Source organism: Diadema antillarum, unplaced genomic scaffold (genome assembly GCF_040938485.1).
Source record: "Diadema antillarum isolate AM-2024a unplaced genomic scaffold, OU_Dant_1.0 seq00001551_RagTag, whole genome shotgun sequence".
NCBI classification, from domain to species: domain Eukaryota; kingdom Metazoa; phylum Echinodermata; class Echinoidea; order Diadematoida; family Diadematidae; genus Diadema; species Diadema antillarum.
This window is the reverse complement of record NW_027272280.1, coordinates 9,003-153,181: the sequence shown is the minus strand read 5'-3', so window position 1 is coordinate 153,181 and position 144,179 is coordinate 9,003. Positions and strand designations below refer to the sequence as shown.

The window sequence follows — 144,179 nt, the reverse complement described above, 5'->3', positions numbered from 1 at the left end:
GCCCCAAGGGGAGGGGGAAGCCGTCGGCTCCCCACACCTTCACACATCCCAGCCAGCACCAACCGCACTGCGGCAGCAAACAGGGCTCAGGGATGAAGAGAGCACGATAACCTCCAGTTCAACTGACGAGGTAAACATGACATCTGATTCTAGTGATTATGCAAAGCTATGTCATAATAATGTAGAACCTATGGTAGGAGGTCGACTGAAGCAATTCCTCCCAAAGTGGCGCAAAATTACTTCAGACCCACATGTGCTAAATGCTGTAAGTGGTTACAGGCTTGAATTCAGTAAAGAGATGGGTGCACCATCTAGAACTAAACCCCCTTACCTTTTTCGGTGTGATAAAGCCGAAGAGGCTGATATTGATCTTGAAATTTCTAAACTCCATGACAAGGGAGTAATTGAACCGTGCCAGATGGAAACTGGAGAATTCGTGTCTAATATTTTTACACGGCCTAAAAAAGACGGGGGTACACGCGTTATCCTAGACCTGTCTGATCTCAACAAATATCTCCAGTACCAGCACTTTAAGATGGAAACTATCCATACTGCTATTGAACTCATTTCAGAAAATAGCTTCTTAGCTTCAGTCGACCTTCGGGACGCGTACTATACAGTACCTGTGCACCCAACACACAGGAAGTTCTTAAAGTTCTCCTGGAAAAATCAACTTTGGCAATTCAAAGTACTGCCTAATGGCCTGAGCATGGCGCCAAGGTTATTCACTAAACTACTGAAACCTGTATTCACATTACTGAGAGAGCAAGGGCATGTAGTAATTGGATATCTTGACGATGTACTCATTATTGGAGAAAGTGAGAATCAAACATTGCAAACGGTTTTTGAAACCACTAGCATCCTTGCACAACTTGGGTTCTTGGTACACCCAGAAAAATCAGTACTATGCCCCACTCAAGAAATACAATTTCTTGGTTTCATTCTCAATACTCAGGCCATGACAATTCGACTGCCTGATAACAAATCAGAGGAAATACAGTCCTTGTGCACTGAACTTATGCAAATAGCAAACCCCAGTATCAGGCAGGTGGCTAGAATTATCGGGAAAATGGTAGCATCATTTCCCGCAGTCCAGTATGGACAGCTCTATTACAGGGCTTTAGAAAGGGACAAAATCAAAGCACTCAAAATGAATAAGGGGCATTTTGACAGAAAAATGAGCCTATCTTTGGAAGCAAAACAAGAGCTGCAATGGTGGACAGACAATGTGCAGTCTACTTTCTCACCCTTACGACACCCTAAACCTATGCTCGAATTGTGCACGGATGCCAGTGGCAAAGGCTGGGGGGCATCTGATCATACCACCCATACAGGGGGTAGATGGAATGAAGACGAGCTGCAAAAAGCCAGGGAGAATAAGATTAATTATCTGGAGACCCTGGCTGCTGGCATGGGACTCAAGTCCTTCTGTTCTAATTCACGAAACATTCATGTCTTGTTACGGCTAGATAACAGTACTGCTGTTGCGTACATTAACAACATGGGAGGCATTAAATCCCTTGACTGTGATCGGGCAGCCCGAGAGATTTGGCAGTGGTGCGAAACTCGTAAAATTTGGGTCACTGCAGCACACTTGCCAGGAAAGCTGAATGTGGAGGCAGACCGCATGTCTAGAATTTTCAATGACCGCACAGAATGGATGCTTGACCGCACAGTTTTCCAAGAAATAACTTCACGTTTTGGGACACCAGAAATAGACCTATTTGCCTCCAGACTTAACAAGCAGGTAGAGAACTATGTCACATGGTTGCCCGACCCACATGCCAAGGCTGTTGATGACTTTGCTCTCGATTGGGGAAAGTGGTACTTTTACGCATTTCCTCCTTTCTGCTTAGTTGCTAAGTGCATTCAAAAAATAAAATCTGATAATGCAACTGGGATACTAGTAGTCCCAAAATGGCCAAGCCAGCCATGGTTTCCTCTCCTAAACAGGATGATGAATGAGGAACCACTTGTTATTCATAGGAGTGAATCCTTACTAACATTGCCAGTTTCTAACACTCCTCACCCACTTAACACTCAGATTGATCTTCTTGCTTGCAGGTTCTGTGCAAGCCCTTCAGAGATGCGGGATTGAATGCACGGATAACTGCTGTAATGGCCTCCTCTTGGAGAAAAGGGACTAAAAAACAGTATGCAGTGTACATAAACAAATGGAAAGCATTTTGTGACAAAAAATGCAGCAACTACTTGTACTCAGATGTTCAAGCTATCCTGGAATTCCTGAGTGACATTTTCTTCGATAAAGGAGCAGGTTGCAGTGTCATAAACTTAGCACGGAGTGCTCTATCTTCATTTGTGATTCTTCGAGATACTATGTTTACAGTTGGAAACCATCCCTTTATCCAGAGGTTTATGAAGGGAGTCTTCCAGCTACGCCCACCCAAGCCTAGATACATGGAAATGTTGGACGTTAACCTTGTTTTCAATTTTCTTCGTTCTTGGTCCCCAGCGCACATTTTGGACCTGAAAAAAATTGACGCTTAAATTGTGTGTGATTATTGCATTAATCTCAGCACAAAGGATTCAATCATTACACTATCTAAGCTTGGATGGTATGGTGTTAAGAGATAATGCAGTCACCTTTCACCTTCATGATCTCCTAAAACAGAGCAAGCCTGGAAATTACTCACACAGTGTCAAGCTCCAGGCATACCCGCCAGACAGGAGACTTTGTGTAGTCAGGTATTTGCAGGAATACATCAGCAGGACCCGCAGAATCAGAGCTAGTGAACGGTACCTTTTTGTTAGCTACAAGAAACCGTATCACAGGGTATCATCTCAAACAATCGCTCGCTGGATTAAGGAGGTTTTGGAGGCTGCGGGTATTGATACAGGGATCTACAAGGCGCACTCTACTCGGGCAGCGTCTACCTCCGCAGCCAATAAGGGAAATTTCCCAGTATCTAAAATACTTGCGCAAGCCGGTTGGGCCAACGAAAGAACCTTTCGCAAGTACTACAACAAGCCCTGTCCTGCTGAGAAAACCTTTGTAGAAACAATTATCAAAAAATAGACTGTGAAGCCCTAAGATTTGGGCAGACATGTCTTGAACTGCCTAAACTTGTGAACTCTTGGAGACACAATATCTCTGCAGCATTCAACCTGAATGAGATTTGCAATGGAACCTCTTGTAAGGTATGCTTCCTACCCCTTTTCGGGGGGGTTGCCTCGAGAATGTAACCACTGGCTTTGAAATCTCATATATGACGTAATCTCTCACGAAATTACGATATAAAATGGAAGATTAAACGAGAACTTACCGTTTGAAGTTTAATATTAATTTTATGAGTAATTGGAGGGTGAGATTACGTCCCACCTCACCCTCCCCCAAATTTCAAACGGTAACTTAATCTCTCGTTATCTTCCTACATCAGTGGTCACATTCTTGCTTCTAATATTGAGTGGCGCGCGCACTAGCGGGATCTCATATATGACGTAATCTCACCCTCCAATTACTCATAAAATTAATATTAAACTTCAAACGGTAAGTTCTCGTTTAATCTTCCATTTCAAGGTAATGATGACACTGCTTAATAACTCTCCACTTACTTTAAAGGGGCAGTTTTCCAAAATATACAAGTGGATTGAGTGAATGCAGCAATAGCCTAGAACACACCAGTGAAGTTTGACAATCAGACAATCCATTCAAAAGGTATGAATTTTTAAAGTCGTGGTACCTCCATTGCTGAATAAGATATCACTGCAGAACAATGGTATAAAGAAAATACAGTATGAATTCTAAAAAAATTCTTTTCTTTTTTTGTAAGGAAAAGGAAAATTCATTTGACTTCTTACTGACATTTATTTTAACCTGTTCTTTCCGCAATTCTCTGAGTGCCTTTAATGCCCCCAAACGAGATTCTTGTGTGCCTGTCGACAGAGAATGGACGGGTTGGTAATCCACCTGTGCGAAAGCAGTCAAGCGGTACATGTATTCCGCTTTCCACGGTCAGCTACATGTGCCATCAAACGATGAAAATATCGATCGGATGTGAGGTATGAATAGAGCGTGCGCTGATGGGCTCACAGACTCTTGTTCTACACAAAACCAGGCACCTGAATGGGGTGACTGGGGTCAGCAAACACAGAAATCTACTGAGCTCAGCTTTGATCGCTATGTACATGTTCGTACCACTCCAAGTTTTATTGCAGAACAAAGGCAAACTAAATCAGAAAAGTAAATAATACTGTGATATTAAACACATTTTTCCAACAGAAAGAGAGCAAATGCTGATAGAATAAACTCTTATCTTTTTACCAAACCCATTCAGGGCATTATAACACAAAGAAACATGAATTTAGGCCATGAAAGCAGGCACTCTTGTCTTCATCTTGGGAACCTGGAAGTACTGGGGGCCCATTGCATAAAAGTTACAATTATGGTAACTTTGCCATCCAATGGTAACTACCATGGTAACAATACTCAACAGCCAATCAAAATCAAGAATTCCATGGAAGTTACCATTGGATGGCAAAGTTACCATAATTGTAACTTATATGCAACGGGCCCCAGGTTCCTGTAAAATCAGTTGCTCCCATGGGAACCTGGTATACCAGGTTCCCGTAAGGAATGGGTTAAAAGAGTATAATTCTCCCTGCTTTCTGTAAGAGGTATGTAAAGTCAATTGCTCTTTCATTATGCTGCAAAAATGAAAATATGTTGAAGTCTCTTTTTATAGATTTTTAAATGTTGTTCTGTAGTGATGTTGGAATTGTTGTACATAGACTTTTCATCAAGCAGTGGCAGCATTGAAACTCTTTGAACGGTTTGCTTGATTTTTCTCAAACTTCATTGATTTGATTTGCTATTTCTACATTCACTTAATCTACCTGTATTGTATATTTGGGAAAAATTCCCATTTAACCTAAGAAATGAAGTAAAGAATTCTTTTCATTCATAATTCAGCAGCTTTGTCTTCCCTCCCTTGAAGTCATCACAGCAGTGTTACTACAAGTGTACAATAATTTGCTGCAAATGAATACGAGCTTGTATCTAAAATTAGAAAAAAGAAATTATGTGCACATTTCTGTCGGTGCATGACATCACCTCAATTCATTTGCCTGCTGATATCACTGTTTCACGATATTGCACGGCAGTTTTAAATTCCAAAACGTTCACACCTTCTGTCAGAAGGTATTTTGGAATAAAATAAAGATAAATATTAAAGGGACTGTACAGTACTGGTTGAGGTGGGGATTCATGTTTTGAACATTCCTAAGTGAGATAATGAGAAACCTTTTATGAAATATGAAAGAACATGTTATTTTAAGAAGGATTCAACATATATTTGATGAAAATTGGTTTTCAAATGGCTGAGATATCCAAAAAAGTGATAATAATAAAAGGCGACAGGCCACGCCATTTATTAGGATCTCTTTGTTTCACCTTGTTTTTGGATATCTCAGCCATTTCAAAACCGATTTTCATCAAATAAACTTTTGATACCCCTTAAAATTGCATGCTCTTTGACATCTCAGAGTGGTTTCTGAATATCTCGCAAAAACATTGAAAGCTAAATCCTCACCTCAACCAGAACTGTACACACCCTTTGACATTTCTTAAAGAGTATGCTTCCTGAATGGCATCTATGTCTACTTGTATGAACACATTTGAAAAACGAAAGTAAAGAGAAAGAATATACATGTACTGCAGCTACTACACCTTGCACCTAGTTCTTAAAATGGTGTTTTATTAATGATTTTTTTTTTTCTCTATCCATGAAAGTTGAGTGCTTGGAGTGCCTATCTTGCCTACACTGTCAGGAATGATGACTCTCTGCTGTGTAGATGACCTAGACTTTAAAGGGTGTGTACAGTTCTGGTCGAGGTGAGGATTTAGCTTTTAACATTTTGCGAGATATTCAGAATGCACTCCATGAGATGTCAAAGAGCATGCTTTTCTAAGGGGTATGAAAAGTTTATTTGATGAAAATTGGTTTTGAAATGGCCGAGATATCCAAAAACAACGTGAAACAAAGAGATCCTAATAAAAGGCATGGCCCGTCGCCTTTTATTATCAAAATTTTTTTGGATATCTCAGCCATTTGAAAACCAATTTTCATCAAATAAACGTTGAATCCTTCTCAAAATTACATGCTCTTTCATATTTCATAAGAGGTTTCTCATTATCTCACCTAGGAATGTTCAAAACATGAATCCCCACCTCAACCAGTACTGTACAGTCCCTTTAATGATCAAACCTCCAGAACATATTGTCATTCAACTCTTAAATCCTGAATGGAAAATACCAGCTTTTAGCTTCTGTCAGGGATAAGTCAACAAGCAGGTCAATCTAGATGACTCTCTTTAAGTACTCAAGACCCTTATTTGAAGCCACTTTGATGATAAAAGGATTAGTGTCTGGCATTGTAGTATGGCTAATCCACAAACAGGATTAGACTTTGACTGACCCTCAAAGCTGAAATTCATCCCTATTCAACCCACCTGCTTTACAACTTTACCACACCATTCCCTTGATGAGGGGGATAAACAGAGGTGCATTCACACACAGAAGCTATCATTGCTTGTGTGCCCATGCGAAGATCACTTTATTGTACACCACAATTGACACACAGCCAAGAAAATTTGACATGGCTGCAAATCAAGCACTTTGAATTTCCGACCTGCATGTGCCTGAACAATGAGCAGAGCGTGAAGCTAGGCACCTGAATGTGCAGATCTAGTTTAGCGATTTGCATGATATGATTAAAATGAGTCAATCATTTCTGTGGGTGATATTCACACATGCATTGCAAGGCAAAATATCATTGACTGTTTCCTAAAAAAAAAAAATGTAATCAAGCTGGACTGATTTTTGCATCACGATGCATATCACGAGAGTCGAAAATTTTTTGTTTGTGTCACACTGAAATTAAGGGTTTTTGCTTTGCGCTGCAAAATTCAATTCAATGTGAAGGGGACTTCTTTTCCTTTTAGTATCTAAAAGTCTAAATGAACTTCAAATATCCAAGAATATTCAAGTGTCTACTCAGAAAAATTATGTAAGTCTGCTATATTCTTCTAGTTTTGTTTGTGCTTGAACCTTCACTTTGATACTACACACAATTATGAAGGCTCTACCAGCCCCATTAATAAGATAAAACCTTTGAACAATTTTTGCAATTGTGACAGCTACTTCTGAAGTTCCTTGACCAGCCATTGATGATACTGCTCTAGCCACTTAATCAGGTCTTGAATGTTATGAATATACTGTAATGAATATTAAATTTAATGCAGTATCATATTCTTCTTGTGATGTCTTGTGATATCAAGTATATAAATTCTATACTAATAGGTGACATTGGCCTACCAAGACATTTTATTTTTAGCTCACCTGAGCCAAAGGCTCAAGTGAGCTATTGCGATCGCCCTTCGTCCGGCGTCCGTCGTGCGTCGTGCGTCGTCCGTCGTCCGTCGTCCGTCGTCCGTCGTCCGTCGTCCGTCGTGCGTCGTGCGTAAACTTTTTACATTTTCATCTTCTTCTTGAAAACCCCAAGACCGATTTTCATCAAACTTGGCAGGTAGCATCCCTAGGGGGTTAGGAACTCAATTTGTTAAAATGGGCACCATGCCCCACCCAGGGGGCCCCCAGGGGGGCCCAAACCCCCCAAAATTAAGGAATCTGTAAAAATCTTCTTCTCTAGAACCAGAAGTGATAGAGCTAAGTTAATACTATGAGTTAGTACATTGATGACTGTAGTTTCAAGTTTGTTCATGGCAGAATCAGGGGTGCCCCCCTTGGGACCCAGGGGAGGGGGGGTGGGGAAGGGTTCTAATGGGGCCTAAATTGTACATTTTCATCGTCTTCTTGAGAACCCCATGACCCATTTTCACCAAACTTGGCAGGTAGCATCCCTAGGGGGTTAGGAAATCAATTTGTGAAAATGGGCACCATGCCCCACCCAGGGGGCCCCCAGGGGGCCCCCCCCCAAAATTAAGGAATATCCGCAAAAATCTTCTTCTCTAGAACCAGAAGTGATAGAGCTAAGTTAATACTATGAGTTAGTACATTGATGACTGTAGTTTCAAGTTTGTTCATGGCAGAATCAGGGGTGCCCCCCTTGGGACCCAGGGGAGGGAGGGGGTGAGGAGGGGTCCTAATGGGGCCTAAATTGTACATTTTTATCTTCTTCTTGAGAACCCCATGACCCATTTTCACCAAACTTGGCAGGTAGCATCCCTAGGGGGTTAGGATCTCAATTTGTTAAAATGGGCACCATGCCCCACCCAGGGGGCCCCCAGGGGTCCCAAATCCCCCAAATGAAGGAATCTTTATAAATCTTCTCTAGAATCAGAAGTTATATATAGAGCTGAGATAATACTATGAGTGAGTACATTAATGACTGTAGTTTCAAGTTTGTTCATAGGAGATCCAGGGGTGCCCCTCTTGGGTAGGGGGGGGGGGGGTGGTGGTTGGAAGGGTCCAAATGGGGGCCTGAATTGTACATTTTCATCTTCTTCCTGAAAACCTCATGATGGATTTTTGTCAAACTTGGCAGGTAGCATCCCTAGGGGGTCAGGATCTCAATTTATCAAAATGGGCACCATGCCCCACCCAGAGGGCCCCAGGGGGCCCCAATCCCCCCAAATTAAGGAATCTTAAAAAAATTGGGCCCTTATTGTACATTTTCATCTTCTACTTGAGAATGCCTGGTCAAATTTTGGTAGAGCTGTGAATAATTTAGATTAGTGACTGCGTGAAAGGTGAACTTGCGATACTCAGGTGAGCGCTAGACCCGCGGGTCTCTTGTTGTTTTTAGTAGGAGCAAACAATGAACAGTAGTGCTATTAACACACACCTGAATTAACACTTTTAGAAACTTGACTTTTGTGTTGTGATGTGTAAACCTCTATATTTGTATGGATGGACACAAGAGTATTGTTAGCTCACCTGAGCCAAAGGCTCAAGTGAGCTATTGCGATCGCCCTTCGTCCGGCGTCCGCCGTGCGTCGTGCGTCGTCCGTCGTGCGTCGTGCGTCGTCCGTCGTGCGTCGTGCGTAAACTTTTTACATTTTCATCTTCTTCTGGAAAACCCCAAGACTGATTTTCATCAAACTTGGCAGGTAGCATCCCTAGGGGGTTAGGAAGTCAATTTGTTAAAATGGGCACCATGCCCCACCCAGGGGGCCCCCAGGGGGGCCCAAACCCCCCCAAAATTAAGGAATCTGTCAAAATCTTCTTCTCTAGAACCAGAAGTGATAGAGCTAAGTTAGTACTATGGGTTAGTACATTTATGACTGTAGTTTCAAGTTTGTTCATGGCAGAATCAGGGGTGCCTCCCTTGGGACCCAGGGGAGGGGGTGAGGTAGGGTCCTAATAGGGCCTAAATTGTACATTTTCATCTTCTTCTTGAGAATCCCGTGACCCATTTTCACCAAACTTGGCAGGTAGCATCCCTAGGGGGTTAGGAACTCAATTTGTTAAAATGGGCACCATGCCCCACCCAGGGGGCCCCCAGGGGGCCCAAACGCCCCAAAATTAAGGAATCTGTCAAAATTTTCTTCTCTAGAACCAGAAGTGATAGAGCTAAGTTAATACTATGAGTTTGTACATTGATGACTGCAGTTTCAAGTTTGTTCATGGCAGAATCAGGGGTGCCTCCCTTGGGACCCAGGGGAGGGGGTGAGGTAGGGTCCTAATAGGGCCTAAATTGTACATTTTTATCTTCTTCTTGAGAACCCCATGACCCATTTTCACCAAACTTGGCAGGTAGCATCCCTAGGGGGTTAGGATCTCAATTTGTTCAAATGGGCACCATGCCCCACCCAGGGGGCCCCAAGGGGGGCCCAAACCTTCAAAATGAAGGAATCTTTAAAAATCTTCTCTAGAATCAGAAGTTATAGAGCTAAGATAATACTATGAGTGAGTACATTAATGACTGTAGTTTCAAGTTTGTTCATAGGAGATCCAGGGGTGCCCCTCTTGGGGGCAGGGGGGGGGGGGGTGGTTGGGAAGGTCCAAATGGGGGCCTGAATTGTACATTTTCATCTTTTCCTGAAAACCTCATGATGTATTTTCGTCAGACTTGGCAGGTAGCATCCCTAGGGGCTCAGGATCTCAATTTATGAAAATGGGCACAATGCCCCACCCAGAGGGCCCCAGGGGGCCTCAATCTCCCCAAATTAAGGAATCTTAAAAAACTTGGGCCCTTATTGTACATTTTCATCTTCTACTTGAGAATGCCTAGTCAAATTTTGGTAGAGCTGTGAATGATTCAGATTAGTGACTGCGTGAAAGGTGAACTTGCGATACTCAGGTGAGCGCTAGACCCGCGGGTCTCTTGTTAATTATTGTGATCTGCATCGCGATGCAAAAATTTCACTTTATGTGTAGATGGACTGCTATGCAGTCCATGTACACTGTGTGCTTGTAGGGCTTATTATTCATGCAACAATAGACATTTTTGCTGTTATAACTCAACTTTACCTCCATAACAAAGGTTGTTCCTTGACAACCGTGAACATTGCCTGACATAGCGATTATAAAACACCTAAAATGAATGTAGCTATCCGATTGGTCGATTGCCCATCACGTGACCTGTAGTTAAAAGTTCCATCACACGCTGTGGCTATCAGCCGTGCAATTTTGTTTGAGCAAAAATGGATAGTGCATGGCTGACATCATCCATTTCCATTGACTCCCGTGTTAAACTCACGATTGACTTGAAGGTTTTGTTCCATCGCATGGCTCTGATGTCACAATTTTAAACAAACATTTGCCGTACGCACTCAACAATCACAAATGCGCTTACAAGCGCATACTTTTGTCACTCATTTTTGTAAACAACTTCAACCGATCGGCTTCGCGTACGTACATACGATGACTGTGACTGTGCGGCTACTCATTCGTCTTTCACAGAAAATGGTTGCCATTTTTGTGCTAAATTCAAGAATCTGTGTCTACCACATCTGTTGATGTTGAGGTATTGTATAAAACAAATAGTTTATGGTCTTTACTCGTGCAATGGAACAAGATTTCACACTCGGTGAAAGATGATGCAAAATCTTGTACCTTCGCACTCGTGACCATTCACTCTTTGTATACTAATGATGCAAATAGGATTCCTCGTATTGAAAGGTACTCTGAATGGCAAATGGTAACTAAAGTTTAAAGTCATTGCAAAGTCCTTGGCAGAGAAAAAAAAAAATATCCATACATTTGAATACAATAGTATGCTCTTGGCCTACCATGTGAAAGTCATGACACCTGAAGAAGAATTTAACAAGTTGATGACAGAGATTTTGTTTCCTTCAGTGCAATGAACTCTCAGATCAGCGTGGCACCATGGTATTTTGTCTATGTCATGGGAATTCAACACTTTAAATCCGGATGGGTAGACAGTGACTTTTTTATTGGACAGTCCTTAGCCCCCATTTTGTAGACCACGTGTTCAGTGTCCATCATGCAAATAGAGTGGGTGGAAGTCTTAGCAGACAAGCTATACAGTAAATTGTTCCCACCTATGTTACGGACTTGCAGTAAGCTAGTAGGTGCTGCTGACTGCTGATAATACTAATAGTGAACCGTGAAAGACTGTTGGTGTAGCCTATGTGAATGCGCCAGCCAACAGACACGAGACTCTTGCTTCCAGTCTTCCTTGCGTACCACAACGTCGCTCTCCTTACTGGACGTGCTGCACACCTCGTGGGGGATTTCCAGTTGATTATCATTATACTCGTGTGTGATCCAGTACGTATTTCCCCCACCGAATCAGGATATGTTCCAACTCAAGTATTTCCTGGCAGCCAGCTCTCTCGCAGCGAGACTCAGCACTGTGATGACAGACTGCTATCCAGGAATATCTTTTTTTTTGTGCTAAACTTGCTGTTCCTGCTCGTTAGGGATTGAAGGACGTGAAGCATTACAGGGCTCTGATGATTGCGTAGTTGCAGTTCTCTCTACTCCGCACCCTTGCAATCTAAAGCCCCCCCCCCCCCCATTAAATAACCCCATCACCCCCAACTTCACGACTTCAGGACTCGTTGTATGCTCCCAGTGGCCTCCTTATGGGTCACGCATATTTCCTGTCAGGGGAAACGTGCCGAGGGAGCATCGCTATGCAACAAACAACGATCGCCAACGCTCCGGCCTGTTAAATTTAGTCATGGAAGCAGCCCCGCACTCGACGTGAGGACAAACTTGTTGTGGATCAGCGCGTAAATAAGCGGCCGTGACACGTGGGGCTCTTGTGTGGAGACGAGCCGTGTACACTCCCTGCTGTGGATTCCCTACATTAACTGTGGCTTATCTCGACAAACACAACTAGTAACAAGCAACCCGATACAAGGGACATTTTTCGTTATTCAAATTAGCACTCCCTCTTCTTTCCCCGCTACTATTCATGTGGTGTCGTACCTGTGGATTGTGTTTCTGTGAGCACTGGTTAGCACTTTCATTGTCACATCCATTCACTCAGTGTTGCCACGTAGAGAGATGCCTGTTGTGTTCAATGTGATCTATATTTGTGCCAGTTGTGATGGGATTGTCCCTATAAGTGTTCGCGCCTCGGTGTAAAGTAGATTGTTAACCGTGTCAGACTGAAGCTAACTGCCACATGGCCATGCTCTTGTGTACCTCTTCATCAGAGCGATTCTGACCAAATCATTATCTTGGATGATACCCCTCTCTCCGACGGCGGCGGCGTCTCCCCCCGGCATCGCCATGACGACATCCTCCCATGCAGTGAATAATGCGATGAAGCTGCTGGAAGACACGGCCGAGCTGTTTGAGGTTGATTCTGTCGAGGATGATGTCCACCCAGCCTTCGCACGGCGCAGCAAGTCAACCAACTCTCACCCTATACCCTACAAGATGCAGCACTCGCTGCCTGCTCATATATGGAATAAATATAGCAGTGGCTTGGGTAAATCTATACTTCTTTTGAGCAAATATATTGTTCATATCAATGCATATTGATGATCATTATCAACAGAGGGTTGCACTGGGATTTTTTTTTTATTGTAAGCATATAGGAATGGGGTCACACATATTTGATATAAGCATGTAGCATGATTTTCTTATTCTTATCAAAGCTGAATTACAAATCTGTCCTTTATTCCCAAGTCCCAATTGATTTGAATGACTTACTCAATTGATTCTTTATGCATAATGGTTTAAATCGTGTTCTATGAAAGGAATTTAGAAAAAAAAAATCAAAATTCCATATGATATAGTATTTGCAACTTATTTACAATGAATCATGCATTACACAATAGAGATGTGACTTTTATGGAAGCTTTTATGACTGAATATTCATATTTGGATTTTTTTCAGTCTTAAACCCTCCTGGCACTCCTGTAAAAACACAATTATGATATTGGTTCACCTCACATTGGAAAACTTATGATTCTAAAATGACAGATCTCCTGCTTTTGTTCTTTTGTTTGATGAATGTCAATTTGGATGAAAAAAAAAAATACAATTTGGATATTTATAGTAAAGGAATAGCAACGTTATTTCTGAAGAAGAATGAAAAATAAAAACCCAGCAATCAAGAATGACAGTAAAGGCTAGATAGCGTGATGCAGTCCTCTTCAATTGGTAGTCATCATTTCTCATTGATGTATACACCTCATGAATATATATTTACTATGTTATAAAGTATGCATATCATTATAGGATATTGCCTATAGATACATGCTCTATCTACTGCATAATGAAGGGGTCATTGATCAAGGAATGGTGTTTGTGCATACCGCAATATATCACTGCATCATGTTCACAAGTTAACCAATACCCAGTAACCATACTAATTTAGACTTTACTGGTACACTGTATGTACTTTCAATACCTCATCAGATTTTAGTCCTGTCTGTTGTTGAAGCTGGTATACATGGGCACTGTATCACTACATTTCCAGGGATACATTTGTGTTGGTTTTATTGTAAACCAACCATACCCATTACCCATACCATTCAGGACTGTACACTTTCAATGCCTCACAAGACTATTATTGTCATTGGTGGTAGCTAAACCAGATATGTGCATTACATATTATATCCATCCAGTTTTTTTTTTTTTTTTTTAAATCATTCATATTTTTTGCCTACCTATTTTTTCATACCCATCAGTGTCTTTAATGCCAGCTTGGCGCTAATGTGATTTGACATGTGGGAAGTGCAGTCATTATGCTACGTACAAAAACCAAATCTTTCTTTAAAGGAGCACAAACTGTATATAAAGGGAGTCCATCCAGTACAACATAGCACACGCCAGTGGTTGAATTGGGTCCACTGTCAAAACTCTGTCCCAGAACTGCTGTGGTGAGGGCAAACGTACCTGGAGCATATGCTCCGTGTCATGTGCACTGCACTTGTCATAAGTAATCACTTTTACGAAGCCACCTGTATGTTAAATACTACTGGCTTGTGAAGGAGGAAGGCCCAGCATAAGTCTACCATTGCAGGTTTAACCCATCCGGTGCTTGGGATATTGTGTTAAGGAAATCATTATCTTATTATCAAACTGGCAACTCTAAATTTGACTGCATAGTTAGGATAGGCTGGATAGAATCGGCTGAATTCATTATGTCTACACAAAATCAAACAAACTATGAAGAACGATGCCACTTTGGGAGAAACAGGAGCCTCAGTCTTCTGAAGTGTGTTGCCATTTGAAGGATCTGGATCCGGTTTCATAAAACTTGTTACCAGTAACCACTGCCACATTTTTATGACAAATTTGCTTTCGGCCAATCAGATGCAAGGATTTCAGTAGCTTATGACAACTGTCAAATGGGGCCCAGTTGCACACTTAGCAGTGAAGAGGCTTTCAAAAATGCTGAAACCAAAATGAACAGTAGTATTAAGCCTATAAGTAACACGAGGTTCAAATGAATGAGACTGCTTGGACCCTTCCTCATGAAGAACCACCAATAAACGATTAAAATTTTAAGCAAAAGATACAGCAACAAACTGCAGAATTTAATGTAGTGACACTAGCTCTCATTGTGTTTCTGTCTGATAATTGGGTATGGTTCATCTACCAACTAGCACCGTGTCTGCAACTAATGGATAGTGCATTATCTGCCGAACATACTACTAGTATCAACTGGGCGAGACTGCCTCACATACTGTACCCTGCAGATAGCATTGTAACTGGCATTGTGTGTAGGAGCTGGTCAATGGCCAGTACTTTGTAGGATATTGTACAGCCGACTGTCCCTATAGAAGAAGCAGCGCACATTTGCAGACCTAGCTAACATAGGAAAGATGAGTTATTGATTGCCCTGTGCTTGTTCTGAATGTGTCATACAATAGTGCATTCAGATTTATGCAGGATTGGTCATGACAAGCAAGCCAGCAGTGATTTTTCACTTGTTATAGGTAGTTGTTGGTAGGTTGGGGCAAAACTTCCTTTGGGTTACCTTTGTTATGGAAATATGCATGAAAATTTAATGAGTTTAGGTAAGGGGTCAACTAAAAAGAAAGAGAAAAGAAGAAAATTTGTGCTGATCAAAAATGAATGGCATTACAGATTGAATGTGCATGTAGCTGTCTATCAAAAATCAAGTGAAACGTACAGGCCTATGAGTTTGAGGTACTGTACAAATGTATGTTCCATTATGTAGTGAGTCTAATTTTATTTTTGCAAATCCGGACTTGCTGAGAATTTCACAAGTGGTTGAATTCAAAATCATGGAGTACAGCAGTGGACAAGTACATGTACCACCCGACTCGCGAAATTTGTGAAAATAAAAACCCTGTAAAATAGATGCATTATTATTGTATCAGAGCTGCCAAGTCTAGATTCACTAACTTTTGGAAGAATGAACCTTGGGAATGATGATTCTTGAGAATAACTTATTTCATGTCAAGATTAATGAACCTTCAGAATAAGAAACCATTGGAATAGTGAGCTGTGACCTTGAAATGCATGTTACACACATGATAGATCTCTGGAACCTTCTCTGATTTTGATGTGTGACTGTTAGCAGCTCTGAGATGTATGCACCATATATTTCATGATGGTCTCGTTTTGTGCAAACTCTGGGAATCACCAGATATTTGCAAACTTGATTTGTATGCCAAAATATTGCTTTATTAAATATAACAGTTTATTACCCAATGGCAGGAACTTGCTGACTTTGATTCTTGACAAGGAAAAAACTGATTTCATCACTGTGCTTTTCCAAGGCACTTTAATATGAAATATTCTTGAAATAATGTGCTTGCAAGATATGCCCTATACTGTACTGCGGAATGAATCCGCCCCCCCTCCCCCCCATACAGGACATATTAGCGAGAATCATTTGATTGTTCAAGTTTTCTGCTCTGTATTGTTTTCTGTCCAGAAACTTATCAACTCTCACACTATATATATCCTCTTTGTAAGATTTTTTTTTTTTGGAAAAAAAATTCTGGCAGTAAGTTCTCTGAGAAGAATTCTAGAAACTACATGTAGGCAGTAAAGTGAATACGTAGGATAGAAGCTAGTAGGTCAGAGATGACAGCCCCCCCTCAAAAAAAAAACAAAAAACAAAACCAAACCAAACCAAACAAAAACAAAAAACAAAACAAAACAACAAAAACAAAAACAGAACACACATACAGTGACACTGTAGTCCTGCTGTGCAATCCTTCAATCCTTGACACATGAAAGTGAAGGGGATTTTTCATGTGTCATGTGACTTTTTTAAAGAACTTCTGTGACCTACAAACAGCATGCCACAGTTTCACTCTTATATCATTTCCTGGTGAGAAATGTCTTCAAATAGTGGATGCACGTAATGTCAAAATGAGGAAACTGATAACAAAGACCAAGTTAGTATCGTATTGACATTCCTATAGTCGCATGGTTATTTTTATCAAATAGAAGAAGCGAACACTCTATTACCAGTACAACCTACCTATATCAATATTGAAGGATATTTATAAATACATAAAAATATTTTTCACCTAGCTGAGCTTAGCATGTTCCTTGGCACTTTCCATTAGTGTTTGAAGTGCAAGAAGAAAGCATGTTATATATGAGAAATTAACTTATCATCCATTGAGAACTCAACGTACGCGGGTTGCGTGAAAATGGTGATTCATAACTAGATCTCAGTGTTGGTTGTTCTTGTCTTTCCTGTTAACCTTGTTGTATAACATGGGAGTGCAAACAGTGTATGTAAAATCCAGAGTTGCCGACTAGTATATTTTCACAATATTTGGCACATTTTCTTTCTTCATCTAAAAATGACAATGTTTATTTTAAATGCCGAATATACAGTCGTAGATCTTTTTTCCAAAATTTGAATCTGTACATTTGATATATATGCAATTTTTCAAACCGAAAATCTAGTCAGGTTTAAATGTTCCAGAGATGGTATACATTGAATGGCAAATAAATCCACGATGTTAATAAATCAGAAAGGGAAACGTTTTATATGTGATAATTATACATGGTGTTTAACCTTATTCTGCTTTGCTTGCTGATTAGCATGTCCAGCTGGGTTGCTTTCATTGCTGATCTGCACAGATGTTTGAAAATTAATTGCCAGTGAATAGAGATTACCTAATCCTCTTATTCCATATTGCATCACCATGGTCTTCCCATTGGACCAAGGCATATTGTTATGCCTAATTGGACTGACTAACTTACAGTGAAGTCAGGTTTGGAGAAATTAACTGAATGCTGATGACAAAACACAGCAAGTTACAGGTATACAGTGTAAGTGCATGGGCACGTTAGGGTTAAGAATCACATCAAAGTAACGTTAAAAATTTGACGCTCCATGGTGTGAACATTTGCAGCATTATCTGAATATTGACTGTCGTGGGAAGAAACATTGCAGAATACTGTAAAACACGATATCTTCGTGGCATGAAATGTTTGCGAATTTGAGCCAACGGCATTTGCCGCGGCATGAAATTTTCGCGAGTTACCTCTGACATTCAGTGCATATGTGACCTGCTACAACAAAAAGGTCCTGCAGTCGCGCACTGTCGAAGCCGTGAAAATCGAGTTTGAAGTCAGAGCATTAAAATTGGTCAAAACTTACGATTTTCTGATTTTGATATATTATTGGAGTCTAACATGTCTTCTATCATCTGTCGAAATTTTGAAGCAAAATGACCAAAGGAAAGATTAAAAAATAGCGTTTTTCTGAGCCATGTTTTTTGGCGTTTCAACGAAGCAGAAACTGGCTCGAAAATTTGGATTGAGCGCCACAGATAGGTTCCGCCCCTAACAACGACCAGAGTGATCTCATTGGTCAGTTTGCTGCTTGCTGCTAACCGAAGCGTGAAGCTCGCACACTGCCCAGTCGACTGGTGCACGTGCGGGCGGTGTGCGCTATGCTCAGCCGCTTGTCACATCCTGGTCACTGATTGGTTGGTGAGGAGACCGCCGATGCTGATGTGCTTGAATGAACTCTTCAGGGGTTGCTAGGGCTTACCTTCTATTGTCCAGAGGTGAAAACTGACTTGCGTGTCCCTTGATCATGATTGTGTCGAAAGGAAGACTTTTAGGGCGCTTTTCTCGAAACAGTGCTTTTTCAGATGTCTCGACATGCTCTCTTTTAAACATCGATATCTCCGCAGCCGATTATTTTTATAAAATGTGTTATATATCAATTTAAAGCAGAAAGATTAGGGGATTATACCTTACAATTTTCAAATAATCGACCTCGCCTGACTTTAGGATAATTTTGTTGTAGCGGGTCACATATAGTGTAGACAAGAACTTTCACCTGCATTTTAATATCACGAATCTTGGCTCTCGCAAAATTCACGCGAACATTCCTCGTTTTACAGTATTCTATCCATCAGGTTTGAAATGCTAAGGCTGAAGAATAACCTCCCCTTAATACCATTTCAAACTATTCAAAAAAAGTTTGCTTGGTCAAAACTGCTTGCAAATTAGATGAAATATTGCATAATGATTTTACAACGTCACAATTATCTTATTGAATTATAGAAACAAAGATTGAAAATCCTAACTCCGCTTGATTATCCATGGTAACTTGACAGTCTCCCCATCAAATTCATCATTGCTGAGTTAATATACATAAATATATGCAGAGATGCCAACTGTTACTTTTTGTGCAGTTAATTAGTACCGTTAAGGTTTTTTTTTCTCCAAAAGTACTGCACGTTTCATGGCAAACACCATTTTCCCCAGATTGCATTACTACTCATATCTATTGCAGGAAAATTAATTCAATACTCTTTATCCAACAGAATTAATGTCTTCTCAGCCCTCAGAATACTACAATGCTCTTTGCAAACTTGGCATCCCTTTCTATGTGGTGATTGGATGTGATGTGCAGAATAACAGCTCATATCTTATTTGCTTTAAAAAAAAATCTAGTGAAGATTTGTATGCATGCCAGGTTGAGACTTGTGAGAAAATAATGGTTCATATTCTTTGGAATTTTAGTAGAATGTCAATGAAATCACCATTTTGATTGATTTGACTCTACTTGTGAAAGTGAATTAATACAATGTATAGCACTTCTGTTCTAAAAGGATCCATGGAGAACTACAAAATGTAGCTAAATGTGCTCTTACCATGGATTAAGCCAGTCATGACCACTGCTCCATGAAGCTATTAATATGTACATAGAATAGCTGTCTGTGGTAATTATAGAATTAATCAGAGATCTGTCACTTTCAAAATATTACGCTGACCGGCCCGTTGATTCACCCCTTAATAGTTTCCTGGACGTGTTTTTGGTACCCTTGATGACTTATTTAAGTCCTGCAGTGGTTATTTGTGATGACGGAGACAAAAATAGCCTGGGAAAGTTGGATACCATTCAGATATTTTCCAGTCTGTCAAATTTTGTATAAGGTCAGCTATTCATCCAACCAAATAAGAGCAAGGGAGTAGACACAAGTTCTTTTTAAGGAAGCACATGCTAAAATTGCTTGTGGGTCTTTAAATTTTGATTTAATTTTCCTGATTTTTACATGTCAATATTATAAGTGTCATAATCAGTATATAAGGTCTTCAGGAGATATTGAAGCTACTTGCTTGAATAAAACTTTTTCTTTGATGTAAATCCTTCAGCAGTAAATTTTAGGCAAGTATGTTATGGGAAGTAAATGAAAACAGAGGCGGATCCAGGGAGGACCGCAACCGGCGCACGCCCCCCTTTATTTTTTGTTGAAACAAAAGAAATAAAAAGAAAAAAATGGGGGGAGGGGTGCGTGCGCCCCCCTTTAATTTTGTAAACGCGCCCCCTCTTTACGGAATTCCTGGATCCGCCCCTGTGAAAATTATCTTCTGAAGGAAATTTAAAAAAATAGATGTGAAAATTGATCAATTTTCCCATCTATATAGAGTTTTCCCAAACTCCAAACTTCCCTTTGTCAAGGAGTGGTTTGAATTGCTTGTCATTTCCATGTGAAGATACAGTGTAGGTCTGGAAATGGCAGCTCTTCATACTACTATTTAATATGGGCAACATTAATGCTTAAATTTGAGCAGGAAAAGTAGGTCTTATAGTGTGTGCAATGAGCTGTGGGTTATATTTTAATTGTGAGTAGTTTGCCTGCATAATGCATATAAGTTTTGGTGTGATTGTGTGTGATCACGTGTGTGCCAAAGTTTTGTTTGGTTTGTAATATATACCTTTTTTTTGGGGGGGGGGGGGCAAGGAGGAAAAATTCATGATCGGCATGAGATTAGTTTGTTTTGTGCAGATGACTGGATTTACAAAATGTAGCTGCTAATATCGTTTCATGAAGGGTGAAGAATACATTCATATCTAGAAAAGCACTCTGAGAGCGCAGACCTCCGCCAAGCATGAAGCTTATTTCCACCACTACACTGATCTTGTTCTTCCATAGAGATATCATACGTAGGGTGCCTACACACAACATCGGTGCTAAAAGTCGCCAGATTTCCAAATATAGAAGCCTTTGTTACGTCATAAGCCTTCAGCTGCACGGCGCGCCTTGCCCCAGCAGAAACTAGAGCACGCACTTTAGTGCGCGCAGACAAACCTCAAATGTGTGCAGCCTGAACTCCCAAGTTCATTGACCCTACCTGCCAAAACATCAAAAATCCTTCATAAATTCCCCCAAAATTCTTGGATCATTACCAAAAGTTAATCATTTGTTACTTGTGTCATTCTCAACCTTTCCTGCAAGTTTCATCCCAATCCGTTAACTACTTTTTGAGTTATTTTGCACACGGACAAACTAACTAACGAACGAACGAACACACAAACCAATGGTAATGAAAACATAACCTCCTTCCTTGGCGGAGGTAATAAGTAGTCTCCTGAAGGCAGTATAAACCAGTGAATTTAATTTCACTTTCATTGCTATGGAAACACAAAAGGCAGAAGGGGGAAGAAACTTCTGTTTATTTCTAGTTCTTTTTCCAAGTTCATTCCATATTTTTCTTTGAGTCGGTCACTCCACTGATTAAAACAAAGCTGTCAAAGGTAAGGTGCCCATGTATTGACAAATACCTTCACAAATATCATTCCCCATGATATGGCTTGCCATGGTTGTAAAAAAGTATGCAATGATATTAAATGACTGTAATTGATACATAATTCTCATACACATTGGTGGTCATTCCATGATTCCATTTATATTGTTTATTTATCTCAAGTCGTCAAGGTCCTCATAATGTGAAAGTGTCTAATTAGTCAATGACTATTACATATTATACCTGCTTATCATTACCAATGGAATAATATATACTCACCAAGAAATGTGGAATATATCTTTATAGTTATCTATATATAAGCATGTAATATCCATATTATCCTCCTGTCTCGTATTATCAACTTTATATCTATGGATTTTGGACTATGTAACCATCGTGATAATAGTTGCCTTTTTCAGGTTGAGAGAGGCTTGGAATTTTGTGAAATATATTTGATGCTTTTACGATATTTAACTATGCTTATTGAAAACTGAACTGAAATCACCAAATACATCAAATTTAATAAGTTAAAGTAATGACAGAAGTAGTGCATGTAATATCAATGAAAGTAATACTGCTAACTGTTGTTTTTATGCGTAGTAAACATGATTATGATGATAATGATTACAGCAAATGCTGTACTCTTAGGAGTGACAGTGAATATCAAACAATGATAAACATACCACACATTTAAAAGGTCCCATCCATCAACTTGGCCATGTATCCATGATATGTTATTTAATCTACAGTCTTCATATCTTTTGGAATGCAATGCCATATCATGGAGCCATGTGCTTTGAAGTTATGTGAAAAATGCAAACATTGTAATATTGCCCTTGTGCTGTTTCCACAAAGGCTAGCGCAAAGACTGGCTACTCTTTTCACTCAGTGGAGCTTCTCAGTTGATTGAGAAGAAATTGATATCGCATGGGTAATGGAATAGATATATGAGATCTCTCTCTGAACGGTGATATAAGTGTGGATAAGCAGTTATCACTTAAAGCTTGAATCACTCAAGATGAACTGCAAGTATATATGAGCCACTTGTGTTCTAATTGCATGTGATGAAATGTAAGATATGCACACACACACACACACATACACAAATGTATAGATATCCCTAAAAGTGCTTAGATATCAAATGTTTCCTTCAAGTAGGATGAAATCAGTGAATTCTGGCAAGGACGTGTCTTTACAGATAGAAAAGATCAAAGCCGACATCCCTCTCAATATCAGCAGAATTGCCAGTTAAATCATTTTGCCAGTGATTGACGAAAACCCTCAAAAACAAAACGATGCAAACTGTCAAATAAAGCAAGTACAATTGTATTCATATCATGTGTGAGGCCAAAGGGGTTGGGGGCAGGGGCAGGGGTGATGGATTGTCAAGGACTAGAAACACTAACTCATTAGGGCCTGGTCACATGGCCCAAAAGTCACGTAAACGCATTAATCACATAAGAAATTCGAGCCTTACGTGATACACGCACAATTTGCGCATTTTATGAGTTTGTCTGACGTGGAACCTTCGTAGTTGTCTGCCGATGTGCACCATATTGGCGCTTTACGCAATTCCAGGTTTTGAGCAGCTCAAAACTCGCTTCACGTAAAAGTTTACGCAGTATTGTGCTGTCTTTTGCGTAGTTTGCGTAGTTCTTACATGAACAATGCATGATATATGCGTGGAATATCAGTGATCTTTCGCGAAAATGTTGCTGCTATCACGTTCATGCCTGAATCACGTGCGATTCATACCCAGTTCATTAGTGATAATGCACAGATTATGCATGGTTTTCCGTGGACCTCAGTCGTCATGCACAACCACGAATTCGCCCTATTTGTGATCCTTTGCATGCCTATGCGCTGAAAGTGCGTTGTTATTGATTTTTGCGTGATCCTTCTGTAGTTCTTGCACAATTCATCGGTGATTTTCATCTCGTAAATCAGCAAAAATTCTTGACGGACAAGCACGCACAACCAAATTTCTTGCGTGATTCATGCATTTGTGTGACTTTTGGGCAGTGTGACCGGGCCTTTACATAAAGTACATTTAATTGATGGTCATTGTTCAATAACAAGAAATGCCCTTGCCCTGATAATGAAATCTGAGAATGAAGAAAGTACCTGTAACTGAAATTACCAAAAAGATGATATTCCCTGTGCCTGTTAATGATAATGATCATATAATGAATATCACTGCATGCTTTGCTGAAGGGATGGTGCAGGAAGCAAGCTTGCCAGAACTTTTACAGTGAGGAAAAGGAAGCCGTGTCAGCGATTTAGTTTCATTTCTCAAGCAGTAGTTCTGGGTGTGATGTGACATTTGAGACATTGTAACCTGCTCGTTTTGCCGAACGTGTGCAGCATGCAAGATAGCAAAAATTAGAATGCGGGAGACTTGTATGAGAAAATTTATTTTAACATTCGTGGAGGCCTGCTATAAAACACTCATCAGTAGATTCCAAACATCTGCATTCACAAAACAGTATCAATACTCTGTTAGACTTCCATAAACCTATTGTATATATGCACATGGTGGTTCCTGTGCAAAGTGAACAGAAGTTTCAGGAGCTGGTACAAAATTAGGTAAATATATAATATAAAGACCGAAATACTTCGCAAAGTTGTATACACACTATATTTGAACTTTCATTTGTGTGCTTATGCAATTACTGTGGGTTTTGTAATGATCTAATGATAGATGATAGATGTTTTTAAAAATGTGTGAATAATAATCCATCCTAATAGTTTATTCGTCCAGCAGTATAATGTTGCTGCCTGAATAACACTTTACTGTTAACCCATTGAGGACAAATCCCGAATATATTCGGGCAAGCGTCTATGGGAAGTGCATGTAGTAGCAAAATTAGCTCATCCTCAACGGGTTAAATTTGGCTGTAGCTTACTATACTGATCTCACTAATTGATTCACCTCATAGACATAATTCAAATAAAAGTGTTCTGTTTGTTTTGTTTTTTGTTTTTTTAACCAAACTGTGTATGTCGTCAAAACAAACTTTGTATTGCCAGCAACAATAGCAACATAAATCTTTATACCTTTGTCTGAAATTCTGCCTCTGCCAAGAAAGAATAGATGGTGCCAGTACCACTGAGTTGATTTCCATACCACAGTATAGTCATAGCAGGTGAATTTAATGAAATTTATGAAATACATACACGGGAGGACTGTTTCATTAATTGGATTTCAGGTATGTGAAAGGCATGTCTCTGTCATGTGTATGCTGTATTTTGGTAGAGCAAGATATATACTTGTACTTTTACCTCTCTTGTTCTTTACGATATGTTGTGCGACAAATATAATCATAGTTTTGTATATCTGTATCCACTTCTTCTAAAATAAAAAAGAGGATTAGAAAAGAATATTTTTCATCAGCATGTCAGAGAGTGCAGTGCAATGTGAAACTGTGACAAGTTTGTTGTATCACTGCATAAAATATCAATTCAAAAAAAGAATCAATTTTAGGTACCTTCATTCAGTTTTTTTTTTAACTTTGTCAAGTGCCTTTTTTTTAGTATATGGGCAAGAAATATTCAACTACATCTAAGAGCCATATGTTTACATAATATTAGCCAAGAAGAAAACTGAAAATTGCTTCCAAAACTGTAATACCTGTATTTGTTGTTGTTGTTGTTGTGGAAATATTTTTCTGAAACAAATGATCCTGATTTTGTGTGTGTGCATTCTTTGTTTCAGATGAATTCTTAATTCCAAATGAAGACTACAGTCTAGAGTTGAGTGACAGAGTCGCTGCCCTCGAGAGGACGGTGAGGGACCAACAGGACGAGATTACCTGTCTAAAGACTGCCCTCGCTGACGTCGTCAGGAGATTAGCGGCAGTAGAACACTCCGCCAAAAATAACACCAGAGGTAACGTGGTCTGCAGAAAAACAGAAAATCACCCAAAACAGCACAGTGGTTGAAGTAGTGCGGACTGACTGGGGGGGGGGGGGGGGGGGGGGAGAGTAGGAAAGGGATGGAGATTATGATCTCGTGAGCTAGATTGATGTCATAACATAATTTTATGGCTTTACTGTGTTGTGACTGCAAATCCCAAGTTGGCTGCATTTAACCTAAAGGAGAATTGAGGGAGGAAGCAGTTGACTTCATGCAAAATTTTGTTTAAAAAAAAAGCACAGTGGAGTGATATATCAATGCACATCATGTATTATGAATACATCTACGTTTATCATGTGAAAAAGGAATTCGGGTTGATATGGCTCTTTATTTTGCATTGGCTATTTTATACTTCTTTGAAAGGCTAAAAGGAGCAGAACAGCTCAAGGAGTTGTCACATGTTTAACACTTAACTCCATGGGGATAGCCGTGTCTTCACAGTTTGGCTGCCATATATCTTCCCAGCTATCAAAATGATGCACGTTCAAGACAAAACTAAGTGGTGGTGTGTAGGAAATTTAGGCTTGCTATTTTTGTTCAAAATCAGTGAAAACTTGCAGTGGAGTCCCACATAATGTTGGCGCTCATGTAGACCGCAATCTCTGTCAGCTCTTCAGGAAAGCTAATTACTCGTAAGGTTTTATTTTTTTCAGTATGCGGTGAGGGCTGAAGATTTTCCAAATTGATTTGAAGCCACAGGATTTACAAACGATCTGACATGATCGTCTTTCAAAACAGGATGTTGGAACGTTTGGGATGAAGAGAGTTAGAGAGGGAGAGAGAGGTCAAATTATCAAGCTAGCAGTGCGGGAGCCTGACATTATAATGCTCTGATGATCGGGCGAAACGCAAGCCAATAATCCTGAAGCCAAGTCTCCATTTTCTGCCATCATAAAGCCCCTCCAGTTGACATTTTATATAATCAGACACTGAAGCAAAGGCTCCTTGTCTTTGCATTTAAGATTTCTTTATTATTGTTGCAAACCTTTCTTCTGTATTCCACTTTCTAGTGTATTTCATGGTGCAATTAAAATGATGAGTCTTGCTTTTTTTTTATTGACCTTTTGACATTTTGACTGCGAACGTTAATGGTATAGCAAAATGTGAGTGGAATTCCCAATCAGTCTGATGTATAAAGCAGTATGATATCGGTCTGTGTTGTGTTTAGTCATGTGTTTATATACATTATGTGTATGATATTGCATGTAGCATAACCATCTTGCACTATAACATTCAGTGGCTGAACTGTTTGGTTGTGCATGATTGCTAAAATATGCATGTTCACTATTTATGACAACTTTTTTTATGACTTTGCCTGCCCAAGTGCGAATTTGTTTGAAATTTTGCTAACATTTTGTTTGCAGTTTTGTTTGGAATGGTGACCAAACATGCATGCAGGTTGTGTAAATGCATGTTGACTGATAACAACATAACTTTGACACTTTCACTGATAATGAAAAGGGGTCATTCTTTTAATGATTGGTCCTATACAGTCTTAGTAGGGACATTGAGAGAAACATGCTGAATTCCTTGTGTCACTTTGTGATGAATGTATTTTTGCATTTGATATTAATTCCACCTCTAGTGATGTGATGTTAGATGTAATAGCCGTGTTTGTGTCTGATATATGTGGGGATACTGTATGCTTCAGAAAGGGAAACATTCCTTTAGCACAACTAGATGTGTAGTTGTCAGACATTTTTGGCATGAGCAGTGGATTTGTATGGCATATCACAATCAAGATACTTGTAAGTCTGTACTTACTTTATTTCAAGTGTTGTCTTAAGGGGGCCTATCATGAATGAAGATGTAAATGCATCAATATTTGATATATTTTTGGTTCATGTTTGAAAGTTAGTGAAAGCTTTTTTATCATGCTGAATGATCTTGGAATATGGCAAAGAAAGATTTGATATTCAATAATTTTACAAATGCTTGTGTAATCTGAGAGAAGGCAGTGAGTAACAACATATTAACATCTAGGAATATATAAATATATCAATTTTTGTCACTTTTATTCTGATGCCTTCACTCTCCAGAGATTAATGATAGTATATTGCAGATCTCTTGTATCATATTAGTTACTGGACAGTATGTAGTAGGAATTTACATGAAAGTATTACATCCCACACGATGTAAACACCAAGCATATCCCTTGTTGCACCTACAAGTACGTACACATCACCAATAATGACCTTCTCAAATCACAGTGAGCATTGTAAAAGAGTGGAGAAGAGTGATGAGAGTTGTTTTCTTTCAGTTTCTAGCATTCCTAATCCTCTTTAACTGTGAAAACTTTGCATGTTTTGAATTTTTGTTTGCAGTGTGAACAGCCAATGTGAGCATTTATTTCTCTAAAAAAAGGTGGCAAATTTGCTGTAGACATATGTACAGTATCAATTTATATCTACATCTCATTTCCATAGTATGAAATCTTTTCCTTTAACAGAAGGGTGATATAATATGCTTGTGCCAATCATGGTCTGTGGCCCTCCTTCTTCGCACTGTGCTACTGAAATTTTGTGAGGATTTTTGCACAGTTTGTTTTGTTTGTTTGTTTTTGTTTGTTTGTAGTAAGCAGTGGGTCCGTAAATATGTGCTTTTTGTGTGTTTATCACAATTTCTCTGTATGATGTGTGATGTATATCCATATATTGCCTCTATCCCAGTGAACCTTTTGTTGTGTCTCTTATTGTTCAAAGAGCTTGTCAGAGCTCGCTCCATTATGCGTTTCATTTGGCAAACTTGAGAATAAGTTGCAGGTCACACACTTCTTTGCACTTTACATTGTTAGTGTAGTAATGAGATATGCCTGTTCCTTGGTTTTGGTTCTTACTGGGCAGCTATGTATAATTCCTAATTATACATCCGTATCAGTACCATTTAAATGGTATTGTTTTGGTTGTGATAGGGATTCAGGTTTTAATTTTTTGTGAGATAATTAGAAACCACAAATATGAAATATTACAGAATATACAAGTTTAAAATGAATTCAAAGTTTATTTGATGAAAATCGGGTTTGAAATGGCTGAGAAATCCAAAAACAAAGTAAAACAAAGTAGCCCTCATAAAAGGTGGGTCTCACCTTTTATTAAGACCTCTTTGTTTTTATACAACCATTTCAAAACCGATTTTCATCAAATTAACTTTTGATTCCTCTCACAATCTTGCAAAAAGTTAAAACCTGAATCCCCATCTCAACCAAAACTATATCATTCCTTTAAGTAGGCTGAAGACACAGAAGCAGTGAGTGGAGGTACTTCGGTGTATGAAAAAAGAAATGATTTAAGATTACTACATGTATAAACAGTGATGCATGGAAAAGTCGTGCTTGTAATTTCATTTTTACACATGATGATGAAAAAAGATCCTCCATCGATCTTAAAGGGATCATATAGTTTTGGTTCAGACCTAATTTCAGGTTTCTAACATTTTTTTGTGGGATAATGAGAAACCTCGTATGAAATATGAAAGAGCATATAATTCTATGAGGAATTCAACGTTTATTTGATGAAAATTGGTTTTGAAATGGCCGAGATATCCAAAAAAGAGCGATTCTAATAAATTGTGGGACCCACACTTTATTACGATTGCTTTAAGTTTTACTTTGTTTTTGGATGTTTCAGTCATTCCAAACCCGATTTTCATCAAAAAAACTTTGAATTCCTCTTAAAATGGTATGCTTTGTACTATATCATAAGTGTTTTCTTGGTATCTCGCAAAAAGTTATAAGCCCAATTCTCATCTCCACCAATACTGTACCATCCCTTTAATGTTTATGAGTAATTTTTGTAAATCTACAATTTTCAATATAAGGGGATCATTTTGCGATTTCTTGCGATGAGGTGATGATCATTTAGAAATGCAGTATTTCTAGCTGTTAGAATGAGAATGTCAAGGGTTGCAGCTTTCTCTTCAAAAGATCAAAGATCTTCAGTGTGAAGTTATGGGAGTTGGATGCTGAGCTTTCTGTCCATTTATTTTAATTTGAATCAGTGGTTCGAAGAGGGGCTTTTCTAAAGGATGTGGACTAACTAGTGACATTGCTTCCCCGACAAAGCTATTTTTCACCATTCTCTCTCATTGCTCTTCCCTTTCCCAAAAATTGATAACTTGCACTTGCTACCCATGGGGAGAAATATAAGTGATAAGATCATTATGAGGCTAATCTCATTGAATTTGGTGCTCATGATGTTAGTATCTTCTCCCATTTTGAGGCTTGAGGGTACAATTGTATCTGAATATGGATTCCGACAGAATAGCCTGCTCCATTTTCATTCTCCCTGCTGTCATTCATGTTTCAATGGCAAGTTGGCTCTTCAAAAGAGTGCTGCAGACATTTTGAGGCTGTGGGTTTTGATGTGTCTTTCTGCTTTTTTTTGTCTAGAGCAGAAGTTGATTTGAAATAGAGTGGAAAGCACAGCAGAGGTGGAATGCATGTGACCATGAGTCATTTCAAAAAGATAGCTAATGAGTCGAGAAATATGAGTAACGAAAGGTTGTGTATTTTGATACAAGAACAACAGCCCATCAGACAGCTGACAAACAGCCTACGCACCATGGTATGCACTCCATGTGCTTTTGAAGAATGCCATACTGCCATTTTTGTTTTTCTCTCTCTACCCCCCCCCCCCCCCATCTTGATCTATCTACTTTTGCTGTATCTACCTCTGAATAGTTTTGTAGTAGTGTGTCAGTGTGTCAGTGTTGCTCATAAAGTTTATTTTTCATCATTGTGTGTGTGTGTGTGTGTGCATGGGGGGGGGGGGCATCACATTTTTCTGTCTGACAGATTCATATCAAATGTATATCAAGAAGCAGACATTGATATGATGAAACTTTGAGATGTAATCACTATACATAGTGCTCTTAATATAAGTAGTAAAGTGCAATTAACTTTTCATAATACTTTGATAATTTGTGTTACACAGGCCTTTGTAGCTTCTTCCTTTATTTTCTGAATGTGGTGCTATGGGCTGAGATAAAGCATGTCTTTGAACTTTTCTTTAGTTTGATTCCGCAGCTTGCAACTATGAAAAAGACTTTCCATGATTACGGTTTCAATTTTCCAATACAGCTGGAGTTGCTTAGAAGAAATTACATTGGTGTAGTGACTGAAACAAGTTAAATAGTCTTTCAGCCATTCTAAGATTTTGATATTGGTTGTTTTGTCATTTTGCATTGCCAAACACAAGTTTGAAATTATACTGTGCACAAGGTTTAAAACAACTTGGAATTAATTTAGTCCAATTACTCTTTCAATAAAAGCAAGTTGAAGAGCTGAAAAGTAGCCACCATTATTTGAACAGTTTCTTCTTGGCAGGCATCTCTGCCACTGTTACTTTTTATGTTGTTGATGTAGGATGGGGTATTTTCATTTTCTTTTCTCCCTCCCCCCCCCCCCCCCCCAAAAAAAAAAAGAATACTTGCACTTCATTTTACATTTTGCATTTTGCATGGCTGGAGATTGTTGTAGTTTGGGGACAAGATTTGTAGAACTCTTTCATACTACATGCTTTTTACAAACAAACAAAAAATAGAAAACAGATTTTCAGCAGATTTCAAAAAGCAAGCACTGAGAATGATAACTGTGATGTTTCTTATTTGAAGCTGTCAAGTCAAAGCGTACTGGATTGTCAAATGAACGTAAGCACCCTCAACCTTGTCAGTCCTTTTTTTTCCCCCAGAATAACTGCAAAGACAAAATTACTGCTTGGATTTTGAATTGTGATTAAACTGGTATACAGAATAAATGAAGTAATGCTAGGCTCTCCGTCTTAAACCATGAGGTCTCAGGAAACTTTATTTCATAGGGTTTGTTTGCTTATCATTTTTATCATGATTTTGTGTGGGAGTCTATTTGGAAGAATATTTTTTTTAAATGTAAGTTTTGATTCATCTAGGTAAAGTTCAATATTTAAGGTACTCGTACAAAATTAAATTAGTTCACATGGACTTACTTCACTTCCAAGAACGGTTTTATGTCCGATCCTGGACACTTCATCAGCTCATCTGATTTGGTGGCGGGAAGACTGTTGCCAAGCGGCGCAGACGTACTGCCGACGTTGATCAGAGTCAGTCACAGCCGCACTACCGACGTTATTGTTCGGAGTCAGTCATCAAGGAATTCTCCAGATTACATATCTTTACACCCAGGAGAGGTTGTGTCACCGTTTCCCAACCTTATTAAGGGTTGGGTTTTCGGAGTTGATGCGGACGGCTTCCCGGACCCCCTCTCAAACCACCGAGGCTTGCTGTCTTGATGAGCACGTCTTTATCTTTGAAATTGTGTTTGAATGTCTTCAGGTAGGAGAAGATGGCCGAATTGTTGTGCAGTGTACCTGGTCTTCGATGTTGATATGTCGCTTATGTAGCGGGTGCTTGGTTTCACCAATATAGTTCTCTTGGCACCTTTCTCCTTTACACTAACTGGTGTAGGAGACATTGGTTCTCTTTTCCTTATGAACCTTATCCTGGCTTTGGATAAACCAGTTTCTAGGCCGGTTTGAAGTAAATGGGAATGTGGTACCCGGACAGAATCCATTGAATTGTCTCAGGAAGTCCGCTGACATAGGTAGAGAGATACCTATGCTCCGAAGCTGTTCTGCTGGACATGTTTCGTTGTCCCAATGTTGCTGTTTGCCAGTTTGGATAGCTTTCTCGATACTCCATCCATGGTAACTACACACGCGAAGTGCTTCCAGGAGATGTTAATGCTCTTTCATTCTCCTTTGCCTCCTCCGAAGACGAAATGTAGGATGCCCTGTGACACAATGTTTTTACCACTCCCAGTTTGTGAATGAGGGGGTGGTGGGAGTCAAACAGGAGGTATTGGTGTGTATGGGTGACTTTCCTGTAGACCGAGGAAAGGAGCGTACCGTCATCTTTGATGGCGATAAAACAATCTGGGAACTCAAGTTGATTGTCCTTTGCTTTCTCAACCATGAACAATGAAGTTATTCATGTGCTTGGAAATTGCAGTCTTGATCTTGACCCAGGTGTCATCCACATATCTGAACCAATGAGAAGATGAAAACCCAGAGCCTTGTCTTCAAAATCTTCCATGTATAAGTTGGCAAGAACTTGCGAGATGGGAGAGCTCATAGCACATATCCATGTCTCTGTTTGTGGAAAGTGCCGTCAGAGGTGAAATAGGTTGTGGATATTCATTCAAAGCAGAGTTCTAACAATTGACAAATTTGATCAGGATTGAGCTTGGTTCTTGAGCTGAGGTTAGCGTCTTTTGTTTGCAAACTGTTTCTGTTGCCTTGTGGGGCGGAACGCTTGTGAAAAGGGCAGACACATCAAGCAAAACGATACATTCATTATCCTTTACCGTGATGTCCCCGCACCTTCTCAATGAAGTCTTTGGTGTGTAATATGTATGAGCCTACAAGCTTGTAGGCTCATTGGAGCATGACTAATATCTGACTTTGTATTTGATGACAGAATGTGGCATTTTTTTCTTCCGTCTTACAGTATGTTATTGTAGATACATGTAATTTAAATCTGGTTCATGCATTCAGTTTTACATGTAACCACTCTGGAGGCCTACAAGTTTAAGTGATAATATTTATTATAAAGAGTGTCTTTCCTCCATAAAACCATTTTTCAGGCAATCTCAGGTAAAGTCTAGGTATTGTAAAAGCTCTGTTATTTTGCGCAAGTTTTTAATTTTTTGCGAATTTAGCGAATGACTGTTGGACCACAAATTTTACAGCACAGGAAAATATTGCCACCTGGTTTTAAATTGGCTTTGAAGTGGCTTTAAATTTATGGACAGGCATTAGTGCATTTATGATAGCCTGGGTGTCAAATCGCGAAAGCAACATCTCGCAAAAACGTCTGTGACCTCCTCATTCGCAAAAAATATCTGTATGCAAAAATAACAGCTTTTACAGAACATGATCCACAAACTGCCATTTTGATTTGGGTACATGTAAAACATAGTATCAGACTATAACTCTATTTTATGTATTTGTTTATTTAGTTTCTGTTATATATATTAGTAGAATCTTGCATGAATCAAAAGGAGAGCGGCTGTGGATCAGGTGCTTTCCTTTGGCAATTTTGTACTGCTCTATATTAAAAGTGTATTGTGTTCTGTATATTGTATTATGGAGGTGTAATATTGATTTTGACACCCTGCCCGCTTGCCTGCTCTGTGTTGAATATTACTATTCCACCTAACCCAGCATGGTTGCTCGCTGTTATGTTGACATGTGTGTATGTATTGTTTGTGATATTGTGCATTAGTTTTGTATACATTGATTCAAAAGGGGAAAAAGGCTTTGTGTGCCAAGAACCTGAAATATTTTTGGAGGAAAAGCTCTCACTGTGCAAAATCTGGATTATTGTATCACCTTCAGATCAGATAACATAGGGTACAGATAAGGCAGTAAAAGTAGAAAACACTTGTCCAAATCAAGTTTAAATTCAAACTTATGTTGAAACTTCAAAACTTGAAGCAAGAAAACAAGAAGCAAAAATCTAGATTCATTTATCATGCACTTTTTGAATACATGAGGTTTCACAATGAGGTGGCACTGTTTTGTTTTTCACACTCATTATTCTGTATATGGTCCGAAACAAATGCTTCAAAATACCTTCTAGGTGAGTCAGTGGCTTTCTGCTGCACTGAGCCTCCTAGAGCATACATTATGACTATTCTTGACTGATTTGACACAATGCTTCACAAATGGGTGCTCCCACCTTCAGCATGTATGGGAATGAGAATATATGTGAAGTCTCATTAATGCATTATTATATTCATATCTGTACCTGTGATTGAGATTTGATATTATGCATGAATGCATTCAGCACTAATTTTATGTAGGTTTATGCTTCACCACCACATTTCACTTGACACCTTTGAAGGAGACAGGCACATATGCTGCCTCCCTTTGATTTTGGTTTTTGTTCTGCAGCACACAATGTCAAAGTAATGCACCAGCAGCAGAGAGGTTGGCAATATCAAGATTGGTGAATGATAATCTATGCTCAAATTTTGTCAGATATTGGAACATAATTATGTGAAATTTACTGTTTGGACGAGAAAATTTGAATGATTTCACCATGTATTTGTTGTTCAAAACATGTGAGAAGGAAACAGAGAAAGAAAGAATTAACAGTAACAACAACAGTAACAACAACAGCAACAATAACAACAACAAATGTTGTCAAGGACATAGTACAAGACAGAGGGGGAGAGAAGAGGGGGAGAGAAGATGGAGAGATAAGAGATCCAAAGTGGTCTGTCGTTCTGAATGCACAATATAAGTTACCAGTTTAGAAAATTTTTCAAGTCATCTACCAGTGAGCGCTGTAGTTACTGAAACCCCTGTTTGTTTGAATAAGGGAAAGTATCATATTTAATGCAGCTTTTCAATTGCTTCAGTTACAGAAGATTGTCCACCCTGCATTTCTGAAAGGAATCATAACCGAATAGATGAAAGGCCTGACAGGTGATGAGATTAATGAATGAATCAGCTAATCAGTGCAATTCTAAGATACACAAGAGAATGAACGTTATGGATATGAATGGTTGCAAACTTTAAAATACTGTAGAGGAATGTTGCATAGACCTTGACTTATGGAAGAATAAAATGAAAATATCATCTCACTAATTTTATAAGTACAGTTACTCCTAAAATGTTAAAACATATGCCTGAGATGGGACTTTGATCATGGCAGGAAATTCAGCATGAAGGGAGATTTTTGGCTGACCTTTGTGGGGAAGTTTGTATGTGGTTTGCATAGCTGATCAAGGGAGATGATTTATGCTATCAACATTCACTAGATCTTTTATGACGGATGCCATGATCAATATGATTAAAGGGCAATGGAAGGTCAATTGTCAAGTTCATTCTGCTATGTATAAACTCAATATTGAAATATGAATGGTCACAAAACTGAACAAGTGTGTCATGCAGATATCTAGTCAGTGAAGTGTAAAAATCTGAAATCATCTGATGAACGGACATGAGGAAGAATAGGCACGTCGGCTAAATCATGTGCCGTGCTGAAAGAAAGAAATGAAATGAAATGAAATGAAAGAACAAGATTGGAATTCGCTTTGTCCACAGTCAGGAAGATGAATTAGGTTATATCCCTGGATGATTTTCTTTTAGACTGGCTTTACATATTCTAGATGAAATCTTCTTAGTCTAGAGGCTGAAGATCTAGTTAAAAAGTGACAGAATTAATTTTCTCTTTGTCAAAGCCCATCCAGAGTCGTGAGATATATGCAGATGTAGTTTTGGACCTTAACCTTATAATGCCAGGCTGGAGGTATTAAAGATTAACTTGTTGTCATACACTTAGCAACCTCTCTCTAATATATGTCTGCCACATAAAATTTGTAAAAAATGATGAAAAGTAATGGCAGAAAATCAAACATCATCTTGGGCTTTTCAATTTCAATACCTCTCTGTCTCTTTCTGTTGGAATTTTAAGCGAATGTAATTTTGGGATTATTTTAACCACTCAAAGAGTGATTGGTGTCATCGGTAACGTTGCAAAGTATCAAGTTTGGTTCGTTGAAATTCAAGGCGGCATATGTTCAAGTCTCCTTCAAATATTACAAAGACACATACATGTATATCCATAACATGATATATAAAAATAAAAAAGAAAACATATGATTTGAGTTGTCTTATAACGCATCACGTCATAATAATAAAGTTACTGAAAGCATGATTTTGTACCTAACCAGCTCAACCATTTATCTTTCATACAAAGACATATACATAACACAGTATATAACAAATAAAACACTGATTTGAGTTGTATTATAATGCACCACTCTACAAATTAAAAGTTACTGAAAGCATGACCTTGTACCTAACCAACCCAACCATTTGATTTCCCATGGCTAACCTAAAGCATCAAAATTGTTCCTCACAACTTTAATTCACACTTAAACTGGCAGATCATACATTGTCCAGAAGATTGATTACTAGTATTTCTGTTGATTCAGACCAGCAGGCTGTCAGAAGCTAATACAGTTTTGGAAACTGAATGATTATGCAAGAAATAGGGGAAAAAATTATTCAAATTGTTAATTTAAATGAAAAAAAAAAGAAGTAACTTTTAGTTTTGTGAGAGGTCAAGTGATGTATGTCCTTCTGCTTGTAACTGCATGTGTGCCACATTTTAGAAGTGTAAGCATGTTAAGGAGTAGTAGTGCACATGGCTTGAGCGTGTTTTGATGAATGGTGTGTTCTTACCCTCCTCACCCCCTGTAATCCCACCATGCAGGGATACCTCAAGGTCCCTTCAAGGTCAGAGATGTACCAGGTGAGTCAGTCAGTCAGACATTTCTCTGAAACAAAACAAAACAAAACAAAAGAGAAGCAGAAACCTACTGTCTGTTGCAAATATTTCTATGAAACGAAATAGCCAAATGTCTGCATCGATGATATTCATTTCTAACTTGCCTAAAAATTATATATCATACATTTGTCTTTTTCACAAGGGCTGTGATTATAGTTCTGTATCAAATTGTCATGCAGGATTTCAAGGAACACTAAAAAAACCAAGGAAATCCCTGCATCCTTTCTTTAACCTGTTGAGGACGAGTCTTGAGTATACTTGGGCAAGTATCTATGGGAAATGCATGTTGTAGCAAAATCTGCCCATCCTCAAAGGGTTAACCACCTTTTATCAGATAGTTTCAGGGTTTCATTGCCCAAACACCCTATGCATAATATATTCTAGCAATATATTAAAGTGTCTGCTTTGTTTTTCCACAAAGACTTCCAATTTTTTTTTCCCTGCTCAAGGTATAATGGGCCATCATCGTGTTGTACTGTAGCATAGCTCAAATGCTTGCAAAAATCATAAGAATATTCTCTTGCTTAGTGTCTTTAATGCGCATTTGCCTCTGACGATGAAGGTATCTATTAGCTAGTGAAGTATGTTTAATGTCAAATAGAATATACTCAAATAAATGTCATAGAAGTCAATCTTGTTCACATTTCACTGTTCTCCTGTCATGTTGACATCACATAGTAGATGGACAATGTAAAAACACGTACATCCTTCACTATTTATTCACATTTAGCAAAAACTTTTGATAGTACGTAAGCAATATCATAGGTTGCATTTGTGATACAATCTCAGAGATGTAAGCTCACCCACCTAGCTTGTCAAGTATGATTCTGAATGTCCACTAATCATTCATATACCGCTGGTTCAAGGTTGACAGAAGGTGCATCATTAATCTTGTCATTGTTCATTGTGCAAACTCTGTGTGTATGTACACAGTGATAAGTCTGTGGGAAGAATGGATTTTTAAATGGAGCAGTATTATGTTAGCACCCCCCTCCCCAGTCTTTAGTAATGTTGTCTTAGCGGTGACTGCTGTGAATAGTCGAGCTTGGCTACGGAGATCACCACGCTTCCCGCCAGAATGCTCGCATGTGCTTGTGGCCACAAGTTGAAGTGTGCCGCTTGTGAGAAGTCAAGGTTATTGCAAAGCCTGGTGAACAAATTTCCTAATGCACCTGTTCCATAAGTCAACTCCAAGTTTACAACGTAACTCTTTAAAGGCAACAGCCCCTCAACCATCTTAAGTTTTCAATTTCCATGAGTACCAGTAAATGGCAACAGGCAGGTTTAGTCACATAAGTGAAATTTCAAACTTAACAGCTTCTGCAGTAAAAGGAGGGGGAAATAATGACTGCATTTCTTCAGCATCTGTTTTGCATATGTGAACGCTGATGTCACTGTCGTACCGTGTTACCTTCAGAGTATATAGCAGCCCTCACATTCACAAATCATATCTGGACTCAAGCAGGAATCAATTCATCATGACTTGGTTTGTTGCATTCGGCCTAGATCAGGTACATATTGCAATATTTATGAGTTTAACATGAAATAATGATTCAGGAGGTCATTTGCTCTGAAAATGGACCCCTCCCCATCATAGCTACAGAGAGAGTCCATGTAGTAATCAAAGAAAATGGACACAAAACTTTTGTAGTTTTAAATGTAGTTAAGGCTAAGGAATCTCCATGGAAGGTCTCCACTTCAAGTCCCTTGACAGCAGTGGTAGTGTCCTTTGAGGCAAGGCTCTTTCATCTTCATTGTCTGGTTATTTCAGGGTGGGGGACTTCAATTTCTTCTCATCTATGTCATACAATTGTACACTTACTTGCTTGTGAGAATATGACTGTTCTTCAGTGGCCACATCTGAGAAAGGTATGCCCAATGCATTTCAATTATCAAGAATGTACTGGAAAGCTTTCATTCCTCACAGGTGAATGTACAGGAAATTTCTGGGAATACCAATTCTAGTTTGATCTTCAGTTTTTAAAATGCAGGTAAAATATAGGAAGGAAAATCACGGATGATCTCAACCTTTAAGGTAAAAGCCACAGGGTTCATGATGCTACATTATGACAGGGATTTCTATTTATATAGCAAAATGTTGTTGGATGATTTTCTGTGAACCCTGAAATTCACAGCAAATTTATGTCTGCAACCGTCAGAATGCTCTGTCTGTAAAGCCTTTGCGTTCATATGAAATGTTAGCCACTGAGAAAATATGTAGAACACAAGTAGTGGTAACATAAACAGATGAGTGAAAATTTGTGAAAATCATTAATTTTGTTTTACATGTAGTACTAGAGAATATGTGGTATATGTTGCATCTTAATCTTGTAGAATGCATGAAGTGATAGTATTCATTATAGAAATCACATGTGACAGGAAAACGAGGCATATTTTCAATAACATGTCATGTGGAGATTGTGTGAATGTGAATTAAATAGGTGATAAATACAGCATGTTCTATTTTAGCATCTAAATGTAACCCGATCACACTTACCATACAATCTCCTAACTGGAAGTGTTTGACCTGTTGTAGACTTATTTGTGTATTTGGTAAAAAAAAAAAGAGAGCTGTATATTAAAATGTTTGAATAGTATAGCAAAACACTCTTGGTAGTTATGATTGTCAAGTTCAGGGTCCTGTTTCCTGGCAACTACAACCCACAGTGATTGCAGTTGCCATGCCAACAGTAAGGGAAAAATAATCCTGAGCACATCAGCTTTTCCTGTGGTGACCACAAGCTTCTTTTTTTTTTTTTTTTAGTTATCGTTTAAAGTTCAGTAATTGCAAATCTTTTCTGTAATATATGGCTCACCATAGAATTGTATCAGCAAACGTGGGGTAGATCATTTCATGCTGTTTTAATATCAGATAACTAGGGGGAAAAAGTAATTGAACAAATAGTTGAATGTTTGAATGAATGAATGAAATAGATATGTGTGAATACATCTGAATAGATGAATGAATGAATGAATAAATGGATTAAATGAGTAAATAAGTAAATGATTAATTAAGTAGATAGTATATTAATACCAATCACAGAGAAGAAGAAGGACACCAAGCCTTTGTGATGTGGGCTAGTCTACAAATGTCGAGAATTTATGGAAATTTTTCCTCCTTAAACTTAGTAACGAGCTATGTCTACTTTAGCATACTATTTGCATTACAATACTTGGAGTCAGATTTGTATATATTTTTTGTTGTTATGTCAGCCAAATGTTAAACATGCTTTCTTGTCGTCAGGGGCACCCTCTGTGATAAAGTTAATATATGCTGAAAATTTTAATATATTTATTAGCAAATCAGTCTAATATTTGCTATACCGGTGGCGATAGTGTATGTGGTAGGTTTGAAGCGTTCTTGACATTGTAGTGTCTCTGAATTTAGTAGCATGACATCAGTTTTACGTTGCAAGATTGCTGTGAAACTAATCTGAATTTGAAAGCACTGCAGATTGAGAATCCTTCTTGTATGAATCGTTATGGCCATGCAGAGTTGGAGTTTTTTATGCACCTTGCTTTTGAGGTATCTGCAGTATAATGATTGTGTGCTGTTTTGCTATCAGCTTGTTGGTGTATGTGTTGTGTCTATTGCCCAGAGCTGATCATTTTGCCTCCTGACGGGACTTGACACGGTGATGGTCATTTATATATATATGTATATAAACAAATAGGACAAGAATGATGAAATTCTGGTAAAAAGGGCATTAATTATTTGTCAGTGATGGTACTGGCGATACGTGTCTCAAACCCTGTAAATATCTGAGTTATTAACCCAAACAAACATGCAGATATAAGCTCCCAAATATGTTTCACCATCCTATGTACTTCTTTTTTTAAACATTTTTACATAGAACCTAAGAAAAGACCAACAGTATCATAATCCTGTTCTGATATGAATTAGTCTTATAAATCAGTAGATACCAGTATTTATGCATTCATTTGCTAGTTCTACATATATCCATGGTTATTTATTTTAAAAACTTATAAGTGCACATGGTTACATGACCTTATTAAAAAAATGATATCATTTATTGTGTTAGACCTTCAGCTTCAGACACACTAAATATTAATCATTTATCAACAAAACTAATTGAAATGTGTGTTTATACGCTATGTGCTCTTTTGATTCAGAACCGTCAAAAATGACATGAGTAAGTGAAATTTTGCAAAACAAGCTAGCAAAACAAATCAGTGCATTATGTAATAGTTCAATGCTAAATTGCTTTTGTGCAATCAACATGATGGAGGGAGTAGTTTGTGCCAAAAGGAATTGTCTAAAATAACCACAAAAGTACTCCTTGATCATCTAAAGAAACATTCCTCATATTTCCCCCATGACATGAATGAAGCAAGAAGCCTCAATGACTTCAATAACTGTAATGGAATGTCGTTGAAGGTCCTCCAAAAACTTAAAAAAAAAATAGAGGCTGACAACTAAAACTCAGATAAGGAAGGATATCCAGCACTTCACACGAATCACTATCTAAATCAAAAGGAGGACCAAGTTGTCAGTGGTTAGGCTGCTAGAGAAATGAATGAACTCCTGCAGGAACAGTGAGAGACCCTGTTCTCACAATGTATATAGAGGGCGCTGTGTGATGAGAATGGAGGAAAACTGTAGCCTGCTGTGGCATTTTAGAAATAGTCGGAGTGGTCTCACTGTAGCAGAAAATGTTATTTCACTGGTTGGTCAGTGGTGAAGAGATTGTTATTCTCAAAATGCAAGAGTGTAAAGTAAAGATCATGCATTTACACACAAAAAAAAGAAGAAGAAGAAAAAAGCATTGATGTTGCATATGCTTGTGTGTCATTCACTGAGTGTGTAGTTAGCAGCTGTACTTGGCTACCTTTAAAGCAATGAATGCTACCTCTCAGCCTTTGATGTGCCATTCAAGGCCTGTTGTAATCTTATTCCAACTATCAACCCCATAGAGGTAAAGGTATGCATCTATTTAGGAGATAACATCACTGTTTAATGCTTGTCCTCGATGTGTGCTTCCATACCTCTGTAGGTTTGTTCAATTCATCACCCCTACCGTCAAGACCGCCCGTTCCTTCGGGGGACAGGCACCGCATGAAGAGACCTTCCACACCAGAGCCAAAGAGGAGAACAGCGTCATTCGGCAACTCAGAGAAGGACCGGCTGAAAAGATGGGGGTCAACAGAAAGTGATGGATTCTTTCCAGAGTAAGTTTTTTTTTTTTTGGTCACATCTACCACCTTTTTACTAATGCAAATAAATAAATGATAATAAATAACTGAAATAAAGTGAAATAAAAATAGGGATCAAAATGCATTCCTTTATTGTACATCTCCCACCCAAGAAAAATATGACGTAATTACACGTTTTGAACATCATTTCAGTATGTTTCAATAAATTATATTGTTTCAAGTATAATGCTTCATATCAATTAAGTTGAAACAATCTCTGTAGCAGATTAAAATGAATATCACCTAACCAGAGAAGTTCTGTTTGTTTGTATGACTTTCATTTTAAGCCACATACTATACATTTATTTACGATGAAGGTAGTTTTCCTCCAAACTAATGATTCTCTGTAATTAATTATATTTTAAAATAGGAGTTTCACATTTCAAGCCAGCTGGCAAAGGAGACTGATATTCTTCTTGTTATGAACTTCTGAAAGTTGTAATATCCACTGGTCTTCAGTGTCTGCCATGAAAAGCTAAATGCATGAGTATAAAGGACAAACTGATTTTCAGAATAATTTAAACATGAGCATAGCTTAAACTTATTCATACTGATTTTGAAAGAGATTTTAAAGAATCACTAACTAATGATTGCAACTGGAACCCAATTGACAAAATAGAAGTTGAAGTGTGAATGAAATTATTAAAAAAAATGCACTGAACTTAATAAATGAAGGCATAAATAATGAATAACATTAATGGTTAAGTTGAATGAAATTAAAATTAGATTGTAACATTAATAGTTAAATTGAATGAAATTAAAATTAAATTGTAATTTGATGAAATATGCACTTAACTCTTTTTACTGAAACTACACATTCACAGGTCTTTCAATGAGTATGGCTCACTGTAAGTGATCTTATCTGAGCCTTCTAGCCACAACATTTGTAGAAGCAAATCCTTTATTCTCTCTCATATGTATATGTTGGGATCATGTGGGAATGATATATTATGTATTGATACATGCTTCTTTTTTATGCAATGTCCACATTTGTTTCTTTTCATTATCTTTACAAATGAATCATAGTAATAAGACATATGAAGAACTCTGCCATTTTATGTGTAGACAGTTTGCCTACAATGTGCTTCTACTTGCTCAGTATGTCTGTAATTTATACTTGTGTTAAGAACTTTTCTGTTCTGCTGGACTAGATTTTCGTTTTTTTGAATTTTGCATGCCCCAATCTGTGGTATGGTCTGTGATGGTTGCTGTGACTGCAGGACTCTTCATTTGATGAAAAAGATATTGAAGTGGGCTGGCACTAATCAAACTTTGCCACTACTTTACACAAATACCAGTGATCTTTTGGCTTGTCACACTTTTACTCCTTTCTGTTGTATAATACAGACTAGTATATATTCAGGAATTGCAATGTTACTTTGATATTGTTTTCTGCAATATTAACCTTTGTGTACCAGTAGAGAAGGGATGGATCCTATTTTCATGTGCATGTAAATTTGCGGAATCTGGTTTACTCCCAACTTCTACAGACATTGATTTTATAAGTTCTGGTAGTTAAGTTGTTTCAGCAAAGGAGAAGGGAAAATGCAACAAGAAAGCAAAAACACACACAAAAATTACAAAACAAACCCTGATAGCCCAACAGTTACACTCTTATGACTTTGTATATGTGATTGTCATGAAATATATTACTCGTGCACTTCTGAATTTGGTTATTGCACAAGACATTGTTTTAGTTTAACATTTTCAGCCATGTATTTATAGTAGCTTGCTATTTATAAGATGTATAGAAAATTGAGTGAATGCTTATAATCTCTGAGGTAAAAAGAAAAAAAAAGAGATGGAAACAAATGACTGCAAACCAAATGGCTGTGCCCATTAAATGTAAGTTTTCATTCAGCTTATTCGTGCTTGACATCTTATTTCCAGTTGCACAGGTTAATGATCCATTCCTTTTATTTAATGACCATCCCATTTCTGTGTTACATCACAATTATAAAGATTTGTGTCAAACATTGTGTAATTGTGACGTGTGTCTGCATTAATAGCAACTCTCAGACCATATCATAGAAACTGTCTTTTAATTGTGTCTCATGTTTTATTTAAATCTGTCTCATCTCCATTAATTGTGATTTGCCCTTCTTGATATGACATTTCTGATCCCTATGTAACTGGACTCATGGTTTTGCATGGCATGGCTAGACCTGACAGTCACCCACACCATCATTGACCGAATGATTGCAAAAGGTATTACGCTCTTTTTCTGTAAGCCCGTGGTTTGAAAACCTAACTTCCAGCATTGTAAACACCGACCTAAACCGCGGAATGATTGTAACCGGATTGTACTTGCCGTGACTTGCACCGTTTGCAGGATGATTTGCCACCGTGATGGTAAACTAACCCCCCTCTCTCCATGGCTGTTGGAATGAAACTTCCTTTTAACTTGTTTCTGTGTATGTGCAGTGTATGCATTTCATTTGTGCCACATTGTACATTTTCAGTGAGTCTTTGCCAACACAGAATGAAGTGGATGGGACTGGGTTTAAAAAAAATGGTGTGTGGGTGTGTGTAGGTGTGTTTTGGTACTCTCGTTGCTATGGCAATGTGCCAAGACTGTTACTTCCGTAATGGCCCTGTCCTACATGATGCACGGTTTGGGTACTAGTACTTGAGTGAACACCAGAAGCTAACCTTGTATCAAATGGAATGGTATCATGGTCTTTCCATGGAACTAGATGCATTTATTGCCAACCACATATCATGTTCCTGACACAAATGATGTTGATAAATTGGTCACACCATGGTTTCACAAAGTATGAGAAATAGTAACACTATTAGCAAAGCATTTTTCGGGTCGTGAACAGGTAAACTTACAGGCTGTCATAGATAGGATAATATAACCTTAGATTCTTTGTCATGGATTAACACCTACTTGAAAAATTAAATATTCACATATGAAGGTTTCTATTGATGCTGTCCAGTAGTCATAGATTATGAAAGAAAATTCCAAAATATTTTACACTTTTGATTACTGTAAAACCGGAAGTTTTCATATGCATGGAACTTTCGAGAGGAGCCAAGATTCGCAAAAGTTTTGTTTACACGATGCATTGAATGCCAACCCCCAATTTGCGAAAGTGTTGTGCCACAAAAAAAGCTGTTAGCTCCAATTTGCGAAAAGATTGTGCCATGAATGTATCTGGTTTTACAAGAAATTATAATTTTTCCTTGCTAAATGTCAAGAGCATGGTATGATTTTATAGGAAATTAAAACTTCCACTATTGAAGGAGATGATCCTTAAACACAATTACAGTATCTGTCTAGGGGTGAATTGCTCCTTTGTCGCCCATACTAAGTGCTGGTTTATGAACATCCTGTCTAAATATCCCATCAGTGTGATGACATTGGTCTTGACCAAAAATAAAGTATATTGATTTAAGACTGAGGTAACCCTAGAATTGGTCATACATACGTGACCCGCTACAACAAAAGGATCCTAAAGTTACTGACGGCTGAGCCGAGAAAATCAAGTTTGAAGTCAGATCATCAAAATTTGTCAAAACGATCGGATTTCTGTTTTTGGCATAATTTTGTAGTCTAATGTATCGTCTATCATCTGCTAAATTTCAAAGCTACATAATTAAAGAAAAGGAAAGAAATTAGCGTTTATCTAGGCCATGATTTCCGACTTTCAACGTAACAGAAACATGTCAGAAGATTTGGATTTATCGCCGCAGTTAGACTCCACCCCTAGCAACAAGGGAGTGATCTTATTGGTCAGTGCGTGGCATCCTGATTACTGATTGGTCTTGTGTAGACCTCTCGCGCTAAGCTTGAATGAACATCGCGGGGGTCAAAGTGGCTAAAAGTGTCTTGCCTCCCCTCGACTATGATAGCGGCGGAAGGAAAACTTTTATGGCATTTTTCTCGATAACTCTGATTTCCTCAACCACTTGACATGTGCTAATAAGATCATCAATATCTCCGCAATCTCCGCATCTGCTATGTATGAAACTAAAATAAAAGAGTAAGGGAATAATGTCATGCCATTTTCAGAAAATTGTCCTCCCCGACTCTCGGATCCTTTTGTTGTAGTGGTCACATTTTGTTAGGAGATGAGTTTGCTACAGGAAATAATTAAGTGATGGTCTTTTACAAATTGTTTTCCTCTTGGAATGATTTTGAAAAGGTCCCCTCTTTAAAATCTGTTTTGAGTTCTGTATAAGGCATATATTTTGCAAAATTTGCGATAGTTGGGTGTCACATTTAGAAACATGTGAAATAATTAACTCTGATCTAGACATAAATGCAATATGCACACATACATTATATTGCTCTGTTCATTACTGTATTCCACATTCATGAATTTATCAAACCACTTGTAAAATTGCTAGAAAGTCCTAAGTTGTGAAAAAACTAGACTCACTATATAGCATACTGTAAAACGAGGAATGTTCGTGTGCATTTTAATTTCACGTATTTCGCGAGCGCCAAGATTCGCGAAATTAAAATGCACGCGAAAGTTCTTGTCTACACTATATACATTGAATGCCAGTGGCAGTTCGTGAAAATTTCATGCCGCAAAAAAGGCTGTCGGCTCCAATTCACAAAAAATTCATGCCGCGAATATATCATGTTTTACAGTATACAGTATACTGTTACATTATTTTCCTTCTCTAACATGAACAGACATACATAGGTATCATACGTGCTTCTCTTCAGTGAAGTCTGGAAGCAACATATTATTGTTAGTTTGACATTTTGTTTGCGTTATTCTATTTGAATAGTAGCTTACACTGTATTTTCAGCTCTTTGAAGTAACAGATATTCTTTTTTTTATATCATTGTGTAATAGAGGTAGCATAAGTTGGAAAAGGGCAGTAAATTTGTATGTACCCCACTGAAATATTCAGAAACCAAATTGACCCTACCTTATATCTCATACATGTGCACTTACAATTTCAGTATGTCATTATGTTTTAACTCTTTCTCTCTTTCTCTCTGCACATACTACCTAAATACCACATGTACTATCAAACATTGCACCAGCCATAAACCTGATTTACACTTGGAACTTACATACTCAATATCACATAGATTCCTCTTATCTTACAATTATATTTCAGATCATGATTGGTCCTGTACATATCATGGGCACTATGACATCTAACTGTTTGTCCTAGTATGTGTTTTCTTAATAGTTGTCATTGAGGAAAGAAAGAAATAAGACCTGTAATGATGCATGTATTTTAGATTGATATGCATCAAAAGTATTGAAAAGAGCTGGGATGAAAAGTTATGAAATAATATCCAAATCAATCAAGTCTTAGTGATAACTTCATGTTCTTTATTCATCCAGTAATTGACACACTTGATCGTGCTGTATATTTCAGACAAAGCAGTGAAATTGAAATACTGTAAAGTTTTTCACCAAAAATGCTGACAAAATCTTATGGTACATTATATTTTATGGCTTGCAACAGTTATTTTGTATCATCAGGAATGATCGTGTGATAGAACTTTCATGAAATAACCTTGTAGAGTGTTTGACCCTTTAAAAAAAAAGTTTGTTTATTTGTTTATTTGTTTGTTTGTTTGTTTGTTTGTTGTTTAAAGAAGATAAATGTAATACCAGTATGTCAGATGTAAGTTTGAACAAAAATTTGACAAATAATTGGAATGCATGACTGGTTAGAGACAACATTGGTTTCATGCTCTGTGGCACAACTATCTGCACCTTATTAAAACATTACCAATATTGCCCTGTACCACCATGTTTTTTGTAGGAAGTTGCCTAAGGAGAACATTGTTTCCTGGAGATATTCCTGAGTGGTTTCAGGCGTTCTGAAAAGGTGCTGTACAGAACAAAACAAAACAAAATGGCAGTGACACGGGCTAGTTGACAGACATTATTGATGTTTAACCCATTGCTCACAGTTGTTTGCTCTATCAAGCAGCAATTCTATGGGGAAGTATAAGATATGGGAAACAAAAGGTCAACAACAAAAAGAATGACATGGTGTCAGGAAGCCTATTCATGGTCATGAGATAAAGAGGGCTATTTTCTAACACCATAAGACCTTTTGTTATAACAATAATAACAATCAAAAGATACAGGAGATACCTGGCTAATTTTGCCCCAAGTTTCATCAGTACCGGCATGTGGTGTTATGTGGACAACTGATTTTCAAGTTGGTTTGTTTCATGTAGTGACGTCTCGCAGAAGGCAGCATTGAAAATTTTGATATATTGCTTTCATTTTGTGTCGATAATTCATTTCATTTCAATTCATTTGTTAACTTTCCACACAAATCATACAGTCAGTGGCGGATCCAGACGGGGGCGCAACTGGCGCAGGCCCCCCCCCCCCCTTTATTTTTCGTTAAAAACAAAAGAAATGAAAAGAAAAAAATGAAATGAAACCCTGAAGTGATACCAGAAATATTAGTTGCGTTCCCCCTTCACAGAATTGCTGGATCCGCCCCAGTAGTACAGTGTCGTGTTTACAACATCCAACAATGACAATGTGAAGTAACAGATAAATTATAAGTTATAAGTTCAGTATATACAAATAGCATTTACATGGCGCAAAATCAATTTAGATCAATCTTGAGTACATTACATTCATGACAAATATGGTCGAGAATTCTGTATCACTTCTATTTTATGCATCATTTTATGTCTCAGTTGTGAGTTGAGAGTAGTCAGTGTGATTTATAGGCATAGTGTCTGCTAAAATGATTATATAGTCTTTTGACTATAGAGGGAGTACTTTATGATCTGGACAAGAAGCTAGCTGGACCGAATTAAAGTGTGTTACACTTGATTGCTCATACTCTATTGACTAGACTTTGAAGAGTGTGTGTATGTCTGAAAAATGTGTGTGTAATATCATGGAGGTTGTATATACCTTCATGTTAGAATGAAAGGAAGCTTATTTCAGCAGGGGCTTGGTTTATTGTGTGTGTTTAGCCTACCCCAGACGGCTGTTCGGCTGTGCGTGGGCAGCCTGCTGTGTGCTCATTGCTGGCTTTGGTCACATGGTTTCCTTCTAACCAGTCAACTGGCTTGGACAAGCCTGACTGAACACATAAGGCTTGGGTTTGAGGGGGGTTGGCTCTCTAATCTCCCTCGCATGTGGGTGCGTGCTTGTGTGGGATCACTGTGGTTGTAGTACTGCTGCAGTGGAGTGTGTTGCTGGAGAGCGAGCAGAGCTGTAGAGTGAGCGGGAAAGGAACTGGCCAGGGTGTGGTGTGGTGCATATGGAAAAGCGGAATCTACTCCTAGCAGGGAAAATACAGGAGCTACTGGACGTAGTTTTGCTGGTGGATATTGATTTTGCTGCAAGTTCTGTCGAGTTGATCACTTGTTGGTCGTGAGGAATATACTTGTGGGCAGCCCCTCCTCAACTTTTCTACAGTTTGACAAAGTTGATCACAACTTTTTCAAGTGTCCATATTCTTGGAGTCAGCCGCTGGCTTTTGTAATTCCCACAAAGTTTGTGATTGTTTGATGAAAAGTGTTGAGGAGCTGCTCTGAGGAAATCACATCCATAGAAGCATTATGAGTCGGCCATCGAGTGCTCGCCCCAACAGCGCTAGCCCCAGGCGCCCCATGTCTGCCAGCGGTAGTCGACCATCCAGCGGCCGCCCCACCAGCGGCCGGCCCCGCACTAGCCCGAGAGGGGGGTCCGCTAGCAGCAAGAGGCAAGTATAATCATGAACGAAGAAAGAAAAATGGCTGCCACTAGATTGTGGGCTGCTTTTGAATGTCCTACAACTCAAAGTCTATAAATACAGACAAAGTATATCAACACACATGCACATAACATGGGTTTCACTGTGTGTTGTAGTGTACTTTGTGGTCTGAGCCATGCCATGCATACCTACAGTATCTATCGCTCACTCAGCAGGTGGTGTGTATATGTTGTGGTTACACTTCAATTTAGGAAATACCTCTTGCATTCCATGCTGTGAAGGTAAAGAGTTGATCATAAGATTTGTGTCAATCAAATAATAAGCCTCTTTTTCCCCCAGTCAGATTTTCCTTGTACGGGAGTCTCTCCAGCATACCTATACACACTCACAAAGTATACATTGAGCATTACCCTATGCTACGTACAGTGCGGCACTTGGCCAAACTTTCAAGTGTGCACAGTGCAGTGATTTGACACTGACTGATAGTTTGTACCCGGTATGTTATGATGCAGAGCAGAGATTCGGGTTTTAAGCACACAGCTCAAATTAGCAGCCAGCAAAAAGTTTCATTTCCTGGTGAATGTGAAAGTTAGCACACATGATTTCATATATGTTTTCAACTCAGTGTGTTTATTCAGTATTGTGCCCAGCAATAAGTGTAAATTTTATGTGTGCGCCCAACAGCCAACTTTATATTAGGTACGGTAATACTGATTGTTGCCTTCAAGGGAGCAAAAAAACTTATGATATTGGCGTGATTTGCAAACAATTTAGATCACAGATTAACCTGGGAATGAGATGAGTACTCTACTCTCACCTTCACAGCATTGAGTGCATGGGGAGAAAAGTGGGTTAAGTTGTTCCCAAGGGGACGGAAAGTAAAATGTTGAATAGATGGATGGTGGAAGAGCGGGGAGAGTTAGCACCGTTTCATGCTTTGACTCCGCCCCCTCCCACCCTCCCTCAAAATAAAACCCTCACTCTTGACAACAAACTTGGCAATTCTAGCTCCGGATCATCGAGACGAAGCGCCTCTCTCACGAATCTCTCGGGGAGTCGCAGGGAGAGGAGGGTCTCCTCCGGGTCCAGCTCGGGAGGGTAAGTACGGTCATGTTTTCTTGGAGGGCATGTATGTAGTGATACGTGGGAGCTCCACTCTATCCAGGTTAAAGTTTTTACCTTATGTCACCTTTGTTTATCAACTTTGTGTACCGGTAATCCATGTATGATACGTTTGTCCATTACGTATCTATCATGCCTATTTAGATTCAGCTTGCTACCTCCTCCTCCTTCTTTATTTTTCTCTTCTTTTTTTTGCATTTTACTTAGGAGAACAATGTTTTTCAATGCATCTTAATATCTGGTAATACTCTGTAGAATATATCTTTTTCCACTGATGTTGACATGAATGACCTCTCCAATTTTTTTTTTCTTTTTTTAATGGTCAAAAGGTCTCATACTTCAGCACCACTGAAATGCCATAAACTCTTTATTCACTGGCAGTCAAGCTTCCATATGCTTACAATCTTCTGGAGGTCTGGGGTTCGAATTCTGGTGGAATCCCATTTTCTCAGCTCAGTTTTTCACTTACAAACTTGTTACACTGATAAGAGTGTGAACTTTTCCATTTTTATCCGGGAACTGCCTTGTGCTAGTGTAACAATGCTCTCTGTGTATAGAGTTGAGTACATTGTGTGTTTGGTTAAATTCACTCGTAGACTGTGTATGGCCACATTGACCAAATGCTCAACCCTGGCAGTATCGTAATGCCTAGTGGCGTGAGACAGGTGCCATTAAAGTGTATCCTCTCAGAATGTGTGTCATCCTTTTATTTTATTTTTTTAGGTTGGGATTGGGGGGGAGGGGGAATGTAACGAGGCGGGGGATGTTTAGTAATGAAGCGATCAGTCAGGACAATATGTTGGGGCTCGAATCATCGCGAGCGGTACATAGGCACAGACCTACGAGGAGCGTTGGCAGGGCCACGGTGCGAGAGGAAACGTGTCAGCTTCCTGATCCGGGGAGGCTGGGCAGGAAGAGAGGGAGAGAGAGAAAAGGAGTAAGCGCTTCCGGCTCAAATTACAACGGGTTGTCAAAACCTTTTTTTCCCTCATTTTTGCCCTTTGCGGCATTGTCACCCTGTACTTGCTCTGATAACAGTGGCCCAATTCTCACACAATGTTGGTGTGTGGCGAGATTTGGAGAGATTAATTCATGTCCTTCATTAGCCTCACATCCAGCCCTTATATTTCATTTCCCGCGAATGCTTCATTTCAAGTTTGCGAACTGTATAAACCGTGCAGTGAGTTTCCCCTTGCACTGGTCTCTTAAATCAAATGTATTCATCTGAGGCGCTGGGTAACAAAACAACCTGTTTGTATGGGGTTACATTGACACCCATTATTTCACAAAACTGTGCACTATACTATAATATACTATAACCTTTACAACATCGGTGCAGAAGGTAACTGAGCACAGACTGGTAAGCAAAAAATACCCCTATCTTGCATATATTAGTGCCATTCACACAAAGTGTCCTTCACACTAAGTGTCCTGGTTCTTTCATGAGAAATATGATCTTTAATGGTACATCCAAGTCTAGATTATGTAGACTATATCACATAGAGTTATGTCACTTCTGGGAAATGTGATACATGTGTATCCGAAAAAAGAGAAGGTGAATAGCAGAAACCTAAAGTGAATCAATTTGCAATGACAACTAACAGCTTAGATCAAAGATATTTCATCAAAGAAGACTGTATCATGTGCTTCGGCGTTGGTGTTAACTGATGTTTATAGTGAGGACCTTTAAATCATTGATTTTATTTCAGTTTTCTTGGACAGGCATAGTTTGTGCAAGAGTGGTTGATGAGTTCAGGGGGTGTAAATCAATAAATTGAGGGGCCATCATTGTATGCGTGGTCTACATGCACAATGGCGTAATCCGTCATGCAAATGAAGAGACGCGCGGTGACTCTCTTCCTTTCTATAGTTGACCCAGAAGCCGTGTTTGAAATTGTGTACACTGAGTCTTCTAAAGTGGAGTAAACATTTCAATGAAGCATTACAAAGCTAATACAATTTACAATGTAACCGTCCCTGTTTAAATTCTTAAATGGGAAGACCCCTGTGCTGTCATTTATATTTTATGGTTCATCATTATCTGTCCAATAGTAATGAAAAAGGAAATTAGATGTAAAGTACCAGATGGAAAGTTTGCAATAGTGATGTTGCCATGGCTACCGAAATCTTGTTCTCCAAATTCCACCTATACCCTAGAGACAAAATACTTATTTAAGTGGCTGTAATAGTTTTTGTTTTATTTCTTTTGAAGAGTAGAAGTACCTCCATCCAAAACAATGTCTCCCCCCATTTTTTTTTTCATGCCATAGTTTGCTAGTTTGTTGGTTGGTTTTTTGCACGTCTAGCAAAGCAGAAACACATGAGCTCTGATTTGTGTGGATATCCACAGGAAGTAGGCCTATAGCATGGGTAGAGACTGTGCTTGTGAAAGAGAAGGGGTATTTCCATTAATCAGAGTTTAGATGCCAAGTTTAAACACAAGAAAGAAAGACAGTAACTGATTGACAACTAATTTGTCAATCATTTGCAAGAAAGAAAGCATAGATCATGCATGGCTCCCTCTCTGCAATCCTGCTTTCTTCTCACTTGATAATGTCCATATGGAATAACACAAACAAACAAACAAACAGACAAACAACCACATATTTTTGAAATAGTAATGATTAAGGTAATATTAAGATTATGGCTACCAGGGTGTACAATTGTACAATCCCGTGCAGCTTAAAGTTGTACAATAGTGACAAAAATCTGTAGACCATAAAGTACTGCAAGTGTGAGGAATTATTGTGCCGGATCTGATGAAAGAAATGTACAGAAATAAATGTGAGAAGATCTCAAAGTGCAGAGAAGTTTACACATTCGAAACTTCAGCAGGCAAGCTTGTTGAAGTTATGACTGATGTGGGGAGGAAGGGATATCATCGTTTGTCGGCTGAAAACTGCCGGAAGACTTACTGGTATTTGCTGTGCAGTGAATGATTAATCAATGTTTGGAAATGCCGTGATATGTGCTGTGAGCCGTGCCCCAGGAGTTTCAAGGAAGCAGTCTTACATATCACATATAACATCTATCTGAGATACATTACATGCATATAAAATAACGATGTATTTTTCCTGCTTTTGGGCAATTCAAAGATTCAGGAAATGGGTCAGGGTTTGTATATATTTCAAAATTACCACCGGCATTCTGTTCTTTTGCGCATAGATTAAAGATTAGCCTGGAAAGTGTGCCAATGAAACAGTGAAGTGTTTGTTGTCATTTGTATATTGTATTTGGAACATGAACCCTTGCCAGATTGCCTTCTTTATGATGCACTTTATTTCATCAGTACTTCTATGTACATAAGGAAATAGGATCAAGAGAAATATCCTGTATGATGGCTCGTAATACAACCAGACAGAACTGAAACTAAGTTGATTGAAAAATACAACAACAATGACCACTGTCCTTTCCAGGTGTCTATTGAACGATGGCCTTCAGAAATATCTTGTTCTGCACCAGTATGCAATGGCATCCTTCCCCTGAAAGAGTGTGACCACAAATAGCACGAGAGCGGAACAGACCATGGCTGGTGGTATCTTTATGCTCATGATATTAGGTCTATATACAGTACCTAGGCCAGTTAGCATACAAATTAAGTCAGTGGACATTTCCTTTACAGCTTGATACTCAAAGAGTCCAGGTACTGGAGTTTAAAAGAAAACAGAAAAGCATTGGTGATGGCAAAGGATTGTATAAAGTTCCTTGTTAACTACTTGTGATTTGGTTCATGTATGTATTGTAATGAGCCCCAGTGGTTGAAAAGAATTACTACCTGAATGACTTGAAAACAAAGGGTGGGGTCCTGTTGGGGGGAGGGGTCGGGGCTGTTCTAATGGTGTTGTTTTGTCATTTTCATATCAGTGATCGACAACAAACTCAGTTCATTCAGTTGTAACGTCTTTCCAGACATATTATATCATCTGAACAACCCTCTCTCAGAATTAAATATCATAGGTAGTGAAAGGGAACGTTTATGTTTCCCCCAGTATCCAAAATTCAAGCTTAGTCACTCCAAAATACGAAACGTATCTGGTATTGCGTTGAACATTTCAACATGGAGTTGTCACATGGATTTGACTGCTATTTTTAACACAAGGCAATATCTTCATTTGTGAAACCCCCAGGATTCCAAGCAAAGGCTATAAATCAGTTACTCCCACTGCCAACCTGTGTGTGCATTATACCGATGGTATTTTGAGGTCATGGCCTCCAGGGGATTATATGTATATTCCACTAGTCATGGGAAGGGTTCAAAAATAATCTTCCACCCTATTGAATTTGTGTGCAATAAGTTGCAAAGTTCTTCCAAGAAACATGTCTGGCTTTGATATCGTGATTTGCCTGGATACTGAGTTTTCGTGGGTAATATGAGATCAAAAGCGTAAGCTAGTTTGGGTCGTAATACACAACTTTTATCCAAAATGAATGATCTAGCAACCTTTCCGTTTGATAACGATTAGGTAGAATGTTACATAGTGATTGCTTTTGCCCTAGCAGTAGTATTTAGCAACAAATGTACGTGATTTACTCTCACAAGGAAGATTGATGGTTGCTTCTATGGCCTGATTTGTTATTGATTTTGAAACATTATGCAGCAGAACTGCGATTGGGTATCCTCCAAGATCACAATACTTTTGGTGTACCTTTTTGGCTAATATTTTACATTGTCGTCATTACCCAACTGAAATTGTGGTATTACAGTATGATAGCACACATTTCTTTATGCATACCATTATGTCCATTTTAGAGCGAAAATGGACAGTTTTTGTAGGCATTTTGAAACTACGTTTTACCTTTAATCAGTTATGAGCTGAGCAGGATGAATGACATCATATTATTTGCTCAAAATGCAACACCCACACCTGTACTATGACTTGTGAATTGAGTCTACTACAATGTAGAACCTCTTCCGGAAATCTTCTTCAACTAGGGGCGATCAAAGTACAAAGTTGTGTCTCGATGCTGGCTGGCTGGCTGGCTGGGTTTGTCGGAGGGAGGGAGAGGGGTGTGGAACTACACATTGTAACACAGACCTTGTTCAAAACTTTTCAAATCTGCAATAAATGCACAGTAGTGGCAGATCGAGTGCTAGACCGCAATTGTGAGGGAATCATCGTCAGCCAGACACTTTATGTGAATTAGCTTTTGGCTTTTCTGCTTTTTGTGTGCAAGGGCTGTCATGCGTTGCATATGGGTTGGGTTCATTTACTGGAGATGGTTGCATGGGATTGTTCAAGTTTGTTAGATAAGAGAGTTCATCTCTGCCTGTATTTTTCTGTCTCTCCTCCCTCTCTTTCTTTTTCTCTCTGGCTCATAGACTCCAATTTACAAAAGTGGTACAAATTTAGACCATGGTCTGAAATAAGCTGGAAATATAGGCATACCAGGTACCTTTGACATGCGCATATCAACGCACGTTTGTTAATACTGGACGCCTGTTGATACATGCAATCTGCCAATCGTATTTACATGGAAAAAATATGTGTAAACCATGGTTTAACTTTAAACCACCTTCGTGAATCCGGACCTGTCTGTCTGTCAGTCTTTCTGTCTTTCCCTCTCTCCCTCTCTCTGTCTGAGACTTCTTACCCAACCCTAACTTTTTTATTGCTTTTTCCTCTTGATTTCTTGTTGATCATGAGTTTTATTAGCCTTCATGATGGCATGTGTTGGCTTGATAAGTGGGTTCGTACCTGGCACACTGCTGGTGCATACCAGCAGAAAATGTGTAATCATATCTCATTATTACGTGCCCCAAGCCATACACAGACAGACATACTTTTCATAGAGGAATGTGTGCGGAGGATCCATACTCAATGACAAATTATAATGCATCCGCCATATATAGGTGCACAGTTACTGAAGCCACTGTGATGCATTCCAAGTACAGCGAATATGACGCGAGTGTGAAATTGTTGATATTCTTATATTTCGAAAGTGTTCTTTTTTTTCAAAAAGTGTATTTCAGTATATCCAAAAAGATGTGAGGAAGTCTGATTGTCTACAAACAAACAACAACCCCCCCCCCCCCCCCCACCAAGTCTCCCTGATTCTGTGGAAAAATTCATAAAAATGTCTCTGGGCCTTTGTAAACGTACCGAGTTTGCTTAATTTGAAACACAATTGCAATTACGATTCAAATCATCGTTCGTTCACAGGGCACAAATTATAAAGGCTTCGCGAATTCTGTTGTTTTGAATTTCAGAGCGAGGAGGGGAGGTTTGGCTTCTTTCCATGTTCCCATCAGTCACTCTTGAGACTTCTTTCAGTGGGAGTGATTGGAAGGTCGCCATAATCTCCCCACCCCCCCCCAAAAAAAAAAAAAAAAACAAAAACAAACAAACAAAAACATGATTGGAGTTCAGTTACGTTCACACACTAGTTTTGTTGCTTAATTCTGATAAAACGGGATTGAAAAACACCTCTGGACCATCATTTTAATAAAACGCGATTGCAATTAAGTTTCAAATCACCCTCCGTGATTCCAGTTTGCATTCACGCTGCAAGTTTGCTTAATTTGAAACACAATTCGAGTTTGATTAATTACAATCGTGTTTCAAATTGAGCAATCTCGGTACATGTGAATGCCCGAAGGTCTCTTCAGGTCTGGATAAGAGAATTTTTAAAAAAAAGGAAGAAATTAATGATATGAAAGTTATGTTTGCCCACTGAGATTCATGTAACATACTAGTATCTCCTATTGCTCTTTGGGTCCCTCTGATATTGATGGGTAAATGTTGGCAGCCATGTCCCCCCCCCCCCCCCCAATTAAAAAGCAAAATACAGTGGAAAAAAGAAATAGAAAAAAAAGAACATCTAAGAATGGAGTTGGAAAGTTATGGCAGATAAGAGAATCGGACAATAAAGAAATTGAAGATATGCTGTTATATCACAGAGTTGATTACATAATCCTCACTTTAGTATCAAAGAATGGATTGTTAATTTGTCGTAGTTCTATAGCTCCTGAGATGATGAAGAAACTTTGCTCTTCGGTCCTGACTGTCCCATTTTTTCTTCTCCCGTTTACATTTTTAACTGTTCAAGCTCCCGTGCGAGCCATGTTCTATTTACTTTCCCACAATCTCAGTATTTGAATAATCATGCTATGCACACATGAAGCTGTGCGCTGGGAGCTACTTCTAGTGTGTAACATTGATCTTGAGAGTTTTATAAGTAGTTTGTATTATCGCAACCACTAGAATTGTATTCACTAGTCATGGTCTAGTACAATCACTGTTATTGATAGCATTGTAAATTGTATGGAAACAGATTTGCTCTCAGAGTCAAGAGTAATAAAGTATATGGGGAATTTATATATAATTTATTATATCACATGGTGTCATTTAACAAATACTGTTATCTTGGTTTCTGGTGTATGAAAAAACACTTGAAATGCATTCATATTTTAACAGCACATTATTCAGGTGTTCTTTACCCTCATTGCGAAGGAGTGAGCTTGAATAAAAGCTGCATGGGATCAGAGCACAAACTAATCTCACTTTTTGTGGTGTGTATTAATCATATGAAATTGTATCCTGAGTCTACAATTATGTATAAAAACAAACAAACAAACAACAAATCAAACATGGGGGTTTCCAGAGGACAAGAGCATTAGTTAATGAGATGAGTGGTTGTTTTTTGCGCCCATCCAGGGCCATGCCAAGCAAATAAAACAGGTTGCAGTACTGATGATTACATTAATCTTTTGTTTTTAGTGCACTGGCTATTGGTAAATGTACTAAAGGAATATTTATTCTATTTTTTTTTGGGTAACATTTATGAACATGTATTTTCAAAATATGCTTATCTCGAAACAGTCCTATAAATGAAAAAAGAACAAGAAAAAATGTGCTGGAAAATCTTCTTTTCAAATCTAGATTAATTTCTATCATTTACATATATGCCAGTGTCAAAAGAGATGCTGTGAATTTGAAACAAATTTATTTTGAATAATTCAGACTGTGATATAAAATCATCCCATTTGTGACTAAAAAGTCTTGTAAATCAAGTTGTTATCAAGATATGTGGTAGCATGATTTGCAATTTTGACCCTTTGCAATTTAAGATGCAAGTTGCCCAGCTATTTGTGATGCTGCCTTGCCTGGTAAATGTGTGCCTCAATATTGTACTTGTTTGAATTTTTATATGACAAAATTGGCTTTGGAAGCCAAAATGGATGCAATGAGCATATTGCATGATTTTGTTGTTGTTATTGTTTAAATGTTTGATTCGTCAGACTTGATACCTCTCCCAGACAAACCAATTCATGTGATGCATTGTCTCACTCCCTACTTTTGCATTAGTCAGTTTATTGAAGGCAACAATGCATGCTCCCTGCAATATCTTCAGAAAGACATCATAACACTTTAATTTACCGTCGGAGAAATCATTCAGTAAGAAATTATATTTTAATTATTGTTTGTTTTTTGTTTTTTTTTTCTCTCTCTTTTTCTCCATCTTTCCTGCTGCTTTCATCATCTACAGATTCCAGAAGGAGCCTCAGTACAATGCTGGTAAGATTTTCTGAAATGTGATTGTAATTTTTGGTCACTTTCAATACAAATTGATGCTGCTTTTTTACTTTAAAATGAAAGCATATGATATATACAGAGCTGTGTAGAATGTAGATTGCAAAGTTTAACCCTGTGCTGGTTATTAAAGCACAGTGAAAGTATGGAATACCTGATATGTTTCTTCATCATTTTGCTTCTGAGATATGGAGTATATATATATATATATATATTCCTTTGTCATTCAGCTGTCCAGATGTGGAATACAGCCAGTATTTGGATATCACTGATTTTTGCTCAGTGTTCTGCTGGCACCATGGGAATGAGAAAGCGAAGATGACAGAAAGTTGCAATGTATGAAAGACTTCAAAATCCTTGGCTTTAATCCAGCATAGGGTCGAACCTGTATTATCAGTACAGAGAGAGCTGCCTATTTGGCCGCGGTGCGAAAAACCTGCCTGCTTTGCTGCTGTTCATGGGCAAAATGTGACCTCAGCCAGAGTCAGGGATAGGTCAAACGGGAGTGACACGATTGTTCGTAGACCTTGTGCCATAATGATGCAAAATATAGCCCGATAAGTCATCATCTATTTGCATATACCCCATCCCTATCTCCCACTCTCAAGATATTTAAAGGAGACCTCTTGATTTTTTTTTTTTAGACTTTTGCATTTCAACATCAAAATTGGTTATACTGAGCACAGAGTTTGAGAATTTATGGTGATTAGGATGAGGAATAAGAATACATTCAAATTTCCTATTTAACAAATTATAACAAACAAGGATATTGACACAGCAGTCTCACATAAGAATGCATGGTTAGATGTTATGGGAAGTATAACGAAAGAAGAAAGAGCATGTAAATCAAACACTTGTTAAGCAAGCAATATTGTATATAATAATGTAAGGGAATTACATTGCTACAATACTGGAATATGTGAGCCGCTTATGTCATCATCCTTGTTCAGTGGTTTTTTTCAGAGTTTGGTTTAGCTGCTCAAGGACCACCATAAATTCCGCAAATCTATACATGGCACTATTGATTTATGTGCTACTTGATGTGAAATTATATAAATTATATGAAATGCCCCTTTAAGACACTCCTGCACTACCAAAATATAGTTTCCCCTTTAGAAATACTGTAGGGTCATAATCGCTTGAAAGAAAAGAAAAACGAAGAAAAAAAAAGGAAGAAGAATCAATAAGCCTGGAGCTCAAATCAAGGTGTTGGCAACTTAGGTAAAATTATGATGCAGTAACACGTAGTTGTGACTTGCAGTGGGCTTGCATATATTTACTGATACTGTATTGCCTATAGCTACCTGCTCTAATTTCTGTGCATTTCTCATTGAGAATTGCTTTTGGTGCCTCAGCAAAACTAGGGGGGGGGGGGAATCAAAATTTATAGAATTTATTGAACAGAAATGCTCAAATGTTTAAAACCACAGGCAAAGCCTATTACCAAAAAAAAAAAAGAAAAAAAAAAGAGAAGCCTATTAGCAAAAAAAAAAGAAAAAAGAAAAAAAAAAGATGAATGCGTATCCCAGAGGGAATGTGTATGTATAACTGTGGAAAAAAAAATAACCAAAATGGGTTTAGCTGCATTGTATAACCGCCTTTCTTAGCATAACTGACAGTTATTATTTATTGGTAGTAGTTTGTGTTTAAGCTGCATTATATTGTGCTTGTGTATCAAGATTTCTTATCACTGTGTATAAAAACTTATCATAATCACACTTCACAGGAATTGGCTTGCATTTGCTGTATATTATACAAGCATAGAAATAGACTTGCTGTTGTCTGTTTTTTCTCTGTCCCTGTTATCATGTGTATTGTTGAAATCACTGTTTCTTCTTGATATTTACCCTTTGCTGCCTGTGCTGTGTTAAAAAAAAAAAAAAAAAAAAAATATATATATATATATATATGGCGTTTTCTGAATGCATATTTGTTGTGATTTGTTTGTCTTATTGTTCAAACCCTGTCTGTAATCTCGCTTCGCAATGCCTCCCCCTTCACCCTCTCCCCTTGCCCCTGTGTGTATCCTCTCCGCCTGCCCGTTTAGCCTCTCATGCTTCGTACAACAGTGGTAAGTCTTGAACCAGCGTCCTGCATGATGATAGCACGGAGGCACCTTTACCACATGTCCATCGCCTCTCTTGCACCTTTACAGAGAGAAAGAGATTTTTTTCCATCGTCTCCATGCAAGCATTAGAGGAATGAACTATTAACATGCTATCATTTTATAATTTTTGTAAAAATTATTTCAGCATGCTTCATTGAACAAATAGTACTTGAAATAATTCTTTATTCAAACAAACAATAATTTTCATTGCGGCATGATGTCAGATGAGCCACTGTTCCACAAAGATGATAAAGGTTTGAAAAAACAAACAAACCAACAACTGATAATGATATAAATGATAGTGATGATAAAGTATGAAGATACAGTACTGTCAGGAATGCTGATATTATGGTTATAAAGTTAATATTAGGATTATCAATATCAATATTTTTCATCATCATCTTTATGGTTAGGAGACATGAATCAAATTTTTGTAGATATTTCTCTGACAAATTTTGTAGCCCATTGATAAAAGGAATATAATGACATTATGTACCACTCTAAAGGGTGAAGTGTTTTTCCATTGAAATTTACGTGGTGCCTGAATATAGTAAAAATGTTCCTTTATATAAAAAAAAAGAGAAAAAATAAATAAGAGCATTGTCAGTTTATCGTTTGATCAAATGAGCTTCGTGCTTAGAAAAGCTGTACCTCTCTGTAGCGTTGAGATAACATGAATTAATAATTATTAATGAGGAGGGAAATCATCATATCATTCATTCAGACAATAGAAGTGGCATGTGACACCCGGTGCATGTTTTATGGCCAGTGCTTCTGATCTCTGTTGCTACGGATGAAGTCGTCACAGATTGACACTAATTGGAAAATGTAGGCCATCTTCACCGTCATTCGGACCATTAACCAGTAGATTTACCGCTGCATAGAGGGATCTGTACAGCAGAATGAAGTACAACGTTGTCTCTTCACAGTTGTAGAGCCATAGGATTTTGCAAAATTGTTAACCGCTTTACCAGCACATTACAGATTGCACGCACACTTTTCACATAGGTGTAGCAAAGTTAGGACTGAAAATTGACCCAGAATGGTCGCCCAAAGCTTGCCCCAGACTTGCCCCACATATCAACAACAAATGCATGCAGGCTATTTGAGTATCAGAATGTATTGAAAGCCTGGAATTGACGCAGTGAAGAAGATACGAGTTGGTCCTCAAGAAAAAATATTCATAAATTTGCACACATTAGCAGACTGGTCCATTTGACAGCTGTGATTGTTCTCAACTTCTCAACAACATTGCAATCAATAACCCATCAAAATTATCAACAATGTTAACACAGATAATCTTGTTTTAAAGCGAGATGCATGTTGCATGACAATGCGGATAATATTAGTATTTTGCACATTACTGGTAATGAAACATTTTGGGGAAGGGAAATAATACCTTAGTTTATAATTCATTACATGATAGGATAAGAAAGAGCTGATAAAACAGTTTGCTGCATACATGACAAAGAACAAGTTGGAATTTCTTCTCTGTTCTGTCTTTTAGAAATTATTGGAACGAAAGTCATTACTTAAAACTACCAGAGTAATTTGTGCCATTTTTTGAAGTATTTGAATTGTAGAAGGCAGCTAGCCTCAAGCATGTGTACTTCACCATCAGTCCCCCAGGCATGAGGATATGAATGTGCATTTTTATTTAACAGTTTTATTTCTTATCTTGCAAGGGTCTTCTGGTTTTTGTTTGATACAATTCATCAGATCATTCATCTCTTTCCAATCATTAGAATCTCAACTCTTCAAAGTGGACCAGAGCACATATGTTGTGTGGTTTTTTTTTAGCACCATGTGTTTCTGTTCGCATCAACACATGAGGTGCAACATCACCATGCTACAGAAAGTCACACCTACATCACTGTATTTGTCCAGCTTGACATACGTTGTAAGGGCAGCTGGCCAATATACCAGCTGATTGCAACTGCAAGATCAGTCATCAGTCTTGTGAGAATGTTTTTCCCCTTCCTCATTCATGAGTCTTGCAGGAACTTAAAGTTTTTTCTACCTCCCGATTATGAAGTACAATTTATTGATGTACAGAAATACATCACCACCTAAAACTACCAACTTATACAATTTTATTCTGATATGAAGGGGGAATATAAAGTAGCATTTAAGAACTCTGTGATACTTCAATATTCATTATGTCCATCTCCACAATCATATGAGGAAGAAATCAGTAAAAAGCTCTACCACCAGAAAAGGAAACATTTTGGTGTTTTTTTTTGTGTGTGTCTTTTTTTTTTTCATTTTGTATGAGTCATGTATCAAGTCACATGATCTTCAGGCAGATGTTCTCTTTATTCAGGAAAAGATCAAAACTAAGGAAAATCATGACTTTGACAGTCAGAGCACAAGTGCCATCTTGTTAATAAGAGCGCTCCGATCAAGGCGCAGGCATTAATATTCTCATATTCCAAGGGCTCTGGGAGAACGAATCGGCTCCTTCGTAGTTCCCCCTCGCTTTCTTGAGGTGGTCATTATTCGCTTGAGTAGCAGGTGTGGAAACTACCATCTGGAATGGAGCATAAGATACCGAGAATAATTAAGATCCCCCTACCCAGGGGAAATACATTGAGGAGTCTCTAAATACTGCATCTGTTTTTTTTTCCTGCCATCGGTATAAAGTAAAGCAACTTTTCCCCCACCCAGATTATTATGTTTCATGTCCTTTTATTGATGGTTAGTCCATTACTTTAGGATAGATAGTCTTTTTTCCTCAGGAGTAGTGATTTATTTCTTTACTCATGATCAACCAGAACACCTAGAAGACATGGGTGTTTTAATGAACATTGCAAAAAAAGATATGTAAAATGCATGCAATTACACTGTAAAAGCACAGTTTTGAATAGTGTTTGTCCTGTTTGGTAGGATGCAAACTACAGTAGCAAAATGAAAGTCCCTCCTTCAATGCATTATACAAGATATAACCTTTGGAGATGAATTGGCAGATTATTTAGTGCCATATTATTATTTCCAAGTAAGAAAGTAATAAAATGTAGTATTGAGTGACTCTTGCAGGGGAAAAAAAAGTTGCATGAGGCAAAAAGAGTAAAAAAAAAAGGTTAAAAAAAAGATGTTGCTGTCCAATTATTAACTTCTCATGTGGCATGGAGAAATAAGTATCATGTCCTTGTGATCAGACTAGGGCGATCTATCTTCGATTGGAATGAGATTCTTTGAATGTCATGAGTCATGGGGTGTAAGTTCATGGTCCCATAATGCATTTGTGCCATGCTCCAGGACCATCCATCCATACTGTTCGGTTCCCTTTAATATTTCATCTTGTCGCACATTACCAGTCAGCTGTGAACTAAACTCTTGACGTTTCCATTAATTTGCAGCATGGTAGCAAGAGTGCACAGTTCGAAAGGGCAAAGATTTGTTGGTCTGCCGGCATGAAGCAATGCAGAGAATGCCATTTGTCATTTGTGCTATAAAGAGGACAGTGATGATCTTCTTCTTGAAGTTTGTTGTCACTGGGGCTGATTATTTTATTTTGATTGATATAATCTTCAGATCAAAATATGAGACAGCAACAAAAAGATGTCTATTCAAATTCAATTAGTCTGTGTAGCTGAGAACTGAGGCCTATATGGCAGATATTGATTTCACACTATATGTCAGGTGAAAGCCAGAAAGATGTTTATGGTTAGATGACATTTTTGCCCTTGTGCTTCTTGTCTCGGGATTAGTTGAAGACTTTGTCATGCATTTGTTCTTCTTTAAATTCCTGTGTTTCATCCATTTTTTTTTATTTATTTATTTATTTATTTTTATTATTATTATTTTTTTTTTTTTTGGGGGGGGGGGTTAGGGAGGGGTTGATGCAGTGCAATAGGTTATTACCTATGGAAAAGAAAGACCTGTGCTACATGGGTGACCTTTGTTTATATTCAGTTTTACAATTTCGTGGGATTATATCATATACTTTTTCATCATAGTTTGAACCTCCCACAGTTTAATGAAATGTCCCACAATTAATCTTTGCCCAAATCAGTCCAGCAATTCAGAACGGGGATTCTTTAGACATGTACATTGTGTAACCATCTCATTGACTTGATAACAAGGGCATCTTGTATTCCTGGTTGGTTTTCCATATAGTAATGACCAAAGAAAACACAACATATTAAACAAAAAACTGGCATGCACTGAACTAAAGGCACACGAACATTAAGTAGCAGGTGCTCAAAATCGCAATCTTCGCTCCGAATCGGAGTCTTCACGCTCCCCTTTCGGTGTTTGTTGCGCTGGTAACGGCCCCCGATGAGTGTGCTGATACACAGGAATTGAGTCATTGGCAGAGCTTGTCCACTGCTAATTGGATTTGTGTGGAGCAGAAGAACAACAACACATTGCGCCTGCTGTACTGTGGCACAAAGTTATGCTCTCACATCACTCTTCACTGAGTTTTCTCTCGCCCATTTTTTTTTCAATGCAAGAAACATGACACATACTGTTCCCATCCAACACCTCCCCGTCATCCTGTTGCACCTACGATACTCACAGAAAAATACACACATTACCGTAACAATTTACACTGAAGATTAACTTCTTATCTTTATCATATATACATTGTGGCTGCCATGAGGTAACCTGCCCACCAACACAAATTGATATATGTGGGACTGAGGTGAAGGATTCAATGATGTACGAAGTTTCAAGGAGCATAATCATGGAAGTGAATATCATTCTCCAAAGTCAACACTACTCGTCAAACATGCATATATTAACCTGAACTTTTTGCTTCATCACAGTAGTACACAGAGTCCTTAAAGTCAATTTAAATGGATGGTTTTTTTTTTTTTTTTGAAGTCACGCGGTCATCTCACTACAGCCTAATCCATCATATTATTAGCCCACTAGGTCCTATAAATGCCACTCAAACCTGACTCACATTTAATCTCATGTCTTGATATGCAAAGAGGTATAGCCACTAATTGAGCAGCACTGTAATTTGTTTATAATGTTAGATCTTAATCTGTAAGGCTGTAGTTGATGTCATAAGAAAGTTTTTGAGGCCAAATGAAGACAACCGCAGAGCAAAAAAAAAATTACATAAAATCCACATTTCTAACATGATTTCATCACCGAAACATCACTGCATTTTTTGGCGCAACATCGTTCATTTATTCATCAGTATGTGAGATGGTACATAGAGATGAGCTCCACATTCCAAAGTGATTACTTATTTATTTTCCCCTTTTTGTACTGTTTAAAACTTTTAATTGATTTTGAAGCATGTCATGTTCATTTCCTAACACAGCATGCATTCCCTAAAGACTGCATACTGTATTGTGGCATATGGTCATGTGCTTGATGTTCATGTATTATTGCAAATGCCAATGGTTGGACTGTTCGCATTTGGCCATTGTTGTTTCTCCCCCTTTATACCCCTGCCCAATCTGTATATTACCCTGCATGGATGGTATGCCAAATATTGCATAGTTGCTAGTCTGGGGAGCATGAAGGAAATATTAGATTATGAGCAAGATTTCGTATGCGGGAGTTTACTGTCATCTGCCTTTGCTGCATATGAGTGAAAATATTTGATTCAAAGAATTAAAACAACTGATGAACAGAATTCGTGATATGCAAACTGGTGGCTTTAATAGCTAAGAGCACAATTGGCCTGAATTGTTACAGAATAGTTTCTTTGCATGCCCAAGAGAAAATACAGACTTATTTGACTAGGTTGGTCAACTAAACAGCTTGGCAATTATGGACGTATATTTGAGGATATTGAACAAGGAAACGGATGGATTAGAATGGAAAGGATTCAGAAATGTGGTGTCTTGTTGAAATGATTCATGCTTGTTTTGCTAGTTGTTTGCTTCAATCGGCTCTTACATCAAGAACATTTTTATTAGTTGTGGGTGGTTTGGGGAGTAGGCCTATAAAGTGATTAAATCCATGGTCAAAAAAGAAATGATATCAACAGGATGTACTCTGAGAGTATTATGTCAGACCTTACAGAAATGTTAACATTGACCATGAAAGTTACAGTTCCAAGAAATGTTTGCTGGCATGCCACTTTACTAATACCGTATTCAAGCGACCCTCACTTTTCAGCTTCCTACAGTCATCTTGTACTTAGTCACTAATTGAAACACCATTGCATCGGCATTGAATGTTTACATGCCACCATTATTCGTTAATTTGCATAGAGGAGGGTTACATCCGCATCTACCTTCGAGGGAGACCGGTGACCTCCTACCTCCCGTCCGACGTGGAGGAGTACGACCTCAACGCCAAGCACCCCGCTCCGACGGAGAAACTCAAGCTGGACTGGGTGTATCCTTTGGAACAGCACTTAACAAATTTATTGATCATTGGGAGATGTGTCCATGTAATGTGTTTGCTTTTATTTGGTTTACCGTTTGTTTGTTCACTTTAAAGGTATTATTTACCATTTGCAGATGAAACAAAAACCCAGCTTTAGTGCTTCAAAATAGTTTTAAAATGTGAATTAGGGATAGAAACAACCAATGTGAGCATTCAAATCAGTATAATCAATGTAAGTATTGTTAAATATACAAAATGTGAACAAAATTGTCTCCAGAATAAACCGTCTACAGTTATGGTTTATTGAGAAAAATAGTGATATTCTCCTCACATTTTAGGCATTATTGCAAAATTCTTATTTAGTAGGATGTTTTGTGATACATCTGACCTACGTAATATGCGTCAAATGTGATAACTCAAACATTTTTTAGATCACTGCTCTCAATGGTAAACAATGCCTTTAACCCGTTGAGGACGAGTCCCAAGTATACTCGGGCAGGTGTCTATGGGAAATGCATGTTGAAGCAAAATCAGTCCGTCCTCAACGGGTTAAAGGAACCACACTCAGTAAAAACAGTTTTGTCCAGTGCATATTTGGTACATGTACATAGGGATACTGAAGAGGAGACACTATGAGGGAAAGACAGTACAATGTGAAACCAAAATTGAACTTTTTGGTCTACTTTCTATTTTCCGTCAAACAAATGGGGCGAAGCTATTGCGATAAACACTGTCATTGCAAACATAGCATATGGTCCTGGGCCATCACTTTTCATCGTAGTCATTCGCCACAAGGCCGCAGCGTGCAGGAAAATTGAGTTTGTTTCTGACTTGCTCTTCTTTTTCTGTAGCTTATCCCTGCTCTAGTATTTCTGCATAGGAGCAGGAATAGCATAGTAAATGCTGATTTGTGACTAACATCCATTGCATGCCGACGACTTTTAGAATGGACTGAGACTGTGTAAAGTGTGGTGTTCCAAATGTGCAGATATTGTTTGATGATGCAAAGCTACTCATTTTTAAATTCCATCTCTTAGCACTTTTTTTTTTGCATTATTTTTGAACTGTAAATGAGAAGAGAAATGTATGCTAGAAAAAAAAAAGTCCAGTCATTTTCCTTTATGCTGTCCTCTGACCTTTGAATGATGTACAGTTAGAATCACATTCTGTTCCTTTAGGATTGATAGCTTTCGATATAGCGATGATTGCTTTTTTTTTAGCAGTTTATCTAAACATGCTTATTGACACTTGATCATCATGCCAAGTGGAGATAGAATTCCACATTCAGTGAGACGCTTTGGAGTATGGAGAACAAATATATTTTTTATGGAGGAAAAAAAATGAACAAAACACGGAAATTGCCTTGAAGAATATTTGCACAGTAAAGAGTAACCATTTCATTTTTCTTTCTTCTGCATTTCAATACAACTTCACACTAATGGAAGTGCACCTGAAAAGAATCAATGGGCCGTGCAGGTAAAGTACAGTTAGCGGTGAACCGAAATAGTCCCTAGGGCAAACAATAAGACCCGAATTGATCCAGATTTCTGACAAGTTTGAACAGCACATGAGTCATGGGATGTCATGTGTGCCTGTCTGTCATTTTATTCAAAACTTTTTAAAGGTGGGGTAAACTTTTTCATGTGTGCCTGCCCAATGTGTTTCTGGCTTATACACTGTATATGCTGAATATTTCGCGAGGTTTTTATTTTCGCAAATTTAGCGAGTCAGCTGCTATTCGCGAAATTAAAAATATGTGAAAATGTTGACTTTAATACCCAATACTCTAATATGAATGTGATGCACGCGTATACATTTCTCCGTTCAGTACTTGATTCCACGAACGCGAATTTAACCACTCGTGAAATTGTCAGGAAGTCCCGATTTGCGAAAATTTAGACTTGCGAAATATATGCCGTATACAGTATCTGACTTACTTTTGTTGACATGGTAGTGGGCCACTTATATTTCTACTTATTTTCTTTCAGTTCAGGCAAGACTTATCCCAGATGCATTACTATAAAAAATATGAAGAATTAATAATGTGAATGTGTTAAATATGATCGGAACTTAGGTTGTGATATGTGTCATGAGAGGAGTTGTGTGCATGTGCTCTTATACCCCTTTCAGGTAATCGTGGATGCGGATAATAGGAGCAATAAGTCGTAAAATTTTGATTACATGAACGGGAGAGGAGTAAAAAAGTGCGCATTATTTTGATGCTGCTATTATGTGCATTATTGCAGCATGAGGAGTTGATCGAGAATACATGAACGCGTTTTACGACTTATGCGCACTAACATTCCACAGTTCGGTCAAAGGTCACTCGATTTCCCGCACAACCGCTGATTGCTGAGCTTGAGCGAGAGCTGGGCATACACGTGAGTATATATCACCGGAAACATTACGTCATTATAGAGGCGTGCGCAGTAACCATGACGAATACTCCCGTCTTTCGCACCGTTATATGAACGGGCGCTCGTAAAAGTAGTGCGCACTTCATGGGATATATGAACGCGATTTTGATTATTTCTTCCGCATTATTTGGATGCTTATAATTGAACCGCGATTACCTGAAAGGGGTATAAGTTTATACAATTTGTATCTGTAGACCATCTACGATGTATCTCAAATGAGAGTTATCATCTTTGCAGGAAGAAAGACACAAACGGAAATTTTACATGGTTAAAGGGATTCTGGTAATTTCATTCAGTGTGTTTTGGTAGGGGCTGGAGACGGTGATTCGTAACCCGTTGAAGACTAGTCCTGAGTATACTCCAGTAGGTGTCTGTAAGAAATATGTGTGTCATAGCAAAACTAGCGTGGCCCCAGTGGGTGAATGGTGTCAATGCATTACTGATTGTCGTATAATTAAATCAAGAGTTGATTGGGAGAAAAAGTATGTCAAACATTTACCTTGGCCCTTTTCATTGAACATATACCTTTGAATGGAGTAAATGAACCAGGCATATTTTGGATTTGTTTGTTTGCATGTATTTTGATAGGAATCATCACTCTGGTCATTCTGGGATTACGCCACGCCCATATTTTAAGATGCTTGGTTGAGGATGATGGGAACTTAGTTCTAGATAAACTTAATTTCCATCCTTTTAAATTTGCAGTATCTTGTGTCACATGATTTTGTATCTGAACAAGACATACTTCATTCAGAATAGTGGATCCAGTTTAGTGTGTTATCATACTACTCTATATTTGATGCTTCTTGTAAGTTGGCCAAAGAGAGGAAATAGAATCGCCAGACGGAATCCCAGTGTCCCCTGCATTGATGCACAGATTTGCTGTGTCTGGGTATGCAGTGGATGTCTGAAGTAAATGAAATTACAAGTCTTACATTATACCTAGGTCCTTGAATTACTGGTCTGTGTAATCAGATTACACGGTACACCTAATTCCTCCTCTGTGTAGGTTGCCGAAGGTTGAAGCTTAATAGTGTCCATAGTGAGTGTATGCCAGTATGAATAGTGGTTTTAAAGGGGTATACTCCCCTAAGGAGAATCATTTGAAGGATAGGCAAATAACCCTTTAATAAAATGTGAGATCATTGTAGATATGATAATGAAAACAAGTTGTATGATTTTGAGTCGAATGCACACCACTGGAAACTTCAAATAAGATCTTTGTCAATTAATGAATGTTGCAAGGACTAAATTGATTTGAAAGCTTCTCTCAATAAGTGCTTATTACTTCTTGACTGTTTTCGGTAGGAATGAATGGTTCATACATATATTAGATTCAGATGTATATTTCAGTGTAGGACCGGTCTTCGAGGACTGTCCTGGAAAGATTTCAAAGGGAAAGGAGAGGTGATTTTGTATTTCAGTTTGTAAAGAAACCCAGTCATCCCAGCATAGCAAATGTGGTACTGGTAGATTACCCAAACCCTGCCAAGCATCAAATATTATTCTATGGCTGGCAGCTGTGTTCAAAACTGTCCCCTTGTCCAAACTCATTGTCTTTCCTCGTATCTCATTTTTGATGCCACCATTCATTATCATAATAGCCAAACCGGGTGACCGTTTCATTAATCTCGCCAGCAACTCCGGCCAGAGTGTCCAGACCCTCCTGACCCTTTATGGAGCAATTTACAGGAAGGGTGGGGTGGGGTGGGGTTGCCATATCGTTTGATGATGCAGGCTAAGAGAAGAGGAGAGTGGGGGAGGGGGGTAAGGGAAGCCGGGAGGGGAGAAAAGGGGTAAGATAGGTATGTGGGGATGGGGGAAGAGATAGGAGGGATTAAAGGAACCTTCAGAAAATGCAGGATAGATTGGCAGGACGGATGAAATATTAATGTCTCCCGGAATTGTTTCGCCTTGCGATTTCAATATGTAGGCCTATACCGGCTTCACCGCCGGATGGCACGGCTGGTCTTCTAGATTGGGCAATATTGGCAAGATTATTTTCTCTGCATCATTGACTTGCTCCTCATTCCATGGAGTAATGAACTCCCATATACCCGTATGTCATTCAAGACAAATAGGAATGGTATACTAAAGGTGATTGGGTCAGGCTGTCCCTCTTGATTGCTTGATATTGGATAATTCTTTGTGATGAAATGCTACCATTGTATTCAGTCTATTTGGTAACAGCTAATTATGCCATTTTTTTCCAACCAGTATGTTGTAATAAAGATTAGCTTCAGAGTAACCATCTAATCACAGAATGAGGGTGTTTCATTATGTCTGTTTTATTTTATACATCTCAAAAATATATGTGGAGCCCAGGCATTTTGAATATGTTTAGACACATCTAAAGAAGATGATGAAACATCAGATTATAACTGTGTAAAGAATCTGATTACAGCCTTAGGACTCCTTGAATGCCCACAACAATTTATGATAGAAGAAGAAAAAAAAAGATGAAATAAAGAAGACATACAAGAAAATTGACCAGTGAAAGTATCTGCTGTGAATTATACTATACAGTTCATCAATATCAAGTCTATCAGTATGAAATTTTAGCTAAATCCCAATGTTTCACTTTCACTGTTTCAGAATTATTGCTTTTAATTCCTTGTATGTCTGCAAAAATGATTTTAATATCAATAATGATAGCCCGTGTGGATGTTCAAAAATTTGATCATAATTAATGAAATAAAACAAATGGGTGCCAGCTAACTTGCCCTGATGGTTGGATATTTTTTAATCATCTTCTCCGTATTGCTTTTATCCGCTTAATTTCGTTATGGATCCCCTCCCTTTCTACCCCCCCCCCCCCCAGGTGGTAGATGATCTTCAGCATGATCATTATTGCACAGGGCATCACACTGTATATCACCATAGGGTGGGTATGTTGACCTGTACACTCACTTATGCTGGTTGGTGACAGACAATTACTTAATTAGTTTACTGCTGCAAAGGCCTGATGGATGCATATTTTGTTATATGAATATATTTATGAGCTGATATCGAGTGCATGTACATTGGCAGGTTCAGTAACTGCCCTGCATTGTGGTCGTCTGCCACCTCTCAGGACTATGATGTGTGATTGGCTTGTAGTCGTGGTATCCTTGGATCCCATAGCTTGCCAGATGTACCCTGATATAAAGCCTAAGGAAATGAAATTTGAATATAACAAGAACTATGTGGATTGAGTAGATGCTGCAATATTAGTAAAACGCATCAGTGAAGTTTGAGGAAAATCAGACAATAATATGTTCAAACGTTATGAATTTTAGTTACCATTATCAATTTTTGATGTCACAACAGGACAATGATATAAAGAAAATAAAAGAGAAAATGTCATATATTCTCAGCTAATAGTAAAGATATTAATTGACTTTATCTATGTGTGAATAACATTCTTATTTAAAAATGATATGTAGGCATGAGATATCGTATCCTCTTTTCAACTTATTATCAAGTTTAGAGTTTTCTCTGTTATTTTAGATTCATAGACTGTCCTGAAAAGGTTGTAGGAGTTCCTTGTCTAACACATACATTTTCTTCTTCCCCCAACTACTGTGCAAGTGATCTGATAGCGTGGTGGTGTAATAATTTCCCCCCTGCACCATTGCTGCATGAGGAATAAGTAGTGACAGGGAGGGATGGGTTCCTCTAGAACAAGTGCTTTGTCAGATGTTGGTTGTCTGCTCCTCCAGTTAGGGAGATGATTAGATGCATTAAGTGGTGTATGCCCAGCTGATGATACCCCACCACCGCTGGCTCATCAGAAAAGTTGATGAGAAAATTGTGGTATTATCTAAAGTAAGCTTTTCTTTTATAAGAGGACATAATTACATCTAGCAGAATCCGCAGTGAAATTTTTCAAATGATTGGTCAATCCATTCAAAAGTTATGCATTTTTAAAATCATTGCTTTATAAATCCTTGTGCCTTCATCGCTTAATACTGCTACAACCATTTGGGATGTAGCAGCATTGGAAAAATGTAGAAACTATGAAGAGAAGTAAGCAAAAAATGATTTTTTTTTAAAATGAAAAGTATGCATTCCCTTATCACTGACATTTGTCAAAGGCAATATTATCCCCCTGCCCTCTGAAGGATGTAAGTCGAGGCCTCTTTCATTATCCTAGAAATATTCATATTATAATAATAATAATAATAATATGAACACTTGTAATGCGCCGGTATCCATCATGAAAAGATGCTCATGGCGCAAGAAAGAGAGGCAGAGAGAAAAAACCAGTGAAAAGGAGGTATATATTATGTATTGTATGGACTTAAATTCTCAATGTCCCTGTATTGTTTCATGACTCTATGAGTACTAACTCTCGAAAATGAAAGGGTAAAAAAATGTAATTGTTTTTCTCAACTCTGAAGGAATATGGAGGTATTTTATATGTAATATACTGGAGAACTACCACAGTCAATGACCTCTTGTTACACGTTGCTCTGTGGATGATATTGTAGCCCAGATCATAAAATGAATCGTTAGCCATGATGTAATCCAGATTAATCCCACTTGATGGCTTCCTAGGCCAGGGATAAATATTAATGATGCATTACTAATCCCTGAAGATGTAATTACACTGTGACCAGGGAGGTATGATATGTATTGTATCTGGGGAACAGACATACACATTTGTATATGTTTAACTCCCAGTCTGTAAATGAGGGCTGCGACATGTATACAGATATTGGCTAATTAGAGATGTGATAAAAAACTGTACATCCTTGTTTGAGTTGTATATTCTCCAAAGTAAGCAGTGTTTAGGGAAAATATGGCCTTGAGGAAAAAAATACAGCTCCTAAAGCAAGGGACTGTCAAGTGTTATGTTGCAATGATAAATGTAATGTTTACACCATATGGTCTACATGATTACACATTATTTCATTCTAGCCCTGTCAGCAGCCAGTCAAATTCTTGAATCATAAGCCTACTACCTGACACGATGTCACTTCTCACAATCCAACAATTTTAATCCTTTCCTACATTAGTCATATGTATATATATGTATATGCAATATTCAATTTCAATTCAATTTCAATTTATTTTCAGAAACCACTCACATGTGATACAAACACCCTTGTGCAGACACATACACTACATTGTTTTGTATAATTACAAAAATTGAACCAGGTCGATGTTTACATGGAATGTTGTGTGGGACCCTGGAAATCAGTGATCAGTTGAATTTGTGGCTGTCAAATTGGTAACGCTGTTGACGTTGACCATCTTCATGTGGAGCTGGATGGAATATTGATGACTATGTGATTGAGGGAATATCTAAAACAACTTAACCCATTGTCTCTGAAATTTGGCAACTCTCCATAGTTGATCCCAGTTAATGTCTGTTACATCTGCTTCTCACATGAAAAGGGTTAATCTGTTCGAGAAATTTTGCAGCAAACCCATTCCTGCAGTTGCATCTTTTGTCGCCGATTCCCTTCCAGCCCCAAAGCGCTGGCCAGTAAGAATTGGTCTGATGTGCACATATCCCCTCTGAGAAGCGTTTTTTAAAAAAATTTTTATAAGCTTACAAAAAAGAAGACCTGAGATTGGAGGGAGACAATAAACGAGATACGGAAAAGGTTAACATGAGCGAGAAAGAAGAGGAAAAAGAAACATCTCACAATAGTAAGAATTTGATTAAAAAATGCAAACAAATGGAAACTGACAAGAGAGATATATGATATAAATGAAAAATGGATGCATTTTTGCTCATTTTTCATTATGATTTGAATAACAAAGCATAAAGAAAGAGTGCCTAGCAAGCGTACGTAGTTTCTAACCTTTTACAGAATGTATTTGAGCCTTAACCAACTGTCGCTCCAGTTATGGTTATAGAGGTCGTGACAGTCGATGCAACCTGTACCTGCTGCCGACCGGAGAAATTGTGTACTTCATGGCGGCTGTCGTCGTCCTCTACAACGTCGAGGAGCAGCAACAGAGGCACTACCTAGGCCACAATGACGACGTCAAGTGGTGAGTGCACTGTTTGTTGTGGGATGATGTGAGTGTAAGGTGTGTGCTCAAAATTGTGCATTCGTAAAAAATGAGTGTTTGAGACTGTGTATGTGTTTCTGTCGTGTGCCTGATTGCATGTAAGTTACTGTAAAACATGATATATTCGCGGCATGAAATTTTCGCGAATTGTAGCTGACAGCCCTTTTCGTGGCATGAAATTTTCGCGAATTGCCACTGTTGTTCAATGCATGTAGTGTAGACAAAAACTTTCGCGTGCATTTTAATTTCGCGAATTTTGGCGCTCGCGAAATTCGCGAAATTAAAATGCACACGAAAATTTCTCATTTTACAGTAATGTGTGTATATTATTGTATGCGGTTATGTATAGTGTCTCACAGGCATTTAAGAGTGTTTCATCTCAAATGTTAGAGCCCTCATTGATAAACACCCCCTCCTCAAACACACCACTCACACATGTCATTTTTTTTAATGCCTCGTAAATGTTAGGAAAATGAATTTTTTTGAATTGAACTTTACAAGTGCACTGGTAATTTCAAGTCTGGAATTTATGTGAACAATTTGAATCAAGTCCCAGGAACTAAATTTTTATGGTTTGATAACTATCATATCTTTTATAACTTGTAAGATTCACTGTTACATGTAGTGTCTTATTAGATGGAAAAACAAATTCTCTTCCATATTATCCTTTTGCTGTTCATATAAAGATGCTTCGGCTTTAGAAGTGTCAAAAGTTTCCTATTTCTGAAATTTCTGAGTGATCTTTCAGTTGGCAATACAGTTTAGAAACTTGCAGTTTGCATTTCTCAAATTAGCAAGTTTTCATCAATTTCTTTCTGATTTTGTGCGAATGTGATGAATTTAACTTGTTCCATCTAATCTTCTTCGAATAGGGCTAATAAGATATGAAGTGAAATTATTTGTTATTTGATCATACCAAGATTCTATCTGAAGCAAAAATTTTCCCAGGACCTGGAAGGATTAGAATGGGGTTTGCCCACTATCAAAGCCTTGAAGCAGTCTTTTTCATAAAGCTGTCTGAAATTGCCTCCAAAGTTACAATGTATAGAGGATGTACAATGCTGTCAATTCCTCTCGTAGATTCTGATTGTGTGTTGAAGCAAGAGATCCACCAAAACCCATCGCTCATCGAACATGCAGCACTTTGTCAAATGTTGGCTGCCTGAGCATACATGTTATTCATCACAGTCAATTCCGCCAGACTCGAGAATGTTTTGTTGCGGGCGGATAGAGGCTCTGAATGTTCAGACACAGTGTTATTATCCCAGAAATTTTCCTCCGGGGCACGGGAGCAATACGAGACGAAAGTGAGACTGCACCAAAATTAGACTGTGCTGTCTTCTGCAGATCAACAGCCATGTCATTTCTGTTCTTTTCATGCGCAGAGAAATGATAACTGTAGGCAGTGAATATAAAGATAGCATTTGTGTGAAGATGTGAATGATCAAGTTTGGCACTTCCATTAAAACTGGTCTCTCCGGGCCAACTGTACTTGACATTTTCAACAGTAGGTATTGCTTAGAAAGAAAAATTATTGTAGAAAAGAAGATGGAAAGAGAGGTGAAAGAATGATGCATGACAAGGGACAGTGGCAGAATTCAGTTTCTACATTTGGTGTCGAGTTATTGAGGTTGATTGATTTGAGATGCTGGAGTTTGATGCAGTACCTATTCAATGCACAAGATTGGAATGGATCTTCTTTGGAAAGACTTAATCAAAGAAACGTCATTTTAAAAAAAGACATGTTCAATAGTTGCTGCAATGGCTGCATTAAACTTTTGCTCAATACCCGGTACATGTCAATCTATGCCTCTTGGTTGCTCCAACACAGCTGACATTGACGGTTTCCTTTCATCGTCTGAGCATAATTTATATGATGTAATGAAAGTTTTAGAAAAATAGTAGGGTAATGTGCAGTGATGTTTATGTTTAATACAAGATACACAATCCTGCTCTGCAGAAAAACAATAAGTATTTCAATGCCACCTGTTCAATTTTCTACCAGCACTTTGCTACCAGAAAGGGCAAAGTGGAACATTTTTATGGGCTTGATAATGATTTATGTATAATTTTTTTCTATCTCCGCCAATGTCTCGTGACATGTAAGCAGTATCAGATCCCTGTTTGGGTTTTATTGTGTATTTTGTTTCTTGTTTGTTTCTCTTTCCCTAGACTTTGCATCAGATTTGATTGTTGGTTTATATGTTGATTTTCCCTTTCATTTTTATGTTCTTGCCTGCAGCATTGCTGTCCATCCAGATAGTGTTACCATAGCAACAGGCCAAGTTGCGGGTCATGATCCAGATGAAGGAAAGGTACCCAAACTTTTTGTCACTTTTGTTTTCCAAGACGTGTCAAGAGAAATGCCAGTAATGACCAACATGTCTGTAATTTTATTAAATAAAGGAAGACACTGTTTTATTCCAATTGTTTGTCATGTTGCAATTATGTAGTCTCTTCTGGGCCTCTGATGGAACTTTTCGCTTGATTACATAACAGTCATTAACAATGATTTATGAAAACCAACAAGTATCATCAGTTGGCAAATGATATTATCGTGGCCACTAGAGTGGACATGGTAGCAGTGTTTCAGTTTCAACTGTTGTAAAGTGTGTTTGTAAGGTGAATATTGTGATTACAGTATTAGGAGTGTTGGATGATCTTGTGAAGTACAATTTGTAGGATTGAGAAAGGGTTAGTTTCCATTCATAAATGTAGGATCAAAGACAACAAAATAAATGTATTCGTCTCTTTTTGTTTTGTTTTTAATGTTTTTCCTTGTAGCCTCATGTGAGAATCTGGAACTCTGTCACCCTGGAGACCATGCATGTCTTGGGCCTGGGCTTCTTTGACAGGGCCGTGTGTAGTCTCAGCTTCTCCAAGCTGGTAAGAAATCAGATGCAACCTGTGTGGCAGAATACCACAAAAGCTGTTATTTTTGCGTACAGATATTTTCGCAAATGAGGGTCACAGGCATTTTCACAAGATTTGTTCTTGTGATTTGACATCGAGGCCATCTTCAGTGCACTTGGGCATGTGCATTTTCATATGTTGTTAATTTCATGGCCAAACAGTACTTCACAAAATTCATGAAAATTAGACCGTTGCAAAAATAACAGCTTTTACAGGATACACTCATTTGCTTTTCTCTTGCAGACCTCTGAAAAAAAAGACATACCCAGTACTGTTCCATGTTTCTGTTCGTTGAAGGGTTTAATGGTATCGAAGTGATAGAATTCCTTCCGTAGTGTACACAGATGTGTCATTGGGAAAGTAGCTCACTTGCAAAGCATTATGGGAAGTCTCGATAGAGATGGGGTCTAATGGGAACTTCGAAATGGCAACTTGCGAGGAAGGCACCTAGCAACAGTTGGTTACTGTCAAAGAGGATTTCCCCTCACATTAAAGGCATTAGAAGAAGCTTCTTGATCATAAGAAGTTCCACCGAATATGTGTTTGTTTGTTTGTTCCAAATTGAACCATGGAAACAACGATAGAAAACCCAACAAACAGCAAATACAGAAACACTTTACTCTCTCTTAAGCCCACAGGTATGTCTGATTTGAGCAAAGCTGAATTACTGAAAAAAAGAAGAAGAAAGAAACAAAATGAAAAGTGTGGAAATATTCTTGTGGAACTTTAACTTGATCGTAAACCCAATCACAGTTGGGAAATTGCCAAGGCGTGCTGTTGTCATTTGTGGAGTATGATCACTCAAGGCCACAACAGTTCTAGGATTTGCTGTGTTCTGCTATGATACATTTCTCTGCCCACAATGTTGCACTGCAGTCAAATTTATTATGCCTGTTTGAGTGTATCAGGGTGCATACACTGCATTGTCCAATCGCATCGCAGAGAACAGAACACTGTACTGTCATAACTGTAGGAGAGTGGGGTAAAGTGGTATGAGTGAGTGTAGAGTAAATGGTGGAATGGTGCTGTTAGTTTGGCAGAGCTAGCTTGTTGAGCATGAATTTTCAGAAAGGCTGCAACAATAGACATTGGCAGGATGCCCCAAAAGGAAAAGTTTTGTTCTTTTGTTTTCTTTTTTTTTATTACTGGTATTAAAAGGGGATAAGTAGAGGGAAGATCTGTGTAACATGCCAAGTCCTCCTCATTCTCCAGGGGCTTTCTGAAATATTTTAAATATCTTCATGACTTGTCAATAAAATATGAGAGCTTCACAGATTTGGGAATGATATATTTAGTGAAATGCATGTACACGCAAGTACATTTTATCTCCATAATCATTCGTTAGATCCTTTCCGATTTTAATATGAAAGTGTTGGCAGCCCATAGTCGTCACAATAGTCAGTCAGACTGTACGCGACATGTTTTTCTGTACATGATAATTCCTCCCTACTTGTGATTTTAGTTCCCTTTTGAATTTGTGTAATTCTTCAACATAGACTTCTTTGCTTTGCTAAACTTGTAGACTGCTGAAGCGTTGTACACAATAAGCGCATTATCGTGCTATTGTTTCATTTTGTGTCTTATTTTATTCCTTGATGCCTTGACTGTGATTTTACAGAATGTTGGACTCCACCTTGCTGCTGTGGATGAATCCAATGAACATGTTCTCTCACTCTGGGACTGGAAGAAAGAGAAGAAACTGAGCGATGTAAAGGTATGTGATTCCTTGAAGGAATGAGACTAGCCCTTTCATGTATGGTACACTCTGTCTGTATAAGGGATACATTGTATAAAGTTTACCAGCAGATACATTTGTGTGTCAAAAACCAAACCAAACCAAAACTAAACTAAAACAAAAGACCCAAGATTCAGTGTTGACTACCAATGGAATCACAAATGCAGTGCAGTCACAACCTTTTAAATGAAGCAAGTGGTGTGGACATTGATATACTTGTTTTTAAATTCCCTCCACACTTACTATTTCATATGAATCCCCAATTCCTATTTTCATTGGAATGATTAAAGGGATTGTACAGTTTTGGTTGAGACCTAATTTCAGCTTTCTAACATTTTTTTGTGAGATAATGAGAAACCTCTTATAAAATATGAAAGAGCATGTAATTCTATGAGGAATTCAACCTTTATTTGATGAAAATTGGTTTTGAAATGGCTGAGATATCCAAAAAAGAGCAATTCTAATAAAGTGTGGGACCCACACTTTGTTACGATTGCTTTGTTTTACTTTGTTTTTGGATGTTTCCATACAGGGGAGATCTTAAAGACAATTCTGTGCAATCATATGTTGACTAAAATAAATTGCTATAGGGTTATGATATCGTAGAAATTGGATTGTCGTTACAATAATCATATATGTGACCCTGCATCACAAAACGCACACAAAGTCGCCAGACATGAAATTTTAGTTAAGACCATATTCTGAAAGACCAGACTTTAAGCTTTCAAATGATGTATAACTCAAATCAAATGGACTTTCCTAATCTATCTAAATATCGTAAAGAAAGCACAAACTCAGGAAAAGTGTGAACAGAGAAAAGACGCTCTGAAGTACCGTGTCTATTCAAGCGCTAAATTTTAACCAAGCTGTGCTGTCTGTGCGATGAATGGGACAAAAAACAGGATGTAAACCACCAGAGTAACAACAATGAAGGGATTATCTGATTAAACTGAAATTGAGCATGCCTTATTGACACATTCTGTCCATAATTAATGCCAACTTTTAACCCTAACTGCACTGGGGGGCTCGGAGGCCCCCCCTCGACATTTCGCACGATTACTCTGCAACATGCAATGCTCTCGCCGCGATGCTCCATGACTTTTTGAGTTTCCCGCACATTTTGACACCAAATTTGTGACACCTGGGGGTACGGCTCTGAAGTTACATGACTTAAAATGGCTTAAAAATGTGATTTTGTGTACAAAGTCAATGCAAATTGATTTTTTTCACATGGTTCATATAAATATGCTTATTTTTACTCTCAATGGCTAAAATTAGTTTGTTTTAGGAGTATTATGCTTCAAAAAGTGTCTGTGACAAATTTTGTTTCAAAAAACAACAAAAACAAAAGGTCGAAAAAACAAAGAAATACATAAGAAATTCATGAAACAATAAAATAACAAGAAATTAATTTTGATACCGAATTTTTTTTCAAGTACATTTGCTAAGAATGCCACGAAGAATAATTATACCAAAAATGAGCACTTTTGGAGCTTTATTTACTGATTTAGATGAAAGATTCTGATTTCTCGCATAAATTATCATAATTAATCAAAATAAAGTAAAAGAAGACTATTCTGGAAAATTTAAAAACACGATCTTGTAGATTACATCGCACACTACCATTGTGCAAAGTTCCGCGGCGATCGTGCGATCCACGGCCGAGATCTTAAGGGGGGGCCCTTGAGGCCCCCCCCCCCCCCCCCCCCGTCTTTCGAGCTACCAAAATAGCCCAGTCTTTTTAGGGTTAAAGCAGTAGCATCATTCTTTCAAAAGTTATAAGAGTTGAAAGTGAAGAGTGTGTCCAAGATTTTTAAGAAATGAAAAGGGGACTCTAAAGACACACCTAATCACACTATTCTACCAAAAATCTATTCGAGATATTAACTGCAAAAAAAACCACACTTTCCCGCCCATTTTATGATCCCAAATTTTAACATAATGTAGAAGAAGACTTGCTCTTTCAGAAAATATGAAAAAGTCAAGATTGGCTAGGTTGACTCATTTCACCTATTTTCAGTCCTCACACAAAAGCAGTGTGTGTGCAACTTTTTGTTCGTTTTGTGGTGCACGGTCACATATAGTAAGTGAGGAGGTTCATAGAGAAGCCAATATTATCATGTCTGCTGAAATTGTGTCAGGATGTCGGCATGTAATGTGCAACGGTTAAGATACGATGTGCTATTAATGAATGCTGTGTCATATATTACCCACAATGCCCCTGTGCAGAGTTCCCAGGATCCCGTGCTGGCCTGCGAGTTCCACCCCAACATCGAAGAGCAGGTCATCACCCTGGGCAAGGGGCACATCCACTTCTGGAACTTCAGCACAGGCAAGCTGGTGAAGAAGTCTGGAATCTTTGAGGTAATAACCGCAGCATCGGCGACGTTGACCCCCGACGAAAGCATTTCTTCCCACTTGCTCAGAGGACAATTCTGGACCAGTTATTAATGGAACTATGCAATGCAATGTCGGCAATGTCTTTTGTTAGTCATGTTTTAATAGTAACAAGGAAACATGTAATTCACATTCTGTGGAAGTGTACATTTCAATGTCGTGTTATAAATCATATTAGTACTTTAGCAATGATTGACAAATGATGTCATTGACAGGATCTTGGTTTAGAAGGTTTTTACTGGAGCATCCAAGTAATCTGAATAAAAGTTAGCTAATCTTTAGCATTTCATAGCAGAATTTTATTCATAATTTTTGATGAAATATTCATTGTTGTGGTTGCAAGTAAAAAAAAGAAATTGAATAAGAATCAATTCATTTCTGACTTAGAATTGTCCTTCAAAGAAACATTTTGGCAAGACCTCACCAAGCTTGTACAGGAAATGTTTATCAAATCGGAAGTTTCACTTTCAGAGAGCTTTTATTTGTTGCTGGGTACTTCATAATTATTACACAGTTGTATTTGTGCATTTATATTCTTCAAAATCTACTTTGTGAAGAGTGCAAGCCCACATATGATGCACAGACTTGAGTGGGTCATTTAAATTTGAATTATTCGAATAGTTTTAATTTACACACAGGGAATGTGTCATGTGCCAGGAATAAAATGAATGTGGATGCTAAGATGATAAAAGGCTCTGGTATGGCAATCAGACAATCGACAGCAGAAATGCTGAAACTAATTTGATAGAAAAGCAGTACTTTGTGACCAGTTTATTTGATGTGGAGGAATATATGGGGGCAAATGTTGCCAAAAAAAAAAAATGGTAGTGAATTACAGGCAGCATGCCAAAAGATTAAACAAAAACAAAACATGCAAGATGGGGCCTACATTCTTTGATCATGGTACATTAAAGCGGGAACACACACAAAAAAGAAAAACAAAATGGCAGCAAACTCATACCGGTATTTCTTCCACAGCCCAAACCCAGCACCCACACACATATACCATTCCTGTCTCCCATGCTTTCCTCTTCCTCGCTCACGCCCCTTTAGCCCTTTAGTTGGGAAAACAGCTCGGCCCGTCTTTCTATCATGTCATGCAACTCTACTGTGCAAACACGATATCACAAGTGGTGGGTGGCCACGCCTCGTGGGTTTGCCAACCTTTCAGTGGGATGCCTCTCTGGTCATGGCAGAAGGAATTCATACTTTTGTTGTTGTTGTCGTTTTTCCCGCTTTGTATTTGCCAAGTCATGCTCAAACATGTGCCAAGGATAATCAGTGATAGAGAGATATATTATACTTGTGGAACATCATTCCTTTCCTGTTTGCAAACAAGAAAAAAAAAAGAATTGTATTCTGTATTGTCCTCGTGTAGATGAAGGCAAGCATTTCTGTCTATTGCTTTAATATGTCCCCTTTGTTTTTCTTAGGTTATAGATATGTGTGTATATTTGGTATCTTGTATGTTACTAGTACATTTATGCATTTTTCTTTAAATGTCACTCCTCTGCCATTATAGTGTCCTTTCTTTTTTGGGTATTTGACATCCTTGACACTACAAATATTTATTTTGGTGGAAGTTCTCTTTAATTTTGATGCAGTGGATTTCAGGAATTTGTTACTGCAGCTATGCTTTATACTCATTTTTGTTGTTTGAACAAAAAAAAAAATGATACAAGAATAATATCTGATATTGTGATAGTGATGGTGTAAGTGTCACGTTTTTGCTCCGTCCCAACCTTGCGTAACGGCATGTAAGTCAAATAGAGATTCTTCAGCAAATTTGAACCACATTTTATTTGTTTAAAGTGTTCATTTACATATGACACCTATCTCATCCCAAGAGGAAGCCTGTGTGCACATGCTAAAGGAAATTTATGTGTCAGCATTTTCAGTTGATATTGTTTTCTCTTCCACGACATGCATTTGCAGAAATACGACAAGCCAAAGTTCATGCTGAGTTTAGCCTTTGCCCCCAATGGGGATGCCATCACCGGAGACTCCAACGGAAACATCTACATTTGGGGCAAAGGTGAGTCAAACAGTAGTCAAACATTAGTCATACATTAGTCAAACATTAGTTAAACATTAACTTATGATTTTCAGGCTGCCAGACAGCTCTAAAGACAGACTCAGAGTGTAGACTTGTTTTCCAATGCAAGTTTTGTGTTGATTTTCTAATCAGAGATTGTTATATCCATATTTCATATCTAAGATGAATAAGTTTCATGTCATAAGCTTTTTACCAGCATTTAAGGAATTCCAAAAATTTGTTTGTAATTTTGTTTTGCCTCTTAGATTATATTCTGTTTTCATTTTCAGTTATATATTGGGTTTTATTAATTTTTGTCATTGTGGTTTGTATTTATTACAGCCAAGAATGTAGTGTTTATCTTAATTGTGGAGAAAGCATGCAAGTTTCTCGCACAAGCTGAAGGTGAGAAGTTTCATGTGAAGGGTTTTTCTTCACAACAAGGAAGATTTTTTATGAAAAAACAAAACCTGACGACTGTATCATCACTCCATTTCTTAATCCGTTGAGGAGGAGTCCCGAGTATACTCGGGCAGGTGTCTATGGGAAATGCGTGTTGTAGCAAAATCAAACCGTCCTCAACGGGTTAATGTGAACTCAGATGTTGACACTGCATGTAAAGGAACAGTGCTGTCTAATATCTAGTAAGAGTTGATATATGAAAAATGCTTTGAAACTTTGGCAGCATTGTTATTTAATTCCTATCTCAATGTACTTCATGTTGTTATCAACTTTTTTTTTCCCCCGCTCTGTTGGTAGGGAACACCCGCATCAGCCAGGCCATTCTTGGAGCCCACGAGGGCGGCATTTTCTCACTCTGCGTGTTCAATGACGGCTCGTTCCTGTCTGGAGGCGGGAAGGACAGGAAGATCGTGCTGTGGGATTCAGACTACAAGAGCCAGTCAACCACTCAGGTCAGACAGCTCACCTTTGACCCAGAAATTCCCAGAAGCTACATTTCTGTAGTTATGCACAATTTCTTTGTATTTTGGTATTTAGTGTTAATTGTTTGTATTCCATGAGGTAGAGTAAAAGAATAAATCTCATATTTTGGATTTTGATTTGTCTGGTACAATTGTTTGTTTCAGTCAAAGAAATCACTTATTTGTATATTAGCTAATCTTCAAAGTGGCAACATTTTTTTACACTATGAAAGTTCCCAATTTCTCTCAAGTCAAAAGCTGAAGCAAGGATTGCAAATAAAGTAGTATTGTTTATAAGTGGAAGACCAACATTGAGAAAGATTCTTCATGTAAATTCATGTTTCATATGCATGTGTAATCCTAGAGGTGTTCATCATACCTTTGTTCATGAGAAGTATGAAATGCTTTGACAATGCATAATGCACTTATAGTTTTAATTGTGGTGTCAAATAGTTTTTCAATGGCTTACCGGTATCTGGCTTTAATTTTGTAGGTGCTGCTGAGATGCCAGATTTACCATCAGGGGCCTGTTGCATAAAACTTTTTACCAGAGAAAAACTCGGGTTGATTTTTAACAGAATTTTTCCTGTGTTAAAATAGATGGCAGTATCATACTAACCTGAGGTTTCAGTTCTTACCATAGTTTTTCTCAGTTTAAACGTTTTATGCAGCAGGTCCCAGGAGTATTCATTCATAACCCAAGGGTAAGTTCGAGCGCTCTCCTAAAGCGAACTGTACCGTACCGTACCCGTGCCAAAGGAGCGCTCGAACGCGTGTACCGTACCGTACTATACCATGCCAAAAGTGGACCACTTCCCGATGTGCTCCAAAAGCGTACCAAAGCGTACCAAAAGTTCGTTGTAAAGCATGCGCGTGAGCATGCGCGTATCACGCGCACGTCACAATGGAAAGACATCATTCTCTTTGTTCGGGACAGCTGTAAGTAGTTCAAGCGCCAGGTGAATTACATTCTTGCTACAAACAAGCGTGACCTTTTCTAAAAATAACTTGTGAGGTACGCTTTCTCCACAGAGCGCTCAAACGCTACAAAACTGGCTCAGTTCGGTACGGTACGCTTTGGTTCAGTTCGCTTTGGTTCGCTTTAGAGCGCTCGAACGCACCCCTAGTGATTGCCATAGAGTTTTCAAGAGAAAGAGAAGTGAAGAATTGAAGGGAAATTCAATGTATGAGAACAAATGGTAAGTGATCTTTTTGAAGGCCAAGCATCCTCAAGCTTTGAAGTCCTGGTCATGTTCCAGAGTCTCTGTCACCTTTAATTTGCAGATTCCAGAAATGACGGGACCAGTCAGGACCCTGTGCAAGGGCAAAGGTGAGGGCTTCTTTGTAGGAACCACAAGGAACGCTCTGCTCACCGGCGACATGGAAGGAGAGTTCCAGACACTGGTCCAGGTACTACACAAGCTCTATTTGGGAAAAATAAAACAAAAACAAAAACAAAGTAAACCTGTATGAACAATTCATCTTCATGGAGGGCTTCAATACTGGAATTATAATTTTGGATGAACTACGCTGGTCAGAGTCATATCTCAAAAGAGACGGTTCAGATGCTGTAACATTCGTTAAAAATTTTCTTCCTCTATGGCTTTCAAATGTGAAGTTTGATGTTGAAGGGGAGCCATGGTATTTCATGCCATTTTGAGGACTTGGAAATCATGAGGTGGATATGAAACTTCTGTGTATCTAAAGGTGTTCAGCACTAGTGCAAAATCATTCTAAGAGGACACAGGTGTTTGAAAGCAATCACAAAAGGCCCCCTTATGTTGTCAGAAGCAGATGCAAATACTGCCTTCTTGCAGTTATTAAAGGTATTAGCCCACATTTGCAAACCCACAAAAATCAAAACTGCATAAAACAGGTCCAATATGACTTCAAGTACAAGTTATAACAGTAACATACCTCACCTGTTGCTCTTTGTCTATACCATTCGATAAAAGAGAGAAAATCATCATTTTAAAATCAATTTTCAAACCCGGTCAACCCTACCCAAAATCGAATTACGAGCGCGGGCTAGCTACGTACATGTAACTTACATATGTATCGCATGCATGTAGTACGTATGTGGACCGCAGCTAGCGAGCGTTATACGCATGCATACGGTGCATTTTCATTTATTTTTATGAAAGTAATGGACTAATTGGAACGAAATTTTGCACAGGTGTTACTGCAATCATACCCAAACTCCATGGTAACTATGAGACCAATTGCTGCAGGTTTACACATGTGGGCTAATACCTTTAACAGTGAGAATATTTCTTTATGCAATGTGCAAAGGTGATGACAGATCAAGGATGTGTATCAGTGGATGAGAGAAATCTGTAACTCTGTTCAAGACTAGATGTTGTACTGTAGAAACATAAATTTTCTTATTAATTTTTCACCTAATTTTTCAACTGGATGAGATGAATTTTGCATTTTTTTTAATTTTGCAGAATAAGAGCTAAAATAGTATGACTTACAACAAGCACAAAATATGTCAGCTTTTATGCACATGTTGGCTTTGTGTTGCGCAAGATGTGTGAAAATTTCCACACCACAAAAAAAAAAATGAAATAAAAGACAAGTGACTTTGACCACAGTGATGAAGCCATGTCTCTATGTGTCTGTATGGTTGATAGTGTCTTGATATCTCCCTTTCACCAGGCCCACACAGAAGAGCTGTGGGGGTTGGCCCTGCACCCCTCTCAGGCCCTCTTCCTCACCTGTGCCTACGACAAGAATGTCTTCCTCTGGGACTTTGAGCAGCACAAGCCCATCTGGAGCAAGACCATGGAGGTATGCCGCTCTTCAGTTTCTTTGAGAGAGATCGCCCATGTGCTATCTTTGTTTTTAGTTTATTATAAAGATGATTGTGAGTTTTGTGTTTGTTTGCCAACTTTGTTTGTTGTCAGTTATTTGATAACTTCATGCTTATTTGTAGCTCAAGCTTTCTGTGGATTATTCCTGATTTAGAAAGTCATGATCTAATCTATACTTTGCATATCTAAACTTTATCATTTCTATCAATATGTTAGTATATAGAAATCAAGTGAGATCGGTTTTGTTTGGATTTTGCCTAGTGCATGCAGGTAGTTTTGCGATAAATTTCGTTGGTAATTTCTTGAGAAGTTTGCTGTCACAGTTTCCAAACTAGATGAAGCAGAGTACCAGATCGTGAAGCTATGCATAGTTTTGTGTAGTTTGACCACGACTATTCTTCTTACATACTCTTGTCCTGTAGGAGTCTTGCCAGTCGGCTGGGTTCCACCCCTCGGGCAACGTAGTGGCCATCGGTATGACCAGCGGGAGATGGGTAGCCCTGGACGTCCAGAGCCAGGAACTGATCACGGTCCACACTGATGGAAAGGAGCAGCACGACATCATTAGATACTCTCCAGGTAGGAAAGTGGTGGGGAGGGGGGAAAGATATGGGTGGGAAGGGTATAAGAATTGTGTGGTGAGGGAGAGATAGGGGTGGGGAGGGTGTGAGGAGTGGTTGGATGGGGGAGGGAAAGTGATATGGATGGGTGTAAGGAGTGTGGTGTGGAGGGGGAGAGAAAGGGGTTGGGAAAGTGTTAAAGGAGCGGTGGCGTGGGGGAGAGAAAGGGGTAGGGAGAGAGAGGGAAAGTGGTAGGATGGGTATAAGGAGTGGTGGGGAGGGGGAGAGAAAGGGGTATGGAGGGTGTAAGGAGTGGTGGGAGAGAAAGGGATAGGGAAGGTGAAAGGAGTGGTGGGGAGGGGAGAGAAAGGGGTATGGAGGGTGTAAGGGGTAGTGGGGAGGGGGAGAGAAAGGGGTATGGAGGGTGTAGGGGTGGTGGGGAGGGGGAGAGAAAGGGGTTGGGAAGGGGCAAAGAGTAGTGGGGAAGGGAAGGGAAAGAGGTAGGGAGGGGGTGAGGATTGGTGAAGAGGGGCAGCGAAAGGAATAGTGAAGGGTGTGAAGAGGGAGAAAAGGGGGTTGGGAAGGTGTAAGGAGTGGTTGAGAGGGGAGATAATGGGTAAGGGGGAGATAAAGGGGTAGGGAGGGAGAGGGAAAGTGGTAGGAAAGGTGTAAGGAGTGGTGGGGAGGGGGATAGAAAGGGCTAGGAAGGTGTAGGTAGTAATGGGGAGAGGGAGAGAAAATGGTAGGAAAGGTATAAGGTGTAATGGGAAGGGGGGGGGGAGAGAAAGGGGTAGGGAAGGTGTACGGAGAGGGGTAAGAAGGATGGGGGGGGGGGAGAAGTGGTTGAGAACAATGTAGGGGGAGTAGTTAGAGGGTAAGGAGGGGTGGGGAGGTTGTAGAAAAGGGAAAGGAAAAATGAAATTTCCTTCTGCATCCTGACAAAGGAATATCACAAGCTCCTTGATTTGAAACTTGTTTTGCCCTTAGAGCTGCATCTAGCACACACACATCTCCCTGCAAAATCTCTGGAATATCCCTGATTTTGATGAGTGAATGTCGGCAGCCTTGTGACATTTTTCTTTTTCTGTCGTCACACTCAGATGGAAACTACCTGGCGGTGGCATCCCACGACAACTTCATCTATATTTATTCCGTGTCGGAGGAGGGAAGGAAGTACTCCAAACTGGGCAAGTGCTCTGTAAGTTGGGGACTCCCCATTTCTTACCATGTGATTTCTTTGTTTGTATGTGTGTGCGTGTTCTTGCAAACGACTTCAATTGTAGTGTTCACTTCAGGCAACCGGGGATACACATCACACTATCAGCATATACCCTTTGTTCACAGTATTTGAAACAAATGAAAAAGCGCCCTCTCACGGCCCTTAGATTAGGGGTAATTAGGGGTATAATGATACACCTGCCCGTTTTACATATTTAGGACCTGTATGTAGGAGCAATGTTTTCAAACTATTCAAATGGGGAAATTTGAACATTTTTACACATATCCTTGATTGTTGTGTATGCACCTACTTGCGTATACACGAGATGAAGCGTGATTTTAACTTACTAAACTGTATTTATTATATCATTAAAGTGTTTTTTGATAAAGTATCATTAAAGAATTTATTCCTTAAGTATTATTTTTTGGTGGTTTTCAATTGCAATTAGCTAATATATCGGAAAAAGAAAGATACTTTTTTTCGGAAATGAATAATGGAATATGCCCATTAACCTTGAGCAAACTATCATATCCTCGGCTGAAGCATATCTTAATAAAATGTGTATGTGTGTGTGTTTAGGATTATGGGTTAAAGATTATAAGAGGTTCAGGAGAAGCAGGGGGAACTTGCAATGGGGGAGGGGGAAGGGGGATATGGGCCTGCTATGTGAGGGCACAAATGCCAGATAGTCTCTTGCCCTTCTTTGTCTGGAAGTTTGAAAGTCTTGTAGATTGTTTGCAGCAACTTGATCCAAACCTTTTTATTGCAATTATTGTATGTATGGTTATACTTTTCACAGAAACACAATGTGGTCTTAAAAACTTGCCATATTGATGTTTTTTTTTCTTTCATTGTTCATCCCACTTCAAAAATATTGTCACACAATATATACTACCATTTTTCAAGAGCAGATTCAAAGTTCACTCTTTGCTCACAGAGAACTAACATCAGTTGTTTGTAGTTCAAGCAATTACTGTTTGATCATTCAATCTTTTCTTTTTTTTCATGCCAACCACTCAAAGATTCGTATCTGAATTAAGCAGCTAAAAGACACAAAAAAATTACAGTAAAGACACTTTTGTATTTTATTGATGAGGTACTCATAAATAGAGTTTTCAGTCTTTACACAAAAAAGGTAAATTTTTTAATACATTTAAGATCAGTTTTCCCAACTAAATTATTTATATGTGTAACTATGTTCTTAGATGATCATTGCATATCTGAAGATTTTTCTGTTGATGGCTCGCTCTGTTTTATTTTGCTTTCGATCATTGCGCCTGTGATTACCAGGGACATTCCAGCTTTGTGACGCACATCGACTGGTCCAGCGACTCCACCAAGCTGCAGTCAAACTCCGGCGACTACGAGCTCCTCTTCTGGGACGCCACCACCTGCAAGCAGATCGTCAACAGCAAGGAGACGAGAGACATCGAGTGGGCCACCTTCACCTGCGTCCTCGGCTACCCGGTCTGCGGTGAGTGGGCTCCTGTCTTGCACCAAGACCAGACTTGCCAATTTTTAGGGCGAAGGGTTCTCCCCTGGGGTGGATCAAAGAATTCCGTTCAGGGGAGGCGCCTTTACGAAATTCAGTGGGGGCTCACGCGCCCCCATTTTTTCCTTTTTATTCCTTTTGTTTAAACAAAAACTAAGAGGGCCTGCACGCCTGGTGCGCCCCCCTCTGGATCCGCCACCGCTCCCTATACATGGGTTCATCATATAAAGGGAGAATAGACCAGTTTGGCACATGCACCTGTTCCACTAATGAATATATAGGACCGTAGAGTTTATAGAATGTTGGTTGCATTGTAGTGACCGTTTGTCCAGAATAGAGTCCTTTCAGCAGTCCTGAAATTGTGTAGAAATGGCAGGAAATGCATCTCAGGTAGCAATAAATCCTCTGAAACATTCCGTAAGAGAGCTGGGGGTAAATTGGTGAAACTTAGGCATTTCACAGATGTGGTGTCTCCTTACAATGTATTTCCAGATTGTGATCTTAAATGTTTAGATTTTTATCTACAGGTCTCAATGTTACATCTGTCACCAGTTCTCAGCTTACCCACTGAGGCATTTTATGGTAGCACTGGGCAAGTTGCATATTTTGTTTTTACTGAAAAGAAAACAAAAATAATATTGATGGTGTAATGGTAGTGATAGAATGATGATGTACAGCACAGTTTAGAACTGACTATACTCAAACATGACATGAAATTCAACAATGAAAATATTATTCAACAGATATAATTCCCCCCCCCCCCCCCCCGCCATTTACAAATGTGGTACTGCCTGGTGCTTGTGGCTTATGGTTTTCATGTACTATATATTTGAGTTAAATTTTCTATTGACTGCTATGCAACTTTTTGCTCTCTAGGAATCTGGCCCGAGGGGAGTGACGGTACAGATGTGAACACTGTGGCACGGTCTACCACAGGCACCCTGCTGGCGACCGGAGACGACTTTGGAAAGGTCAATCTCTTCCGGTACCCGGTAAATCATCCAAAGGTGAGTGCTGGCGTCTGAGCTTTTTTTATGCCTCCGCCCGAAGGGTGCCGGAGGCATTATGTTTTCAGGTAGTCCATCCGTCCGTACTTTTACGTTCGTCCCCATTGCTTACGCACTAACGGAGGTCAAGGTCAAATCCTGAAATTATATCCGTTTATGCGATAAATCAAGACTGCATCAAGCAAATTTCATCAAACTTTGTCCAAGGATAATGTATGACAGGCAATTACTTATTTGTGTGAAATCGGACAGAGGTCAAAGGTCAAGGTCAAATCCTAAAATTTATCCGTTTATTTTACCCCTCTAGTCTGTCTCTCCGCCATCATTTTTTGCTCTCAGTCACAAATGAGCCCATCAGCATTGTTCTCTAAGAGGAATGTTTTCTGCACTGTGAGAATTTGGAAATGATGAATATATACGCATGCCAAGAAATCTTGTCAACGGACTACAAGGCAGGTTTATAAAACATCAAATCAGAGTCTCAGGAAACCATTTGGCGTTTTGGTGTGATGGTGTGATGATGTGCGGTCAGGAAATCCATGTTATTTCAAGTGTGACAGTCCACATTGAAAATTTTTGTTCTGTGGGACTAACCCGTTGAGGATGGACTGATTTTGCTACAACACGCATTTCCCATAGACACCTGCCTGAGTATACTCAGGACTCATCCTCAACAGGTTAAAACTGAAGGTGTTTAGAATTTTGCAATTGTATCATTGTCATGTTCAACTTGAGGAAGCAGAGAGAAATTTCACACTGTAAAACCATAGATTTCCTGTATATGATACATGACTTTTGTGAATTTTGCAAGGAGCCAGTATTCCTGAAAGTAAAATGCACTTGCAAAATTTTTTTTACACGATGTATTGAATGCCAGTGTCAATTCCCGAAAGTTTCATGCCGCAAAAAAGTTTGTCGGCTCCAATTCATGCAAGTTTCATGCTGTGAATATTTTGGGTTTGCCATCTATGACCACAGCATTACCATGTTACTTTATTATGTGGTAGTGCACGAAATTCACTATTTATAGAATCGCAATACAGTGAATCAGCCATATCTGTATTTGTTATAATTTGCCTACTTTTTTTGTCTTTTTTTTGTTACTGTCATTCAGGCTGCATGTAGCTCTTTCAAAGGTCACAGCAGTCACGTGACCAGCGTCATCTTCAACGAGGACTCGACGAAGCTGATCTCCACCGGAGGTCGTGACATGTCGTGCATGCAGTGGACCGTAGTCTAAGACATCTACTGTGCTGTGGCAGCAGAAGGAAAAAAAAAATATATCGTGGGCAAGAATGGCAAGGGAGTAGTACAAGCATAGGAAAATAAAGAATGATATCGTGAAGTCCCATGCAGAATCAACGTGGCTATTTTGACTCATGTGCTTTCTTTTGAAAGAGAAACCGTGGTCTAGCCAATGTCTTTCACACCATGAAAGTCCTTCCAAGAGTGTTTTATGAATGTGTCACGCAAGGCATGCCAAAAATTTGGGGCAGAATTTTTTGTGCAAATCTTTGGTATTAAAAAAGATTGAAAAAAAGGAGCTCTGTCTTGCTGCCACTTTAGGGAACATGTTGATGTTTTTGGTCTTACCCTGCAACTTATCAACTGACGTAAATTTTCCCAACTGCCAAGCCCTATGTCTAAACCATTTATTGCCAGAAGTCATAGAAATGTGTGCAGAAAGTAATGTGGAAAGATGAATTTAGTTTGACCTTCTTTTTGTGAGTGTATGCACCATAGTCCCCATCTGCAAACTGTCTTTACTTTGCTAGAATGATAAGTGTGGTAGACCTTGGTACTGAAACCACGCTTGAACAAATGGAAGAACCCTAAAGGCACACAGTTGTAGTTATGCTGCGGAACAAGAGCATTGTCCATTGCCATGGTTGTGTGTGGAAGAAGATGCTATCCCGAAGTGAGCCACATCAGAAAGTGATCGTAGATTGATATATCATGAGATGACCCAGTTTCATTTTGTAATATTGATAATCAAATTACCATGGTAATTAGCAATGAACGACGCTGAACCTAGCAGCAGTTGTCTTTGTTTTTGTTTTTTATCTGTTGAAGAGGGTAAACTGCACTGCTTGCTGATGTTTGGGTATCTGCTTTTCCCTTCACAACTTTCCTATATATGTCTTTGCCGACTCTTGGTACCGTTGGTGCCGGGGGCATTCTTTTTTTTTTTCACTTTTGGTACGTTGTGCATATAATACTCAAAAGTAATTGAATGAGACTCGATGTATAAATGATGAGATAAGAAGGCATTTGAAACAGCATATAGTATTGGTTTGAAGTGATCATGTTTGTATGAAAGATTTTTTTTCCCTTTTAAATTGATATGGATTAGTGAGATGTGTATGGAGTGCAGAATCTTGTTAAAGTATTACATGGGAGGTCCCAGATGTTTTGAAACATTCAGCGAGTGCATCTCGCAGGACTCAGCATGTTCAAAATGACAGAATTGTATGAATTAACATGTAATGCTAATTCTTGCAAAAGCTGGTCACACCAGGCATTTTTTGTTATCATTATTAATTGCGAGTATGAAACATTCCTTCTTCTTTTTTCTTTTTTTGTGATTCAGCTTAGCATTTTTATATTCTTCATTGTAATATGTGAGGGTAATTTTTCTATCATATCAAATCATTTTTCTTTAGTATTAAGGATTGAAATAGTAATCAAAAAAGAAACCACTACAAACATGTGGAAGTAGAGCAAATGGCCACAGTGGACTGTCTAAAATTCAATGAAGTCATTCTGCTTTGACTGGACAAAATATTATTTTGGAGAAAGTGGACTCGTGTACAGGAATATCATAAAATAATCTTTATGAAGGCAAGAAAGAAAAAGAAGATTTTGATATTTTCAGGTTGAAAACGAAGAGAGAGAGAAAATTGAATTGCAAACTTGTGTTTCAGAGTCATAGAAGAAGGCAGTACAGTTAAAATTTGTGTCAGCAGTTACTATAAAGAGCTCTCTTCTACCAAAGAAATTGAAATTGAAATACAATTTAAGGTAGTGTCCTGGAATACTTTCAAGCAAATGTGTTCAATTCTTTCACAATTACTGGAAAATGCAATGTTTGCAATATCTTACAAAGTCAATTATTCCATGTGTTTTAGGTCAGGTGGTTGGGTAAAGAGAATTTGTCGTTTTCATGATGGCTACGAGAAGAGGTAGCAACTACCTCAAAAAGGGCAACAGTTCAATGGACCCAGTTCTGCATTTCAGTTGACTGTCTTTCAGGAACAGGAGCGCGTGAAACCAAGCCACACAAAAGGGTCAGATTTAAGCATGTGGGTTTATATAGGTCAATGACTGTGAGTGAATATATTCATGTCATTCATTGTGCCTCATCATTCAGTGAGCAGGGACAATCAAGTTAATGTGCCTGAAAAACCAAACACACACACACACACACACACACACACACACACACACACACACACACACACACACACACACACACATACACACTATTAGATAGACAACAAAGAATTGGAGAATAGAATTATATGCACACATTGAACAATGCTAAATATGGACAGACTTCAGTTATTGACCATCAAAACCGGAATAATTGTATGACAGGTATAAATGCATTAATGGTCCGTTACTCTCTGTATTGCAGGTTTATGGGTGCATCCAGTGAGGTGGGGCTGTCTCTTACCACCTCCCTGGTGTATCGACGTAGGATGCCAGGGTGCGTACTCCACACATATTTTATGTGCATGTTGTAGATATGTAAATGTTTTATGGGAGAGGATATTCTTGGATGAGGGTGGATTTCTGATACTGGCTGTGTGTCATCACAAAGATTTATACGAACGGAGATACTCTTGGTAACAACATTTTTTTGTACGATATATTCCAAGGAAGGTTTACTGTTCATACACACAAACCGGAGGTGAGAGATATATTGTTCAAAGAGGGAGATTAGGGGAAGAATATATTGGAAGCATGCACAGGCTATATTTGTGATGTCTTTTTTTGTGTGTTTTGGGGTGAGATAAAGATTTCCACTCGTCCCTTATCATTACATTTCGACTTTAAGAAATGTCACAAATTTCTAGACAAATGTATAGATTCCAATAAAAGTATTTGTAATGAGATCAAAATTTTCTCATGGAAGCTTGAATTGTGATCTGTCATGGAGTAACAGATCATGTCAGTGACACATTAAATGACATAACGATTTGATATTGTTTAGTGTATGTGTTTGCATTTTGTTGTTGTTCTTGTTCTTGTGATATTGCTGAAAACTTTTCTTTTTTAGAGAGAGAGAGAAAGTCTGAGATATGTGCAGATGCGAGAGAAAGAAAAAAAATCTTATGCTTTGGGTTTTGAAATTGTTCGGAGGAACAGTCGGGGGGTTAATTCCACAGACAACAGACTATACATCCGAGTATGACACAATGGATTATGCTTAGGTTTTTGTTTGTTTGTTTTTTGGCAACAAATCAACATAACAGTATACAGTTGACTCTTGTCATATATCTTAGGCTCTATGTGATGACTGTTGCGTCAACATTTTCCTTTAGCAGGGCTTGAAAACAATAGAATATGAGGAAAATTTTGATTTTCTATCTTTTAAAACTAGTGTTTTCATCGATGTCCAGTATATTCATAATCTAACATGACTGTGTACCACATATGTGAATTTATGTGGACTTGAGCATAGCATAATTGTTTTATGCAGAGATATAATTGATTATGTAGTTGATTTCTATCATAAGTCTATGGCAGCCTGTGTGTTAAAGGCAATTTTTACCATTTGCAGATGAAACAAAAACCCAACTTTTTTGTTTCAAAATATTTTTAAAATATGAATTAGGGATGTAAACAACGAATGTAAAAATTTGATTCGGTATAAACAATGTTAAGTATGATTAAATATATGAAATGTGTGCAATAGTTCTAATAAAAATGTTTCTAGACTATACCGTCTGCAATTATGGTTTAGTGAGAAATATTATATCTCCTTACATTTTAGGCTTTACTGGAAAATTTTAATAACTTTATGGTAGGATGTTTTTTGATACAACTGATGTGCAAATATGCATCAAATGTGATATCTTGAACATTTTTTTTTTAAATCACTGCTCCCAATGGTAAACAGAACTTTCAAGAAAATTCATAATCAATCTTTTGATGAAACGGGGCCATTGTAGTATGACTGCTGCATTGGCCTATCATAAGCAGACTGCACGTAGTCACAGTTTCTGTGTGTGTAGGAGAAATGTAAAATTCTGTAGTACATGTATCATGACTGTTGGATAAACTTCCAAAATGTTTGTCACACAGCCTGTTTGTGCCACCACACACACAAATCAAATTGAAAATGGCAGGGAAAAAAATCACAGAAAGAGATGGAGAAGGGAAAGTGAGAGGCAGACAAATGAACAAGTATTGGAGGAGAATAAAGAGAAAGAAAGAACATGAAAAGAATGGAAACATTGAGGGGACATTAGTCAAGATTTAGAATTTCTTGAAATTTATTCCAGTGAACCATACATTGTACATGACTATTTGTATAAACAAAATATATATTGAAAAAATACATATAATATTGCAATTATACATTGTTGACATGGAATGCAAAATAATTTTTTTTTGCTGCACAAGCAAAGATATAATAAACCTCTACCTACAATTATTATGACAATATAATTGCAGCACTAAGTAATTAAGGCACATTGTATTCGAATCGAAATATCTTGGAATGATCGGAAGAAGTTTGATACTTATAACGGCATCAGTGTCAAAGTCCATCTACACATGTACTGTAATCTAAAACTGTATGGGTCTGTGACAAGGTATGAGAGAAATTACTGTCAGGGTTTGAAGAAAAGGGTTGTTGAAGAGAAAGCACAGACGTCGGAGATCGAAAAGAGAAACAAGAAGAGTAATTACACAAGAAAATACAGAACACAGCTCGGTCAATCGTGCCTCAAACATGACCTGAATGATAACATTTCACACACGGACCAGTAAGAAATCATATATAACTGTATGTACAGTACCAAACTCGTATCATTTTTATAGATTGATGTAGAAAAGATATATAATGAAGGCATCGTCTGGTACACGTACAGTGTACGTAAGTACACTTAATTGACACAGAACGTACACAAAATATACACTGAATTAAGACGGAATGTTCACCATAAAAGCTTTAGTTAATGATACCTATTCGATGTCGAAAAGAACCATAATTCAGATTGCTGAAGCTTCTTGCGTATACAACGGTCAGTAAACCCAACATCAAGAAAATTGATTCAATGCATAACTCATCATGTGAAGCCATCTAGGTCCGAATATATTTTCTGTCAAATGAGCCAGACTTGACAAATGATGTTGAAATCTGGAGAAAAATCGGCCTCAAAACGTTGCCGTCAGTTTCTCCTGATTTTTGGGACCTGTTCAATCTTTGCCACCAAAAAAAAAAAAAAAAAAAAAAAAAAAAATGCAGCAATCTTTGATTTACACTTTTACCTGACAATTATTAAGTTTGCTTGGTCAACATTACTTATGATTGGACATTCAAAATCCCAATATAATTACAAAACCTCATGAGAGATATCATAATGGATTCAATCGGCGGTTTTTGAGGCAAGCCAGTGTACTAGATATTAATAGTATATGACTAGAACTGTGGAATAGTATTACAGCAACAAGGCGGCATTTCTCCGAAGAATGTTATTCACCACACCATCAAAGCGGTCAAGTGATTAATGATACACCCGTCAATCACCACTACGGGCCACATATAGTAAATAAAATCTTACAGAAATATAACAATACAATATGTTTTGTCAGTAGATTCGAAGGTGGTAGTGGAACACGTCAGTGAAAGTTAAGCGAAAATCGGAAAATTCGTCCACATGTTATACATTTTTTTTTTATAGTTACGTCTGAAGAGTTTGTTTGCAAAATCCGATAAGTCCATTTTTGAAGATTTTTAAGTACGGCCTCTGTCAATTAGGAACAAAATAATACAGTGTACCTTGTAAACGATATATTGGTCACACTACATATAAAGTTATGTTTTTGAAGTTATGGTCAAAAGAAGCAAACGTTTTCTTATTATTCTCTTTATTTTTCTTGACCTTTAATCGCAAATATCTCCATTTGGCAAATATGGACTTATCGGTTTTTGCAAAAAAGAAACGCTATATACAGGATGTTAGGTATATACAATGATAATAGGAAATGTACAAAGGCTGTCACAACTAAACCATATAATGAAAGAATATTCAAACATTGCACCATTTTGGGAGTAAGTTCATTGCAACAACAACAAAAAAAAAGGAAAGAAAAAAGTGAAAACTGTATTTGATAAGGAGCTGAATAATATGTCCGCAACCTTGCGTCGTCATATTAGGCCGTGGCTATAGATCTGCAATCTTTTTTTTATCTTGCTAACGACACATCACATTTAATTTTGCAAGTATCATAATTAGCACACGGGAAATTCTCTCAAGATAAGAGAAGCTGTCAGAAATTCTTGAACTGAAGAATTTATATTCCGACCTTCAATCAATTCACGTGGGTACACATATAGATTTTGTAATCCGTGTTACTTCTACACGATAAATCTTATCCATGTGCTCTTATGTACAAACTATACCATATTATAATACAAGACTGTACTGAGACATGAGATGAGTGGAGGAGGAAAATAAGTTATTCTTTTTATCACACTGCTACCAGTGAAGTACTGTGAAAAAAAAAGTACTTTCAACGCTATACCGTCGTGATAATGACTTCCGCAGCATCACCACAAAGACTACACAGCATGCAGAGGACTATCTTTACGCCTCATTCTATTATGTGCAGTGTGTAAAAATCGAACGCGGACATCGTACTGATTCCCTACTTTACGTACGTGGGCAAAATATATTAGTAACTGCGTCGTCATCTTTATCCCCACTGCATCATATAGGATTAAAAAGCTTGTCGTTACTTACTGCTCTATCAAAAGAAAAAAAAAATCGTTGTCCTGATTCAGTATCGTTTGCTCTTTCTTTACACACTAATGAACATAATCAGCACGTGATCAGAGGGTATCGGATGTTCTGCGTATAAATAGGGAAATAAAACAAGTGATCCACTGTCCGGAGGCTGTGTTTGGATCTCACCACTGACAGGTATTATAGACTCTATTATTTATGAAATAGAATACAAAAAGACTCAACACCATTTTTTTTTCTTTTTTGTGGGTGTACGTGTGTGTGGCCCGTTACTACAAAAACATTGGCGTCAGATAAGTAAGATTTAACACCATGGATGTTAAATCTAACACTAATCAAGTGTCAATAGAAGACCACACCCACAAGTGTAGAAAGTGTGTTGTGATGGTGTTGAAAAGTGTTCACCTGGCACGTCGTGGTGTTAATTCAACAATGACACCGCATGGTATTGAGTTGATATTGCTGGTGTTAATGTCAATGGTATAAACACCCATCCAGTTTCAATAGGAGACCACACTAACTGGTGTTACTATGGTGTAAATGTGTTCACACTCTTTTTTCAAAAGTCAAATACTTTATCGGAAATTCTTGATCGTCTTGTTGAAGTTCAAATACAACACGAAGAATAGTAACTAAGAAACTATTCCAAACACAATTTCATGTTTTAAATGACACCCGAAGGTGTTAATCTGACACCATAAACGAGCACCGAAACTCTAACATCAGCTCGGTGTTTCGTATTTAACACCGGACATATTGCATCATGGGCCACCAAAATTATCAAGTATCAAGTCTTGGTGGCTCGATCGAAAAAGTTAAGGCACAAGAAAAAAAGAATAATTTCATTAATAAAAAAACATTTCAATAAAACAAAAGAATTTAGCAAAAATTGGCAGACATTATCAAGTGATTTCGATACCAAGTTTAGAAGTCATAAGAAGGATTATTTTCCTACATCATAATGATTATGTGAATATTGGCAGGTGTGATAAAGAGCTTTACATATAATATTGCATTGAGGCATACACATGATTTTCTTTGAAACCTCAAACATTCTTGAAATTATCACGTAAATGTATACCTAATTCTACAACTTGATAGATGAAAAATTGATTGTGAAATTTGACAGGATATAAACCACCGGGGCATCAATAATGAAGGGATCATCACATTAAGCTAAAATTGAGCATGCTTTATCAACATTTTGTCCATAATTAATGTCAACTTTCAGAGCAGTGTAGCTTGATCATCTGAAAAGTTATTAGAGTTGAAAGTGAAGAGTGTGTACAGGGTTTTATAAATGAAAAGGGGACTCTTAACACAGAGCTAATCACACTATTCTTTAAAAAAAAGTGTTCGAGATAAACTTATACGTTCTGAAGTGGAGACTCATCAACGTCATCATCTTCAGGATGGTTTTGGTTATTGGTGCATCCCTGACAACGTGTTTGATGTCTAACTCTCCTGTATTTCTTCCATAGAATCGCCGCGCATGCAGTTGTCAACACCACGACAATGACCAAAATGACTGTAGACACCATCCATCCATTCGGGTTTTGGTGACCTATACAAGAGGAAGGGTTTAATATGAAATAGATAAATCAAGTTAAAGATCAGTCAAGTATTGATTTGATAAGGAATGCTTAGCAAATTAATCATGTTGAACAGTAACGCCCCACTAATTAATGCCCTCTGGGAGAGTCTATCTTCAAATTACCTTAATAGCATTACATGTGCCATGTTGCATGTGACATTATTTTGTCAGTCTAGGTAAAATAAGATGACGAGGTGATAACAATAAAACAATGAGCTCATACGCATATGAGCTCATAGATATGAGCTCATATATGTATTATTGGGTTATCTTGAATGACAGGAAGACATCTTCAGAACTTTAAAATCAGTAAACTAATTTAAATTGAAGTATGTTTTGGCTTTCTGTGCAAATCATCACAAACTGTATGTTAAAAAAATGCAGTATTGTGATAAAAGTTAATAATTTTTCATAAACCAAGCGTTGCCAAGCCCGAGTAATAATTGTCCCCCTTGAATTTCTTGATGAGTAAAAGACATAAAAGCAATGTAGCCCCACATACTCACAAATTTCCGGTGGCCCGAGGTACACAGAAGTTTTTAATTTCTTTCATGTGTTGGGTCGACATCACTATATATCTGGCCACCTCTAATGTTGCGCCTTGCTTCACTTAAGTGCATGTACTTTGTCGTGTTTGTGAATGTGTCTTTCTAACCGAAATAATCGTCATTGGGCATTGCTCAATTCTGATGTGGAGAGTTATAGATATTTGACATGACAAAATGCCAATTCACATTAAGAAAATGCTGCCTTCATACTGCTTTTGTACCTAACCTTTGGCTTCCTTATATCATGTGAATGTGTCCTACAATTAAGATACTCGAATCCGATTAATACAAAAAAATATATTCCCTTGACACGCGGTATACATACCTCTTACTATCAGATGGGCAGATGCATTGAATCCTCCCAAAATGAACGTGCAGACTTTCTCAGCTGGAGTATCAGTACCATTGATGGTGATTCGGGACCAAGTATTAAAAGTTCCGTCATTGTTCATGGTTTTCCCTCTGAGTTCATTGTCTTCACCCCAAGAAGGATACATCTCAGGATAAACGCTGTCCACCCTGCATGTAAAAAGTGCGATGTTCTCGGCAAGGATCCTTCGCTCACATACCTTCCCAGCATTTTCACACCCGTCAACGTGTAGGCCTTCTGTTGGTAAAGATGGCACTGGAGAAAAAGAAACAGAGGAAAAAGGGGGTAAGAATAGGGCAATGTGTAAACGAACGATTGCATTGAAAATGTTTATATATTTCATCTCCATAAAGAGGGGGGTGCAAAAATAATTGTAGTGCCACTTTCGGGTTTAATCAGTTGACAACCAAAAAAGAAAAAGAAACAGAAAAACCCACTAAATCCACTACAAAGATCGTTTCTTAAAAAAGAAAAAGAAGGGGGCACACGCCTGCTTTCATTTTTTTCCTTTTATTTCTTTGATTTAAAAAAAAAATTAAAGGGGAGCGCCTGGTGCGCCATCCATGGATCCATCACTGGCTCTGAATATACATTCTTGAATTAGATTTTGTATGTGTGCGTGAATGCTTGAAGAATGTTTAAAGCTCATGAAAGTGTTTCATCGAAAACTTAATAACGTAGACAAAAAATGTAACATCTACAAAGTCATTTAATTCTTCAATTTGTATGAGTCAATGCAGAGCAAGGAGTGCTGGAAAACAGTGTATCCGTGTCCGATCTGATACCCTGTTCATCGGATTCTTTTTCTATACGTGTAGGGCTTATTCTCAGATGAAGTAATGCCGGAATGATATCCTTTTAAAACGAAGTGTACAGAAACTTCGAATTTTGACCTCCATGCCTTGCCATGTAAATTATACCAGTTCAAATTCATTAAACATATAAAACATTTTGTCCCCCTTGGTGTCTTGTTTATGATGTAGAATGCATTGCAACACCGTGTAGGTCACTGCATACCCGTCCAAACTCTCCAAACTGCGTATCTGTTCAAATGCCGAATTTTTCGTTTCATCTATGGCTTCATTTTATAGTTTGAACACTTTAAGTGTGTACAGTATGATATTAATAAATTGTATGATTATGCATCGTTATTTTCCAATATACATACCGGAGTGTTTTTATGGAAATACTTTCTTTGAATCTGGATGTAATTTATTATGATAACAGAAATAGATAACTTTTTTCATAAATCTAAAGTGACTTCGCATTCCCTTTGTGAATCAATGCGGTGTATTGGGCCAAATAATATGTGGAATTCCCTGCCTCCATTATTACGCAATATCCAATTTCTGAACTCATTTAAAACGAAGTATCTAGCTCATTTATGCCTTTTTCTGTTTAACTCAATCTCCCGTTAAACATCTTATATACTGACACAACATCCACAAGTACATATGAGTAATTTTGTGCTGTAATACTTTGACGTCATAATGGGTGTATCTACCTGTCAAACCTCGTTGGCTTTTACTGATACATCCTATTTCATTTCGTTTCATTGTAATGCACTTTGCTTGTTCTATTGGGTTTGCTGATTTTTTTTTCATACCCGTACATATTGTGTATAATATATGAATGCATGTTATTTCACTATTTTTACATGAAGAATGAAATAAAACGAATAAATGAATTAATCTTGAGAAAATTTGCAAAAGGATGTGTAAAGGAAAGAAACAAAGGAAAGACGAAAACGAGGGAGGCTTTGTTGATCTCCTTCTTACCATAAACAGCTAGGATTACTTTGTGGTTGATCGAACTAATCGTGATGTCTTTATGGGACGCATAACACTCGTATACCCCAGCGTCAGTCATTGAAACGGATCTCATAAAGAGACCAAGGCCCGAGGTTATGTTGTAATGAGCAGCATCAGTACTTGTGACATTCTTTCCACTCCATTGTGCGAGGTGTGTCTTCTGTCCATGTTCCACTTTTCTCCACTGCAGGAGATACACATCTTCTGGTCTGTGATTGGTTGGACATGGCAGGGTAGCATCCTGCCCAACGAGGGTTTGGACCTCCTCTCTACATGCGACACATCCTGATGGGATAATTAATTATCAACAGAATGTACAAAATAATGTGAAAATACATTTTACAAGAGTACAATCGTATCCGTTCTTATTGAAATATCAGGTGATATACATTTGAGATGCTAAGATTTTTACTGTTCCATATCTTGTCACTGGGCTTCATAAGAAGACTTGCTGGAAATCAGCTAAATACCCGTTAGCGTACATAATATACGGGAAATCTTGTGTGGCCCGATTGACGGGACTGCAATTTACAAGCCAATCAGTCCTCTCCGTTTCCAGCAACTTTTCTTCCATACACTGCCATACACGAAAATGAGATTATATGATTGTATTTCCGTACACAATATTTTTCTCACTGATTTCGTATAGGCCTACTATAGGTATCAATGTAAATGAAGATATTATACCGTATGTCACCCCCCCCCCCCCCGAAAAAAAAAAATACAACCGGACCCTCCACAATGGTAACTTTGAAAATAATGAATAGATCCAAATACAATTTCAGGGTATGAAAACTATATTTTCATTACCCACATCTTATAGAAAAATACCATCCGATTTGCTTCAGTGGTCAAAGAGAAATGATGAGTTTTGTAGAGCATGTCAGGATTCCCTTCCCTCCAAGATCTGTCCATTGCGTTCACACATTTTGCAATTCCAAGAGCATCCATGTAGGCCTACTATAATTGGAAGAATCAGACATATGACAAGCTTTACAAGGATCCACATTTCTCTGTGACCACTCAACCAAACTGAATGGGGTTTTCTGCAAAATATAGCCAGGATGTTATATTTTAAGATACTGAAGTAGCATTCAGACAGTTTAATCATATTGGATGTTTCAATGCAAAAAATCCGGTTGCATTTTTTTTTCTGTACTGCTGGAAATGAAAAAAAAAAATGATATGATATTCAATAGATCGTCATTAGCTGCCTGAGTACATACTGAAAAACCAAGAATAGCGCCTGTGTCAGCGAGTATGTACCTCGGATCGTATACGCTCATCGGTAAAAAGTCTACTGTACAACAATAGAGATACTTCGGCTTTTTTGTGTGTTTACCTAGAGATTAGTGATGAAGCTGTACTCATCTCAACAACGGGGATTCTCGAATATATGAACTCGTAATATAACCGAGCATGGCCAGCCCTCCCACCCCATGGCACCCCACCACGCTATGATTATTTTCAAGGCAGGCAGCCACATTTTTATGGACGCTTATTATAAGACAATACCATACATGTAACGTTAAAAATGATGTCAGTGATATTAGATCATGTAATAGCAGTTTGGTAAGTAACAGTTTGTCGCCGGAGTACATAGACATAATTCTTGGATCAATACTAATGACGTCACAAATATCAAAGACAAAATGTCTTTATTTTGCCGAATTAAAAGAATACATAATATCAAGATCAACACCAATGACGTATATTAAGCAATCAAAACCAGACTTCATTGTACAGTCAGATTCTTTTCTTTTTCTTTGTGTTTGAGTGTCTGTATGTAAATTACACACCTGGGAAAAAAGTAATCATAACATGATTTACTGTTTTCGTACTTATTCCTAGAACAGATCTAGGAACTTGGCGCTTCGCACACATCAACTTGGAGTCTCCCGTTTGCTAGGGGTTGCGGGAGGGAGAATCTCCAGATCAGAAGGTGCTTGGGGGTGGAGTCTCTGGGAACGGAAAAGATCTGTGGACACGCTAAACAATATCAAGGACAAGTAAACCATGGGGGATTTTTCACAAACGGAATTAACTGGCATTTGAGTAAAGCAAATATCTTTACAGTTTACATTTGAATGTGATTAACTTCACAGATTCTTTTAAATCATTATAGTTATTATAGTTCTCACTCATTGGATTGTCTCGTGTTGTATGTACTTGGCTGTTGCGGTGAAACAAAGAGTGAAATATTTTGTGCAAGTGGTTGCAGTTCCCCTGTATCACGGTTGTAAATGGACTTTACAATACAATGTTGTGTTCCGACCGCATCAATATTGGCGTATTGCCAATAATCCTGTATGTAGGCCTAGATATTGGACACGAGCGTGGCAATCCTGTCTACTTGCACAAACAGTTCAACAGCACCAGCACGGAATGCAACAACACAGAATGCAACAGCACAGAGTGCAACTAAGACATCTACATCTACATTGAAGTATAGAAAATAATTTATTGTCAGTGCATTTTTTTTTTTTTTTGCTTTCTACTATTTCTGCATTGTTAATGGATCCAAGTAATTATATGCCTGCAATCCCTTCCTCACACACAACGGTGCTGCTCAAAACCTGCTTCAGCTGCTTATCCTGCGTATCTTTTTAAATCAATAAAGCTAAATTCCCTCTGGTCATAAGGTGGTTTGTAAAGCGACTGCTACCTATATTGCTGCATCGGGCAAACTTTCGAAACAAGTTAATGTGAGAGCACAGTTCATGTTTCACATTCTAATGCATGTTTTTTTTTTTCTATAATGGAAAATGATAAAAAAATAATGTGCTCGGCACATTGCATAGACAATAAGACCTTAGATACCTAACGTAGATACCTAAGACAGACCTAAGATATTTTTCAACATTCATCACACGACTGCATCCACCTTCTCTCTAAAAAAAAATCGAGTGAAAATTTTCACTCTAAAAAGAGTGAATACAAAAAAGAGTGAATTTCGAGTGAAATTGGAGTGAATTTTGAGTGAAAATGCTCATTTTCACTCATTTTGGAGTGACGTCAGGGATCACTCGTCTTCGAGTGATCCCTGACGTCACTCCAAAATGAGTGAAAATGTCGAGTGATCCCTGACGTCACTCCAAAATGAGTGAAAATGAGCATTTTCACTCAAAATTCACTCCAATTTCACTCGAAATTCACTCTTTTTTGTATTCACTCTTTTTAGAGTGAAAATTTTCACTCGATATTTTTTAGAGAGTTCGTCTCTTTGCAGTACTCATAGACTGCAGTTGTGGGATATGCGTCAAAGAGAATACATAACCTGCCTTTCAAACGAATCTCGCTCTCTATATAGGACGTCTATCAATCTGCATTCCCAAGTGAATGCAGTCTCTTACTAGGTATATGAATTTAGAAATTGTCAAACATTCTATGTAAAATTTTGTCAAATCATATGACATCAACATACCACTTTATTTTCTACGAATTATCAATCAATTAAACGTAGTGTAGTTGTATCTATCGTATACACAATAACACACAGCGCAATCATCAAAGCATGCTCACATAAGACTTTCATTATTCTGTCTTGTAGTTACATACGAACACTACCAATGTTTAATATTTTTGTTATCACTGACAAACAGCTAAAATGCATCAAACAAAGTTACCTGTGAAAAGTGTGAGTCGCAATAATATCATGATGAAATTGACGCCAACGGCGAAAGGCTGAGAGAAGATCTTCATGATTTCTGTTCAATAATCAGCTTCTCCACCGATCAATCTTCAACTTCTTTAGATAAAGGCAAAATTTCAATAGATTCCGCTAAGTCTCCTTCAATTTAATAGACGATCAAACACGCCAGAGTTCCAACGTGCCCACCTACCCATGCTACCTGGTTTGACAGAATGGATGAGTTTGAGCAGGGAGGTGTTTGTCTCACCTCCCTGGTTTGTTGGTGGTGGTGCACAGTGAATGATTGTGCTTATAAACCCGGATTCCCTTTTTGGTAGCCTTTTTCTCAGAGACCGTTACGTTACAGCATTGACTGGTCTGAATGACAGAGAGCGGTAGCCAAGCGCAATACATAAGTACCTCTCTTTATACTGAGTTGATGAGGCTTCACCTCTAGCTGCTGGGTTAACTTTCTCATGTGACGACCGTCATCATGCTTTTCTTCTTCTTCTTTTTTTTTTACTGCATTAAGGGGCCTTTGACAAAGACTATTTATTGTCCCCGCATCCCGTCCAAATTCTCTGTCCATGATTGGTCTACACACACACACACACACACCCAAAACCACAACGATTGGATTCCCCCTAGTCTGGCTTCCAGACCTTTTTCCAACTGGACTCCTTTTACGAAATAATACTACGTGTAACTGCAGTGGCTACTTGTATAGCGCACAGGTATATCAGTGCTCATGGCGCTTAAGAATAAAAAGAAAGATAGATATATACAGTATATGCATGTTCAAACATGACAACAGAGAAGGAAATGGCAAACAACAAGCAAACACATACCAGATAAAGAATACACTTGTTCCGAACATTATAGACAACAATTATAATCCTCAGTGTGAGAGGAACAGATACGTTTTAAGTTTGGATTTTAAAATTTCTGTAGATGACAGTTGCCTTAACTGAATAGGTAATTGATTCCACAAATTTGGTCCCGTAACGGAGAAAGCATGATCATCCGATCCATGTTTTACTCTGGGTGTTTGGAGTAACAATGCATCTGATGATGAACGCAGGTATCGTGTCGGATTGTATTTTTGAAGAGTCACGTAGGTATCAGGGGAAAAAGAATGAACTGAATGATGTATACTATTACTAATACCAGAATCTTAATCTTTTATTTTTTCTACAGGTAACTAATGTAAGGAACGGAAAATTGGTGATATGGAATCAAACTTATTAGTAAAAGTTAACAACCGGGCAGCAGAATTTTGCAACCGTTGAAGTTTTATGACATTATTTTTTTAAGATTATACAACTATGAATTCGAAAAATCCAACCGAGAAGAAATCAAAGCATGAATAAGTATCTCAGCTGCAGATTTGACAAATACACTCAGCAAAAAAAAAAAAAAAAAAGTAAACACTTTTTCAAGTTTATATTTCTCATAGAATATTCGGCTAAAAGTTAATGTATTATATACCATATTCAAGGAAATATAATTGGCTATCAGCACGGTAGGTCAACAAAAAAGACTTTACGCATGAGTGAACACCTTTGTTTTATTCTTCCAAGGCACAAAAGTAAAAATTGCAACAAAAAAATGAACAAGTTTTTATTCATGGGTAACTGCTCTTCCATATAACAATAAGAACAAAAGACAAATTTAACACAATTAGATACAAGAATTAAGTTGCAAAAATAAACCTTTGATCTCTAAAATATCTTTGAAGCCCAAAATATTAATAAAGGCCAAATATAAGGGAGAAAAATGAAGAATCTTGGGTCAAACCCATCTTTATGCGATAATCGCATAAAGATGATTGAATAAACAGAATTTTCATTTCATTCTTTTTATTTAGTAACTTAAGGATTCATGAGATGAACTAAAGAACCAAATATTATTTACAATTTCCTAATTTGAAAACAAATTGAAATTTCTACCATTTATCTTAATATTGTTTCTTCTCTTATTTCATTTGAATTTATATGTCGTTTGAAATGTCTTATTTTCCCCTTTGGTTTCCCACTTTGGTTTTGTTTGAGGTTATAAAGAGATTAAGAGAACAAAAACTTGTTTTTGATATTTTACTTATGTCTCTCATTGTGCTAAACTGGCTTTTTGTTGTCATTTTTATCTTGAAGGGCATCGCCAAATGAAAGACAACATGTCAAATTTTGACATTTATACTTTTGTGCCTTGGAGGGCAAAAATGAATGTGTTCACTCATGTGTAAAGGTCCCTTTGTATTAACCTGCTAGCTTGATAGCCAATTAAATTACCTTTAATGTGGTAGATAATACATCGATTTTCATCAAAATCTTCTATGAAAAATATAAACTCGAAAAAGTGTTTACTTTCTCTCTTTTTTTTTGCTAAGTGTCTTTCCTCATGAAACTCAAATTACGCAACAGATATCTAACATTAGGCTGAATTAATTTGAGTTACATGACTTCGAAATGACATTTCCTGATCAAAATAATATAACACCTTAATTACAGACTGTTTTTGAAGGAGTAATACAAGTGCTACTGATGTTGGCATGACATGGTTGGTATTCGACTTTATGCTTTGAACAAAATAACAAAAACTCATATCTATCATCATTAAGTTTAAGGCCATTGGATGTAAGACAGATTTTCAGGTCTTGCAAGTATGCGTCAAGTTTTGCAATGGCGGATGACAATGAAGACACAGTGGTCCGAATTCACGAAGATGGTACAATCTTGTCCATGGTTTAAAACCATGGACAAAGACCATGGGGCGCCAAGTGACGCATGAAATATTTCGTTACGAAATCAGTCATTTCGTCGACGAAATGTTAGTCATTAACATTCGTTACAAAATAATCATTTCGTCGAAGAAATTACTTACTTCTAACAAAATATTCCATGCGACACTTGGCGCCCAATTGTCTTTGTCCATGGTTTAAACCATGGACAAGATTTTACCACCTTCGTGAATTCGGGCCACTAGGTTTAAAAGACAAACAAAGTTGTATTGGTTATCATCTGCATAACGATGATAACCAATGCAATGCTTGCGAAATACTTTATTGATTGGTTGCATATACAGAGAGAGAAAAGCAGCGAGCCTCCAACAGAACCCTGAGGTACGCCAAACTTTGTAGTAGCTTTACAAGAGGAAGAATTACCAATTCTACCTCTCCGCGGCGACGAAGTCGCCGCCTTTGCTGCAGGCAAAACAAATCTACCTAAACCTGCTCCAGTTTTCAACATTGAGGGCGTCAAGATCCTGTATAGCAAAAATGGTACGAGCAGAGGGTCTGGGAAGCCAGACTAGATTCCCCCTCTCTCTCATCACGAGCATCGGTCGAGCCCCTCTCGTGTATTGGAGTGGCCTAGGCAGGCGGACAGCCAATCACGGCCCCTCCTTGCTGAGAAGTCTGCTCAAGGTACCGAGCCGGGCGCGTTTTTTTTTAAGACGGCACAGATTGGGGCATGGCGCGTGTTAAACCTATGGGAAAAACGTTGGGTTAGGGTTTTTGGTTATGGTTATATGGTTAGGGTTAGGGTTAGGGTTGGGGTTAGGGTTAGGGTTAGGGTTAGGGTTAGAGTTTGATGGTTAGGGTTAGGATTAGGATTAGGGTTAGGTTTAGGGATAGGGTCCCCGATAAATTTTTAGTTTCCCCAATCTGTGCCGTCTAAAAAAAACACGCGAGCCGGGCTGGCCAGAAAATACGATCGTCGATTGGGCAGCTCGAACCGAGGCCAGTGAGGGAGATTTCATTTTGATATATTTGTGTATTATTTTGAATTATTTATCTAAAAAAAAAAAAAAAAGAAAATAATTTAGGGTAAATTTGAAAAATTTAAAGTGATTTTATGAATATTGATTTGGTGTAAATATTCCTTGAGGAATGATAAACGCCAAATAAATCCAAATAACAACAACAACAACTCTCCCTCCCTCTCTCTCTCTCTCTCTCTCTCTGTCAGTCGGCCATTGTGTGTAGGTCGTGCGTGACGTGAATGGGCAATTATTGCAGACTCTCTGTAGCCCGTTTTTGTTGTTGAAAATGAAACTACAAGAATTCCAAGTTTGCATTCCATTGCTTCAATGGGCAAACGTTGTATTGTACATAATCGTTGAATTTTAGTAGGCGAAAACATGCATTAATTCCCTTCTTCAAACTTCTCACCATCTTTTACTTCATTAATTTCCTCGCCTATTCAACTTTTTTTGATGTGCTATTCATCATGTCACTTTCTATCATCTATGTATTTTAATCTACGAATAGACCAGATCTCTGCGATGTAACCATATCTCACTGAGCGCCGAATGCTTACGAATGTTGCAGATTTAAGATTCTGTCATTAGCGACATTTAGCAACTTTTAGCGATGTTTAGCAACAACTATAGCAACATTTGAACGAATGCTTGCGAAAGTGTTTACGAAAAGCAGCTGGCGACTATCAGTGACCGTAAGCAAAATGTTAGCGACAGTTTTTGCGAAGATTAGCAAATATTTGCCAATCCTTTACCATGATTTGTCAGTATAATGTTTGGGAACTTTTGCTTACTCTTGGAAGGGTAAGCGAATCTATGGACTCAACCCTATAAAAGTGTTATGCAAACCTTCCCCAGCATTCCGACTTCTTCGGACACCAATCGAAGAATATTTTCGAGCTGGATTTCCAGAATATAGAAATGAATTTCATTTCTGCCAAGAAGAGGCCTAACGTGTTGCTGCCCATGAAGAATTGCTTTGATTGGCTGCTGCTGCTGCTGCTGCTGCTTCAGCTTTCATAAAAATTAAGAGAATGAAAGGAGATGAAGAGAAAGAAGAAAGGACGAAGAAAAGAAACACTGTTTGGGTTAATATTAAAGTAACCATAATATCATGGTCACGTGTCAGTATCACTCACTGGCGAAGTAGAAAGAACTTCACAGAAACCTTGTCTTGCAACAGTTTGCATTGGTTTGCAGAGACTTACGACTGTTTTGCAAACGCTTTCAACTATTCGCAGAAAAATAACTTCGCAGAGAAATTTTGAACATATTCAAAATTTATATACGACAAGAACAAACTTTTTGCGAAAATCAAAACTGTTTGAAAATAGAGGGGAAAGGGGGGGCATGATATTCGAAAATAAAAAAGGGAGCTGAGCACAAGTAACATTATGGTTCTTCAGGAGAACATCATAAGCAATATAACCAACAAGGGAATGATAAAAACAATTTTGAGATGATGTTTCACAACATTCAAAACATCACGCATGGTGATTGTAATGAATATGTAATAGCCGGGGTAATACAGGGTAGTACTAGAAAACAAACAGGCTAACAGGTCAAATTTTCATTTTCTAAAATGAACAGAAAGTTTGTTCTATTTTTAGCAACAAAATTTTTAGTTCCTTTATATAAAAAAAAAAGATTTAAGGGCTATGAAGTTTGGAGAAATATTTCTATTTTTTTCATATATAAATATGATATTTCAACACCAAAAACTTAAAAGGTTAAAAATTTGTCCACAGGAATCCCAAACAATTTTTTGAAATTTGAATAAATCAAAGCCCTTATCATCTTTTTCATGGATTATGTATGAGCTTTTGCGAGACGGGAAAAACTTTCCCAAATCATTGTTTCATCGAATTTGTCACAAAAGCTAATCGGGACGTCTTTCCTTTTTATCTTTTGCAAAAAGCCATTCAAGGTATAGCTTAATGAAATATTTCAAAACAAAAAGAACGTAAATTTCAATCAATAATATATTTGTGACCGTGCATCACAAAACAAACAAAAAGTCGCACCCCTTGATTTTATATGAGGACGCAAGAAAGGTGAAATGGGTCAACTGAGTCAGTTTTGAGTTTTCCATATTTTCTGAAAGAGCTATTCTTCTTCTTCATCATCCCTAAGTTAGGGATCATAAATTGAATGGGAAATTGGGTTTTTAGCAATTTTTCTACAACCCCTTTTTTTGGTAAAGTTATGTGATCATGTTTTTTTAGAGGCCCCTTTTAATTTCTTGAAAATCCTTTGCACACTCTCCACTTTCAGGTCTAATAACTTTTGTGAGGATAATGCTACTGCTTTTGAAAGATTGTGTTAATCAAAACTGATTGTGTTAATCAAGCATGCTCAATTTCAGCTTAATCTGATAGTCCCTTCATTGTTGTTGCTACAGTGGTTAACATCAATTTTTTTTTGTCCCATTCATGCCACGGGTAGCACGGCTTAGTAAAAATTAGGCACTTGTTGAATAGACCTTGTACTTCACAGCCTCTTTTCTCAGTTCAAACCTTTCCAGAGTGTGCGCTTTCTTTCCAATTCAGTCAGTTTCAGTTTATTTTATTTCGACACGGTCACTCACTTCAGCCAATGGCTGTTCTTCAGTGAGTCCGTGAAGAGGTAAAAACAAATCAAGGTAACATAATACAACATTTTATACTTAGTATACATAACATAAGAAATAGAAACAAACACAATTGTCATGAACTGTCAACTACCTAATAAAGATACTACCATTTATACTGAAATAATTCCACAAAATTACTTAAGCATTAAAAAGAAGAAAAATGTGCATGTATATACACATTGTGGTAAAGGAAAAAAGATAAAATAAAAGTGGGACCATTCAAATATAAGACTTAATACACACACATCATAAAACTGCAAGTAATTATCTTAAAAATCCTATACCTTTAAACGTCTATTGCACTTTTGAATGCAATTAAAGAAGCGCTTTGTTTAACATCGCTTGGCAAACTATTCCACAAATTGGGCACCACGATATGAAAAACTGCGTGTTTTTTTTTTTTTTTTTAATTTGCGGGTGGTTTCTGTACATCTAACTGGAGAATTGTCTTCCTGAAACTATACAAATATTGTCTATACATAAATAATTCATTTATATGTGAAGGCATGTTTTTATTTACAATCTTGTACATTATGCATAGCAAACTGTTTATCACGTCTATCCGAAAGACGATCAATGCTATCATTCAAACAAAATTACACTTTGTTTGAATCAAATGACATAGGGCTTCACTTGGAAATTTCCAGTCAACCCGCATAGCCACTCTGAGTGCTCTAAATTGTATTTTCTGTAGTTTTCAGAATATGTTTTTGCCATGTTCCCCCATATAAGACTACAATAATCCATTGACTCAGAATGGTTAATGATTTTATGGAATATCATTGCCATTTGCTGCGTGATAAAGGGTCTAATTCTTTTCAGTAAACACAAACTCTTGTGCAGTTTTTTTTTTTTTTTTTTTGCAAGCATTCAACATGTTTTGTCCAGTCTAGGTACTGGTCAATGTGTACACCAAGGTATCTGATGTGCGTGACCCGATTAATGGCCGTGTCCTTAATTACACAAGGAACTGAAATGCACTTTAGGCTCCTTCTCGACCCAGTCAATAGAAACTCACATTTTTAGGCATTTAGTGCTTACTTATTTTTAAACAGCCATGCATTTATTTTGTCTAAGTCTTCATTTAAAACTGTCACCAATCTGTCAATGCTGTTACAAGAGTAATACAAACATATGTCATCTGCGTAGAGAGATACCATACTATTCTTTACGCACAAAGGTAAGGACCTAGATTCGAACCCTGGGGATTCCACACTTTTATTGTCTGTGGTCTGAATTGAACCCCATTGACAACTGTGCACCGAGTATAAAGCTGCAAAACCAGAGCTTGATTGCAACCGAACAGAATCATTCCCAAAACAAGGGTCGGTAGAAGTAAGTGTCTTAAGGGCTGAAACTGTATACGAACGGGGAAAAAGTGATATGATCCACTGTATCTTGTGGGATAATTATGGATTTCACTGTTTTAACAAGCATTGAGGAAAATAGACTAGGAAGATCGCCAATGTTCAACTTATACATAGAAATTCCAAAGTGATACAAATACAAATCAGAAACTTTTAGTAAATTATTGGAAACAAACAATTCATTTTGTATGATCCAAAAAATGTGCACGGTTTATACTCCGCAAGGTCCTTTTCTGAATAAGAATTAACAAATCAATTTTAGTCTTTGAGCAATTCCCCCAGGCCAATATTCCGTAATTTAAGTAAGGTAATAACAGACAGAATAGAATATTGGCTTTGGGAAGAGATATTTCAATTTGTGAATAACTCCAACATTTTTACACAACAACTTACTTGATATATAATCAACATGAACCTTCCAAGAAAGATTGCTATCAATATAAATACCCAAAAATGTTGAATCTATCTAATTTGACTGCAATCCATTCACTAATACTAAAGCTGGAAGGAACTTCATTGTATTACTGAAAACCACACAATTAGTCTTGTTTATATTGAGCGATAATCTATCCGTGTGAATCCATTCAAATACTAGTTGCAGTTCATTATTCACGGAATCAAGCAATACATAAGGATCTGAGTGAGAATAAAAAAGACTCGTGTCATCTGCAAACAGAAGAAAAGACAGCAATGAGGATGAGTGGCGAAAGTCATTGATATAAAGAATGAATAAAAGAGGACCTAAGAGGGAGCCCTGTGGAACGCCACAGCAAATCGAGTTTATTTTTTCACATTTTTGGCTTTTGGTCATGGTTATTCTTCCAGTAATATAATTTCTGAACCACTCCAAGGCCTTTCCACGAATACCGTAATGATTTAATTTGTACAAAAGTATTTCGTGGTCTATTGTGTCAAAGGCCTTGGAGTAGTCCAGAAACAGACCGACTGTATAGAATGCGACTTTGAGTCTATAGCTTTCGCAACTTTCTCAACAAGTAATAATATAGCATGGGTGGTTGCATGTTTTTTCTGAACCCGAATTGATTATCAGCTAAAATATCAAATTCATTAAAAATCTAAGTAAACAATAATAAACCATCTTCTCATGTATTCTAGAAAAAGAAGACAGTAAAGATATTGGTCGATAATTTCCCAACTCATCCTCTCTACCTTTGAATGGACACGATGCCAGTAAGTAAAGACGAATTCAAAATGTGAACTAATGGTGAAAGTATTTCATTTATAATACATTTTATAAGATGATTAGAAAACCCATCATGACCTGCAATCTTCTTGGGGTAAAGGGAATTGACGATTTCTAAGACCTCTGCTTCAAAAAAAGAGAGAAAAAAAAGACTGAGGATTGGAATTTAGTAAATATGAGTGAAAGGGTCTGTATACAGATGAAATGTTGCGTGCCAAATTCGGACCAATGTTAACTAAAAAAAAGAAGAAGAATTAAATGCTTCCACATTTTTCCCATCATCTGTTATATTCTTGTCGTCACAGACGATCTAATCAATTACACTTTTATTTTCATGTTTATGAATAACATTGTTGATTATATACCTTGTAGATTTTACATCCTACTTATGCTGTTCAAACAAAGAACAAAAATAATCCTTTTCCCTTTGTGCAACAGGGATATAAGAGTATTCCGATACTTAATGATTCAAAGCTGTATTATGTGATTTGTATCCGTACAACAAAGTATTTTTCTTGTATTTTTTATGTTTATCAAAGGTGAACGTGGAACTGTTTTATAATTTCCTCTTTGATTTCTCAGTGGAAAGTGTGAGTGATATAAAGGTAACAAAATGTTCATAAATCTATCATACGCATCGTTCGGATCAGTGGAATAAAAAACTTCATTCCAATCAATTGTGGATAACTGATGTTTAAACAGCTGGATGTTATAATCAGAAAAAAAAATCGTGTTTGCGATAAATAATTATTACACATCCTTTGTTTCTGTGATTCAGGTATAGCAGGTTTGGAAGAAACTATAACGGGAAAATGACCTGATATGTCTGTTACAACAATACATTGATCAACATAAGTATGACTGTTTGAGAATACATTATCAATGATTTCCTATATTTCATAGGATTTCACAAGTGACAAATACACAGTTTCTGGTAAATTACGTCTTGACATTTAATTGGCATGCTTGTTCTTTATGCGGAATATCATGGGCAAGTATAATTCATTGAAGTTCATTATGTTTGTACTTAAGATATGTTTTCGTTGTTCTGGAGCTTCTTTTAAAATATTACATGTCCATTATCTGATTTTGAAATTTATGGCGACTGTTTAAATGCAGAGTACACTGCATGTATTGGTAAACTTGAAGTAAACGTAACTATTTAGAGATTATAAAGCTGATGATTTTGGGACCAGACGCTTTGCTTCGTGGTAAGGAGAGTTTTGTTATAACAGTGTTTGTTATAGTGGGAGTGCATTGTACTTTATATTCAGCATCAGAACTCATTACAAACAGAAACAAAAAGATCAATTAAAACTTCATTTAGCACATTGTCAAAAGCCACTTTTGCACCTTTGCTTTGTAAATCTTTATAGATCTGACTATTATCATTTTTCTTATCCCACAATGAACTTCTTACCGTCTCTCACTTATGTTGTTTATTACCTATCATTGTACTAATGCTGAGTAACTTATATCGTTTAATGCATTTTATTGATTATTTACATTTTGCATTGTATTCTCTCCAACATGATTTCTGTATTGATTTTGCACCATTTGCGGTTTTTTTTTAAAATTGTTGTTGTACATGTGTATGTTATAAATGATTTCACGGCCTTGTTAAACAGGTTACATAATTCTGTTACAGCTGTGATAGTAAGCCTTTCCCTATACCAAAGGTCCATATTATTGGAAAAAAAAAGGAGAAGATAAATTCAACTACGTACACTAACGATGACTGAGTTTGTGTTTAGAGTGCTTTTCCTCTCGTACATGACGAGGAACGTAATGAGTGTTGTGGTGCCCAATGATTAGTCATGAATTGGAACCTTCCTTGCATTTCAAATAATTCTTGCTTTTATGAATTAATCAGTTCGCAGATAAGACTACATGTATCACTCTGACCGCGAAATGGTGTGTGTGTGGGGGGGGGGGGGACTGAGTGAATACCCTCCCTCCACATCACACTTAAATCAAAAGGTAGAAAAAAGCAACGAAAGATATGCAGTGTACTTCACCTTTTTGACACCATCAAATGAAATACTTGTAGGCATGTAATTCTTAGTGTAACCAGTTGAACGTGTATCCTGCTATATATAGATATAGGTATTTTTACAAGGCAATCCGCAGTGATGATGTATAGCATGTTTGGTATAATGGAAGATAGGTTCCTATATTACATAGTAAGGCTTTCCTTAGAAAAATGGGAGCATAGTGAGTGTTACAATGGAAAAAATGATACATGCCGTCAGGCGATGGTCACCATGATGCATTTATGGGTGTTACAGTGTGACGTCACAAATCCTTTTCCGTTTTCTCACAGCGCTCCAAATCTGTTACACAGATACACTTAACCAAATCCAAAGGTATGATTATAAAGATGTTGGAAGTCAACTTGACATGAGTAAAAAAAAAAATATATATATATATATACAAACAAAATCAAAAATGGAAAGGCAACATTAATAGGTATCTGAATACAATTTTATATTATTCCACTTCAATATTTGTCCCTGCCGTGTAGTATCTTTCCATTAATTTTGATATAATTAGACGCTAGAAATTTCCCTATCATCATATTTACCTTTTACATAATATTATATGTCTTTGTCGCTTTAAAGTCTGGTTTTGGAACAATAATATTCTAACTCCGGCATTTTCATTTCATTTAATTTTTCATTTCATTTATTTCATTCTTTCTTTTTTTTCGGCAAACATATAACATAGGCATGTATTCGACTTTACATGGCAGATAATGGTTAACAAATACGAAATTATACATGCATACCGGGAAAATACAAAGTCATGTCTGGAGAAAAAAAAAGAAAGAACTGAGAGGTTCAATTAAAAGCATGCTTGTAAATTGTGAACCACTCAAAGAATTCTTGTGAATATATTTGTTTACAAAGACAGGACAGAACAAGACAGGAGAAACACAACGACATTACATGACTTTACAGAAGGGTATACCAATGACAGTAATAAAACACAAAAGAATAATGGAGAGAAAGGGAAGAAAGAAAAAGGAAATGAAAGGAAAAGCCAACACGCTGAACATCGCTTGTAAAAACTCACCTCGGGCATTCTACATTCACCATTTTTTTAAATTTTGCCTAGACATCTTTATAGTACATTCTATACTGTGTACCTGGCATTCTTACCTCCGAATGTCTGCCATTATCACGTTGATCCATACATCACATAGGAATTCTTTGATCGTTAAAAGTAAATCTAGATATACCCAGTAATGTCGACAGTTGTATATATTTACGCGTGTTGACGGTGATTACAAGCGCATTCTAAATGACTTTGGGAAAGACAAAGCATTTTGTCCCTTCGTGTTTTAGAAGTTACACGGCAAACATATTTTGATCGTGCACTAATGTCTAACGGTATACTGAATTTCTTTTAGACGAGGCAGCACACTAACGTTTGAATATAGCAGCTGATTCAACATATTGTATAGATGTTTAGACATCAATAACATATTACTTATGTGTATACTCATACAGAGAGAGAGAGAGAGAGAGAGAGAGAGAAAGAGGGGAAAAAGAGAGAAAATACATGGTGACAATCGCTGAATCAAGAACAAGACATCTGGGTCTGTTTCACATAAATGTTGCAATGACATGAGTGGCAATGGTTCTTTAATGTTCATGAATGTTATAGAAGATCTTCTTCTTCTTCTTCTCCTCCTCCTCCTCCTTCTATACTTCTTCTTCTTCCTTAAAGGAAACCAGAACCGTAAGAGAAATGTGGATTGAGTGAAAGCAGCAACATTAGTAGAACACATCAGTGAAAGTTTGAGGAAAATGTGACAATCAATTCAAAAGTTACGATTTTTTAAAGTTTTGGTGTTGGATGAGGGGACTGCTAGAGGTTATGATGTAATGTATGGACAACAATAAAGAAAATAGAAGGTGAATTAAAAATAAAATCGGTTTTCATGAAAATTACACATTCAATCATCTTGATACTGTATGACATACATGTATGCTAAGGGTAGCAATGAATTCCCCCTGCTTTCTGAAAGCGGTAAGTCAAGTACTCTTTCATCACATAGTGCTAGAAAAAGTGACCGATATATCAATCATTAATTCATATTTAACTTTTGCATCGATTGTCCGATTTTCCTCAAACTCTCACTGATGTGTTCTCCTAATGTTGCTGATTTCACTCAATCCACATTTCTCTTTGGATTTTGGTTTCCTTTAAGGCTGCCTATTAGTTCAAAGGCTCCAGAGACATATTCATAACATCTGTTTTCTGACCATGTAGGGACTGACGTTGTCGTAGGCGCCTATCCGGATAGGCAATTCAGCTTGATATGCATGTGAGGAACAATGTTCAATCAATCAATCAATCAATCATAGTTTATTTCCAATCAACGAAAATCAAAAACATAGTACAATGTATACATGTCATTAAATGATATTGTTCAAACGCTTGCAAAAAATTCATGTAATATACGAGACAAATTATAGAACAACATATATGTACAATAATAAAGAGGAACACTGTACAAATACTACGTGGGCGAGCGGAAAATAAATTCGATCATGGAAAATAGTGATCCACTAAAAAGCAAAGCTTGTCGGACGTGGATCGCTAGATAAATAATGAGTGAATGATATACTATTCTATAACAATATACATGTAGTTATTTTGAGATACACAGGTCGGGAAAAAAATATAGAATACCAATGCTATAGTGCCCGGACACTGTTCATTGAACCACGTGTACCGGGAAAATATGACAAGGACAATACATTCGTACACACATTCAATTACCCACACGCATATACACTGTTGGACGCGAGACAGTACCGAGAGGAGAGAAGACGGTAACAATACAAGTCTACGAAGAACAATAGACAGGAAAGGAAAAGGAGAGAAGAAAGAAGAGAGGTCTGCACGCAGAACACGCCAGGTGCTGCGACATCAGGACAGGTGAAAGCTCAAGCATAAATTATAGCAATTTAAATTATCTAAGATTATAAGTAGAAAGTAAATGTTTTCTGAGTTTTATATTTAAATGTGACAAATTTGGGGGAATCTTTTAAACTATTATCTAAATTATTCCAAAGTCTGGGTCCGGTATAAAGAAATGTATTTTGGGCATGTGCGGTTCTCATTAACGGAAGATGGAATTCGTCGGATCGTCGCGTGGGATAGTTATGAACATGACTGTTTCGATGAAATAAATCGTGGAATATTTTAGGTAAAAAGGTACTGTTGTAATTAAACATAAACTGACCAAGTTGAAACACATACAAATCATTTACTTTTAATATTTTATGGTCAGAAAACAAAGCATCTGTATGTTCTCGGGTATGTAAATTAAAAACAATTCTAAGCGCTTTCTTTTGCAATAAAAGAAGTTTATCAAGTAACATCTGATATGTATTACCCCAAGCAAGAATCCCGTAGTTTAAATAAGGGAGTATCAAACTAGAATAAAGAGTTAATAATGCAGATGAAGGAAGATAATATTTTAATCTATTCATTACGCCAATGTTACGTGAAATAATTTTACATATGTTATCAATATGATTCCTCCATGAAAGTTTGTTATCAACGCAAACACCAAGAAATTTAAAAGAAGAAACTTCTTCTAAGGGAGTAGTATCAAATGTTATATTGCCTGGGAGGCTATCTAAAGAATTACTAAAAAGCATAACTTTTGTTTTTTGAATATTTAATGACAATTTGTTTGCGTATATCCATTGTATGACCTTTATCAATTCTTCATTGACTGTTCTTATTAAGATATTTGGGTCAGGGTGGGAAAAAAAAGATTAGAGTCATCCGCGAATAATATGAATGATAGTTTCTCCGAGGATCTATGAAAATCATTAATATAAATAATGAATAACAATGGGCCTAATAAACTCCCTTGTGGAACACCACATGCAATTGTTTTACTTTGAGAGTCAAAGCCGTTGACATGTACAAATTGGGATCTTTCTGATAGGTAACTCGTGAACCACTCCAAGGCCTTTCCACGTATTCCATAATGAGACAGTTTGGCAAGAAGTATTCCGTGGTTAATCGTGTCAAAGGCCTTGGAGAAGTCCAAGAAGATACCTATTGTGTGTGAAAGTGTGTCGAGTGCGTGTGTGACTTTGTCGATGAGGGCAAGTAGTGCGTGTGTTGTGCTGTGATTTTCCCTGAATCCAAATTGAAAGTTTGAAAATATGTCGCAGGTTTTAAGAAAACGTACTGTCCTGATGTAGACTATTCTTTCAAGAATCTTAGAAATAGAAGATAATAAAGATATGGGTCTATAGTTATTGACATCATCCTTCTCGCCTTTCTTATAAATAGGAATTACTTTCGCAATTTTCATGCTATTTGGCAAATGTTTAGAATACCTCTGTGTTGCACCTGATAAAAAATTGCCCTACATCGACGTAAATATAAGCACTGAATTGATCAGTGTTTTAGTAGCAGCCATGATAAAAAATCATGAGCGTACGTAGTCGGGCAGGATTCGAACCTACGACCTCCTGATCTCCGGACAGGCGTCATCTCCACTAGACCATCGAGCTTCCGCCCGACAGCAAGTGTTGGTTCTAATCCCTATAGCATGCAGCGGGTACTGCGCAGTTATTCCAATTCCTGAAATTCTTCCGTCGAGTCCGTACGCCTTTTTTTTTTAATCATTGCTACTACAAAAACACTGATCTGTTTTCTTTGTATCATTCTATCACACTGTAGTAGTTTTATGGCATCAGTAAAACTTCAAATATTCATAACTGTTGAATAGATTGTCTGAATTTTCTCAAATTTTCACTGATGTGTTTTACAATAAATTTTCCCAGCTAAGTCATTGTTTTGTCTTAACTTTCATATAAGAAGTCCTTTTCGTCAAATTGGCTCAGGCATCAAATACCGTCATTCAACATCGTTTTTCTTTGTTCGAATAATTAATTAGTGATTAATACATTTTCTGCAAAGGTTATTCAACCTCATCTCCACCTGTCGCCAACTCTTTCCGAGCATTCAAATTCGCATATGGACAAACAAGTTCATTCAAATCAATCCTGTACGATGTCCATTAAAAAGTGCATTCCTTTTACTACGTTTTTAATTGAATGTTTAATCACACATGATGTTGCAAAATAGAATGCAAAATGAATACCGCAAAGCTGTATGGTGATTATAAGACAAAAATGTCAAATGAAAATTTTAAACACAATATGATGATCTTAATGAAAATAGAGATACAAATTAGATATAAACTAAGCCACGTGATGACATAAAGTAATAAGAATTTTATGTATTGAAGTTTACATAACATGTTCAGCAAAAGAAAAAAAAATCTGGATGTGCAGATAAAAGAAAAAATGGTGATCATGATGATGAAACTTTAGATGATAAATTAAAGGGATAGTACAGTATTGGTGGAGATGAGAATTGGGCTTTTAACTTTTTGCGAGATACCAAGAAAACACTTATGATAATAGTACAGAGCATACCATTTTAAGAGGAATTCAAAGTTTAATTGATGAAAATCGGGTTTGGAATGACTGAAACATCCAAAAACAAAGTCAAACAAAGCGATCGTAATAAAGTGTGGGTCCCACACTTTATTAGAATCGCTCTTTTTTTGGATATCTCAGCCATTTCAAAACCAATTTTCATCAAATAAACGTTGAATTCCTCATAGAATTACATGCTCTTTCATATTTCATAAGAGGTTTCTCAGTATCTCACCAAAAAATGTTAGAAACCTGAAATTAGGTCTCAACCAAAACTGTACGATCCCTTTAAAGTCAAATGAATAGCTGGACATTTATTACTCTTGCTTAGAAGTATAGTATATAAGCATATTAGTGCATTAATTAAAATTGAATGCTCAGTTCTGAAAATTGCTAGCTCAAGTACAAATTTAAAGCAGCTTTTAACTGCTTATTGAGCCCATCGCACTAATTTGAATGTACAAACTTGAAATCCATGCCTAAATACGAAATCGCATGCTTACATCCAAGTTGAATTTGTGACCAGTGATTTGGGTGCCCAAAAACGAATATGAAAGAATTAAACATGGAATTGTTCGACAAAAGTCACAGCACTGCTCCAAACATACAAATGTGAATGCACATAAAATGAAATGAATGAAAATTCTACGAAAATGGCCGGGAAAACCTATAATACATGAGTATTGCTGTATTCACTCAATCAACATGTGTATTAAGCCTTTACTTGTTCTGTAACTTGCCAGAATTCTACTGTTTAGTATTGAAATTGCACTATTTCTTGGAAATTACCTTGGAAATTACTTAAAATAAATATATTTTTTTCACTTTTGGTACATAAAATGCTCACAGTAACTGAATGAGACTCGATGTATGAGATGAGAAAGTGTTTTAACAGCAGATATTATTGGTTTGAAGGGATTATATGTGTACGAAAGATTTGTTTTCTTTTAAATTGATATGGATTAGTGAAGTGTGTATGGAGTGCAGAATCTTGATGAAGTATTACATAGGAGGTCCCAGATGTTTTGAAACATTCAGCGAGTGCATCTCGTAGGACTCCGCATGTTGAAAATGACAGAATTGTATTAATTATCATGTGATGCTAATTCTTGCAAAAGCTGGTCACACCATGCATTTTTTGTTATGACTATTAATTGTGAGTATAAAACATTCCTTCTTTTTGTGTGTTTGATTCAGCTTTGTCAGCTTTCTTATGATATTATTATTCACTGTAATATGTGAGGGTAATTTTTCTATCATATCAAATCATTATTCTTTAGTATTAAGGATTGAAATAATAATTTAAACAGAAACCACTGCAAACAAGAGTGGAAGTAGAGCAAATGGCTGTGGTAGACTGTCCAAAATTCAATTAAATCATTATTCTTTGACTGAACAAAACATCGTTTTGGAGAAATTGGACTCGTGTACAGGAATATCATAAAATAATCTTTATGAAGGCCAGAAAGAAAAAGATTTTGATATTTTCCGGTTAAAAGCTAAGAGAAGGAGAGAGTGAAAATTGAATTGCAAACTTTTGTGCCTGTTTCAGAATCATAGAAAAAGACAGTACAGTTAAAAATTTAGAATTTATGTCAGCAGTTACTATAAACAGCTCTCTTCTACTAAAGAAATTGAAATTGAAATACGATTTAAGGTAGTGTCCTGGAATACTTTCAAGCAAATGTGTTCAATTCTTTCACAATTACTGGAAAATGCAATGTTTGCAATATCTTACAAAGTCAATTATTTCACATTTTAGGTCAGGCGGTTGGGTCAGGAAAATTTTGTCGTTTTCATGATGCCTTCGAAAAGAGATAGCAACTACATGTACCTCAAAAAGGGCAACAGTTCAATGGACCCAGTTCTGCATTTCAGTTTCAGTTGACTGTCTTTCAGGAACAGGAGAGTGTGAAGCCAAGCCTCACAAAAGGGTCAGATTTAAGCATGTGGGTTTATAATAGGTCAATGACTGTGAGTGAATATATTCATGTCATTCATTGTGCCTCATCAAAAAGTGAGCAGGGACAATGAAGTTAATGTGCCTGAAAAACCAAACACACCCACACACACACACACACACACACACACACACACACAATGAGAGAGATACCCAACAAAGAATTGGAGAATTGAATTATATGCACACATAATATGAACAAAGCTATATATGGATGAACTTCAGTTATTGACCATCAAAACCGGAATAATTGTATGACAGGTACAGATACATTAATAGTCAGTTACTCTCCTAATCGCAGGTTTATGGGTGTATCCAGGAAGGTGCGCCATGGGATCGTCTCTTCCCACCTCCCTGGTGTATCGACGTAGGATACCAGGGTGCGTACTCCACACATATTATGTGCATGTTGTAGATATGTAAATGTTTTATGGGAGAGGATATTCTTGGATGAGGGTGGATTTCTGATACTGGCTGCGTGCCACCACAAAGATTTATACGAACGGAGATACTCCTGCTAACAACATTTTTTATACGATATATTCCCAAAGAAGGTTTATTGTTTACACACAAACCAGAGGTGAGAGATATATTGTTCAAAGAGGGAGATTAGGGGAAGAATATATTGGAAGCATGCACAGGGCTATATTTGTGATGTCCTTTTTTTGTGTGTTTTGGGGTGAGATGAAGATTTCCACTCATCCCTTATTACATTTCGACTTTAAAAAATGTCACGAATTTCTAGACAAAATAATGTATAGATTCCAATAAAAGTATTTGTAATGAGATCAAAATTTTCTCATGGAAGCTTGAGTTGTGATCTGTCATGGAGTAACAGATCATGTCAGTGACACATTAAATGATAATAATAATTATAACGATTTGATATTGTTTAGTGTATGTGTTTGCATTTTGTTGCTCTTGTTCTTGTGGAATTGCTGAAAACTTTTCTTTTTTTATAGAGAGAGAGAGAGAAAGTCTGAGATATGTGCAGATGCGAGAGAAAGAAAAAAATCTGATGCTTTGGGTTTTGAAATTGTTCGGAGGAACAGTCGGGGGGGGGGGGGAGGGGGGGTTAATTCCACAGACAACTACATCCGAGTATGACACAATGGATTATGCTTAGGTTTTTGTTTGTTTGTTTTTTGGCAACAAATCAACATTACAGTATACAGTTGACTGTTGTCATACATGTATATCTTAGGCTCTATGTGATGACTGTTGTGTCAACATTTTCCTTTAGCAGGGCTTGAAAACAATAGAATAAGAGGAACATTTTGATTTTTTATCTTTTAAAACTAGTGTTTTCATCAATGTCCAGTATATTCATAATCTAACATGACTGTGTACCACATAATTACGTGGACTTGAGCATAGCATAATTGTTTTATGCAGAGATATAATTGATTATGTAGTTGATTTCTATCATAAGTCTATGGCAGCCTGTGTGTTAAAGGCAATTTTTACCATTTGCAGATGAAACAAAAACCCAACTTTTTTGTTTCAAAATATTTCTAAAATATGAATTAGGGATGTAAACAACGAATGTAAAAATTTGATTCGGTATAAACAATGTTCAGTATGATTAAATATATGAAATGTGTGCAATTAAAATAGTTCTAATAACAATATTTCTAGACTATACCGTCTACAATTATGGTTTAGTGAGAAATATTATATCTCCTTACATTTTAGGCTTTACTGGAAAATTTTAATAACTTTATGGTAGGATGTTTAGTGATACAACTGATGTGCAAATATGCATCAAATGTGATATCTTGAAAAATTTTTTTAAATCACTGCTCCCAATGGGAAACAGTACCTTTAAGGAAATTCATAATCGATTATATCTTTTGATGAAACGGGGCCATTGTAGTACAGTGTATGAGCGTTGCATTGGCCTAACATAAGCAGACTGTACGTAGTCACAGTCTCTGTGTGTGTGTGTGTGTGTGTGTGTGTGTGTAGGAGAAATGTAAAATTCTGTAGTACATGTATCATGACTGTTGGATTAACTTCCAAAACGTTTGTCACAAAGCCTGTTTGTGCCAACACCAAACAGAAATCTGTTATCGAAATTGAAAACGGCAGGGAAATATAAATAAGAGAAAGAGATGGAGAAGGAAAAGTGACAGGCAGATAAATGAAAAGGTATTAGAAGAGAATAAAGAGAAAGAAAGAACATAAAAAGGATGAGAACATTGAGGGGACATTGGTCATGATTTGGAATTTCTTGAAATTTATTCCAGTGTACCATACGTTGTAGGTACATGACTATTAGTATTTTGTATAATAAAAAAAAATACATATATTGCAATTGTACATTGTTAACATGGAATGCAAAATGAAAATTGTTGCTGCACAGGCAAAAATATACCCCTCCACCTACAATATGGTTACACGTATAAAGGCCACCGCACACTACACGATCAGACTGGTCTTCAAGTCTTAAGCCAAGCTGGGTCTTAAGACCGGTCGTACGACCAACACCGCACACTATAGGGCTCACACCTGTAAATCTAATGGACTGTCCCAGACCCCTTTACAAATTCGTACCTAAGATACCAAAATAAATGAAGAAAAAAATTATTTAAAAATCAATAATGTAGTTTGGCAAAAAAATGAAGAGCTATAGATATTGAGTATGAATTCCTCTACAAACTGCATTTTAGTTGGAAGATGAAAGCTTTTCTGATGGAATTTGAGGGGACTATATTTCATTGGGTGCGTGTACGGAAAATAGGTGATTTTTTGAGTGACAAGAACTCGTAGTCTGGCTTTGCGGACCCCTGGACAGAATTAGAGCCAAACAACCCACCCTGGATATTTGATGGATGAAAGGTAATATCTCACTTATTCAGCTTAGTGAAGATGAAACCCCTCATTTCTCCCAGCTATTTTACAGAATTTTTTGAAATTTGAATTTTAACACACGTCTCTATGGGGAATTATTTACCCGTGTGAGCCCTATAGAGAATGCACGCAATACATGCAAGTCTATGGGAAGTATTCATCCCATACAAGCTCTGCTGGTTTATGTCGATCTTGTATTGTGTCAGATCTCTCTTCCTCCCTCCCCCTTCTCCTCCCTACCCCCCCCCCCCTCCCTCTACCTCTCTCCTCTACCCCCCCCCCCCCAACTCTATCTTGCTACAATTTCTTTTCTTAATATTGTGTTCTTGTGGTACTAGATCTTAGTACATAGCAGTCATCAGTATCACACAACTTTGAATGACTTCTTGTATTGTGTATCTTGTATTGTGTCTGATCTCTTCCTCCCTCCCCCTTCTCCTCCCTACCCCCCTCTCTCTCTACTTCTCTCCTCTACTCCCCCCCCCCCCACTCTCCCTTGCTACAATTTCTTTTCTTAATATTATGTTCTTGTGGTACTAGATCTTAGTACATAGCAGTCATCAGTATCACACAACTTTGAATGACTGTGTTATTCTTGTATTGTGTATCTTGTATTGTGTCAGATCTCTTCCTCCCTCCCCTTCCCCTCCCTAACCCCTCTCTCTACCTCTCTCCTCTACTCCCCCCAACTCTGCCTTGCTACAATTTCTTTTCTTAATATTATGTTCTTGTCACTAGAGCTTAGTACATAGCAGTCAGTCATCAGTATCACACAACTTTGAATGACTGTGTTATTTTAATGTATTTCTTTGTTTTAGCTACCACTGAAACAGCTTAAAATACATAAAGTTAGTCTGTTTGACAAAACAAAGTCTTATCAAGTACTTTGTAGGCTATAAGGTGATGATGACACCCCCATATTCAAGGATAACTGCCTGGATCTACGTATTCATCTTATGAAGAACTGATCAAAACTGCAAGATTTATTTTAAAAAGAAACCCTAAAGGGCATGATTTTCCAAAAGTGTCCCTTTGAGAAGCTTTATAATCCTTGAATGTGTAATTTCTCATATCATGTAGGGGCAAATATCATGAAAAACACATTTAAGGGCCGTTCACACTGGAGCGGTTTTGCGGCAGCGGCAGCGGCAGCGGCGTGCCGCAAAAATCCCTCGCGTGTTGTTCATGTACAACCGTTCACACTGGAGCGGTAGCGGTGACTTTTTAGAGCGGCAACCGCAAGCGGTTTTCTCGAATCGCTCCGCTGAGCGATTTTTCTAGTCTGCCGCTGCGGCGAGGTTGCTATTGACCAATCATGATAGAGTATAGTTCGTGACGTTATTATGTGGGTGGGGTCATAAACTTTAGCTTGAAAAAGAGTCTCGCGAAGGTCCAACACGTCGATCGAAGAGCGGAACGAAGACGTCCAGAAAAGACAACTTTTGTACAATAAACTCAATTACGTTCACAAAAACACTCCTAAGGAAAATGTCGAATTAGAGACCATTGGTGATGAAATCGGGCTAAATGGTAAGTTGCTCGTTTGGTTTTCTCAAGGTTTCGCCATTTGTTTCGACCCTTGACAGCGGTCACTCTCTTGCAGAGGCTACATTGCAGATTGTAACTTTCCACGTATTTTGCCATAGACGCAGACTCGCCAGCGAAAGAAAGCAGTCTATCAATATCACAGTCCCATATACGCCTATCTACGTCTGATACAGTATTCTGCCAACGTGGTACTGAAGCCTTGAAGTCTAGAGTAGATCTAGAACTACTGTTAGGTCCAGTAGGAGCACTCCTACTGTCCGACTAGTCTCACACCTACTGATGACCAGTAATGTATGGGGTCCATAGATGGGAAGGGCTTCTCATATGATAAATGGACCACAATATGGTCGATTGTATACCGGTAGGCAGGTGGTAGGGCCTAGTAACATTCCTCAGTCATAAGTCATAAAAAAAAGGTTACGTAGGCGTAGGTCTATACAACCTATTTAACCACTTGACTGCTGCAGGCTATTGTGCACACTGAACCCCCGGGTGCTGATGCATAATAATGCATGTGTATATAATATCATGCCATTCAAAAGAAAAAAGTTTGGCCAAGATTATATTGCTAAAATTAAAAATATGAAATAGTGAGGCATCATCCTCTCCTTCTCATACCTTCACAGATCCTTCACTGAGGGCAACTTCACTTCTATCATCAAAGGTTTCATCAAAACCCTTCTTCCCACTGCAGGTCGCCATTTTGAATTAAGACTCTATTGACACCTTGGAGATCAATCAAAATCCTCACAAATCACAGCTAAATCACTGATTTTTTTGGGGCACCTGTTGCCCATAAATTCAATTTTGGTATTCAGTAGCCCAACCAGACGCTGTAAGTACGCTGTGCGACGTACCTACGTACAGCGACTGGGCTGTGTGCTATTTGCACTGTAGGGATTGGGGCAGCACAGTGCTGAGGCTTCAAATCACACAATATAGCATGAAGACGTAATAGTACGTGGTCAGGACACAATGAAAAGTTGCCAAAGACGTAATCTGACCAAGTTAAGGGTAATGTTTTAAAATCACTTTAACTGTAACTGTACTGTAGCTGGTAAGCATGTGCATTATCTTGTCTTGCCTTTCCAAAGATGCCCACATTTCCCACAATCAATAGACTTGGACGGTTTCTTCAATGTATGGTAAGGGTACCAGCTATTGGCAGGGTACATCGACACCCTGCGTATCATGGCTGTTTGCGTACAGAACAAAAAGGTACGCGTGGGATTAAGTGCCATTTTATAGCTAAGAAAACAGTAACAAAGAAACGAAAATCAAGCCAACAAAACAAACTAAACACGTTTCAATTACACATCCACTCAGTAACAACACATGACTATGAAATTCACATGTATTACCTATGGAGGGAAGGGGTGCAGATCGTGAGGTACCCTTTTTCAGCCACGCTGAGAAAATGCATCGCACGCACTAAAATTGCATAATTTTACAACGGAGATTCAGAATCAACAGAACGGTCACGAGATTTGAAATTGCAGTATTTGCAGGGTACAGCTTATTTGAGGAAAAACTTAGGCGAATTTGTTTTATACTTTTGGAATAAACGAGCTGCAAATTCATAGGGTGCCGATAGGTGGTACCCTCATTCATACAATTTAGATGCCAGTGATGCAGTGGTTGGTTAATTGCTGACCCTTGACATATTGTATCAAGGGTTGAAGCAGCCACTACTTCTTCTGGGAGGCTGTGCCAGTGTTGTGTTCCTCGGTAGGAAAGATGACCCTCTGTATTGTGTTCTGCAGGTAATTCAGTGCATTAATTCATGTTGGTAGCAATACCAAATGTATATTTTCATGAATAGTTTCATTGATATAAGCACTTGGCATTTTAGTAGCACTTACACTGTACTGCAAAATGAGCAATTTAAGAGCAAAATCAGATATCAAAAGTTCAGGAAATCAGTTCCTGCATGTGGTGTTGGGTGAATATGGGAGTAAAGGGCTAAGGTGCTTTTTAAAAGAGAGCTGTTTATATTACATTTTCTTTGTGCTGAGTAAAAAGTTCCCCCTATTTATGTAAGGAAATAACGTTATAATGCATTGTACATGTATAACACCTCACTTGTATGAATATTATTTACCCTCGGGTAAACAATGATTGAATCTGCTTCCCTCCTATTCAGCGAATGCGGAAAGACCATGCAAAGGAGGCTGCATCCCTGACCAGGCTTTGATGCAAGCTCACTCATTGACTGAAAGACTGTGAGTTTCAGCTTTCAGGATTTACTGAAAGTGCATTATTCAAAAGATTGACATTCTAGGTACATTTATACCATGACCATTGTTCAGAACTTGACCTTACTCATGTGGGAGGAAAAAACAACAACTTTATTTTGGAAGTGATGGTACATGTATTGTACTGTACCTGATAATTCTAATGACAACACAGGTACATATTTTGTATGTCACCTAGAACTAAAGAGTGAACTTAACTTAATAGTGAAATTTCCGTGAAGGCACATCTTTTAATCTTTACCCTGCCCCTTCATTCCAAGGAAATGTTGTATGTAGATTCTTCTCTTTCTTTATAATGTATATGGCAACATCCCATGCATTTGACAAGTATCACAATATGCAGTGTGGACCAATCAATCATTTTAATTGTGTATATTATAGTGTACCATAAGTGCCTAGGTCTAGTAATTGGACCATACCAATTTAATCAGTTTCGGAGGACATGAAAATGCAAGTCAAATGTAACTTTGAATGTAAAATTGTCACTTTTATATATTTTTTTTTTTTTTGGGGGGGGGGGGTTGGTCCACAAAAAAATTGACTTTAGACAAAGTTACACTTCTTTGCAAAGATAGTTCTGGTTTGTAATTAAGCTAGACATGGGAAAAAAACAAACAAACAAACAAATAGCACCATGAAGGCCAGGATTGTGTGAATTGTTCTGTTGTGATCTGTAGCTTTCTTACAGGCCTGTACTACCTCCCCATTCCCTTCTGAAACAATTTTGCCCCCTGTTTCCAGATATCATGTTTGACTCACTCCTGTATGTGCATAGTAGATCTTCAGCTTTAAAGAATGACCTTCTGATCTTGGTCACTCTTGCTCCTAGTTTGCTGGAGTTGCTAGTAAATATATGATACAAAATTACTGGAAATATCACGTGTATAAATGCATAAGAAAATAGTGCACATCGATATGTCTTCAAAATGTTTACACTGTTTCCATATATGCTTGCCTTTTTCGTTCTTCCAGGAAGGACTGTTTTAACTGCTCATATGTGGTCGACACAGAACATCCGCAGTCACAGCCCTTCATCCTATTTATTGGAGAAAGCAAATTATACCCTCTTCAGGTACATGTATCTGCAGTTGTGAAGCACAGGGCACAGTCCTCAAGGCATTGTGGGTGCAGCTGATCTTGTCTTCAAGTTGATCTTCGTTCTAAATCGCAACTGCTGGCCACATTGCATGGCGGTGAGACGATTTTAAAAGGGACTCCTGTACAAACAAGGAGGATTTGAAACTTTGGCATCCATCCCTTATTTTCTAAATTTGCCGAGTCAACCATAATGCAACCATTTATTTATCATCTCCACCCTTCCCATATCAAGTCTTCATTATAAAACAGCATTTGCTTGAGAAGTACATACAATGTTATAGGGAAATAGGCACTGACCTTTAATTGTGGTCTCCTCATAACAGTGACCATGTTATTTCACAAGCCATTTGCCATATGGATATTGTTGTATTTTGACTATGCACCTGTACTGTGTATGAATGATAAGGTACACTTATATTGATACTATTAGTGGTCAATGCTTCTTTGAAATATGTATTCACTTTTCAAGGAGTTAGTTTTACTTATGATAATGTAGACAAGTATCGAATATGTGAAAAGCTGCTAATTCCATTATTACACACCACTCCCACACATAGTGTGTACAAGTTGACAAGGGATGTATAGAGCACCAAACTGTGACATCGCCATGGAAACTAGTTCTAAATGACCTCACCTGGCCTAAATATCTCTCAACACTATAATAGTGTTGAGAGATATTAAGGGACTTGGGCTGGAACCAGGTGCAAGCATGGTTAGCAACAATAATTGTTGCTAACCATGCTTGCACCTGGTTCCAGCCCAAGTTCAACAACTCTCTTGCTTTTTTAGGAGTTGACTTAGAACTTGGCATATGTGGCCACTATTACAGGTAAATGCAGTATGTAATTAATTTGTTGCCAGTGTAATGAAAAAAAATCCATAGAAAATTTAACCAAAATATTGTGGATCAAACTACTTTCAGTCTTTATAATGTGAATGGTAATTTGTAAACACAAGATATAATTGTCTTCAACTGGCATCCTTCATGTATCACTTGAGTAGTGAAGATGTACCCCAAGCAATTTCGTCTATGTTCGTAAGAAGTGATCAAGTTCGTCATGATTATCATACAAGGCAGGCTATTGTGTATCACTTCGCAGTTAGAATTCGACTCAGGAGAAATGTGATAGCATATACATGTACAGGCCCACAACACAAGAATTCTTTGCATTGCTCCCAGGTAGGCCAGTAGCCAACATACTATTCAAAAATGTGACGAAATTCCACCCCAAGTTTTCACTATGCACCTACAGTGTACATAGTACCTGTCACATTTGTGTATTTGACTTTGGAGTATGGATGCAATATTGTATTATGCTGCATGGCAATGAGTAAAATAATTAGCAGTAAAGCAAGCACTTTATAGTGTACCTGAAGCATGTTACTACAGATTTTTGAAAGCTTCAAGTTTATCTTGAAACCCAAATCTATAAATGTTTTACAGTTTTTACAAGCTTTAAAGCTTTAATGTAGGCCCCATCATATTTCTTATACTTACAAGTGACATTTTCACACGATATGACCATGTATATTTGTGTCAAGTATATTTTTTTCTTTTTCTTCTACAATCAAAAGACATGATTGTATATATTTTGTATTCTTGTTTTGTTGTCAATAATTTTGTAATCTCATCATTGAGAAAATGGAAATACATAGTGTATGAAATAAATTTGAACTTTGAACTATAAATGTTGACATGGCATCGAATATTATTTTCATTACATGTATAATCTTGAACACTCAGTTTGTACTTTCCTTGCATTAAATTAGTATTTGATGTCAGATAACTCATAACGGGTCAGTGCATTATATGCGTAATATGTTGCTATTCTGTTTGCTACTTGATTTTGTTATCTGACTAGCTAAATTGAATCATGTAAGCATCTAGGTGCCCATTTTTGTTGTATTCCTTTGCTTATCCTGATTTTCTTGTGTTTGTGTTTGTAACTTCAATACATGTCCATATCATTGTAAATCTCAAGCCTCATCCACCCCTATGTATCCGCTCTTTCTTGCTCACTTCATTTGATGAACTACTGCTCTTTTCTCTCAATCCTATTCTCTCCTATATTTTCCCTGTCCTACATGTATGTACATGCGTATCCGGGCAATTGCCCCAGAGGGCAATTACCCCCTGGCTAAATACTGGTTATTGGTAAGGTAAGAGTAAAGATTAGGGTTAGGATTAGGTCAAGGTTTAGGAGTTTAGGTTAGGGTTAGGATTAGGTTCAGGATTAGGGCCAGGGGAAGGGTCGGGGGTAATTGCCCAAGGGGTAATTGCCCTAGACCCATGTACATGTAATACAAGTCCTTTTTGTTTCTTATTACTTAGAAAGATTGGTCCTTATGAGGTGTGAAAGGTGAAATGTAAACGACTGATTTGTTTTATGTTGTAAAGTATGCAGTTCTGCTAGGAATTTGCACTGAAATAATTCTTTTTTTTTTCAGATGTAGGAGATGAGAATAATATGCTCATAGAAAATTGGTCCAAGAAACAAATTACATTGGTGTTAATTATCATACATGTACTCATGTAATCATTCATAAAATCCAGTACCATACTACCATTACTGTATTGTTTTGACAACTCATGTGTATGCATTCAGATTTACAAAGTTGCTCATACAGTGTCAGATCTTGTGAATTTTCATTTTACATGTGAATGTGCTATATTACTTCCCTTCGCAAATGTTAACAGTATATGTATATACACTGTACTTTATTTCTGCAACAAACTGCCATATTAGATCACATCAAATGAGATTGTATGTTGCAACAATTGTCCTGAATTAGTGTCTCAAGTACTAAATTTGACATGTGTGGTTTGTATTAGTGTATGTACATTGTTTGATGTGTATTTCGAGTGATGTTTGTCATTTACGGACGTAAGTTGGTTAAAATTCCTGTTAACTAATGTTTTCATTCGGTGGTTAAATTAATCGAAGAAAAGATTTAGTGCGATTCTACAAAAATTGCTTAAGATAAAACCGACCTCAGTTGGCTTTTGGTAAACACTTTACCCAACAGTTGCGTGGTTCCCTTGGAAATCGACTGTCTGTTAAAATGCTATCCAGATTTCTGAAAGCGTAGATTTGATGGTGTAATACAGATGTATGAATTTGAAATCCAAACTGAGATCGTGTGTGTGTGTGTGTGTGTGTGTGTGTGTGTGTGTAGTTTTTGTTTTTGTTTGTTTGTTTGTTTGTTTTTTCTAAGAGGATTCAAAACTGCCATTAATTTCTTCCCCATGCATAATATAAAACACATGTTGTGGAGAGTGAAAATGCTACTCTTGTTTTTCCATAGCTGGGAGTACAGTATGTGGGTGAGTTTATTATGGGCCGTTTGTGGATTACATTATACTCTACATACGTATAGATCTAGTAGGCTTGAGTAGGAGAGTGAATGGTAGGCATATTACCCAAAACATCCCCTCACCTTTGTAACTACGATTCCAGAAAGAGCATGAACTGTGACAGAAATCAAATCAAACATTAACATTTCATCCGTATAGAGTTCATCGGTAATAATGATAGTAATAATACAGTATACATTTAATGGTGAAGTACAAAAATCATTACACAAACATGCACATGAAAATGAATGACACAATCATGATGATTTAAAAAAAAAAAAAAATATGTATATATATATATATATATATATATATATATATATATATATATATATATATCATAATACCGGTATACTATTCTATGGTAAAAGATTGGTATGACAAGTAAAGAAGTATGTTGCTGGTTTTTCTTTTCTTTTTAAGAGCTCATCTTTCATACAGTTGACTACTTTGCCGACACCAGAAAAAAAAATACTAGTAATTTTCTCATTAACACGAAACAAGATAAGATATCATTACTTTGGATGCTGACTAATTTTGTTTAAAAAAAACACAATAAACAAACAAAAACGAGGAAAATATGACATTCGCAGATCATATTTGAGATATTGAGGTGTTGGATGTACACATTTTATGTACCGCCTTCTCAGTATATATGGCAGTGGTCCGATGCAATAATTTCTGCGTGCATACCAATATCAGTAACACAAGGGATATTTTGCAGTTTCATTGAACAGTCTGTGTTGAAAGTGTTTTTTTTTTTTTTTTTAAGCTGAGATTCCAGTACTGATTGTCCAATAGTCTTCTTGCATGTTACGCATCCTTGGTTTCCTTTATTGTTTGTTTCGTTTTGGAAAAGTGATTTTGTAAATTCTCAGATCCATGGGGAATGTATTCACGGTATACATGTGCATGATAATTATGTAATTGATTACTAGTAAACTGCAGGTGCCCAAGGGCAACAATCCAATTTGCATATTACGCGCGGCAAACCGCTCCAGTGTGCACAGCGTGCCGCTGCGGCAGAGTTTAGGGCCGTTCACATTGGAGCGGTTTTGCGGCAGCGGCAGCGGCGGCGGTTTGCCGCTAAACTCTGCCGCAGCGGCACGCTGTGCACACTGGAGCGGTTTGCCGCGCGTAATATGCAAATTAGATTGTTGCCCTTGGGCACCTGCAGTTTACTAGTAATCAATTATGCATGCACATGTATACCGTGAATACATTCCCCATGGATCTGAGAATTTACAAAATCACTTTTCCAAAACGAAACAAACAATAAAGGAAATCAAGGATGCGTAACATGCAAGAAGACTATTGGACAATCAGTACTGGAATCTCAGCTTTTCAACTTTTTGCTTAAAAAAAAACCACACTTTTAACACAGACTGTTCAATGAAACTGCAAAATATTCCTTGTGTTTCTGATATTGGTATGCACGCAGAAATTATTGCATCGGACCACTGCCATATATACTGAGAAGGCGGTACATAAAATATGTACATCCAACACCTCAATATCTCAAATATGATCTGTGAATGTCACATTTTCCTTGTTCTTGTTTTATTGTTTGTTTGTTTTTTGTTTGTTTTTTCTTTTTACAAAATTAGTCAGCATCCAAAGTAATGATATCTTATCTTGTTTCATGTTAACGAGAAAATGACTAGTATTTCTTTTTTCTGGTGTCGGTAAAGTAGTCAACTGTATGAAAGATGAGCTCTTAAAAAAAAAAAGCAGCAACATACTTCTTTACTTGTCATTCCAATCTTTTACCACAGAATAGTATACCGGTATTATGATTTATATATATATATATACATATATATATATATATATATTTTTTTTTTTTTTTTTTTAGATCATCATGATTGTGTCATTCATTTTCATGTGCATGTTTGTGTAATGATTTTTGTACTTCATAACTCACTTTTCCTAGTGCGCCTTAAGCATGTTAGTCATGTGGAATTGGCACATTAAATGTATACTGTATTATTATTATCATTATTACCGATGAACTCTATATGGATGAAATGTTAATGTTTGATTTGATTTATGTCAGTTCATGCTCTTTTTGGAAGTGTAGTTACAAAGGTGAGGGGATGTTTTAGAGAATATGCCTACCATTCACTCTCCTACTGAAACCTACTAGATCTACGTATGTAGAGTATAATGTAATCCACAAACGGCCCATAATAAACTCACCCACATACTGTACTCCCAGCTATGGAAAAACAAGAGTAGCATTTTCACTCTCCACAACATGTGTTTTATATGCATGGGAAGAAATTAATGGCAGTTTTGCATCCTCTTAGAAAAAACAAACAAACAAACAAAAACAAAAACTACACACACACACACACACACACACACGATGTCAGTTTGGATGTCAAATTCATACATCTGCATTACACCATCAAATCTACGCTTTCAGAAATCTGGATAGCATTTTAACAGACAGTCGATTTCCAAGTGAACCACACAACTGTTGGGTAAAGTGATTACCAAAAGCCAACTGAGGTCGGTTTTATCTTAAGCAAGTTTTGAGGAATTACACTAAATCTTTTCTTCTAAATTTAACCATCGAATGAAAACATTAGTTAACAGGAATTTTAACCAACTTATGTCGGTAAATGACAAACATCACTCAAAATACACATCAAACAATGTACATACACAAATACAAGCCACACATGTCAAATTTAGCACTTGAGACACTAATTCAGGACAATTGTTCCAACATATAATCTCATTTGATGTGATCTAATATGGCAGTCTGTTGCAGAAATAAAGTACAGTGTATACATATACTGTTAACATTTGCGAAGGGAAGTAATATAACACATTCACATGTAAAATGAAAATTCACAAGATCTGACACTGTATGAGCAACTTTGTAAATCTGAATGGACAGACATGAGTTGTCAAAACAATACAGTAATGGTAGTATGGTACTGGATTTTATGAATGATTGAAGTACATGTATGATAATTAACACCAATGTAATTTGTATCTTGGACCAATTTTCTATAAGCATATTATTCTCATCTCCTACATCTGAAAAAAGAAGAAGAATTAATTCAGTGCAAATTCCTAGCAGAAATGCATACTTAACAACATAAAACAAATCAGTTGTTTACATTTCACTTTCAAACCTCATAAGGACCAATCTTTCTAAGTATACATGTAATAAGAAAAAAAAAGTACTTGTATTACATGTACATGGGTCTAGGGCAATTACCAACGGGGCAATTACCCCGGACCCTTCCCGTGGTTCTAATCCTAATCCTGAACCTAATCATAACCCTAACCCAAACTCCTAACCCTTGACCTAATCCTAACCCTAATCTTTACTCTAACCTCACCACTAACCAGTGTTTAGCCAGGGGGTAATTGCCCTCTGGGGCAATTGCTCGGATACGCATGTACATACATGTAGGACAAGAAAAATATAGGAGAGAATAGGATTGAGAGAAAAGAGCAATACAGAGTTCATCAAATGAAGTGAGCAAGAAAGAGCGGATACATAGGGGTGGATGAGGCTTGAGATTTACAATGATATGGACATGTATTGAAGTTACAAACACAAACACAAGAAAATCAGGATAAGCAAAGGAATACAACAAAAATGGGCACCTAGGTGCTTACATGGTTCAATTTAGATAGTCAGATAACAAAATCAAGTAGCAAACACAATAGCAACATATTATGCATATCCAATGCAATGACCTGTTATGAGTTATCTGACATCAAATACTATATTAATGCAAGGAAAATACAAACTGAGTATTCAAGATTATACATGTAATGAAAATAATATTCAATGCCATGTCAACATTTATAGATTTGGGTTTCAAGATAAACTTGAAGCTTTCAAAAATCTGTAGTAACATGCTTCAGGTACACTATAAAGTGCTTGGTCTACTGCTAATTATTTTACTCATTGCCATGCAGCATAATACAATATTGCATCCATACTCCAAAGTCAAATACACACATGTGACAGGTACTATGTAGGTACATAGTGAAAAGGTGGAATTTCATCACATTTTTGAATACTAGTAGTATGTTGGCTACTGGCCTACCTGGGAGCAATGCAAAGAATTCTTGTGTTGTGGACCTGTACATGTATTATGCTATCACATTTCTCCTGAGTCAAGTTCTAACTGCGAAGTGATACACAATAGCCTGCCTTGTATGATAATCATGAAGAACTTGATCACTTCTTACGAACATAGATGAAATTGCTTGGGGTACATCTTCACTACTCACGAGATACATGAAGGATGCCACTTGAAGACAATTATATCTTGTGTTTTCAAATTACCATTCACATTATAAAGACTGAAAGTAGTTTGATCCACAATATATTGGTTAAATTTTCTATAGATTTTTTTTTTCATTACCATGGCAACACATTAATAACATACCACATTTACCTGTAATAGTGGCCACATATGCCAAGTTCTAGGTCAACTCCTAAAAAAAGCAAGAGAGTTGTTGTAACTTGGGTTGGACCCAGGTGCAAGCATGGTTAGCAACAATATACTGTTGACAGATATTTAGGCCAGGTGAGGTCATTTAGAACTAGTCTCAATGGCAATGTCACAGTTTGGTGCTCTATACATCCCTTGTCAACTTGTACACACTATGTGTGGGCATGGTGTGTAATAATGGAATTAGCAGCTTTTCACATATTCGATACTTGTCTACATTATCATAAGTAAAACTAACTCCTTGAAAAGTGAATACATGTTTCAAAGAAGCATTGACCACTAATAGTATCAATATAAAGGTACCTTATCATTCATACATGGTACAGGTGTATAGTCAAAATACAACAATATCCAAATGGCAAATGGCTTGTGAAATAACATTCTCACTGTTATGAGGAGATCACAATTAATGGGTCCGTGCCTATTTCCCTATAACATTGTATGTACTTCTCAAGCAAATGCTGTTTTATTATGCAGACTTGATACGGGAAGGGTGGAGATGATAAATAAATGGTTGCATTATGGTTGACTCGGCAAATTTAGAAAATAAGGGATGGATGCCAAATTTTCAAATCCTCCTTGTTTGTACAGGAGTCCCTTTTAAAATGGTCTCATCGCCATGCAATGTGGCCAGTAGTTGCGATTTAGAACAAAGATCAACTTGAAGACAAGATCAGCTGCACCCACAATGCCTTGAGGACTGTGCCCTGTGCTCCACACCTGCAGATACATGTACCTGAAGAGGGTATAATTTGCTTTCTCCAATAAGAAGAATGAAGGGCTGTGACTGCGGATGTTCTGTGTTGACAACATATGAGCAGTTAAAACAGTCCTTCCTGGAAGAACGAAAAAGGCAGGCATATATGGAAACAGTGTAAACATTTTGAAGACATGATGTGCACTATTTTCTTATGCCTTTATACACATGATATTTCCAGTAAGTTTGTATCATATATTTACTAGCAACTCCAGCAAACTAGGAGCAAGAGTGACCAAGATCAGAAGGTCATTCTTCAGGTCAGCTGAAGATCTACTATGCACATGCAGGAGTGAGTCAAACATGATCTGGAAACAGGGGGCAAAATTGTTTTCAGAAGTGAATGGGGAGGTAGTAAAGGCCTGTAAGAAAGCTACAGATCACAAC

At 37.7% G+C, this 144,179-nt stretch overlaps 1 protein-coding gene across 1 annotated transcript; it reads left to right on the top strand.

The window, feature by feature from the left end:
• Positions 1-49,155: 49,155 nt before the first annotated feature.
• On the top strand, positions 49,156-97,304 carry LOC139710660 (77 kDa echinoderm microtubule-associated protein-like). The gene is made up of 17 exons (XM_071622583.1): positions 49,156-49,526; positions 59,127-59,155; positions 67,460-67,586; positions 75,833-75,982; positions 78,246-78,318; positions 78,788-78,889; positions 80,535-80,630; positions 82,881-83,015; positions 84,984-85,083; positions 85,843-85,997; positions 87,291-87,416; positions 88,668-88,799; positions 89,245-89,401; positions 90,483-90,580; positions 91,892-92,075; positions 92,970-93,100; positions 94,215-97,304. Exons 1-17 carry the CDS (start codon positions 49,384-49,386, stop codon positions 94,338-94,340), a joined length of 2,064 nt encoding a protein of 687 aa, XP_071478684.1. The 5' UTR covers positions 49,156-49,383; the 3' UTR covers positions 94,341-97,304.
• The last annotated feature ends 46,875 nt before the right edge of the window (positions 97,305-144,179 follow it).

Bases quoted from the DNA above. Each gene is read 5' to 3' on its own strand.
- LOC139710660 (XM_071622583.1), top strand. From the start codon at position 49,384: ATGAGTCGGCCATCGAGTGCTCGCCCCAACAGCGCTAGCCCCAGGCGC. The intron at 88,800-89,244 runs GTATGCCGCTCT...CTTGTCCTGTAG, and splicing joins TCTGGAGCAAGACCATGGAG to GAGTCTTGCCAGTCGGCTGG. The intron at 90,581-91,891 runs GTAAGTTGGGGA...TGTGATTACCAG, and splicing joins CCAAACTGGGCAAGTGCTCT to GGACATTCCAGCTTTGTGAC.